The sequence below is a fragment of the Urocitellus parryii genome, chromosome 6, assembly GCF_045843805.1.
Source record: "Urocitellus parryii isolate mUroPar1 chromosome 6, mUroPar1.hap1, whole genome shotgun sequence".
NCBI lineage: Eukaryota > Metazoa > Chordata > Mammalia > Rodentia > Sciuridae > Urocitellus > Urocitellus parryii.
In genome coordinates, this window is record NC_135536.1 from 10,171,404 (window position 1) to 10,306,202 (window position 134,799).

General features: G+C 53.5%; 1 protein-coding gene across 2 annotated transcripts; it reads left to right on the top strand.

Moving 5' to 3' along the window:
• Positions 1 to 25,747: 25,747 nt before the first annotated feature.
• Positions 25,748 to 113,826, top strand: Clmn (calmin). Of its 2 annotated transcripts, XM_026411776.2 has the most exons (14): positions 25,748 to 25,850; positions 84,620 to 84,681; positions 88,257 to 88,352; positions 90,509 to 90,592; positions 94,875 to 94,967; positions 96,206 to 96,396; positions 97,057 to 97,250; positions 98,079 to 98,161; positions 102,476 to 104,116; positions 107,249 to 107,445; positions 110,853 to 110,913; positions 111,571 to 111,641; positions 112,031 to 112,127; positions 113,654 to 113,826. In XM_026411776.2, the coding sequence occupies exons 1-14, from the start codon at positions 25,769 to 25,771 to the stop codon at positions 113,816 to 113,818; spliced, it is 3,117 nt and encodes a 1,038-aa protein (XP_026267561.2). In that variant the 5' UTR covers positions 25,748 to 25,768; the 3' UTR covers positions 113,819 to 113,826. The 2 variants fall into 2 exon arrangements, with proteins under 2 accessions (XP_026267561.2, XP_026267562.2); XM_026411777.2 differs by lacking the exon at positions 112,031 to 112,127 and having other exon boundaries at positions 113,650 to 113,826.
• Positions 113,827 to 134,799: the final 20,973 nt, after the last annotated feature.

Below are 134,799 nucleotides of genomic sequence, written 5' to 3' on the forward strand. Positions count from 1 at the left end.
TATTATTTGAATGCATCATCTTTGCTTTAGTTTATTATATAAAATCGGGAGCTGTTTATATTCTGTGGAGGAGATAGGACCATGTACAGTATGATCTAGAAAATCCTTTAAGCAAAAAAACCTTAAAAGTGGCAAATGTTGGCCGGGCGCTGTGCTCACACCTGTAATCCCAGCAGCTGGGGAGGCTGAGGCAGGAGGATGGAGAGTTCAAAGCCAGCCCCAGCAACTGGGAGGCACTAAGCACTCAGTGAGACCCTGTCTCTAAATAAAATACAAAATAGGGCTGGGATGTGGCTCAGTGGTCGAGTGCCCCTGAGTTCAATCTCTGGTACCCCCCTGTTGAGAGCCACAGCCAAAGGGGCCCCAGCAAACTTCCAGCACTATCTCTTTGGCCACTTGTACCTAAAGCCTCTGTCTGATTTTCCGGCTGATGATTGGCTCACAGCGGCCCCAGCAACATCTAGCTGATTGGCTCCTCTGCGGTGATGCTCATTGGGCTGTTTCCCTGCCCTTTCAGACCACGGAGCTGCTCATTGGGGGACTTCTTTGGCTCCGCCCATGTGACCCAGCCAATCGGCCTCAAGAGCAGGAGGATTGTGGGAGGTGGAGAGGCTGGTGGTTGTGTGAGAGGCTTGTGGAAGCCGGTGGTGGCAGTTGGGCTCTGAGGGTTTTTCCTGAGGAGCTGTTTTGTTTGCCGTGTGTGGTTCTAAAAATAAAGTTCGTTTCTTTTGACAAGTGGCTCCTGATTGTGCCCAGCCAGACTGCGGCATCCCCCCCCCACCCCAAATAAAGTGGCAAATGTTTTCAAAGCAGTGTCAGTTACCTGAGCAACCCATGATGGTGGGAGCTGAGCCTGGAGGGGCCTCTGCACAGGAGGTCAGTGGACGCCGGCACGTCCTCCTCCCCTGCCTGGTGTCCTGTTCACACGGTGACTGGGAGGGAGGGTGCCTATCACCTGGCACCAGAGATGAGCAGGCTCAAAATCCTGGCCTGCCACCTGCCAGCTGTTGAAGTGGGGACAGGGCGTAGGACACCTGCAGCGTTCAGCCCCAGGCATTGGAGGGCTGCAGGAGAGAGGGCAGTTCCCCCACCTGGGGCTCCTGACCGGCTGGTGCTCAGACCTGCCCTGAGTGTGGCCATGCCCAGCCCAGCCACTTTTAACCATCTGGCTCCTGGGATCAAGGAGCAGCTTTGACAGGACAGCAACCAGCCTCCAGGGTCCCCAGCACACCTGCTTGCCCACACTGCGTCTCTCCACCCCACCCAGCGCAGAATCCATTCTCCTCCACCTGATGGTGGGAGGATTCATGAACTATCAGCAGGAGAGGGAGCCGTTTGTAGGTGCACAGTCATATCCACGTCTTCACCTCCACCTGCCCTTGACCACATGTAGCCCTCTCTCATGGACCATCCCATGTCACCTTCTAAGTCCTCACAGGCCCCTTTGACAAGGGAAAAACTGTCCATGACAGGGAAGTAGCCACTTGCCCAGGGTCCCACAGTAATGGGCCTAGCGGGGGGCCCCCAGCCCTGCCTAAATCCCCAGCCTAACTCCACGGGCTGCTCAGAATTCAGCTGCTGCTCTCCGGTGGGGAGGAGGAGGTGGAAATTCGTTGTAATTTTTTTTTTCCCATATGATAGACACTTGTCAACGTCCTGGAGCCAGGTGAGGCCAGGAGAATGGTGAACAAATAAGAGCTGTCTCTTAGAGTCCGAGGGCCATTTCCTGGAGTGCAGGCCCAGCAGGCCTGGGGCGGTGGCCTCTGCTGACAAGAGGCCCAGAGCAGGTCTCGGGCTCCGAGTTCTCAGGGTGGGCTTCTCTCCAAACCTCTGTCAGGGTCTGAATCCACGTCCAAGGCCAGAGTGGTGTCCCAGTGGGATGGGGAAGGAGCTGGAAGTCAGCCTGCACCCAGCCCCACCCTGGAGCCCGGGCCTGGGGTGCTGAGGAGCTGCAGCCCTGGGGTTCCCGCTGCCGCCCTGTCTCCCCAGCTCCTGCCTCCACCCCCTCTGGCGCTGCTCCCCAGGATGAACAGGTGATAGTCTCCTGTCTCTGCCTCCAGGGACTCGGGCTCCTGGCTGCCCCACCCTCTGCCTCTGAGCCTGTCTTATTTTTGGTTCCTTGGCTTTTCCTCTCCACCTGCAAGAAACTTCGTTTTGGAAGTGGAAATGTGGGCGTCTTCCTGCACATTCTCTTCTCCAACCCCCACCCCAGGGTGCATTTCTCACCTTCCAGCTCTCTTGTCCTTTGTGGTCTGCTGTGGTGTCAGATAAAGGTGACAGTCCAGCTCCCAGCCCCTCCTTTGCGAACTCCACCCAGGGGATCTGGCATCGGCTGCAGGGTGTGGGAGTCTGTTCAAGCAGCTGTCACCTCAGGGCCTTGGCACATGCTGGGACCCAGATAGCTGCCCCCAAACACTGCAAGAGAAAATGCACTTAAAGGCCCTCAATAAATGTCGTCATTCAACCTCCTAAATAAACGCTGGCAGCCCGCTCATCCCTGCCAAGGTCCCCATGTCACCCCAGGCTGGGCTCTCCCTGAGCCTCCAGGGCCGGGGCTTCCTGGGCTGTGTCATGGCCCGAGGTCCCCCCAGCCCACTCCCCATCTGGAGGACCGCACCTTCCTCTGCCCTGGGGAGCCAGGGCCCTGCAGGCTGGCCGCTCCCAGGGCCCAGGTGGAGCCACCCCTCCTCCTCCAGGGCTCCCTCGGGGTGCTCACCCCTTTATGTCAACCTTCGCCCCAAACAAACACACGCACGACTTTGAACCAGGCTCTGACGTGGCCACGGGGGTTGCCAGACACCTGTTCCCAGTGGAGGGATAGGAACTGACCCTGTTCCCAGTGGAGGATAGGAACTGACCCTGTTCCCAGGGGAGGATAGGAACTAGCCCTGTTCCCAGTGGAGGATAGGAACTGACCCTGTTCCCAGTGGAGGATAGGAACTGACCCTGTTCCCAGGGGAGGATAGGAACTAGCCCTGTTCCCAGTGGAGGATAGGAGCTGACCCTGTTCCCAGTGGAGGGATAGGAACTGACCCTGTTCCCAGTGGAGGATAGGAACTGGCCCTGTTCCCAGTGGAGGATAGGAACTGACCCTGTTCCCAGTGGAGGATAGGAACTAGCCCTGTTCCCAGTGGAGGAATAGGAACTAGCCCTGTTCCCAGTGGAGGATAGGAACTAGCCCTGTTCCCAGTGGAGGATAGGAACTAGCCCTGCTCCCAGTGGAGGATAGGAACTGACCCTGTTCCCAGTGGAGGATAGGAACTGACCCTGTTCCCAGTGGAGGATAGGAACTGACCCTGTTCCCAGTGGAGGATAGGAACTAGCCCTGTTCCCAGTGGAGGATAGGAACTGACCCTGTTCCCAGTGGAGGGATAGGAACTGACCCTGTTCCCAGTGGAGGGATAGGAACTAGCCCTGTTCCCAGTGGAGGGATAGGAACTGACCCTGTTCCCAGTGGAGGGATAAGAACTGACCCTGTTCCCAGTGGAGGGATAGGAACTGGCCCTGTTCCCAGTGGAGGGATAGGAACTGGCCCTGTTCCCAGTGGAGGATAGGAACTGACCCTGTTCCCAGTGGAGGATAGGAACTGACCCTGCGCTGTGCGGCCTCCCCTCTGGCATCTTATGAAGGGGGTTCCTTTCCCCGTCTCACTTGAGCCAATGGCCGTGAACTTCCAGTTTGCGGGATCCAGCGGTCAGTCTTCATCCCCATCTTCCTGACAGCCTTAACAGTGGATCGCTATTTCCTCCGTCTTGAAACACGTTCTTCACTTACTCTGGGGGACCCCGTGCTTTCCTGGCTTCCCTCCTACTTAGCTGGCTGCTCATTCCACGCCTCCCTCACTCAATCCTCTCCCCTTCCCTTCCATCCTCTCCCCTCCTCTCACCACTCCCTTAGTGATCTTGCCCATTCTCGAGGCATTAAGCATCATTTGGACACTGATGAGCCTATTTCTAGCCCTGTTCTCTCTTTGAGCTTCAGATTCACAGAGCTAACTGCCTGTGCGGCCCCTCCCTCTTGTTGGAAGTCTCAAACTTTGAACTCTTGGTTTGGTTCCCTCTGTTCACCTTACCACTTAAGCTGATCCAGCCCTCTGGCCTTACCCAGCTCAGAAGACAACAACACTGTTCATCCACATGTTTAAACCAACAGCCTCACACCCTCATTCTTACCTCCTCCTTGTCCTTCTCATATCAATGTTGGAAAATTTCATTGGCAATTCCTTCAAAATATCTCTGGAATCAAACCAAATCTGTTCTTGCTGCCACACCTTGTCCCATTTGTTCTTCAAACAGGAGCTTGGGTGATCCTTTAATATGACAAATCATATCATGTCTATTCTCTGTTCAAAACTCTCAGGTGATATCTTAGCCAATGCAATAAGACAAGAAAAAAATAGATTGTAAAAGAAGAAAAGAAACTCACGATGGATTCTGATCATAAGAAACATCAAATTACAGGCTGAGGTTGTGGCTCAGTGGTAGAATGCTTGCCTAGCATGTGCGAGGCCCTGGTTTTGATCCTCAGCACTGCATAAAAATAAGTAAATAAAATAAAGGCATTGTGTTCAACTATACCTAAAATATTTTTTAAAAATAAACATCAAATTACATTTCATTGTTATTTCTCATCAGTCTCTTCTAGTCTGCAAAGTGTTCTTATTCTTTCTCTAACTGTTATGTTCTCAACTGTTCTAAAGAGGGACCCTCCAACTGGGCCCACCCAGTGCAAACATTGACAGAGTGTGTATGTATGTATGTTGGCTTCAGTAGAAACCACAAAAACTTTCCAAATGGCTTATATTCAATGTGCATTTTGAAATGCAGTGGTTGCCCATCCCCAAGAACACTTGGTGTTTTCTATGTTCTGCCTAATGCTAATCCTTCTGATGGAAGTGAAATGAGATCTAATGTAGTTGGATTTGCATGTCTAATGATGTGAAGCACCTTTCATGTGCTCAGTGCTATTTGTATATCATTTTTTTGTGAACGTTTATTTAATTATTTTCTTCATGGAAAAATTGGTTTGTCTATTTTTTCTTTTTTATTAACCTTATTTTAAATTGAAAAATCATAACTGTATACAGTGGGTATGATGTGATCTTTTATTGTATGTATGCAATATAATTAAATCAAGTTGATTAGCATTTCCATCATCTCACTGACCCGTTTTTTTGTGGTGAGACATTTGAAATTTTCTTAGTTATTTTGAAATATACATTATTATGAACTAGGGTCACTCTGCTGTACAATAGATCTCAAAAACTCATTCCTCCTGGCTGAAAACTTTGTACCCTGTGACCCAAAATTTCCAATTCTGTTTCTTCCCTTGACTTTGTATTGATATGTATGCGCTTAAAAAGTATTCTTATACAAGTCATTAAATGTTGAAAATTTTAAAATGTTTATAGAGGAAAACATGGGCAAATAATATCTTCATTATCCTTGAGTAAGTAAAGATGTACTTAACCAAATACAAAAGACAGTAACTGTGAAGAAAAGATTGCTAAATTGAACATTAAGAACTTCTGTTCCCTGAAAAACCTTTAATAGAGTCAAAAGGTAAGGCATAGAGTTTGAGAAGACAATTTGTTCTGCATACAGAGTGAGCTCTCTCTCTCTGTGTGTTTGTGTGTGTGTGTGTGTGTGTGTGTGTGTGTGACGTAAACTGAGATCCAGCAGTAAAAGGCAATGCTAAGTCACAAGGGGAGGGTGCTCCCTGTAGGGACGTGGATGACTCTCACATAAAGTTCATCGAAAGGAAACAAGAGAAAAGAATAGCTACTGCCCAATTACATCTATACAAAGTTCAAAAATAGGCAAAACTAACTTTTCCTTTTGCAAAACTTACCATGGAGCTAACAGATGCTCCTTGGCTTATGAAGGCGTTGTCCCAATAAACCCATCACAGGTTGAAAATATCACAAGTCAGAAGCGCCTTCCGTGCACCTGCAGAGCACGCAGCTCAGCCTCGAAGCGCACCAGAGAGTCGGTGGTGTGGCTGCCTGGGAGCTGCGCTTACTGCCTCTGCCCAGCATTGAGAGAGGATCTGACCACATATCAACTGCTAGCCCCGCAAAAGATCCAAATTCAAAATTTAAAGTATGGTTTCTATGGAACACAAATTACTTTCATGCTATTGGAAAATCACAAGTTGAACCATCGTATACTGAGGGCCATCTGTATATGTAAGGCTGTGCACTTTATATATGTGCTAAGAAGAACTCCCTCCAGGGCTTTCCATCCCAGTCACATAAGCCCAGGTTTTATGGAGGACAGAATAGGGACCCCACCCAGGCCCCTGACCTCTCCTGCTGTCGGTGTCCACCTCCCTTGCTCCCTCTGGCCGCCCTGGGTATTGCCGATGCTTCGGCACACAGAGCTGGTTCCAGCATGTGGACAGGGCACTGAGGCTCCCAGTTCTTCTCACCCCCCACCACCAGGTAGAGGACATTTCTCCAGCCCACTAATGGCAAGCTTGCTCATGTGGTGGGTTCTTGTCAATGGAATGTGCAGAGAGCCCTGGGGTTCTGTTCCCGGCTGGGCCCTAAGGTGGCTTGCCATGCTCTGCCTGTCCTGTATCTTTTCTGCTCCAACTTAAGAACATGCCCTCCCTGGCCTGCTGATCCAAAGAGGATGAGAGATACAGATGTGCAGTTGAAAGGCAACCCCACTGAGCCCACCCTGCACCAACCAACCTCTAGCTGAGCTGCAGAGCGGCATTAAGAATACATAATTGTCCTGAGACAAGTTTGGGGGTGTTTGTTATGCAGCATCATGATGGCACTAGCTGACTAATACACCATCTGAGCGTCTTTATATTTGTTGTTACTTCTGCCCCCAAAGCTTTTCTTCCAGGGTTCACATGCTCTCACTCAAGTCCTTGTTCAAATGCCCCTTCTTCAGGGTCCTTCTCCAACCACCATATCTAAAATAGCACCGTCTGTCCCCCACCTTTCCCTACCTCCTCTTGTCCTGCTTTATATTTCTTCATAGCGCTTACTGCTACATGACATTTTATGAACTGTTCATCTGTTTATTCAGCCTTCCATAAGAGGATGCAAGCTCCACACAGCCAGAGACTTTATCTCATGCATTTGCACCCCCTGTGCCTAGCACAGTGCCCAGTTCATCTGGGGAGTTCAATAAGTATTTGTTGATTGGACAAACCCGCCTGTGTCCTCTCCCCTGCCTACCAAGGGGACGCTGGCACAGACACACAAAACGACCCAGTGTTAGTTTGGTGGAAGGAAAAAAGCGAAAACAGAGAAACTTGAGGAGGCTGACCCACCAGCCCCCGGGAAAGCCGTGCCCCTGTGAAGATAATGAGGAACATAGAAGCTCACTTTCCCCAGGCGTCCCTTCCTGGACTCTCCCAGCAAGGGAACAGGCCCCAGGCAGAGGCAGAGCGGCCTCCTTGGGGCCTCAGTTGTTTGCCTGCTCCACCCACATGCCAGTTCTTACTCAAGTCTTACCACAGCCCAAGACCGGGTTGAGTTCCGCCTGGGTGTCCACCTCCGTGCTGAGCTCTGTGTGGGCTCCTGACCTCCAAGAGCTGGCCGGGTAAACAGCTCCTTCATCACTGTTTACCCAGGCAACACAACACGGCAGCTGAGGAGCCTGCCCCCAGAGACTGGCAGAGCAGGAATTTGACACCCTGCCCATCTGTCTGGTCTTGAAGCCACTGCCCCCCTGCACGGGGTGAGGGGCACCTCACAGAGCTGGTGGGCCTCAGAACCAGCTTTAAGTCCCTGAGGGCTCCGGAGTCGGGAATCTGACTTTGTGGAAGCTGCACATTGAACCTGATCCGCTGTCTGGGAATTATTTTCCGGATCCTAGGTGGATAAATAAGACAATTCTTCCTTTTTGGCTTCAGAATAAAGCTTCCTCTTGAAATGCTTAAATAAGGGAAGGAGAAGACACCTACAGACACCTATAAATAGAGGTGTAGACAGAGTTAAGGAGATAAATAATCTTTAAAAAGGGAAAGAGGAAATGGTGCTAGAAATATTTAGAGGGAACGGACTTGGAGAGTATAAAAATGGCCTTGGCTTCTACCGGGACCGAGCCCAGCGGCTGCAGAGTGATGCACACAGAAGTCTTTGGCCAGAGGACAGGAGAGATGCAGAAATTTTCTCATCAAATAACTTTCTGAGCAAAGGTCTCTGGGTGTGTGCCAGCTCACCCCACCCGAGGGTGGCCCTACACAGCAGACAGGGCAGCAGCAGGACAAACCCGGAGTGCAAACAATGAGGTCGGCAACACCAGCCTGGGCCTGCGAGAGTCGTGGTCAGCCCAGAGGGAAGGAGATCCTCAAGTCATCCCTGGGGGCTCCGTAATTCTCCAGGCTGGTGGCCTCACGTAGCAGCTAAGAGCAAGGCACTTTGGTGACAGACAGACCTGGTCCAGTCTTAATTCTGCCCGTAGCTGGCTGTGACCTATGAGCATGTGGCGTCCCCACTCTGGGTCTGTGAGCAGGAACCATAACACCTGCTGGATCCCGGGGTTTCGGGGGTGAGATCACCCACGGACACACGTGGGACCCAGAGCCCAGGAAGGGGGCTGGGGCAGCTGACCTCTGTGGACTTGTGCTCTTTGCAGCTGGACAGGGACCCTCCTTAATTCAAGCCCATTCTAAAAACCATTGCATCGTTTGAGTCTGTGCTGAGGGATGAGGAAGAAGCTGCACAGGCACTTATTGTTAATAATAAGGAAAAATAATAATCCTGGTGCTGCTCCCAGGAGCTTCTGGTCTGCCTCGCTGTCCATCCCCCGGGCGAGGGCACTTCCTAATGGCAGAATATGACAATGCCAAGTCCCAGGCTACATCTGGGAACCTGCCCAGGGCCTGCACTCGGGGATGTAGGGAAGGTTTGGTGGCCTGGAGCTCACGGTGTGGCAGGCACCGTCTGCAGGCCTCAGGACAACACAACAGGTAGACCCAGGTTCACAGTTGGCACCAAGGACTCCTCCTCTGCGGAAAGTGAAATCTCCTGCTTCCGTGGCCACACTAGGGTCCTTTAGCATTCCGTGGACCCAGCAGTCTCCTCTCATGGACGACAGGCCCCTGTCAAGGACCTCAGTGCACACCCCCCCCCCAGGGGAGAGAAGGTGCAACCCTGGCACTGGAGCAGAAAAGCAGCAGCGTGTAACTGTTAACTGGATCCATCCTGCCAGGGAATATATTCACTGATGGGTCTAATAATGGTACAGCTGCAGTAGTTACCCCTGATCAAACTTTTACATTTTTAGTTCCCAAACAATCAGCTCAAAAGGTAGCGCTTAATGCAGTATTACAAGCTTTTGTGATGTGCAAAGATTCTGTATTTAATTTATTTTCCGATAGTCAGTATATAGTTAATGCTATTGTATCCCTTGAAGATGTTGGTAGGATTTCCCCTTCCTCTACTGTTTTCTCTTTGTTTTCCACTATACAAAGTCTAATCTGGGACAGAAAAGATCCATTCTTTATAGGACATATCAGGGCACATACAGGATTGCCTGGAGCCCTTAGTTTGGGCAATGATTTAGCAGATAAAACTACACATGACATACATATTTTTTCTACTGTAGAAGAAGCTACAAATTTTCATAAAAGGTTTCATGTCAATGCTAATACGTTACAAAAGCGTTTTAAAATAACTAAGGAACAAGCCAGGCATATAATAAAACAATGTCAAAATTGTGTGACCTTTTTACCACAAGTTAATCTTGGAGTCAATCCTAGAGGACTGATACCTAACCATATTTGGCAGATGGTGGCCTGTATGGGGAGCCCCAGGACACTCGGGGGTAAGTGATGAAAAAAATCTGCCCGTCCCTAGATAGGATGGGAGCAAATCTGCTTGTCCCTAGGCAGATAAGGCGAGAGGAAAAATGGCCATTTTGAAAAAATGAAAAGATTGATACAGTATGTTTGTGTCTTGTTTTGTCTTGAAATGTTGTATTGTCTTTGTGACGAAAATATGGAAGGGGTGTTAAGTAAATTACTAAGGGAAGAAGGCACCCCAGTGGAACCAAGAATAATTAGGGCATGTGTTGATGGAAGCCCAAGAACTTTAGTCAGAAAGAAAAAGAAAGTTCAGAAGAAGAAGGATTATCAGGAAAAAACTTGCAGCAAAAGGCTATTACTGAATGCTGCCACGTGCTCAAGCCAGTCATGGCGCAGCAAGGACTTTCCAAGCAGCGGCAGCTGGCTCTTCCCTGCCCCCCTTCCCGGGGAGCGGGACGCCACTGTGAGAGCCCAAATCCAGACCTGACCGGGAGGCACGGTCTTGTGGGCTCTTGCTCCCTGTGCCTGGTGGCAGTTTGAGTCCGGAACACTCTCCCCAGAGCCATCTGGGGCTGCAGGTGGAAGATGGCCATGTCCCTGAAGTTTGATCATTTCCAAGGTCAGTAACAAGGGTTCTCCCACACCTGGAAGCTAATGAGTAATGAGCACTATTAAGGCCTGTTTCAAATGTAAAAAACCCTTGAGATAATGTACTAAATTGTTCAGAAGGTTGTTTTCTTAGTGCCTGCTGGAATGCTACAGGATTTTCTTTAGCATCATTGCCAGAGTTCCTGCCTTCATCCCAGTGCCGATGAGGACGAGGGTGGAAGAATTTCCAGTGTTGCTGAGAACCGGACGAGACTTCGGCTGAGAAACGGATGAGAACTTACCTGGACTGTGATTTAAGCTAGCTGCCTGCAGAACTTACCTGGACTGTGAACTTACCTGGACTGTGATTTACCTGGACTGTGAGTTAATCTATTGAGACACTACTTTACCTGGACTGAGACAACAAACTGTAATCTACAACAAATTGTAACTCGGTATCTTTGCTAATGGTGTCATTGCTGGTATAATTTTTCCAAGGGCTTCTTGAATGGAGCCATCAATTGGCTTAGTATTGTGGCATTCTGTATCCTCCCCTTCTGCTTGTAGCAGATTATTTATGGTGTTTCTGTAAAAACCACTATGGTCGTTATTTAAATTAAACAAAAGGGGGAAATGTTAGAGTCTGTAAACAAGTCGGGATGGCGCCTGGTATTTTGCCAGGGGGAGTGGTTTGTGAAGTAGCCAGCGAGCCATTAAGTGTGAAGATTCCTGATTGGTTGACTGCTGTATCTAGTTTATGTTAATTAAGATAAGCTGTGTGGAATGTATATATACCCCTCCTGTCCTGCAATAAACGGCTCCCACTCCTGCTGTATCAGTCTACCCAAGTTGCTCGTCACCCCCCCCCCCCCTTGGTTATTTTGCTGCAGCCGGACTGTGGCACATCCGGCTGCGGGCTCAGCCTAACTGCAGCAGGAGCGAGGTCGGGCAGGAAGCTAGGCACCAGCCCAGAGAGAGAGGCAGCGCCAGCAAAGGTGGGGACAAGGGGTGGGATCATGGGTTTTGTTGTTAGGCTGAGTGGTCGCCCTCAGGAGCGAAGATGCAGTGGGAGAGAAAGAAGAAAGACGAGAAGGACCCGAGGTGTGTGGCCGAGTGACTGCAGAGAGAGACGACCCCAAGATGTAGGAGACTGTGGGAGCTGGTGCTGGGGAGCCAGGAGGTCAGACTGGGAAGGAAGTCCTGCCAGATGTCAAGCAGGCGGCCGGATCTCGGAGATGCCAACTCGAGGATGGTCAGTGCAGAGCGAATGTATCAAAGCCCTGACCTTGGACGAGACCACCAAGGACAGCAAAGACAGAGGAACTGACAGCCACGGGCTGGCGCTGGGCTGGGAGGGGGCGGCTTGAAGAAGATCCGATTTCCGTCCTCAGGGAGCTGGTGGGAGATGGGGAGCTGGCATCTCGTGCACAGGTCCGGGGGCTGGACGCCGAGGAGGCCGCTGAGTCTGAGCTGGACAGGCCTGGGCTTCAACCTCCCGCTCCCCTGGCACCTTTACCTGCTGCACGACTATCTCTGGGCCCCAGTGTCCTCCTCCATGTCACTGCAGAGGAGCTGCCGAGAACAGAGACGTGCCTGGCACAGAGGGGGACTGGTGGCCTGCACTACTCAGGGCTGCTCACGCAGGCCCCAAGCCTCAGCTCTGCAGCCGCCTGTGCCAGGGTGTCCCTCGCCTCTCCTTGCCCAGGGCCCAGCCTTCCTCCATGGCAGCTGGTGCCTCTGTGGGCCGAGGACGTCTGGAGGCAAGGTCAAGGCCACTCTGTCCCTTGGAGTAATTGAAGATGACAATAGTATTTTGTGTCTCATGGAGACTGGTGGAGATCAAAGTGGCTTTGTGCCGCCCTGCGACAGGCAGGAATTCCCCGGCAAATGCCACCAATTACTGAAAATTGGCTGCAGTTGTGGCCGGTCCCGAGCAGGGTTTCCCACCTCTCTACACTGGCAGAGGGCCACTTCTGACACGGTGTGAGGTGGCCCACGGCAGGACTGGCGGGAGGGCAGAGAATGCCAGGGGCTGCACCCATCATGACAGGGACTTCAGGGCAGACCACTGGCCCCGTGACAGCGGAGGGGAGCCTGGGAAGTGTCTCTGGGAACAAAGACGCAGAGGACCTTGAAAACCACGAGGGCGGGGACCAGCAGGTACTCACCGTGGCACAAGGGCTCCGCGTCACACCGGCCACAGCCAGGTCTTGGCAGAGGTGCCCACCTGGACGCCGCTCAGAGGCCACCACCCTAATCGATGTGCCAGGGGGAGGCCCTCGTTTTGGGGAGGGGAACAAAGCAAAGGGGACTTTGGCAGGAAGCAGGACCCTGAGCCACGCTCAAGCGCCCACTGGTGTCTGGAGCCTGGCAGTGACTTTGGAAAGAGGGCCCCAGAAAGTGACCCCAGAGTGACATGGGCTGCCATGAGACCCCCAGCAGACACCAGGACCCCCAGCTGGGCCTGTGTTCCCCCACACCCCTCACGTCTGTGCAGGAGGGATGGGAAGGAACTCTCCACAGATCATGGGATCCAGTCAAGATGGCACTTAATCAAGTAAACAAGGAGCTGGCTTCAGGAATTCCTCTGCTTTTGCTTTAAAACAATATGTGATGGATTGAAGGCTAAAATAGCAAGAGTAGTTTGCTGACAGGAAAATCAAGTTATCCCATTAGTGACATCCAAAGAAGGCGCGTGGTCCCACACAGCTTCTGTACTGAGCCTCCGCGGGATGGATTCCAAGCTCAGCTCCAACACGGGGACTCCACGCGGGCGCCACAGCCAGTGTGTTCCTGTCACCAGGCCTTTGCCGATGCCCACAGCCCACTCAGAAGGCTCTGCCTGTGGCAGGCCACCCCCATGCCAGCCTTGTGTCACCGCGGGACCAGCTCAGGCCTGAGAGCCTGGTGATGTGGGTCCTCATCTCGACTCTGCCCCTCATCAGCGTGATGACCCTAGGCAATCACTTCCTGGGTCAGAGTTTGGTGGGTATGTGCAACGGAAACCGATCTGGTTAACTTACCAGGGAAGGGCAGGCCCAAGAGCGTCTCAGATGGAGCTGGCTCCAAAGGCAGGACAAGGCTGCCTGGGACAGAGGGTGGGGCAGGGGAGGAGGCCCGCACAGGTCCTGCAGGAGGGTCTTCCACTCCTTCTACGTCCTTGTCCAGGACCAATCAGCCTCTGCCCTCATTGGTGCTTCTGCCCCTCTGCTAGGGATGGAGCCTCTGGGGATGGAGGGAGGCCTTTGGTGAGCTGAGCCGGGTGCCAGATTCACCTCTTGGCTGGAGCACTCGGGCTCTTGGATTGACAGTCCCACCAGTTCAGCTAAAGAAGAGGCGATTCCTCCAACCAAAGTCAGGATTCTTGTTGCAGAGGAGTGGGGATCGGTGTAGGCAGGAGAAGTCAAGATGCTTTCCTTCTGTGGGGACTCAGTCTCCCCTGTGGAGTGGGACAATGACTGTATCATGGCGCGGATCTGGGGCCAGTGTGTGCCTGTCTAAGGGCAGAAGGAGGTGTCTGCAGGTTCCCGCCTGCAAGGTGTCCCTCGTGCAGTGAGAGCCTCCTTGGGTCCAGGGCTATGTGGTCCTGAAGTAGGAACCGGACAAGGACTAGATGTCCGAGCCCAGAGGTGTCCCCTTCCCCGAGGGAAGAGGGGCGACGTGTGGGCGTTCGTTGTCATCTGGTCCCCCCTGGTGCTCTTGGGAGCCAGGCCTTAGGACAGCTAGAATTTCCCACCGTTGTGGGCACCAGAGGGTCAACTCGGTTCAGGGGCTGAAGTCCATCCCCAGCGAGCAGAGTCCTCTGGGGCCACCAGCCCTCCATAGGGCCCCGTGGAATTCCTCAGGTGCCTTACGCTCTCCGGGTCCTACACACGGTTCTGCTTGGCCTCTGAGGTGAATTACTTGGATTCACTTGAAGTCATTTGGGGGTGAACAAGGCACCAGAGGCTGGGACATGGCCTCCCTCTCGCTCTTCCAGAGAAGTATGAGGATTTAATTTTTGCTTTTCTTTAAAAACAATGGTTCTGAAGGCCACGGGACGTGTACAGTCAAAGGGAAATCACAGGCAGCGTGCGCAGAGCGCTTGGTTCCCAGAGGCCCGACCGCCACCGGCAGGAAGCAGATCTTCTCCCGGGCAGCTGCTGCCAGAAACCCTTAGGGGCTGGGCAACGATGTGGAGGAGAATGAGCAAGACCCCTGCCTCCTCGCCTGGGATCCGTCACTCCATTTAGCAGCATTTAAGAAACCATCCCGCATCATTGCTGATTAGGAGGGACTTGGATTTTAATGGGGAGGTGTGGCCAAGTTGTGGCCACAGGGCCTGGCTGGAAGAGGTCGCCCTTTCTCAGATATCTCCAGCTGAGAGAGTCAGCCTTTGCCACTGGTGACCTCTGTCCCTCCGCAGAGCCTGGGGTGGTGCTGGCAAAGGCACCCTGCGCAGGAGGAGCCCATTAGTACGGGACTGTGGTCAGGAAAGCGGCTCTAGATTTTTCTGGAACTGAGGCCCTAAACACTAAAAACTCGGGGCATAGGGTGAACCACAAAGTCCCCTCATGTGATGTGCTCCCGTGTGCTAGTCACAACTGTGCATTTTCAGCAATGGAGCAAGCGTGGGTGCGTGCAAATCGCTAGCTGTAAAAGCAAAGTGGGACCTTTGGTGGAGGCCCATCTTCCGGGGTGGAGAGGTCTGGCCGACTTCCTTACCAAAGACCTGCTGCTGCTGCTGCTGCTGCTGCTGCTGCTGCTGCTGCTGCTGGGCAGGAAGAGGGACACGCACATGTGCACGGGTGGGGTGACCCTGCACGGCCTCTGTGTGCACAGCTGGCATCTGCAACCTGGGCACCTCAGGTGGCCTCTCCTGCAGCTCACTTGGGCTCTTCACCTGATGGTCTCAGGACCCCAAGTGCCACCAAAGTGGACAGAATTCTGCATGCACAAGGGCTTTTTAGGCCCCCATATGTGTCCCTTTTGCTAATGTCCATTGGCTGAAGTAAGTCACGTGGCCAAGAGAGAACCGCAGCCCCTGCCCTTCTCCCCATGGCGTGCACCCCCCTCTGGTGGGCGGATTCCATGGTGAACTGTCCTTGTCTTTCTCTCCTGCTTCCCCAGACACTGCGTATGTGTGGACCGGGGTGGGCTCACCCGTGCCCAGCACAGTGCCCGGTACCAGCGGGTGCTGAGCGTTGGTGAGGGAGGTCAGGAGAGGAGGAGGAAAGAATGAACCCGGGAGAGCAGGGGAGAGGGGAGGAGGGGAAATCCTGGGAAAAGGGGGGCGCTTCTTGGGCAGAGGACAGGGGAGCATCTGGGCAGCTGGGGGTCCTGTGCGTCCTTCCAAACCCATGGCTCTTGTTTTGGCCTGAGCGTCTGAGCTCCCTTTCCTGCTCCCTGGACCCTCCAGATCCCTCCCAAATCAAGCAACTTCCCACCCACCCGTCCTCCTGGTCAGCATGATCAAGCAGCTCCCCGTCTGCTGTCCACGTTGTGTCCCCCCATCATCTCAACTGAGCCATGAGAAATCAAGGATCGGTGTACGGTGGGACAGGAGGCTCTGGGAAGTCCTGTCCATCATCACACCACATCCTGCCGGGAAGAGGCGGAGCTGGGGCTCGGCCAGGTCAGTCTGCAAGGCCCTGCTCCACTCCTCAGTGGCGCTGGGTTCTTGGGGTGGGGGAGCGGGAAGAGGTTCTCCTGCTGGGGGTGCCGGGCAGGAGCAGGGTCCCTCCCCATGAGTGTGGGGCCTGGAGGCCGAGTTCCAGCCTGGGCAGTGGCAGATGGAGGGCAGCCGACAGGACCAGGACTGTCTTCGATCTGGCGGGTGATTGCTGGAATGACACAGCCCCGGGGCAGATGACGCTCCTGTGACAGAGAGTGGCCACATCCCCATGGATGTCCTGTTCAGGAAAGAGATGAGCCCCATGCTCAAGAGCAGAGGGACTTCAGGGCCCCACAGCAAATTGGGCAGGGATCGGGCTGGGCCCCTGCTGTCCTGCCCTCTTACTGTCCCCCCAACCTGCCTCCTTCCCACCTGCTCTTCCCACTGCCATCAGGGACTTGTGACCAGCCTGGGTCAGGACAGGGATATGACTGGTTAGTGACAGGGCCAGTTCCCACCCCCAGGCCTCTGGAGCGGCAGGAACGGGCAGGGCAGGGCCCGCCCAGATGAGCCCTGGCCTCCCACTGGCCGTGCTCCAGTCTGAACCACTGGCCGAAGCCGGGTCCACCGCTGTACCTCTGACCACACCCTGAAGGGACACATGTGGTGGTGTCAGGAGGGAGCATGGTGGCCTCAGGAGAGATTATGCTCCACAGGAGCCTTGTTAAATTGTCACCTATGTTGCAAATACTTTTTCGTTGGTGAGACAAGCAGCACCCCCAAAATGTGGTTGGCTACCAAGACCACGTAGGTCCTTTCTCTCTGCCCGAACCAAGCTCGAGAGGGGCACCCTGGCCACAGCTCCCCTGGGCAGAGGCCACCACGGACATGAGACACCAAGCTCCCTAGAGACCTCGAGACCCGCCCTCACTCAGGTCTGGCCTTTGTATTGTGCCAGGTGACACCAGGCTGCAGGGCTCGTCAGATGCCAAGGGACAGTGAGGGGGCTTTGCTGTGTGCCTACTATGTGCCAGGAACTGTCCTCAGGCTGTACCACCTCATTGAAAACCCACCTCACTTACGACTAACCTCAAGCTCACAAGAAGCCGGGCACCTACTGGGTGAGTCCCATCATGTCCCCAAGGTCTGGGATGGGTGGCAGAGCTGGGATTTGAACTGGGATGGCTGTGTGGTTACAGAGACTGTGCTCCAAGTACCCTACAGCCTGTGACCTGCGGCTGAGGAACTGGTGGCACAGGGGACAGTGGGCTCCAGACAGCTGAGTTTGGAAGGCAGCTGACCTTGGCCCTGCTGCTGCCCATCCCATGGCCTCCCCCCACCCCACACCAGGTCCCCCAGGCTCACTCTCCAGCTCGTGTGCTTGGCCCTGGCCATGCTTGGAACCAGGCAGAGGCACCAAGCATCTCTGCTGGCCTGGCTGGCCCTCCCCTGCCCTCCCCTCTCCTGGACCACTGCCCACCAGGTAAACACCTGCTTTTCTTTCAAGGCAACTCAGGCCTCACCACCTCTGCAGAGAGCAAGACTGGGAAACCTGTGCCCTTCGGGGCATGTCAACCTGGGGCCATCTTCCTTTTGCCATGTGACCTTGATCAGGTGACTCAACTTCTCTGAACCTCTGTTTTCCTCATTTACAAAGTAGGACAGGGATGCTGACCTCATGGTTTGTCATATAGATCAGGAACAGCACACAGAAAATAGACCTGACAGGGATTCTGCTCAAAAAACAGGACTTACTTTTAGGACATTTCCTGCCCTTGCTTCCCAGTGGAATTGGAACCTCCACCCACCCACCCACACACACACACAGGACTCTGAACACCTGTGTGCCTGTGGTAAGACACCGAGTTACCATCTCTGCAGGGTGGGCTGCCTCTGTCAGCACCCACCACCCCCCAGGCTGGCCTTACTCGTTGCTGAACTCCAGGGCTGAGTGGAACCTGGCACTTGGGAAGCCCTGGGTCAAAGTTTCTCTGGGAAATGAAGGAAAGAATGAATCCATGCTCATCTCCTGTGATTGTCCCAGGCCCTGGCACAGTAACTGCTTTGGATATTCTGCTGTGACCGTAAGACCAAGCTCACCAAATCTTCTTTTTGACATTGATAAAGTGCAACATAACCACACACTAAATCAGATCGGCATGGACGAAGCTCTGCACAGAATGTGTTCCTGCTGGGCCCCGTGCCACAATCCCCTGCTTCGTTGCTCACTTGTTCAAACCCAGTGCACGTTTCTCCCAGCAGCATGAGACCCGTCAACTCACCACACACAGCCACGAACCTGCTAGTGCTGGCTGCTTGAAGTCACTATGCTGTGTTTGTGGGCATGTTTGTTACCCAGCTGGAGCTGATTGGTGTAGTAGGGAAGGGTTCCCTGCTGAAGCAGGGCAGAGCTACATCAGAACAGCCTGGAGGAGTTAACCAGAGAAGGACCAAGAGAAGGCGGAGGGACCTAACAATGGGCCCAGCAGCCATTTAGCAAGAAGTGGAGCAGCCTGTTATTTTCTACCACTTTATTGAACATCCACCCAGAAAATGGACTAGTTGGGAAATCACGCCACAGCGAATCAACACGCACGTACAACCCGAGCACACCCTCTTATGTTCCTGCCACCAAGGCCTGACGCTGTCCTGGCCTGGTCACCTGGGGTCATCAGCAGACCCTGACAGTCTGCACTTCGTGTCTGGCTTCTTTCACACTGCGTGATGGTCGTGAGGCCTGTCTGTGTCCTCTTGTTCTCCTCCATGACAGCGTTCCATGATGCGTCAGTCTCCCCTGGTGGCCCTGGGACCCTGGCCGTGAAGAACAGCGCTGCTATGAACACTCGTGAACATGGCTTCAAGGGCCACGCGTGAACATGGTGGTCAGTCTAGACGAGCAACGGAGTTGCATACAAGCTGGGTCTTCAGAGGAACTGAGAGGAACAGGTGGCCTGAGGGAAGGCTGGGGAGACTGAGGACAGCAGGTCAACCTGGGAGACCCCGCGCAGGTTACAAGAGGCTGGTTTTAATAAAAGGAAGCCAGGGAGAGATGTGTCTGGCTGACATTGTAAGATCACTCTCATTTTTTTTGGTGGGGGGGTACCAGGGATTGAACTCAGGGGCACTGACCACTGAGCCACCCCCCAGCCCTATTTGGCAGTTTGTTTAGAGTCAGGGTCCCACTGAGTTGCTGAGGGCCTCGCTGTTGCTGAGGCTAGCTTTGACCTCGTGGTCCTCCTGCCTCAGCCTCCTGAGCTGCTGGGATGACAGGCGTGCCCCACCACACCCAGCTTAAGATCGCTCTTGAGGTCAGAGACCGTTGCGGGGGACAGGGAAGCAGGCGGGCAGTGGCAGAGGGAGCCTCAGGAAGAGGTGGTGGTGGCCAGGACTGGAGATGGGCAGGAGAGGTGGGATCTGGGCCTCGAGCTCTGTGCAACTCAGCGGCTTAAAACAACAGTCTGTTCCCCCCACGGTTTTCAGGTCTCCTGTGTGTTGACAGATGATTCCCGGGTCTGGAGCTGACCCAAAGCTCCCTGTGCTGAAGATGTCCTCACCCCGCCTGGCTCCAGGCTGGGCTGACTGGAGCATCTGGCTGGTGGGACAGCCCTATCTCCCCTCCACCCCGCCCAGTTCCTGGGCAGCCAGCGGGGCCCCTCACGGTGGCTTTGCAGCCTCACACCAACTGACAACAGCTATCTTGGCCCAGAGCACGTGTCCCAGCAGGCCAGCACAGCCTACCGATGGAGTCCGACTGAAGACGTGGAACACACGATCGTGGCAGTCACGTGCCACACAATGAAGCTGAGGTTCACATCAGGTGGCCCACACCACAGAGGTGTCCTGGGACTGTCGTGGCGTCCCAGACCCCTTGGAGGGCGTGAGGACACTCGGGATGCTCACAGGCGGACATATCCACTGTGTTTGCCTGAGGCCAGCAAAGCCCAAGCACTTCCCAGTGGGTCTTGAACTTGAAGGGCCACCCTTACTAACCTGCCCCGGCTCAGGAACACCAAAGGTGGCCAGCGTGGACCGCACAGGTCTGACCTGGTTTCTGTACAGTATCTGGCTCCAGGCCCTTCTCAAGTGGCTTTAGGGACACGTTGGAACTTTTCTGTCCTGTTTCCTCGTCAGTAAAATCAGGCTGATAACCGTGCTTCCTTCAAGGGCTGTGTGTTGGGGGTGGGAATTAAAGGAGCAGTGACTTCCAAATGTTGGTGGCCCAGGGAGTCACTAGATGCACAACAAAACTCGTCTCTGAGTTGCCCGTGCGGAACTGCCCCGGCAGGGACAGGCCCCGGGTGTCACCAGCACCACCCCTGACTTTAAAACCATATTTCCTGGGATTATCAGCAATAAAGTTTGCTTTTAATTTCAAAATGTTTAAAGAATATATATTGTTGCCAACACCCCCTGGAGGGGTCTTCTCTCTCCATCTCCCCCTCCCACATCTTCACATGGCCACTCTCTCTTTACGGGGGAAATCAATTTATCTTTTGCTTCTCTGGCAAATGCACATTCCTTAAATAAAGTTCTAATGCCACACACACACACACACACACACACACACACACACACACACACAAATATCACCCACCTGTCTCCAGGGAAGCAGCCTTTGACTGTTCAAACCTGGGAGAACTAAAGGGTTTTATTTGTGGAAATTGGGGCATCCGGTGCTGTCTACTTAGGGAAGTAGAATTTCTTTAAACCACCCACCAACTCCTCCATGCACCACACAGATTAATCAAGTCTTGGAGAAAGTATTGATCTTCCATATTATAGGTACTCTTCCACGGTCAGGGCAGGTCTTCTTCTGATGTGGTCCGTTTGGTGCTGCAGAAACGGTCTGAATCTTCCTGAAGCGTCTCTTCTCTATACGCATATCTATGGCCTCATACTATCCTGCCAGGTGGAGGCTGTGGATCCCATTTTACAGTCGGGGGCACAGAGAAACACAGAGGTTAAGAACTAGCCTGAGGTCACACAGCTCGTAGGTGGCCACAGGAAGACTAGAACCTCTACTTCTGTCCACTATGCCCTACAGGAAACGTCCTCTGTCTTTTTGCTGGCTGCTGGGTTCTATGTCCCAGCATGTCCCCTGATACCAGCTGGCATGTCATGTTGCACAGGATTCCTGGAGGAAGGAGGCAACTGGTAGTGACATTTGACAGGAAAAAAAAAATCAGTGTACGGGTTGTGCACTTGACATATTTAAGGTACCCGGGGGACCCTGACCTTCCTTAGGTACCCAGGGTTCAATGAGTATCAGGAGTCACGACTTGGTAAAATGAAGTGTGAGTTGTTTGCTTGTGCGAGCATGGATTGAGGACTACTTGGGGCCCAGTAGGGTTGTGTTCTGGTGATTCAAGATGAGTTCGCCCACTCCCAAGGCACTCTCCAGGAGCTTAGAGTGAGGGGATCTAAAGGTCCATGGGGTACAGGCTTGTTTCCCAACCTGGCAGTACTGGCTATTGGGAGGCACTTGGCCCTTTAAGGGGTGGGGCCTGGAGGGAGGTATTTAGGTCACTAAGAGTCATGTCCTCAAAGGGCATGTGGGGCCCTGGGTCCTTCCTTCCTCTTTCTTTTCTGGGCCATGAAGTGAGTGGTCTTCCTCTGCCCCATTCTCCTGCCATAATGCCCTGCTTCACCCAAAGCACAGGAGCCAACCCATCACGGGCTGAAACCTCTAACATCGTAAGACAAAGCAAACTTGTTCTATTAATAAGTTGATGATCTCAAGGTTATTTGTGATAGTAACAGAAAGCTGATGAACAGTGGGCATGGCAGACGATGAGGTCCTGGAAGCAGAAGTACTCGTGGAGAGTGCCGAGAAATTCCTGACCCAGCCCCAGGCACTGTCATCCCACTGTCCCAACAGCTCAACACTCTGGCCCCACAACTGCTGCTTGGTAAAGGCCACTACCACATCACTCGTGGGTCAGGAGCCAGGCCACACCACCAAGAACCTGTGCATAGCTGGGTCTGAGCACAGACCCAGGCCACCTAGACTTTCAACCAATGTTTGCCGAATGAATAAACCAGGCCAGGAGTCTCTGCCGTGCTGCAGCCCGTGACATCATAATCAGACCCCTGCACAGGAGAGGCTTTTGACCTATTTGAAGAATACACATTGGTCCGCCTCGATAGGACCTATTATAAGATCTTACATCATTTGAAATTCCTGAAGGTTTTTATACACTGACAACTGCTATGATTCCAACGGAGATAAAACTTTAGAAAAATATCACCCAAACATGCCGGAGACATATGACTAATGCTACACGGCTGAGTGTCCGTCTGGTCCACGGCATCATCCTCGTCTAGTCACATTTGGAAGAGCCGTGGGCAGGCTGCGAGACCACAGGACAGACAGGCTCAGCCTTGCTCTGCAGCCCTGGGCTGGTTACTTAGCAGATTTAGCCCCAACTAAAAAGGATCCGGGCCCCTGTGACCTCCCAATGTCACTGTGAAGACCAGCTGAGCACCAGCTGAGGAGGGGCTGTCCAACCCTGCAGGGCGGTGCCCACATAAAGGGTCACAGCTGTATCCAAAGAAAGCAGCTCCCCTCTGGCTGCTGTCCCCATCACAGGACTCCCTGGGAAGTGGCTGGAAGGGGACACTGGGGTTGACTTTCCTGAAGTGGGGGTGGGCGACACAGATGCCAGTCTGCTGGGCTCCCTGCCCTGGTTCATTAGTCCCCACAAGCAGAGGCAGGAGGTTTGGAGCCCTCATGTGGGGTGGGGGATGTTGGAGCCAGTCATCTCTCAGATCCATCCACAGATCCTCTGCGGTTCTGACTCCTCCAGTCCTGTTCCTTGGCAGAAATTGGTTTTAAACAATGACTAGCATTCTAGAAGAACCCGGCAATGTCTATAAAATCAGTTTCTGGAAACTCCCAGGAAGCCAAGCCCTGGGGCAGAGTACTTTTCCTTCCCCCCCTAAAAAAATGTACAAGAAAGAGTCTTGTTAATTCACGCAAGATGCCAAGTGCCCAGTTCCCTGTGAAAGCACACACCCCTCCCCCAGAAGGCTGCCCACACCCCAAGGAAGGGACATTGTGTATCTCCGTATTTGCCTGTCCCTCGATCCTATGTACTTTGCCCGTGGCAAATATGCAAACAAGTTTTGGTCACCTCCCTACAAGTTTACTGGGGTCCATGACGTGAGGATCAACTGCTGGTTGTTTTGACCTCTTGCTCTCTCAGCTCAGGCCAACAGTGAGGAACAGTCTGTCATCCACTTGTTCAATATTGAGAACTCTCTCTGTGTCAGGCACTGTGCTAAGGGCTCAGATAGAGAAACGAATAAGACACAACCTTGATCTCAAGCACTTCACAGATGACTGGGGAAAACCACCAAGTAAACATAATTACCATGTGGTACAGACATAGGGTAGCAGGGTTCATGGGTATTATTAAACATAGTACCAAATACTATGTGAATACTTACCAGACGGGCACTCAGCTGACCCAGCGAGAAACCAACGTTGGAAAATGTGCTCTTGAGGTGGCTATGACTGAGGAATCAGCTAGGAAAAGATAAATGCAGACAGGAGAGGATGAACATATTTCAAAGGGAACAAGCTAAGCAAAGGTCTGGAGGTGATCAGGTATGTTTGCCCATTTTTTGTCACTATAACTAAATCCCCGAGGCTAGTTAACTTATAAAGTGGGTTATTTAGCTCACAGCATTTGAGGCTGAAAGTCCAAATAGCATAGTGCCAGCTCTGGTGAGGGACCCCGGCTACATCACATCATGGTGGAGGCATCAGGGCAGGAGTGTGAGTAACGAAGAGAGATCCCATGTGAGCCAGAATTACCTTAATCTCTTCTGAGGAAAACATCCCCAACAAGATCTGGGCCCTCCCATTGGCCCGGCTCTTAAGGGACCTGCCACCACTCAGATGGCTGTAGGGAGTGCAAAGTGCCAGTGCGGCCCCCATGCCATTTGAAAACTTTCCAGAAAAGCAGACCTTGAGGCGGAGGGTGCAATGCCTGGTATCCAGTGTGTGCTCAAGCGATGAGGATCTTGGCCCTGCAGGAGCTGTAGCTACCTGGGCAATGTTCCCCCAAAGACCAGGCCTCCCATGCCCAGGAACCTCACTTGAATCAGCCACAGTGGCCCAGCCTGCGGCTGGTACCCCCACACACACGCCCACACACGCTGCTCTGCTCAAAGCCAGGTTCTCCCTGCCCCCCACCCCATGATGGAGAGGAAGCCTGATTCTCTTGGCCATTTGCTTTCCAGAAGAATAATTTTCAGTGCAACTTCAGCCTGTAACAATTATGGAAAATAAAATGAAGAGTAAGAACAGGAAGACGGCTAGCAGATAGGGCGCAATGGGGCGGGGGAGGCCTGGCTACCACCCTGGCTCTGCAGGAGGCAGACACAGACCTGCTCCCTCCAGGGTGAAATGACCACGTGAGTGTGAATCTAGGCAGTGGAAAGTCTGATCCTGCCTCGGGGGGCCTTGAGCTCAGGGCCAGAGCCCCTGATAGGACCCCTGGGATGGGGGATCCTTGGGGGTGGGGACTTCTCCTCTCTCTGGCCCAGCTCCAAGGTCCTCCTAGCCCCTCTGCTGACTCCCATCTCCACCCCAGCTCCTTAGCCCAAGTGGATCTTCCCCTCTCTGGAGCTCACCTGGGTGACCTGAGGGGACCTCTCACTCTCCTTCAGGGCCTGTTTCAAGGACACAGACCTGTGCCTCAGGAGCCTCCACAGAGGCTGAGGAAAGAGGAGCTGAGCTTCCAGTACTCAGTGCTCACCGCCAACAGCCATGACCAACACATGTTGGCCGGTTTTTGCCCTGCCCACTCGTCCCCCTCTTGGAATTCTCCACTCCGACAGCCATTTTCTGTCAGGCCCTAGATGTCCGACAGGCAGAGCAAGCACTGAGCACAGGCCCCTAAGTCATTTCTCAGCAAATTCCAGGCCCCCAGGCCTCACTCTTTCTGTGTGCAACCCATAAAGAGCTCTTTGACTGAAGTTCACAGAGTTGTGACCCCCAAACGCGATAAGACCCAGGAATTCTCCAGAGTTACAAGAAACGGGGGAGGGGACCCAGAAAGGTGTGTCCACATTTTTACTGAGGTCCCAAGGGACTCTTGGAGACTGAGTGGGAGCGGAGGTTAGGCGTCTCTGGGAAGCTTGGGTCCCTCTCTGAACTGGAAATGGCTTCAGCGGCTAAACCAAGGAAAGAGGTCCCCTCCCGTGGTGGCCCTTTGGAGGCTCCCCTCCACTTCGCCCTCTCCTGTGGCCCTCTTTTGAAGGCCCCCCACCGCCCACACCAGGGGCCTTTGCCACTGTCCCTGGCCCCCGGGAGTGAGGGCCGGGCCGGGCTCCGGTGCAGGCTGGGGCCCGCGGATGGGGTGCAGAGTGGGACGGGGCGCTGGTCAGGCCTCCGCGGCCAAGTCCTGCGCCCTGCGCGCCGGCGACCCCCGGTTGCGTCACCCGGCCCAGCGCACCCTGAGACATCACAATCTGGGGGGCTGGGACCCCGCGCCTCATCACCGCCCGTTTGCGACCCAACAATCCAGCCAACGCACACCCCGGCGGAAAAAAAGGAACCGGCCCTTGGCCGCCGCCTCCCGCCCCGCCCTCCCGCGCCCGGGGCCCCCGCCCCGCCCCCGCACGGGGCAGTGAGCGCAGCCGGGCGCCGCACGCCGCCCCGCGCCCGCCGCCGCCGCCCGCCCCGGCCCAGGCGGGGGCCGCCCGCCCGCCCGCCCGCCCCGGCCCCGCGGCGCCCTCGCCGGGTGCGAGCCGCTCGCGCCCGCCGCCCGATCTCCGCGCCCGCCGCCGCCCGGCCCGCCGCGCTTCATGGCTGCGCACGAATGGGACTGGTTCCAGCGCGAGGAGCTCATCGGACAGATCAGCGACATCCGAGTCCAGAACCTGCAAGGTAACGCCGCCGCCGCGCCCGCGCCCACCGCGCCGCGCCGCCGCCGGGTGGGGGCTGGGGCGCCGCCCCCGGAGCCCGAGTGGCCCCAGCGCCGGACCTGCAGTGGCCCGGGCGGGGGCGTGTGTGTGTGTGTGTGTGTGTGTGTGTGTGTGTGTGTGTGTGTTTGTGTGAGTGTGTAGGGGGTCCTGTTTTCTTTAGGGGACGTCACCACCTCCCTCCAGCTGCGACTTTGGAGAAGTTTGGGGGCGATGGCCCAGGTCAGGGAAGGGAGAAGTGCAACTAGTAGGAGCCTGTGGGACAGGAGACAGGATCAGCACACTTCCAAGTGCCCTGGGGCCTGTCACGCAGGGGAGCGGCGCCTCCCGGAGGGTGGGCTGGAGAGAAGGGTCAGGCCACCCAGTCCAAGTCTGCCACTTTCCCAAGCCTCTCTCCAAGGAGCCCAGGGCAGAGGACTGTCCTCGATCCCGCACCCACCTGGGCACGAAGGCTGGCACCAGAGTCTGTACCTTGAGGAGCTGGGACTAGGTGAAAGAAAAACTCCATGGGAGCCTGCCTTGGCAGCCTGCCTGGCACGGGCCACGGGCAGCAGAGCCACAGGAGAAGCGCGTTTGTCTTTCCAGAGAGTTTATTCAGTGTGAGAACTTGGAAAGCCCAAGAAATACTTGAAGGGGAAAAAGAAAATCATCCATACTTGTCCCCCAACTACCAACTCCAGGGAGAGCTCTCTTGGTGCAAGTGCCTTTCAGCCCTTTCTCTTTCCATTTGTGGGCTTTGTGGAGCTGGAATTCCACTTCCGGCCTGTGGACACCCACCTTGACCTGTGCAGGCGAAGTTTCTAGTCTCTTTCCCTGCAAACGTTGGGGTCCAGAGTCTCCAAGGTGGAGGTGCCTAGGAAGGAGCCGGAGGCCTGGGCAGGGGTTGGGGGACGGTGGGTGGTGCCCTTCCCCATCAGGTGAAGTGGCATTGCTGCCAGGGGACGGGGAACCCGGGTGGGTAGCAGGCCAGCTGGGTGTGGGGGGTGGGGAGCAGCCAAGTTTAAACATTACACCTGATAAAAAGTTTCCTGGGAGCTCACGTGGGCCTGCTCCACCCCTGGGTTGGGCAGGAGCCATGCAGACAGAGGTGACCTGAAAAGGAGCAGGCAGCCTCCTGGGGTGGGCACCGGAGACTGTTTGCTCTGGACTCCTCTGATCTCTTCTGGCTGTGATTTGTGTCAAAGGAGGAGGGTTGGACAGAGCATGCTGAAAACGATCCTTTTGATAATAAGCCCAGTGCCTAGATCCTGTTGCCTGAGAGGAATAGACACCCTATTTAGGAGTGGACACTGTCATCTTTTGCTGAGATGGCATTTAATTTGGGCTCTGTGTGTGCACATGTGTGTGTGTGTGTGTGTGTGTGTGTGTGTGTGTAGACTGTGTTAGGCAGTTGCCGGGTGTTTGTTGAGCATGTAGTAACCGATGCTTGATGCAATAAGTTCCTGCAGTCCTCCAAGATCACCTCCCAGTTTAAAGATCGGTTTTTGTGAAGGGAAGCTCAGCAATAAGTGCTTTTAGTTACTGCACAGGATGGGGACAATTTGAGATGGGTCCTGAAGTTTGTGAATGGGCCTCCTGTCCCTCAGCTCCCAGGGCACTGACTCACTTATCATTTGAACGTCAATGGGCTTTGCCATAAAAAAACTTCTAAATTGTGTATATGTACATCATGTTTGTTACATATGTATTGCACACGTGTATAATGTTCACTAATCTTAAGTGTAAGCTGAAGTTTTGGGGCATGAGAACACCTGTGTAATCACCTGGACCAAGATGTAGGTTTCCAGCATCCTAGACAGAAGCCCTACCCCCACCACGGTAACCACTATTCTGATGGTTTGTGGGGTTTTTTGACTGAAGATGAGTTTTGCTTCTAGAACTTAATATAAAATTAAGTCATGCAGTACAATCTCCTTTGATCTGGCTTTTCCATCAGTGTTGTGCTAGTATGAGCTGTGCTCTTGCCTATGTCAGTACTTCCTTTTCCTTATTGAGTACTATTCCTCTGTATGGACATACCAACCTTTGACTGTGTCTGTGGGGAGCAGGGGTGTTAGCTCTGTGGAGTCACACAGTCAGGTTTGGCTACTTTGCCAGCATTGCTGAGTAGAGGCTGGAGTTAGGGCAGGACTGTGTTCTTCAGATTTCCCCTTGGTTTCCCAATTAACTGGGTGCTTAACATGTTCTCTTCATGCTTCTGTGGTGCTCAGAAAGTCCTGCCTAAAGGTCCAAGTCCAGGAGGCCCCACGAGGAACTCAGATCATCTGCAAAACCAGCTGGTAGACGTCAGGCAGCCCCATGTGTCTGGGCGATCCGCTGGGGCCTCCAGTGGGGGCCTTGTGCAGCCGAACCTTTGTGGGTGGTGGGCTGGGGAGGCAGGTGAAGCCCCGTGTCCTTCTGTATTGCGGCTTTGGTGATGGAGGCTCAGTTCAGAGGGAGCCCTAGAGTCTGTAATCACAGGAGTGCAGCCGTCAGGGTCTGGGGGTCCTGATTCTTTTCTGAAAGCTTGGACTCTGCTGGTTGGGACAGGGTCGTTTTGGGGTCAGTAATCAGACACAGCTCTGAACTTCGAGCCTCCCCACACTGCCTTTCAGGGGAGGATGGGTTAGTCAGAGATCTCTTTCTTCCTGTCTCTGTCTGCCGCCTGCATCTGCCCCCTGAACGGTGGGATTCTGGAATCTAGGCAGCTATGATTGTGATGCAGAAGTTCATCCCCCAGGAAACTGGGAACGAAGACTCCTGATCTGTCTCGGGAGGTCAGTTCGGCGGAGCAGGAAGCATGAGCTTTCCCAGGAGGCCTGTCCCTCCGCCTTCTGTCTAGGAGGACACACAGCAGATGCAGTTCTCATTGATGCTTTTAGATGGACGGCTCATAAAGTTGTTTGGATCAAGGGCTTTCTGGCAGAGCACCATGTCCCTCTGAGCAGAGACTGCTGGTGCCACCCTCACAGGGTCTCTTGCAAGTAAATGGGGGTGGCCCAAGCTGTGGACCCTTCTAGAGAAGAGAAGATGGGACTGTAGGAGACAGCAGCCTTTCCCGGGTGGTGTCTGCTTTCGTGGGGGTAAAACTGGCCTAGAGGTGGATGGTCAGCACATCTGTGCCTTAGTCTCCTATGGGCTGAGGACAGGAGGGATCCACTGTCCTTCCCAGGACAAGGCTCCTTTGGCTGCCCCTTGGTCCAGCTGAGCACTCCATCCGTCCTGGGCTGGCTCTACTAAAGAGCATGGCGGGGTGTAGGGCCAGGATTTGGAGGTGCTCCTGCTTACGTGGGAATCTCCGCCACCCCCCAGATCCACTGCCCCTCTCTGTCTAGAAGAGGTGAACTGTGCCAAGACATCACATCCTGCTGACCCTGGAGAATGAGGAGCTGGTTCTGGTCTCTGCCTTCGGGGAGTGTGAAACTGTCCCAGCACCTGGCCAGCGGGCTCTGCATTTCTGATCCTAAGAGCACAGAGGTTGGCTGTGGTTCGGCCCTCTCTTGTTCTCGTATTTGGGGGTTTGATGTTGCAATTCGTGATCAGTTTCTTACCTGAGTGGCTCGAGTTGGGCCTGGAGGTGGGAGGTGAGTTGAAGGAGGTGGTGCTGGGCAGACATGAGGCTGTTCCTTGGCTGCTCTGGGGGTCCCACGGGAGCATCCGTTGTTGCCGTCTGGGGACTTCTGGCTGCTGTTCTCTAAGCAACATCTGCACCTGAGGCGGAGTTCACCCAACCAAGGTCATGTGACTTGTAAGTGGAGCTCGGATTTGAGCCCAGGAGAGACTAACCAAAGTCATCCTGTGGGTCAGGTGCCCTGGGCACCCAGGTAAAGCACTGCTAACCTGGGAACTGTGAGGGCCGCCCGGAGGTGTCGGGTCAGGACTTTGAAGGCTGACCACAGACTTGATGGAGGGGACTCACTGGCTCCCAGGCAGGGCAGTGGGAGCCCGGGTTTCCTCTTCCTGTTGTGCTGGCTCGGGAGGGGTGCAGGCCCTCCAGGTGCTGGCTGGGCCTCCACAGCAACTTCTGTAGGCTCTGGGCCTTGCTTCACCTCCTCCAGTCCACCCCAACCTGCCCAGATGCGTCCCTGCTACATGCTTCAGTGGGTCTCACGGCCAGCACAGAGCTGCCCAGCCTTGGAGGTAGAGCAAGAGTAGGGACCTGGGTGGCTTCTTGGTCCACCCAGAATCAGTACTGTCATGGTCTTCTTTCCCATATCTACCTGTCACCCCACCCCCACCCCCAGCACCCTCCCCTGTCGCTAGACTAGTGCACGCGGCATTAGGACCTGGGACCAGGCCAAAGAAGGGAAGGAGCCTGAGGGGACCTTTCCGCCCCCGCTTCCCTGGCTCTTGAAGGGCACAGCAAGTGCACTGGAGGTTTCTGTTGAAAACTCAAAAGCAAATCCGATGCAGAGGTCTCATGTCCTCAGGAACCGCCGCGCAGGGCGCTGCCCCTGGGGCCCTGTGCTTGGTTCTCAGGGAGGAATCCTGTGATTTTCCCCGGGTCCCAGCTGGAGTCAGGCCACAGGCTTTGAGTCCATCTGTGCCTTAGGTGGCAGGCCTTGTGCTAGAGTGGATTCTTCCTGGGGCTACTCCAGATGGGGCACTGGGCAGCTGGTATCCGCAGAACCACAGCCAACACCAGGAGGCCGAGGGCCTGCAGGGGGGGGGGGGGTCCTGGATTTGTCACCACCTTGCTGTGGGCTCCAGGGAAAGCCTTTCACTTGTGCCTCTCAGTTTCCTTATTTGAAAAGTGAGAGCGTTGGACCACCAGGGGCTCCAGTCCACCCCCAGGCAGGGCCTGGGCAGAGTGTGCCCACTCAAAGCCATCTGCACCCTGGACCCTGGCACCCCAGCATGTGGCCCTGGCCCGCTAACCACGGCTGGCTGCTCTCCTGGAATCTTTCCACTGGTAAGTGCCGAGACTCACCTCCACCGAGGGGGCTGTGCAGTAAAAGCCACAGTGACAAGGCCTTACTATTAAAGGACACGGTGGCAAATGGCCTGCGTTCTTGGTTTGTCCTTGGCTGATCAAGTTGGATGGAGTTGAAAGTGCCCAGGGAGGTTGGTGACCCGGCCACCGTCTGCAAACAGGGATCCTGACTGTCTGTACCAGGCAGCGACAGGTTCAGGGCCAGGCGGAACACAAGCACCACTGGCAAACGGTTTGTCAGCAGCCAGAGGGGAGCCCTGGCGCCGTTGGTGGCAGAGCCTGGAAGAGGTTACACCACGGCGTCACTGGGCAGCAGCAGCTGCAGCTCATGGTGGCCTTGATGCCCCACGCTGCCCCAGGCCAGGCGGTCACGGAGGAGCCGAGCCTGGGACCAGAGCTGCCACTGGGGAGGTGGGCTTCTGCCCCAGTGGCCCGGCTTCCTCCACTGCCCTCCTGACCTTGGGACACTCTGGCATTTAATATTTGACTAGAGCAGCAGAGGCTCTGGGCAAAGCCCTCCCACCAACAGGCCATAGGTCAGGCCTGCCCTGCGTCCAGGGGAAGAGAGGAAAATAAAGCGATTGTCTCTGAAGTGATGGTGCCATTAAAAATGAACTCCCTGTTCCCATAGAAACCTTTCTTCATTTCTCCTCTTCATGCCTGTTTTTTTTTTCCATTTTTTAAAATAGTGGTACATTGTGTCAGTCACAGAAGGAATTAGAGACAGCTGAGCCAAAATCATAAATGTGACATTAAAGAATCTTTGTCAGTTTCCCCCCCACTTCCCGATGAGTCTCCCTTTGTTGTTTTTTTTTTTTTCTATCAGAGGAGGATTCACACCCTTCGGTCCGAGGAGGCTCTATGTGCTCATTGCCTGCTTTTGTCAATAAAGTTTTATTGGAACACAGCCATGTCCACTCATTTGCATACTGTCAATGGCAACTTTTGCTCTAGGACAGAGTTGATTGTTGAGACAGGGAAGTAGCCACAAAACCCCATAACTTTACTCCTAGGCGCTGTGCGGAAAAGGAGGAAAGAAACAGAAACTTAGTGAAATGTTCTCAGGGAAGGAAAGGTGTGCGTGTATGTGTGTGTCAGAGTTTGTGCGTGTTGTGTGTTTAATTTAGGGGCCAGCCCTGTGATTTGTTAGGTAAGCGTTTTTTTGCCAAGTCAGTTGCTCTGTCTTGGAAGTGGCCCAGGATAGAGGCCACCAAGATGCCTCAGGTCTCCGAACAAAAGTGTTGGCTTTGAACTGTGGCCACACCTGCCCTCTCTCTGCCTTAGCCTGTTGGATGACATCCAGAAGAAATGCTGGGTGAGGCCCTGACACCATCTTAACACCTAGGGGTTGTGCCCGTGGGTCCAGGAGGCTGGGTCTGCAGGTGAGGTTGGCCAGCCTCCTTTGTGGGATCGCATGCGTGTGCTCAGTGCCAGCAAGCCCTGGAGGCCTCTGTTCAGAATGTGGCAGTGTGGAAGGCTTCCTGTAGGATGGTGGCAACTGCAGATCTAAGCCCAGACTCGGCGCCCTTGGTGACAACAGTAGGGAGTGCTGGCCGTGTGTGACATGGCCCAGCCTCATTGCCGAAGGGCTGACCGTGTGCCTGGGGGACATTCGGTACCTGATTTTAAAATGGGCTCGTCCACTAGGAGTCCAGTCAAAGGCAGAGGAGTGTGGGGATGGGGCTCAGAGGGAGCCCATGCAGTCAGGGGTCCTCTTGAATCTCCCTTCCTGAGCGCTGGGATCCGCGGCTGCTTGGCGATTGCGGTCCCGAGGGCTCCAAAGGCCGAGGAGGACCTGGGTTATTCTAGTGTGGATCGGTACCGGCTTCAGCTCCTGCAGAGCGCAGGTGGAACCGTGAGGACCCCTAGGGCTCTGATGACGTCACGTCCCCTCCAGCTTGCCTCTCCTGGGGGGTTCTCCTTGCAGCCTGGAACCTTGGCGATATTTATATCCCTCTCCTCTTTTAGACTATTTTTAATCTTCTCTGCTATGACATACTTAAAAAGCAGCATTCTGAGCCCTTCTACTGAGAACTGGGGCGGCAGGTGGAGGGGCCTGGAGATGACCTGCCAGTTTGGTGGTGGAAGAACGGAGCCCTCGATGGCGTGGTCCCCTCAGCCCTCCCACACGGCCCATCCCGTGGGTGCTGCCCTGCAGCGGCTTTCTGGTGGCCTTCCTGGGCTCACCTGTCTTGCGTGCGCCCTTCCTGTTGGCTGCTGGGGCCCCTCTCTTGCAGCCCCAGCGCCTCAAGCTGGAGATCTCCCTCGTGGTACGTCTGTCCTCTGTGAGACGCCTTCGTGCCCCAGGAAGAAGCTCTGCTGTGTGCTCCAGGAGTGGGGGACACCCCTTGCCCTTCCTTGAATGAAGCGGACCCAGCTGTACCAGGGTCTTCCTGTTTCCCTCAGGACACACGTTTTCACATCGCCAGTGGCCCCCTCATGGGGACCTTGGTCCCCGTGATCCCTCCTGCAGAGCCTGACCGTGATGTGTCCAGAATAGCCTCCCTGAGCTCTGTCTGCCTGCTCCTGGGTGGAAGTCGCAGCTGAGCCCACCTCTGCGAAGGCCCCAAGAGGAGAACCAGGCCCCGCACAGCGTGGGGCTTCAGAACTGTTTGTCAGGTTGTAGGCCGAACAGCCCCTTCCCCACAATGACCATGCCCTGGCCCCCGAACCTGGGAATGTGCTCCCTTCTTGGTAAAGGGGACTTGGCAGAAGTGAGATGGGGACAGGATGCTGGGTTATCCAGGTCAGCCTGCTGGTCACAGCTGCCTTGGAAGAGGGGAGCAGGAGGGGCAGAGGGACAGAGGGGGTGGGATGTGCCATCGCTGGGGACCACAGGCCCAGGAACACTAGCAGGAATCCAGGTGCAATGCAGTGTCAGGTCACACCTCCCATCTATCTCTGTGCCCTGGCTTGAAGAGGGCGGCGTCACAGTGTCCTCTGGGCCCCTGTCCTGCTGTGTGGACTCTTGGATCTGGCAGAGAGGACACTTGTGTTCTAACCCTCGTGTTCTCTGGGGGCTGAGGTCATGAACTTGGGAAGAGCTGTTCATCCCAAGCAGGTCGGGCCCAATTGTGGGTGAACCATGTCCTACTTCATGTGAAAATCAAAGTCTGTTCAGAAAACACGAGAGCCGTCACGAGGTTCTGGGCTCAAGGGCAGTTCCCATCTTTTGGTCACGTTGCCTTGACTGTTGGAAGTCCAAGACTGTGCAAATGACAAGGGGCTTCACTCCCAGGGAATGGAAAAAAATCCTAACCCCATCTCACCGGGACGCTTTCTGACGTCTCCCTTGATGTTTCTGGGCTGCCCTGCGTCCTCCCTGACCCTCCTCCCTCTTGGCAAGCTCAAGGTCGACAGGTGACCTCCGTGGCTTTGGTTCCATTTCGGTTTCCATGGTAAGGCGGTGAAGCCGGTAGCGATCCTCCCTATCCACGCTTTCATTGACCTCTGTTTCTTCTTCTTTTGCTAAACACAGATGCAGGGCCGTAGCGGCTCAGTGAGATCCTCAGACACAATGAGACGGCAGCGTGGGGGGAAAAGCCCCCCGGGCTTTAGAGTGGCCCCCTCATCTTCAGGTTGGCCCAGCGAGTTCCAGCCTGAGTTTCAGGAGATAATCTGGGGTCATTGTCATGTATAATATGCTGTCCAGGTTGTGTCCGAATCCATGAAGTCAGGGACCATCTCTATTAGTGGACTGTAGGAGGACCAGCAGAGACAGACAGTGCCAGGCTCCTGGGCTCAGGAACCTGAGAACCAGGAGGTGGAGAGAAGTCGGGGAAGGTGGATTTGGGGCCAAGGTGTTGGGGGGACCTGAAGGGGATTTGAATTTGGGGGAAGAGAGAGACGTGGCCTGCACTAGATCCAGGACCAGCTGGAGAAGGCAGCTGACCTTTTACCCCAGAAAGATCCCTGGACACAGGCAAGGGACACGGGCACGAAGTCGGCACTCATCAGGGCAGATCCAGTGACTCAGCTGGCTGTGCTCAGTCACCTGGGTACCCTCCGCTTTGAGCTGAAACCACACAAAGGCTAAACTTCCAACTGACGGATCCTGACTGGTGATCACTAGGGACGGTAGGAGGAGATTGGGGACAAGAATCCCGTCTTACGTGGTCGGAGAGGTAAACTCCCAGGACCTTGAATTATGGCAGAAGTGACCGGAGGCAGCACCTGGGTGGGACTGTGAATGAGTACCACCATGTGGGGTCAGTGTGGAGGCTCCTCAAAGGACGAGGTGTGGCCACCACGTGACCCACCCTGGAGAATTAAAGGCATCTTACTTCAGGGACGCGTGCTCACCCCTGTTTATAGCCGCACAGTTCACGACAGCCTCACCGGGGGACCAGCCTAGGTGGCCATCAGTGGATGAATGGATAAAGAAAACGGGTTCTGTGTGCACCATGGAGTTTTATTCAGCCATAGAGAAGATGAAGTCATGTCATCTGCAGGAACCTGGATGGAACTGGAGACCATCGTGTTGAGTGAAGTAAGTCCTACGCTGAAGGTCAGGGGTCACGTGTTTTCCCTCATTTGTGGGAACTAGAGAGGAAAAAGGGAAAGAAAGGTGGGGGGAGGTAAATCTCATGAAAATCATAGGGAGATCAACAGAGGAAAGGGACGAGGGTGGTGGGAGAGAAGGGAGGGACGTGCTGGGGAACGATGTTGGCCACGTTATATTATTACACCGTGTGCATGCACTGATACGTAACAAAGATGCCGTCATTATGTTCAACTGTGAAACACCCAGAAAGATAAATGAGAGGAGGGAGCCGTGGGAGGGCACCTGTCCTGCCCCGGGGTGGGCAGATCATGAAGCTTTGCTGTCTCCACTCTGTCCCTTGACTCCAAGCTGACCCGAGGTTGGTGTTAGGTCTCCACTGCGTGGATGCAGACACTGAGGTCCAGAGGGGAGGACCTGTCTGGGCTTCGAACTTGAGTCTTACCTAAAACAAAAAGTGATGCTGCCAGATAAAAGCCGTAGGCGGGGACAGGCTGTTGCCTGGGCGATGGTGTGTTCTGAGTTCTCAGGAGCACTGTGGCAGTGGCCACGAGGCGTCTGTGGGGACAAAGGCTCTACAATGCTGGGAGGAGCACGGGGCCAGCAGGGTGGGTGAGGAAGGAAGAGGACAGCAGGAATCAGAGTCACAGGCGTAGCGGGCGGGGCGGGCATGGCTGCAGGTGGATTTGCTCAATGCTTCTTCTTGGTCCGCCCGTGTGGTCCAGAGGGCCACGGGGTCAGGCACTGGGCGGCCCTGTCCGAGGCTCAGCGGGTGCTTCTTCACATTCGTCAAATGCATGAGCGTGTGGACGCTGGGGTCCTGGAGAACTGGGTCTGAGCCCCTTTTTAGTACTGAATGACGGTGGATGACCCAGCCCCATGGCGACTTTTTGGTGAAAAGGAGAAGAATCCTGGCCCGTCCAGCTTGTCGGAAGGTCCGTGAGGCCATGGGTCTCCCTCCGTGTCTGCTTCCTGTTCCCTTCCTTTTCTCTCAGGCTCCTGTGAGCCCCCCACTGCCCCGTTCCATGGGGAATGCCACTTGAATTTTCTTAGCTGACGATTTGGGGTTTTTTGCTTTTTTCCTTTGTCTCTAAATGTCATGCACATATTGTTCCATCTTGATTTCTAGGTTCCAGGCTCTGACTTTTGGCTTTGGAAGGTAGGATGTGGGTTTCCTCTTTACTTCTTTTAGCCTCAGATCCGCCCCCCACCCAGCGCCCACTATATTTCCTTCCTCCTTTTGGTGCAGGGGGTGGTTGGTTTGGGCTGTTCCTCTGGTCAGTTCTGTGTAGCGGGGCCTCCCTTTCCCTTCTGCTCCTCTTTTCCTTCAATCCAGACCTGCCCGTTGGTGGTCATGTATGTGCTCGTGAATTCATTCATGACCATACCCTTGTATTCCAGGTGTCCCTTTGGTTGCTCGGGGCAGCAGGTGAATTGACCTTTCTTGAGCAAGCCTGGTCCCTGACCTGCTCCATTCTGCACTTGCTGCCCTTGGGGCCTGTCCATCAGTGGCCATCACCTATGTTCAGCCTCTCTCCTGGGCTGGACCTCCTGCTTCCTCCCTTGAGTACGAGAGCACATGAGAATGTAGGGTAGGAAATGTTCTGAGAACTTGAACCTGGGACACTGAATTTTCTCTCCTCTAATTCCTGATTGCCACATTAGCTGAGCATCAGGCTCAAGGTTGGAAATCTTCTTCCTTCTGAGCTTTGGGGCCTTGCTCCGCTGTGTCCCAGCCTCTAGGGTTGCAGTTGGAAGTTGTGAGGCCATTCTGGGTCACCGTCTGTGGCTTGCTTTGTTCCCTCTGGAAGCTTGCAGGGTCCTCTCTGTCCCCAGTGCCCTGAGCCTTCAAGGGGACCTGCTTGGTGCTGGTCCCTTTTTTAAGTTGAACACTTAGTGAGGCCTTTCCATCTGGAGGCTGCCCTTCAGTTCTGGGACATTTTCTTGGCTTATTCTGTCATAGTTTCCGCCCCTTGATCTTCTCTGACCTTCTAGATCTCCTTCTATCTGGACATCCTTCCTGGACTAATCTTCTGATTTTCTTATCTTTTCTATTTTTTATTCCTTTGGCTTTGCTTCCTGGGAGAGTTCATGGGTTTTACATTCTAGTTTTAATCTCTTGCATTTTTAATTTGCAGAAGTCCTGTTCTTAAGAGAAGCCCCTTCTTCTGAGTGGCGGGCACTGTAGAGAGCGTGTCCCCGACTCTGCCACTCATTCGCCTGGTGGCTCCAGCAAGTTATTTAGCCTTTTTACTCTCGAGACACCAGCTTTGTGAAATGAGAGGCCCAGTACCAATGCCTGCCCCAAGAGCTGCCGTGACCGCAGGGGTTCTGGGGGTGGCGGGCACAGAGCCACGGCGGGTGCAGAGACGTGGCGGGTGCAGAGCCACGGCGGGCCAGGCTGGGTAGGGTGTGTGTTCCTCCGTCCACTCTGCGCAGCTGCGTCTCTCCTTCCTTGGGGTTCTCACATTATGGGTTCCTCTCTTCATTCTTGGTTGTCTTTTCATGTATTAGGGTTGGGGACTGAAAAGTGGACTGCTCACAGGACATGGGGCGGGGCTTCCTTTCTGGAAGCTTCTCTCAGGTGCCCTTCCGGGTTGTCTCACGGGAACCCCTAGGCTCATGCCTTCTCTCCTGGGCTGGGCAAGCTCCCGGGGTAGGTCCCACAGTGTCCTGTCTGGATGGTCAGGACCAGCCATTTGGGAGTGGGGATGGGGGTCTGGCAGCTGAAAGAAGGAAGAGGGCTTGGGGTGGGGGGACCCTCTGATCCCCTCTGGAGAGATCACTTAATCCACCTGGTTTCAGTGCAGTTCCCAGGGCCCCCCCCTTAGGGACTGAACCTCCAGCCCTGCGGTGGGGGAGGGGCTGTCACACCACTGGGAGGCCTGGGGGACAGGTTCTCTCCACCTGCTTTCTGGTTCTTTCCGCTCATCGTATTGCCTCCTGTACCTCGACCCCATTCCCAGTGGTACGTGCGGCCACTGACTCTGAACCTTGGGGACTTGGGGATGTAGGTCGGCTGGTGCGCGTCTTCTCGTGGCCACATGGGTGTAGAGGTCCTGAGCTGGCTCGGTTTCCGCTGGTCTTTTTCCCAGCTCCAGAACTTGGTCCTTCCTCCCACAGTTGTCTCTTTTCTAAATGCACAACATGGACAGCAAAGATCCTTCCTGCAGGCTTCAGTGGAGCTGGGGATGGACCGCACTGGGGAGCCCGGGCTGAGTGTCCTTCCCCCCAGATCTCAGAAAGGCTGAGTAGGAAGCCGACAAGACAGATGGGTGCCACTGTCACCCTGGCTTTGAAGACTCAAAGTTGCTGATGCCGTTGGCATTTGGCCAGTTCCCGGCTGCTGCTGAGTACTGGGTACCAGCAGAGCTCGGGGCATTGCACAGAGCTTGGGGTCTGCTCACATGTGGGGGCTCTTTTCTCAGCCACACACTTTGGTTCTCTTGTGGCTGTTGCTCTGGGGCCTGGGGCCCAGGTGGGGTACAGCTGCAGAAGCAGAGAGTCTTCCTCTAGGTCCTCCTCGGGCCTCAGGTCACCCCGGGGGCTGGGAGCTCCTCCAGCATGCCAGGGGCCGGCTCTCCCTTGCTGCTTAGCGTGTGGCGCCTGCAGGGAGAAGGGCTGAGCACTGAAGGAGCGGCTGGTTTGGTTTCTGTGTAGCTCTCACTGGACTCCGTCAGCTTTCAGAACCCTGCCCAGGCCCGAAGCCTCAGGCTGCCCAGGCCCGAAGCCTCAGGCTGCCCAGGGGAGACTCACTGGTGCCAAGCTCTTCATGTCCAGCTCTTATCAAGATGAAAGGCTCACCTGCCTGTCATCAGATACTGCCAGGCTGACCTTACCTGATCGTCTGGATTTTTGAGTGGATCAGATTACCCGGAAGGAGCAGCCCAGTGGAAAGGGCCCTTGGAGAGTCCAGTAAAGAACAAATCCACACGGGCCCCAGAACTGCCCAGATGATGGCTCTTTATTCCGCGTCCCTGATCAGCTCAGCACAGTCGGTCCCTAAGAACAAAACCCGAGAACAGTGCGGCGGAAGGGGCTGGAAGCCAGGCCTGGATTCGAGTTCAGCTCATCCCTAGGTGGCTGCCGGATTGTAGCCAAATTAGGAATCCTGGCCCTGTGTTGGTCTCTTCTGTCCCTAACGTGGCTTTAATAATAGTAGACCCTCCAGCGTTATGTGGAGGGTCCAGGGAAGTCATGAACATCGGAAGTGCCCCATACAGTCAGGCCTTTGGACTCCGTGAACAGAATGCCAATCATGAGGCCATCAACACCTCCCCGGCCGACTGCGCCTTGGGGTGGTCCTGGGCATCTGAGAACTCCAGGGGCAGTCTGCTGGGGGAGGGGAAGGGCCGCCTCCTCTCCCGCACACTGTGGGCAACGACAGTGCCCCTCGCTCAAAGGGCCCTTTGACACGAAGCTCCAGCTTGGAGGCTCTTGGAAAGTCAATAGTTGATGTAATATCTGTCCCGTGAATTGTGTCCATTGTCACCCAGCCCTCTCCTGTCGTGGGAAGAGTCCAAGAAAGTGACGTGACAACGTGTGACCCTTCCCATGACTCCATGGAAAATGACTTCATGCATCGGGTGCAAACTCCCGCTTCCCCGGGATCGTCTGCCTCAAGTCAGCGCGGCCGGGTCCTGGCTCTCGAGTTGACTCCATGCAGCGTCCACCATAAGCATCTGTGGGTGTTTTCGGATGATTCCAGGCCTCTGCAAGGCACCGGGGAGAGAGGGGAGGAAAATGGGCCTTCTCTGCTCTGTGGCTGGGAACAAGTCCCGTCCTCCCCCCACCGGGTCCCATGGGGATATAGTGACAGAAGACTGACAGGGCCCCTGTGTCCGGTGTGGAGGGAGGTCACCCAGAGCAGGTGGGGCTCAGTGGAAGTGGAAAGAGTGGATGGAAGTAGGGTGGGAGGGGGAGGGGAGTGTGGAGCTTTCTGTGCCGAGGGAGCAGCTGGCACAGAGGCTGAGGGTGGCAGGAGCGAGGCCCCTGGACGAGGCCCCTGGACATGGCCTCTGGATGTGGCCCCTGGACATGGTCCTTGGGCTGTATTCAAGGGGGTGGTCCCTCTGGAGCACCCACTGTGTGGAGCCCCGTGTCCTTTTTGGGGAAGACTGTCACATCCCGGGAGCTGCAGCAGAAGCACTGGACTGGGACCAAAGACTCTACGATCTGCTTCTTTTCAAATGGGCTGAGCATGAAGAGGTTCTGGCCCCTGAGAGCACACGGCTCAGCCCTGCGGCCAGCCCTCCCAGCTGGGGGGCTTCCCTGTGCCCAGCTGTGTGCTTAAGGGTGCAGCAGGGCACCATGGTTGTGCTCCCTGTCCCCACGTCCTTGCCCTGTCCTAGTCCAGGCAGATCTGCCCGCCAAGGGAGAGGCTGCTCCTTTGGGGCCTCGTTTTCCTAGGTTGGGGATGATTAAAACAGGGAACGAGGTAGGGAAGCCGACACAGTGGCAGTTTCTTGATCACCCGGGTCAGCACTGTGTCCCTGGGGTGGAACACCTGCTGCGTGCCAAGAATCCTGTCAGGTATTTCATATTTGATTCTCACGGTCACTGAGTTGGGGGGCTCTTCTCTGTCTTTCAAACGGAGAACTGAGGCACCAACAGGTCAAGTACGAGGTCCATGGTGTCACGGCTCGTTAGTGGCAGGGTCAGGATTTGACTATGGGTCTTTGCAGAAACCCGCGTTCTCCCCCCCCCCCCCCGCCCCCCCCGCACCACATCCGTCTTCCATAGACGCCGAGTTTGGGTCCTTGCTTGACAAGCTCTGGCTCTGGCCTTCCTCAGTCTCCCCTGCGGACCTCACCTTCCCTGTGCAGGTGGACTGACCTGCATCCTCTTGTATGTCCATCACCATCCTGGTGTGGACCGGTGCAGACTGAGGGTAGAGATACGTGGGATTTAAAGACTTGGTGTAAAGGACAGTGCTGGACATCAGTTGTGTTTCAGTGTTATGCACACGTTGAAATAGTGCCGTGGATAGAGTAGGGTAAGTAGAACAGATCACTAAAATCAACTTCACCTGTTCCTTTTGACATCGAATAACATGGCTACTAGAAAGTGTGCCACGTGGCTCACACTGGTCCCCAGGGCTCGGGTAGCCTGCACCATCACCCCAGTACCTGAGGGGGTTCAGATGCTCAGCCCCTTATGTAATGCAGAGTGACGTTGGCACAGCCCGTACTGTCCCCTGGATACTTTGGATCGTCCTGGATTGCTTATGACACTAATTCAATGTCAGTGCAGTGTGACTAGTTGTCACACAGTGCTGTTTAGGAAACAATGACAAGAAAGTCGGTATGTGGTTAGTGCAGATGCAGTTTCCCCCTGGAAGTTTCTAGAATGTGGAGGTGCAGGTGGAATTCTAAGGACCTGTTTATGCTCAAATCCTTCCACGGCAGGGCTCGAACCCCTCTTCTTCCTCAGCTGCGCTGTGGGTTGGGCCCTGAATTCCCTCCCGGTGCTACAGCATCACCACCCCCCTGGGCCACGCACGTCACCTTCCTGGGCCTCAGATGCCCGTGAAGATGCTTGACACTGGGGCCAGGGTGTGGATGTTACCTTCCCCCCAGGCTGTAAAGATCAGGGGGTGTGCTGAGCCCCTGTACCTAGCAGGAGCTGTCTGCACGTCACCCCCTTCTCAGCCTTCTCTGGCCAAGGTTTGTCACTATTTGTCACCGTCATGACACGTAGCAATTGCCTTTGGCATTGTCCCTGCTGTGATGTTACTTCTTTAGGCAAGTTCACTGGGGACAAGGCACTGCAGAGTCAAGTGAGCCACTCCTGCGGTCCTGCCCTGCCCTCCAAGTCTGTCCTGACAGGGAGACAGGGCGTGGGCCCAGGAAGACGTGGGCGGAGGCCTGGGTCTAGCTCCCAGGCGGGTCCAGGGAAATCAGGGGCCTCTGGGCAGATGGGACAAGGGCTCTGGGGTCTGGCCATCTGCTGGGACCACAGGGGGCTCAGGTCTAGCAGCGCTAGGGGTAAAGAGGGGTGGCTGAGGGTGCGGGGGGCCATGCTGGCTGGTGATGAAGGGGCATTCACAGAAGGCAAAGGTGAGAGGGAGGGACAGACATCGCTGCCCTTAGAGGCTGTTCTCTACTAGAGCGGAGCCCTCACTTGACCAGTCACTTGAAGAAGCCAAGCCTGGACTCGGGCTAGTCCCCTGGTCCCCAGGTCCCCAGGTCCCCAGGGCTTGCTTGCTGCCCAGGACCTCTGAGGACCAGTCCTGCAACCCAAGCACCTTTGTGGCGCACTTGGCTGGGTGCGGGGGAGGGACCCCAAGGGGACTGTCAATCATCTGTGGCAATTACTGCCTTTGTTTTATGTGGTTGTAAAAGTCTCACAACCACCTTTTAAAAAGGCCCCTCCCTGTGCCGCACTGCCCTGCACTGCCCTCCGGTCCTTCCAGGGGGGGGCCTGTTGTGCATTGACACTGTACTCAGCCGTGTGCTGTCCTCTCGGTGCCTTCTCATGCACTGGGATTGCGGAGGGATTCTTGTCACTTTGCTGTCACACTGCAGTGTCTTGTCTGGCTCCCGCAGGACCCGGCCTTGGCCACCTGTTTCGGCCTGTCCTGGAGCTGCTGCCGTAGTGCCCACTGAGCATCCCCTCCCCGTGGGAGACCCGAGGCTGCCTTCCCAGTAGAGCCACCTGGAGACCCTGTTCCCAGCAGCCATCCAGCCTTTGGGGTGGGACCTGCGCCTGAAAACCCGCCACAGGCCAGACCTCGGGGGCTCTGAGCCACACTCGCGTGGATCCTAAACCCGGGCCTGTGGTCACCCTTCTCTTGGCGATGGGGTTTCTGGTCCCTCAAACTCCCTTTGCTTGGGAGTGTGGCAGGAGAGTCGTGAGCGGCGAGCAGGCCCCGCGGGAGCAGTGGGAACCTGAGTAAAAGTAAATCAGAGCAGTGGCCATCGCGGGCTTCACTGAGACCCCCTGCAGCTGGCTCAGGTCACGCCGTGATCTTGCGGCTGCCTGGGGTGCACAGGAGTCCCAGTGTGGCCCAGCTTCCTGTGGGTCAGCTTCCGCAGGACGGGGACCCCCGGGCAAGCTGCAGCTGTGTCGAGGACAGAGGAGGAAGGGAGGTGGCTGGCAAAGGTGAGCTCCGGAGGCGCCGGGGCCCTGAACGCAGCCCCGTGTGCGAAGGTGCGTCTGAGTCTCCAGGGAGGCCTGGTCCACGCGGGTGTCTGTCCCCGCAGAGGTGTGGCTCCGTAAGTCTGAGTTGGGCCTGAGACCCCCACAACTCACAGGTCCCCAGGGGAGCCTCGGGCTCCTGCTGGACCCACGGAGGAGGAGGCTCTGAAGGGAACCAAGGGCGCGGTCACCTGTCCCTCTGCAGAGCCGAGGAGCGCCAGGCACTGTGTGAAGGGCCCTTGGGGGAGGGGCGCGTCTCCTGACTCCCCCATTTTCCTTGGAGAAACCAAGACTGAAAGAATGATTCCCATCAAGTTCTGGAAGCATCCCCTCTGGACCGGCTGAGCTGTCCCTCTGGGAGGCCCCCCAGGCCCAGCTGCGGGCTCCTGGACACTGGGTACACACAGGCAGCTGTGGATGAGATCAGCACCCCCTCTGCACCCCCAGTCTGTGTGTGTCTGACCCAGGGAGGGGGGACCCCGGGCTTTGGCCTCTGTCCTGGGGAAGAATGGATGCAGGGCCCGGGAGGCCACAGGGAGAAGCTGCCCAGGCCACCAGCTCTGTCCTCTGGTCTCCCTGGAGCTCAGGTCGAGGTGACCACATCTGGGCAGCTGGACCAGGGAGCCTCCTGGGACTTTGCACAAGGGACTTTGATGCTAGAAAGGGGGGGGGGTTGCTCTGCCTCCCTCAGCGTTGGGGTGTGGATTGACCAGTGCCCGCCATGTGTGTGGCCCGGACCTGACAGAGCCCGCCAGGATCTGTGCCCCCTGGTCCCAGTCTGTCGAGGTGTGAGGCACTGAGCAGCCTCCAGCCCAGGCCTCAGCTGGACAGGTTTGTGGTGGGGGCTGGGAGCTAGGGCGAGAAGCGTCTCCCTCTCAGACCCCTGGCCTGCCTTTCCGTCCCCACCCCGGGCAGCCGAGTCCCCCCTCCATACCCGTTGGCTGCCTCTCCACCAGACAGGGTGCTGACCGGCAGGGCCTCCATCTGCTTCTGCCCTGAACTCGCCTGCGTCTGCACGGGTGTCCTGCAGAGATGACCCTGGGTACACACAGGGATGAATGAACAAGTGCTGGGACATCTGGAGGCTGCTTTCAGTGAGGCACCCACATAATGGAGCCTGGCGGTAACAGAAGCTCTTGTGATGCTCCGTTCCTAACGTGCCTTGCATCAGCAGAGGCTCAGGACGTGCAGGTCAGCCACTCTGGCTGTGTGACCTGAGCCGGGGACTGCATGTCTCTGAGCTCCCTTTCCTCTTCTGTGGAGCGGGGTGCGAGGTGACAGAGCTGGGTGTTTGCTCTCTCTGTTCAGCTGCCCTCCTTTGCAGATGCAGAGGCCTGGAGGGTGTGCTTGCCTGTGGCAGGTCCCCTGCTGGACACCGGGGCCAGCGTCCAGGCCCCGGATTCCCTTGGCCCGGTGCAGCGCTGCCTTGTTCTTCATCCTCTGTGTGTTGGGGTCTCGGTGGGGTCGGGTTCCTGTTGTGGAGGTCGCCATCTCTGCAGACTGACCCCTCCTTTTGGGGGCCCAGGACTGGGGGAGCCTGTTTCCTGACGCCCACGTGGGACCCAGGGCTGCAGATGGGACTAGAGAGGCCGCTCCTTGTGGGTTCGTGACAAGTTCCCTGAGCTGCTCTGGAAATCCCTTCCTCGTAAAAACCACAGGAGACCCGGAGCCCGCCGAGCTGACCTTGTAAAGGAGACTTTACAGGTTCTTGGAGCCTAGTAAAGGGAGACCCAGGGGAGCCACAGGTGGGAGCCTGACGCTGCAGCTGAGCCCAGAGGCTGCCTTGGGAGCACGCCGTATGGCTCTCTCCACTGCCAAGAGACTGTGCCCTCTCAACTCTGCTCGCGGGAAGATGAGATTCTAGGGTGCCAGCCTGAATCCAGGGGGGGACCTGGATCCAGGTCAGTACGGTTTGGCTAGTGAGTTCTAAAAAACCCCAAACCACGGCATTGTAAACAGAGCAGTATTTCCATGCAGGCAGACCAAAGCTCTGAAGCAGTTACGCCTCACAAAATCTGCTCCTGTTATCTTGTTGTGCTGCTGCGCCCTGGTGTGGCTCTTGACCTCGTGGCCCAAGAAGGCTGCTAGAGCTCCAGGCATTTGTTACATTAGTGTTCCAGGCCACAGAATGGAGGAAGGGACCATGAAGAAGGGTCAAGGGGTTAATGCCAGCTCTCTGTGAGTAGGAGTTTCAAGAAACTGCCTCATGGCATTTCTGCTTGTATCTCACTTTCCATAACTTCAGTGCAACTGATTGGAAAGAAGGCTGGAAAACAGAGTCTGGGGTGCCCACCTACGAACAAGAGGTTCTGTGTCTTTGGGGAGAAGAGAAAATGGATACCTGGGTGGGAGAGGCCAGCAGCAGTCTCTCTTGCACCTCCCGTTCCGCCCTCCGGGTCTCGGTGTCCCCGTCTGGAATGTGTGCACCCCCCCCCTCTGGCTTGGTGGGGACAGTAAGCGAGGTGGTGTGCGCACAGCCCCTGGGCACTCAGGCGCGTGGGACGGGTCCAGTTACTTCCACGGTGCTTTCTGTAACCGTCTCTGGCTGTTGATGTCCCGGCTCAGAGGTGGGGACCCTCTCTGGAGACCCCAAGTCTAGTCTTCACAGCGAGCTCCGTGCTGGGCCCCAGGGCGGTGTCCTGCCCCCGCTGTCCTCTTCAGCGGGTTCAGTGCCGACTCTGATCCCCTCCAAGGCGGACTGCCCCATTCAGCTGGAAGGCCTGTAGCACACAGGGACAAGGGACTTGCCCCAGGCCTCATGGCCAGTCGGAGGAGGACCTCAGGCAGCGAGGGCCCCTCCCAGGGTGTCCCTGTTGGGAACGGCCAGGGGAGGTCACCGTGGTTCATCCTGCTGTCCATCTGCACGGTCGGTCTTCAGAGTGAGGACCTGCACCTGGGGCGGGGTGCAGCGAGTTCCCCAGAGATGGGAAGGTGGCCCTCGTGCCAGCCTCCTGGCCTCCTGGCCTCCTTTGTGCTTCTCCCTCAGTGCCCCCCTGCCAGCCTGCATCTTGCCCTGATGTCAGGCCTGGCCAGCAGCTGGACACATCGGCCAATGAAGCCCAGAGAACCTACGGGCCGTGTCCCTCTCAGGCTGCGGGGACCCCTCGGCACGTGGGCTGGGCCCTGCCCTGTGGACGAGTCCCTGTTCACATCAGGATATCAGGACTTCCCCACGGGGCCAGCGCAGCCTTGTGCTACCTCTGGTCTACCCTGTGGTCTGCATGTCACCCCCCGCTCCGCCCCCGCCCCCCCCGGCCGTGGATCCAGGTCCTCAGGGTAGAGGGGGCTGAGTCCCCACGCTGCCAGCCTGTTGCCATCCCTCTCCTCTGCTGTCCCCACCCCTAGGAGAAGGGGAGCAAGTCTGCTGCCTTCAGAAGCCCCTGGGCAGCCCCGGGTGCTGACGGCGGCTGGGCTGGCTGCTGGTGGACGGGGCGTCTGGTGTCCTCTTCTTCCCACTGAAGTGTGTTTCAACAACAGCGTGTTCAGCTCTTCCTAATGAGCAGAACAGTCAGACTCTGTTCAAATGGGCATCTAAGCCGGGCATGGCGTGTCTGCCTGGGTCCCAGCTCCTCAGGAGGCTGAGGTGGGAAGACCTGGGCCAGGAGTTCAGGGCCAGCCTGGCAACTGAGTGAGACCAGCAACCAAAAGAAGAAGCAGGGAGTGGCTTCCAGCTTCTCCTTGGCTCACAGCAACCTTCAGATGTCCTTTGGAGCCAGCCCCAAGTCCTCCGTCCCTTGTGGACATACTCCCCCAAGCAGAGTGTTCAGGGCATGTTACACTGCTCGGTGGAGACGGAATTCATTCAGGTGGGCATCTTGGGGGGAGAGCTGGCGTCACGGGGGTCTGCTTTTGGACCTCACTATTGGAAGGCGGCCTGGTCCTCGGCTCCTGGGGAGGGCCTTGAGCTGCGCCCATGGGCGGGCCACCTTCCCCTCTGGGGGCCTGTTTCCTGACCCACACAATGACTGGGTGGGACCTCACTGCCTGTTCTGATCGACTGGTTGTGGCTGCCTCCAGAAGGATCCCCAGGCCGGGTCTGGCCTTGGTGGGCATGTGTGCTGAGTTTGATTAGCGATGTCTGCGGTGGCCCTGGCTGGGGGGATTCCAGGGGTGAAGTGTTTGCTGTTCCGTGTCCGAGGGCGGGATGGTGCTGAAGTCTCGCAGCCTGCACGTCTGTGAACTGTACCCAGGGTGGGCGGGGTGACTCGTGGAGTCCAGTTCAAAGTGAAGATGTGGAGTGAGAGTGGACAGCATGTCCTCTTCTCAGTTCTGTCTTATCCACCCCTGCACCCCAAGTCCAGCTGGTGGCTCGGCCACTGCCCTCAGCCTGGGCTGGCTCCTCCCTCTGTCCAGTGGCCACTGACCATGAGCTGTCTCCCTCTCTGATGGGGCTTCTGCTCCAGAGCTGGGCCTTGGCAGGTCCTGGAGGGGAGCCGGGCTTGCTGCTGTGACCTGCCTGCAGGAGCGCTGGCCCTGGAGCAGGCTCCTCAGACCTGGTGCCCCCAGGACGGGGTCCAGGTGGGAGCCCTGCAGGGCCTGGCTGCTCTGACGGTCCCCCGCCTGCCTTCCCTCCCTGTAGCACTTCATTATGGAGCACCTACTGTGTGCCAGGGTGGGGCACCGACAAGGTCTGTCACCACAGAGCGTCACCCCCTGGGGCAGGTGGCCTCAGAGGAGCGCACAGATGATCAGAGTCCAGGCGGCTTGGTGCCTGGAGGGGAATGAAGACAGCTGCAGGGACAGGTGCCAGGGTCCTGGGGACCTGTCCACAGGCCGTCCCCAGAGCCAAGGGGACTTGCAGGTGTGATGAAGCATCCTGACGTGGGGGGTGCGCTGAGGCCACCAGGTGCCTCCATGTGACCACAGGGACCCCCTGAGGGGGAGTCGGGGCGATGGAAGGTGAGGGGGCCTTGGGCGGGTGTGGACAGCATTGAAGATGGAAGGGGAGGCCACCATGGCCCCTAGGAGCCGGAGGAAGGAAGCAGGCCTCCCCTTAGGACCTCCAGAGGAACGGAACCTGGTTTTAGCCTGATGAGACTGGTTTGGGCTTCTGACCTCCAGAGCAGGAAGGTAGATTTGTGATGTTTCAGGCCACAGTGTTCGTGGTGACTTGTTCAGTAACAGGCAGAGCCTGTGGGAAGCCGTCTGTGGTCAGGGGAGGCCTCTCCGAGGAGATGAGCAGTGAAACTCAGAGGCCAGGGAAAGATCCCAGTGAGAGGCGCTCGGGGCAGAGGAAACAGCAGTGCAAAGGTCCTGAGGTGGGGGCTGAACTTGACTTGTTTGTGGGTCACTCTTCTGCCATTGGTCACTTTAGGTGACCTGATCCTCTGGTCAACAGGAGAATGCTGACCTTTGCTCGGCAACTATTTACCTCCTTGTGTTTGCCCACATCTCTTGTTTTGCCCTGACTGCTCTGTCAGCCTGGAAGACTCCCGCACATCCAGAGATGCCAAGCCCAGGGTCATTTCTCCTGATAGTCCTCTCCTGACCCCACTCCTGGTGTCCCCTCCTGACACGGCTGCAGTGCACTCATGGGTCCCCCTTGCTGTGCTCAGCGCTGACTGTGCTTATCCCCCGGGAACAGCGCTTCTCATACATCCGTGGCCTCTGCTGGGCTGCTCCTGGGTTTCAGGTTGTCCCTGATCCTCCTCCCTCTTCACCCTGCACGTGCTGAGTGGACGGCAGCCTGGCCTCAGGGCTGTGGCGCTGGTCACCTGCTCACCTCTCCGGCCACCCGCCTCCCGGGTTCGACTGAGCTCTGTGAACCTCGTGGTGGGAGCGCCAATCCCCCAGGGGCACCGCCCTGTGCCTCCTGATCAGGACCAGTGGACACTGAGTCCCTCACAGGGCTTTCCCAGCCGGGAGCCCTGCAGGAAGCTGAAGGGGTGACCCCAGAGGGGATGGAGGGCTGTCCCCAGGGGCCGGGCAGGAGGAGGCCCCCAGGGGTGGTGCAGCACCAGGGGCTCCCTGCAGGGGGAGCACTGAGCACTGAGCACCCCTCAGTTACAGAGCCCGACCTGGGGAGGGGAGGAGCACAGCACTGGACAGCTGGGGGCCAGGGAGGGCGGGCAGCTGGGCATGGGTCACCCGAAGGCCTCCTCCCACATTGTCCTGTCAGTGTCCTGTTGGCATGAGGACAAGGACATCCAGTGGCACGGCCCGTGGAGGGACAGCCTCCCAGGACACTTCTGAGGGGAGAGGCAGGACAGGGAGTGGGGGGGAGTGGACCAAAGAGACGGACAGGTGCAGGGTCCTTGTCCTGACCCGTGGCCCTGGGCTTGAAATCGATGTCCTTTTCTGCAGGTGACAGTCCAGGAAGTGCCTTGCCTGCTGGGAGGGGACAGGTGGCTGGCCATGGCCCCTCCCGGGTGCTGGTGGAGGGTCTCCCTGAGCACCCAGCAGGGCCTGCCCCGCCCCGCCGCCCACCACCCTCCTCCCTAGCTGAGATTCATGCCTGCCCTCCCCCAAGAGCGGGCCTGGAACTTGCTCATCATGGTGGTCTAGTCCAGCGCCTGGCACAAAGTAGGTGCTTTGCAAATAGTTTTGGAGATAAGGAGCGTGTTTCCTCCCACTTTAGGTTCTTTGGCAGCAGCTGACCGCATGGCCCTGGATGGCTGGGTGGGGGGGTGGGGCAGTCTCCAGCCAAACTTCCTCCTCCTCCTCCTCCTCCTCCTCCTCCTCCTCCTCCTCCTCCTCCTCCTCCTCCTCCTCCTCCTCCTCGCCATCCCCAGGGACCAGCACCTTCCCCTGGACTTGGTGGGATTTAGCTCCAGTGCTAAGGGAGCCGATCCTGAGGTGGGGGCTGTACTTGACTTGTTTGGGGTCAGTCTGAGTGACCTGGCCCGTGCTCAGCCTGGTGGGACCGGACAGCTCAGCCTGGGTCCCAGCCAGAGGCTGAGTGGGCACCTGTGCACCTGCCAGGCTCCTGCAGGAACCTGTGCCTGCTGGGCTGAGCCGGGCCCAGCCGGAACCTCCCCAGAACTGGGATCCCAGAGGAGGACAGGAAGCAGGCAGACTGCGGTGGGGGTGCTGGGGCGTCAACGTGTGTGCGTGTTTGATTTGACAAAAAACAAAACAGATGGGAGAAAACTTGACAAGAGGGGAGCTCTGACGGGGAGGAGTCTCCAGGGCGCTGGCTGAGGTCACTTCCATTTTTATGGCTTTTTCCCTAACCATGGCCCAGTTGCACTTGTGACTGTCCTCAGGGCCTTGGAAGGTGACGTGCAGGATTGCACCCTGCTCTCTGTCGCCCACCCACCCTTCCTCCTGCTGCTTGGGTGCTACTGCAAGGCTGTGCCCTGGCTGGCTGGGGGTGCCCTTGGCAGGTGAGGCTGGGCCTCGTGCCCTGGCCTCCCCACAGCCCTGTCTTGGAGCTGTATCTTGCCCTCCCTGAGCAGGTCCCTGTCAGCCGGGCGATCTCTCCTGCTCCTGGTGAGTCCTGGCTCCTGGGAGGCCTGGTGTTTTCCATGGGGCCCAGGTACAGTCATCCACAGCCTTCCCTGCACTGCCCTGGGGATCTGAGAGCAAGCGAAGTCCTGGTGCCCCGTGCCCCCTTCCCTGAGGATGGAGGGGAAAGCTGTTCTCAGGCTTTGGACCTGGAGCTGTTAAAAGTCAAGAGCATTGTCTTGTAGGAAGGGAAAAATCAATCCGTGAGACTGTAAGGCTTTTGCCTCCACTGGCTGGAGGCTGGAGGCTGGAGGCCGGAGGCCGCAGGCCAGAGGCCCAAGTCTGTGCCCCAAGATGTGCGGGGGTCAGGGGCTAGGGTCCTGGGGGTAGAGCTCCCCATCGCTGGTGTTCGTGATGTTATTACTTCATACGATTCAGGGGAAGCTATGAACTCTCTGGAGACTTTTAAAAATAGTCTAGTTTCTAGGGGCTGGAGATGTGGCTCAGCGGTAGCGCGCTCGCCTGGCATGCGTGCGGCCCGGGTTCGATCCTCAGCACCACATACCAACAAAGATGTTGTGTCCGCCGAGAACTAAAAAATAAATATTAAAAAAAAATTCTCTCTCTCTCTCTCTCTCTCTCTCTCTCTCTCTCTCTCTCTCCTCTCACTCTCTCTCTTTAAAAAAAAAAAATAGTCTAGTTTCCGGTTTTTAAAAGTACCGCATGTCCACTGCATAAATATGGAAAATTCCCCAGAATACAAAAAGAATAAATGAATAAATAAAATCATCCCACATGGCACAGCCCACAAGTGACCAGTGGTAAAAATGTGGGTGCCTTTTCTTTTTAGGCTTCTCCTGTACATGCATCCGTTTTCACTGGGCTGGTGAAGAGCAAGCTAAGGGCCTGTGGTTACGTGGAGCTGACCAGCCAGGTGATCTTGAGCTAGCGACTTAATTCTCCCCAGGGAGTATTTCACAGGGCTCTCATCTGTGAAATGGCCCCACGGTCTGGCCTCCCACACAGGCAAACTCAATGAGGTCACTCGCATACTGCCAGGCCCTGGTGTGGTGCCAAGAACACAGTAGGTGTTCAATAAACGCTTGTCCTTGTCTTGAGCCATTTCAGCGGATCACCTATGGGATTTTGGACCCCACATCCTTTCCACTTGGTGTCACGACCTCCGAGTGGTCCCGTGATCCAGGTGTTGAGGCCATGCTGGTGTTCTCCCCATGGTGGATGGAACCGCTGTGGGCCACTAGGACTTGTCCACCTTTTTGGTCCCTCCTGCCGTGACGAGCTTAAGGGAGCAGTCCTTCTTGTCCCCGTTTCTGGTGATCTCTTAGGACACATGCCTAGGAGGAGAGATTGGGTCACAGGCTGTGGGAATTCATTTCTGGGCCTCTGGATCGTGGCCAGGACTGCTTTCCAGGGGACAATTCGGCTTTGCGTTTCCCAGCGGGTTGGCCAGGGCCGGCCTGGCCCCGCCCTCCTCCAGCCTCCTGTCCACTTGCTGTTTATTTGCAGCAGTGACAGTCCCCAGCCATGCCTGCTCCCAGGGGCCTCTGGGAAGGAGAGGGGCCACCGGGGCCAGGGCCACCTCCGGGAGGATGCGGTGTCTGGGTTCTTTCTTATTCCGTCACAGGCAGCGTGCCAGGCGGTCACTGCTCAGCTCCAAGCAGGGCAGGAGCCAGGGCGTGCAGATCTGCGTGGGTGGAGGATCTGTAGACAGCCGCTGCCAGCCCAGGCCTCCGGCTCCCATCTGCAGGAGCCAGGCAGGTGGTTTCCTGGTGGTCAGCCCAGCTCCAGGCCCACAGGAAGCCTCTCACGGGGGCTCAGCTGGGGGTGAATGTTGTCCTGGGTGACCAGGGACACTGTCTCAGCACCCCTGCTGCTGTGGCCAGCTAGTGCCCTTTCCAAGGCAGTTTCTTTTATAATTGTTCCTTGGAAAAAATTCTGAGTTGACCCAGATGAACCTGGCCGGAGCCTCTTGAGGGGCTAATGGCTTCAGCAGCTCGCATTTCAGGGCACTGCGCCGTGCCAGGCACGTCTCTGAGCAGTGTGTCCTTGTCCTTCTACTTTCCCTGCATCCTCTGATCTGTGCTGCTGCCTGTCAGAGAACCGGCGTCGACAGGCACCTGCTGTGGGCCAGTGCATGGGGACAGGGTGAGAGCAGGCTCTTCTGACTTTCAGTAGTTCACGGCGTCATGGTGTATGAGTTTCCAGTGGCTGCTGTAACAAATACCATGAAGTTGGTCTTTAGAGCAACACAGATGCACTACCAACAGCTGGGGGCTGGGAATCTGACGGTCTCCTGGGCTAAAATCAAGGTGCCAGAGGGGCTGGTTCCTTCTGAGGCTGCAGAGGAGGCTCTGTTCTTGTCTTTTTTAGCTTCTAAGGGCCATGTGGTCCCCCGTCTCTCCTGCAGCCAGCGCCATCTCGTCTTCCGTCCCTGGCTCTGCTTGCAGCCATGACGGGCTCCCCTTTCAGTTTGGTCTGCTCCCTGCCTGTCTCTCATGAAGTGCCCTGGGCTTGCATTTAAGACCCACCCCCAGGAACCCAGGAGAGTCACTGCACCACAAGATCCTTAACTCATCACACCTGTCACTTCCCTTCTACTGCATAAAGGTGACATGCACACATTCTGGGGATCAGGGTGTGGCCTTCTTTGGGAGAGCAGTAGAATATGTCAGGGTCACACAGCACAGTCAGACGAGAGAGCTGGCGGCACACCGGGCATCAGCAAGCGGGTGAAGGCACCTGAGAGCCTTTGCAATGGCAGGGCCCACAGATGCCCAGGAGAACAGCCCTGCACTGGAGGCAACGTGCCTTCACTGCCCAGCTGAAGGGACTTCCCTTTCCTGAAGGGTGCGTTATTTTGAAGATGAATCCTGAAAGATCCCCAAAGATGGAGAGGTGGCTATGAGCACATGTGTGTCTCTGCAGCTGTATCTGTGTCTTTGCCCCTGCCAACGTGTACCCTGTGGGGATCACAGGCTCCTGTGCCCAACCGCCTGGTGTGGGGTGGACAGGCTGGCAGCTCTTGTCCTCTGGGCAAAAGAACCAGTGTGGACCAGGACACAGCTGGGTCATAACAAGGACAGTGTTAGGAGGCAGGGCCAGGAGGCCAGCAGCGCAGAGGACGGATGGTGGAAAAACAGCGGCGTGGGCCGGGCTGCGGAGGGGAGGGCAGGCTCCCTTGGCTCAGCACCCCAGGGCCCTGTTTCCTCTGCTGGCTCATCAAAGCTGCCCTGAATCACAGTGTCATTGACATCATGAACTAATGCACAGGAAGCACTTTGTGGACGGGAAGGTGAGGGCTTGTCTGCACCAGGATCTCCCGAGGCGCAGTCGCTGGGGGTCCGTGAGAGGGCGAGGGAGGTGCCAGAGCCGCGGTGAGCTTGTGAGCTCGAGGCTGGCGACCTTGGAAGTGAGTCTGGAGCTCAGAATCCCGAGGAGGCTTCTGCTCCAGGCCCTCCAGGGTTGGAGCGCGTGGAAGTCCTCCAACACTAAGCCGCTGGAGTGAGGTCCTGGGCTCCTCGCTGCGGCCTCTCCACAAACGTGTTGGAGATCCAGACTCGCAGGCCCCAGGTGCGACTGCTGCGTGAGAAACCTGGGCCTGAGCCTGCAGCCTGCTGCCCGAGTGTCAGCAAGTGTCGTCCCCATCCCCCCACCCCCACCCCCGTGATTCCCACATACATTCAGTATGACAGCCGCCACACTGCAGGGAGGGGGCACTCTGGGACCCTCCGCCATCCCTCTCCAAGTCAGTGACAGATATAAGTCCAGTTGCTACCTGCTTGGGTATCTGGTGACATCAGGCACCCCAGAGATGCCTGGGCCACCTGCCAAGCTCGGGAGGGTGGGCAGGTTGTGGCAGGCCCGGCACACCTGGCTTTGTGGCTGCGCAGGGTGCTGGCTTCCATGGAGACTGACCGCAGGCCTGGGCTAGCAGGTGAGGAGGTGTGTTCAGGGTCCCCTCCAGGGCGCCGCAGGGAATCTGTGTGAGGCCTTGGTACCAGGCAGCTGGAATAAAGGGCTGGAGGGAGGTCGCCCTCCTGTCCCTGGGCCAGGCTGGGTGCTCTGAGCCTGGCAGGATGTGACTCATGGCAGCTGCCGGGCAGAGGGGGCAGTTCTAAGGAGTGTTTGCCGCTTGACCACAGGATCCTAGGATGGCGCTAATTGCGTCCTGTGGCTGCTGCGCTTGGGGAGGGGTGGCCTAAGAAGACCAGCTGGCTCCATGGGACTGGGCACCCTGAAGCCCTGGGGTGTGGTTAGTGCAGCGTGGGGTCCCCAGGGGGCAAGAGAAAAGCGGCATCTCCAGGCGCGTGGGTGGGAAGAACAGCGAGGAGATGGGGACAGGTGACGTGTAGGAGCCCAGGAGAAGCAGTGGGAGCAAGGAAAAGGGACAGATGCAGAGAAGAAAAGTCACAGGAGCGGGAAGTAAGAAGTCACGTGAAGGAGGGCAGAACGCCAGCTGGGAGCCGGGGCCAGCTCACACAGAGGGGACGGAGCGGCCAGGCCCGTCCCTGCCCTGAGCAAGCAGACGACACGGGTAGGGGACACGCTCTGCCTGCCCAGCAGGGGTGCCGTGCCTGCAGCGGGACAGGCACAGGGTGTCAGGCCCCACTGGAGGGAGGCGGGTGCTGGGTGGGGCTGGGGAGGAGCTGCTGCTTCTGTTGACTTAAGGTGTGTGGCCAGCGGGGGACTCTCAGGTCAGCCAGGCCAGAGGCAGACCATCCGCCAGACAGACCCTGGCATTCGGCCTCCCTCCCTCCTGCACCTCCCCAGGGGCGGCTGTTACATGCCGTGAGCTGCAGGGGGTGCAGAATGAGCTGTGGTCCTTCCCGGCGCCTCATGGATGTCTCTGGGCCCTTGCTGAGTGTGGCTTGTTCCCTGCTGCTCACATTGGCCAGCCCCGTCAGGGGGCAGGAGCAGGCCGAGTGGAGTTCCCGACTGTAAGTCGCCTGTGGTGGCACAAGTGCCTTCTCCTGGTCCTCCTGCTGCTTGTCCTCCATCCTCCGGGGCAGAGGATCGACTGAGGGGCCCCTAGATGCGCAGCCTCTGGTGTGGGGTGGGGGGTGATGGGCCACTGACCGCCCAGATGGGCCTCTGCAGGAATCTCCTCCCAGCAGTTCCAGGGACAGAAGTCCAAGCCCTCCTCCCCGCCACCTCCCAGCGTCTCAGCTTTCTCTGGTGCTTTTCTGACGCTGGTTCTTCTTTCTGGAATGTTCTTCCCATCACTGCAGGGCGGAGCCTCAGGCTCAGTCCTCTAGAGTAGCTGAGTCCCGTGTCGGGGAAGGTGTGGGTGTGGGCGCTCTGGTAGACATGGAGAACGTTCCTTAAGGAGACACACAAACCACTACTGTGTCCCCGGCTTTGGGGGAGGGACAGGAGGGAGACTTTCCTACACCCACTTCTGTTAAATTCTGAATTCCAACCCATGTGTCTATTTATTCAAAAATGATATTTAAGGGCTGGGGCTCAGTGGTAGAGCACTGGGTTCAACTGTCAGTATGGCGTGAAAATAAATAAATGAAATAAAGGTATTGTATCCAGCTACAATTAAAAATATGTTCTAAAAAATGACATTTAAGTGAATGAACAAAGGAGGGTTCCATCTGCTCCGCCCTGGAGTTTTGCTGGAGGAGTGTTCACCGACAGCTCACAGTAATTCTTTTTTATTTTTTCGTATCAGAGATTGAACCCAGGGGCACTTAACCACTGAATTACACCCCCAGCCCTTTTTTTTTTTTTTTAAGTATTTTATTTTGAGATAGGGCCTCACTAAGTTGCCGAGGCTGGCTTTGAACTCGCAGTCCTCCTACCTCAGCCTCCCGAGCTCCTGGGATCACAGGCGAGGGCCGCGGTGCCCAGCTTGCTCACGGTTTTTTACCAGTCAGTTTGGGTTTGGGCTCCCTTGTCCTCTGTGAACCCCTCACAGGCGGGGTCTGCGTCTGCCTTGTTCTCAGTGTCTTGCACAGGGGCCTGGCATCTAGCCACACTCAACTATTAGGTGAATTAAGAGTGAATAAGTGAGCACACTCAGGTCACACAGCCAGCATAGATGTGAGTCTGTGTCCACCACATTCTGGGTTTTGGACATTGCCTCAGATGTCACAATTGTCCAGTGAGATCACTGCCTATCTGTCGGGGTTCCCAGTCACCGGCACAGAGCCTGGCGCGTAGTAGGTGCACAGGAGGGAAATTGCCTGACTTCATCTCCAGGCTTTCTGAAGCCCCCCCGCTGATTCTTCCCAGGCCCCACTGAGGTCTGGGGCTGCTAATACACTTTGGTCCTCTCCCTGCAGCGCCCTCCTGTCCTCTCTGTCCGTCTCCCTAGACAACATCTTCCCAGAGACCCCCTACTCAGCACCTCTCTTCTTGGAAGGCTACACCTACCTGACATTCTTTCTCCATTTGGCCACCAGCAGTCTGAGCTGCTCTCTGCAGGGACAATCCCTGCTGGACATTTTTCACTCCACACTCTTCTCCATTCAGATATTTATGTCTTTTTTGGAATGAAAAGGACACCATTATCCTAGGTACATGTGTGATTGCACGAATGGTGGGACCCTACTTTGTGTAACCAGAGAAGTGAAAACTTGTGCTCCATTTGTGAACCGTGAATCAAAGAGCATTCTGCTGTCGTGTATAACTACTTAGAACAAATAAATAAAATTTTAAAAAGATATTTATGTCTTTCTCTAAGACAGGATGCATGCCCATCAATAGAAGAAGATGTAAATAAATCGGGGAGGAGTCTCCCAGTGGAGTAATACACAGCAGTAAAAAAGACCAGGCTATTGGTAACAGTAACATGAATGAGTCTCAAAAACACTCAGGGAACAAAAAAGACAGACTTCACAAAGGACTGTGTGCTGAGTGACCCCACTATGTGCAGTTCAAGAACAGGCGGAGGCGGATTGAACCTGTGGTGGCAGAAGTCTAAACAGTGCATGCCTTTGGCAGGGGTGATGGGGCGGATGTGGCCTGGGGAGGGGCAGAGAGAACGCCCCAGGGTGATGGGGACGTGCATATGAACTGGGAGCCCATGAGGTATTCACAGACTGGAATTCACCACATTCACCTGTCACACACATGGACATTTTTTGGATAGGCCTATATTCTGGAAGCTGCCCTGCTCCCCGAACTCTGACTTTGGTTAAATGTGCTGCCACGAGGTGGACCTGCGTTAGAATTTTAGTGGCTGAGTAGCTTTCCATTGCAAGGAGGTCCCTGGTATTTTGAGACCAACTCTGTGAGCAGGTGGAAAATCTTACTGAAATGATGAAAGAAGACAGAGGGAGCCAGGATCTTTGGCACCATTTTTGTGTCCCTCAGGAATGTGCTGTCTGTATAAATTGGTGCAGTGAGCACAGTTGACATTCTGGGTCTGAATGGTCCAGAATAACTTGGTTCATCAGGAGTCACTTAGAAAAATGAATCCGATTTTATCAAAAGTAAAATCTAACATATAAAGAACTCTTGTGACTCAATTAAAAAGAAAAACAGCCCAATATAGAAATTAGCAAAGCATTTGAGTCAATGTGAACATCTTCCCCATACAAGATGCACAGATGGCCACTAAGCTCTTGAAGAGATGATTAATCTTACTAAGTCAGTGGGGAAAAGAAAGAGAAGCTGTAACACATCGCCTCACTCCCACTAGAATGACTAAAGAAGCAAGGGGCAATTGTAAGTGTTGACAAGGATGTGGAAAAACTAGAACCTCCGCACCCTGCGGGGGGAATGTCGAGGGGCGGCTGGGCCACAGAATATGTTCAGCACTAAAAAGGAATGACTTCGATGAACCTTGAAAACATGAGGCACAGTGAAGGGAGCCAGTCATTTAGGATATGACATTTCCTAAATCTGTGAAGGTAGAAAGGCGTATTGTGTGGCCTGGGGCTGGGGAGAGGGAGTGGGAGGGGGCCTGGGGGGAGTGTTGTAAAACTAGACCGTGGCAATGGTTGTATGCTGGGGACCGCTGATCTTTATTGTATCATATGCCACGTGAATTTTATCTCCAAAAGAATGAGCAGATACAACGGGAAACAAATGATTGTTAATTCAATTAAAAACATTGAATCAGGTGGCGATGGTGGGGAGATGGTCAGGAAGGGCACTCGCTGGACCGTGGCTTGGTAGATGGCACATCACAGGAGGAGGAGCACGAGTCCTGGGTTGGATTTCTTATTGGTAAACTGGGAACCTGTGTTAAAGAACCTGGTCTGTACCCAGAGCCTCGGAGCCCCTGCCGTGCAGACTGGTGGAAGTTAATTTCACGCACGGTCCACGGCCCGGGCCTCAGGAAGGGCATCCACCTCTAGCCAGTAGGTGGGGGTGGACAGAGGTGGGAAGGAGCACTGTTTGTGAGAGGGGGACAGAACAGGCTGGAAGTGGCACACCACGTCCCATCCACCCCCTTCCCTTGGCCTGAACACTGTCACAGGGTCCTGGGGCGGGGAGAGGCAGATCCTCGGCAGTAGGTGGAAAGCTGAGTGTGGGTCTCCTGGGGGCAGGCGGCTGGGCTGGTGGGGGCAGGAGAGCCTGGCAGGCCTCGGCTTGGCAGGGCCCGCATGCTGCCGTCAGTGGGTCCTGTCGTCATCTGTGCGACCTTGAGGACAAGCCCTCTGAAGACTTGAAAGACCAGATGGGAGCACTTGGCACCACGACCTTTGTCACAAGTGCCGAGTTGGGATAAAGTGCTTTCCTTCACTTCTGCCTTGGGTCAGGCTGTCTGACCACCTGTCAGCAGGTCTGCCAATCAAAGGGGACATGCAACTGTCCACCCCAAGTCACAGCTGGGGACCCACATGGCCGTGCCTGCAAGGTACTGGTGGCTCCTGTGTCACCAGTGGCTTTTCCAGTGGCCTGCATGTGGGATGTCCAGTTTCACCAGGGGACAGCTGCTGGCCCTGCTGTGGAGCCGTTGCTATGGAGAAAGCCTGATGGCATCAGACTCACCTCTCTAAATGAGCCGCTTTTCCCCTCAAGGCTGGAGAATGGCACCGAGGCCCTTCCTCCTGCCTCCTGGAGGCTGGTGGAAGGTAAATGTTCAACAGAGCTCTGTCTGAGCATGAAAAGGAGCTTTGTTCCTCCCCATCCCGGCCAGCTGCTTGGAATGTGACTCACCAGGAAGCAGAATGAGAAATTGATAGTCGGGCGATGGCAGATCATTGCAGACAGAAGGTCTGTTTCCAGGTAGAGCTTTCTCCTCCCCTCTGCTGGGTCCACAGTCACACCTGAGCATAGCGACCAGGCTTCTCTGCAGACAGCCACCAGGATAAGGAGTTGACTTACACAGTTACAGAGGCTTGCTGGGTCCAGACTCCGAGGTAGCCGAGGACCCAAGGCAGAATGCAGTGCGCGTCTGCAGGCCACCTGCGGGCAGCATCTCTGCCTGCTCAGAGGTCTTCAGCTGATTAGATGAGGCCCACTCACGGTGTGGAGATTTAAAAGTCAATCTCACCTGAAACCTGCCTCCACATCTAAGAGAACGTCCGACTAAATCTTGTGCCACAGCCTGGTCAGGTTGAAAGATCAATCTCTGTCACGCTGTGTGTGTTCTAAGTGTGCTCACAGCAGTGGCAACCATGTGAGAAGGGTGTGGACCGCAGAGGGCTGGAGGTGGATCTTCCCGCCTTTCCTGGGGATGGACGCTTGACCTCCGTGAGCCCCTGTGACCTTGTAAACGTGGGATGGTGGGGCTGTCTGTTCACCTCGCTCTCCATCCTGAGCGTGGCAGATTTGTGATTCTCCCCAAGCTTGTTCAGGACATCTCAAGATGGCCCCGGGTTGTACAGCTGCTGAGTGGACAGGTGGGCCCCAGAATCCGGGTCTGGTCTGGTCTTGTCCCCAAGGTGGGTGAGCATTCGTTAACACAAGGTGAGGCGTGCTGAGCACCGGGCTGGGGATGGCGGTGTTCACCTGGGCTGCCTGGGTCTTGGGGTGTGATGTGCTGCTGAGGGTGGCCCCGGTGACCAGCGGTGGCGGGCCTTTGCCATGCAGGCGTGTGTTGGTCTAGGCTCTTCCCACAGGCTCACAGCGACCCCTCGAGGTGCGTGCTGCTGTTGCCCCCAATTTCTGGACACTGAGGCACAACTTACGTGACACGCACGCGTCCTCTGCTCTCCCGGGGCTGCCCGCCTCATCTCCTGTGGCTGCTCTAGGCTCCGCAGAGCTGTCCCCCGACTTCTGTCTCCTCATCCAGCTTCACAGCCCAAGCCCACGTTAGGGCTCCGCCGCTGAATTCCACATTGAGGTGAAGGGAGCAGACGCCTCCTCCTCCTTCTCCCAGGTCCCTTTTCTGGATGGACATGGCCGCTCCCATTTTCTCATTACTGTCAGGCCCGTGAGGTGGCCACCCCCACTGAGCTGCGTGTCCACCCCCGGGGCAGTTGGCTGGGGCTCCCCACAGTACAGTCACTACACCCTGGCTGGACCCTGAGCCCCAGCCCTGGGTTTGCTTCTGCACCCCAGAAAGACAAGCTGGACATCACCTGCCCTCCCAGAAAGGGGGAAAGAGAGAAGTGGCCACCGTGGGCTGGATGAGACACTGTCACTAACGTCCTTGGCACCGAGCCCGCCTCACACAGAACCTGAGCTCAAGGAATAGCAGCTGCTTTTATCAGGCGTCTAACACGCCAAGTGACGTCTCCTGGCGGGCTCAGTGCTTGTCCGAGGTTGCTTCTCAGGCCGCCGCCTGCTGAGCTGCCCTCTGGTCCCTGGAAATGTGTTGGTTCTGTTGTCCTCTGTGGAGGGAGGTGGGCCGTGCTCTGTTGAACACACCGCTGGGAGCCTGTTTTCAGTAGCGGGGCAGCACCTGGGCTAACCGCGGGCAGGTACGGGAAAAGGCGGCTTGAGGAGTCTCGGGAGCCCGGCTACGAGGACGGCCTTAATGCTTTTGAACAGGCGATGACATTTGGTTGCTGGCCCCCTCGTGCACTGTGGGAGAGAGTTCAGAGTGATTTGCCAGGACATTTGGGAGCATTTGGGAACATAGACGTGGACGCTGGCCCGGCCCCAGTGCCTGTCATCCAGGCCTTTGATGCTGGCTTTCCCGAGCCCAGAGCCAAGCTGCGGCTCATGGGAGAAATCCCAGGGCAGGTATCTGGAGAGGGAGCTGCAGGCAAGTTGTCGGGCTCATTCCTTGTCAGAGCGCCTCTGAGGGATGCTCGTGGGGGCCGGGGCGGCAGCAGGCCGTGATGACTTCCAGGTTCCTGCGAGAGTCGGGGTGTGTGGCGGGCTCCTGGTCATCTGCAGCACGTGCCCCCTGTGGCAGACAAAGAGCTGGACACCTGTGGCAGCCTGGGGGGACTGGGGTTGGAAGAGTCACCTTGCCCAGCGGCCCTGGCATGTTCTGCTGGGCCCCGGAACGGAGGCACAGGTCCCCGTGGCCTTGGAGACTGAAAAGGGATGCTGTCAGTCACAGTAGATCCACATGATTTCCAGACTCCATATTTATGAATTCCCCAACTCAGTGGCGTTCATCTATAACTGCAAAATCAGCTGGTACTTGCAAGGTGGTTCATGTAGGTGCACAAAATCTCCAGTTCCCCCGATGTAAGCGTGCCCAGCTGAAGTCAGCAAGGTGGCGCTGGCTGGCTTGTTTCTGATCTCTGGCTGCAAACCGGCAGCCTCTTTTAAGGTCTAGATAGTGCCACCGTATTCACATTTTGGTGATTTTGCTGTTTAAATGGTTCCCAAGCGTGACGCCAAGGTGGGAGAGCAGTGTGTGGTATCCTACAGAGAAAAGCGGTGCGTTGGCTAAGCTTTGTCAGGGCGTGGCTGGACAGTTGCTGTTGAGGTCAGCGGTGAGGGATCAACACATATTAAACAAGTCATCTTTCAACTGAAACACACATAAAACAAGGTTTGTATTAACTGTTAATGAAAATGCTGTGACCAGTGGTTTGTAGGCGCCTGCCCCTACCTCTCCTGGGGCGTCGGTGGTTCGGTATTCACTGATTCAGCATTCACAGCGGCGTTATAGAACATTGGTGCCGCGAATACGCCAGTTGCCTGGATTAGAGGGAGAAGCCGGGGCGCTCCCAGTCACTCAGGACGCAAAGCCGCTTTCTCCAGGAAGCCTCCCTTGCTGACTCCAAGGTCTGACCCCCACCAGCCCGCCCTACAGCAGGTGTAATGTTACCACTGATTTGACACAGAACTGCAAAACCTTCGTGGCTTTCCCACCCGTTTTTCTTGGTGTGTGACAAAAGCATGAGCTCCCCGTGGCTGTGTGGGTCTGAGATGATGCCTCTGCTCGGGGGACCAGTGTGTTAGTGTCCAGTTATTTCAACAAATAGACAGTTCATGGATTTGTTTTATGGATTCTTCTTGGGGGATTGAACTCAGAGGCACTCAGCCACTGAGCCCCATCCCCAGCCCTATTTTGTATTTTATTTAGAGACAGGGTCTCACGGAGTTGCTTAGCGCCTTGCTTTTGCTGAGGCTGGCTTTGAACTTGTGATCCTCTTGTCTCAGCCTCTGGAGCCTCTGGATTATAGGATGAGCCACCACACCCAGCAGATGGATTCTTTGAATGATCAAATCAATGCAGACCTGGAGGAGTGGCCGTGAAGGACACTCTCACTGAGCCCCTGGGGCGTTGTGTGTCACACACTGCAGGAGGCAGGGAGGCTCTAGGGATGAGGAGGTCCTTACCTGGGGTGCTGTGGGGGTGGGGAGCAGAGAGAGTAGGGCACACATCTAGGGATTGTGACCCAGCAGGAGGTGTGCCCAGCCTGGAGCCTTGGGCAGGCGGGGTCAGCCTGAGTGTGCAGCAGCCCAGGGTAGGAGCAGGAGAGAGGGAAGGGCAGCAGACATAGGGTGGGGCCACCCAGGCACCAGGCCAAGTTGCGAATGGTCTTGACTGGGGCAGACCTTCTTCCTTGGTAAACTCAGCAGATAAGCTTAGCTAGGAGTAGGCATCTGACTCCAGGGAATCAGGCCCAGTCCTCCTCTGGGAGCCCACACCCCAGGCTGGGGGACAGGGCGAGACACAAGGAGACTCCCATTCAGACCCCCAGCTAGGCATGAAAACAGGTTCCCTCGCGGATCCAGACACCGTCTCCCTGGCCTGCGCCCAGCGGCTCCGTGGGAACCCAGCCTGTGTCCTTTCCTCCCAGGGGCCTGCAAGACAGGGGTGGGGTGTCCTGTGAAGTGTGCGTTTCCTCCTTGGCTGTGGCACCCGAGGTCACGCCTGGCGGGGAGCTGGAGCTCGGCCAGCCAGCCTCTGAGCTGTGTGTTCACCTCGCAGCCTCCTTGCCCCAGAGCTAGGTCACCAGGCATTATTAGACCCCTTTCCCAGCCCCGCTGGCCTGGCTGGCTGCCTCAGCCTCCAGGTCCAGCCGCTTCCCAGACACGTACCCCCAGCCCACGGGAGGGATACACATGCACCCCCTGCCCATTGGAGAGACACACACAGCTTGCCACCCACACACCACATGCCACCTACACACGCACCTCACACACTACACACAGAAGCACACACAAACACACCTCAACATGTACGCACACATGTACAGCACAGACAACATATGTGTTACACACATCACACACAAGCATCACTATACACACTGCACACACGCAAGTGCGGGAACTACACAGATACCCACACACACTCCACACAAACACACGCTCTCCTCCCCACATAGTCGCAAATATGCACACACACACACACACACACACATAGACACACACACACACAGACACACACACAGCCAGGCTCGGTGGCTCCAGCCCTCAGGCATGAGCTCCCGTGTCCTCGGGCTGTTTTCCACAGGCCTCTTCATAATAGGCCCTAGGCCTGAGGCTGTGGGATGTGGGAGGCCCAGCCTCCTTGCTGGTGTGCGGAGGCCGCCCTTCCCTCGCCCTGGGCTCTCTGGGCCTCTGGTGAACCACATGCACCCACTCCCTCTTCTGTAGGGGGCAGCCCATGCCAGAGCCTGCCAATCTCTCCTGGGGGAGGGGGCCGTTCCCACCAGCCCCGTGCACGGGCCTCTTCCAGGCTTTGGACAGTCTGTGGTGGGCGGGGACAGGACATGTCAGCTCCTCCTATGCCATGTGGTCAAGGAGACGGCGGCTCCTGGGCAGCATGTCCTTCAAACACTGGGAGCAGCTCCTGTGGCCATGGTGCTGTGGCCTCCTGGGTCCCATTTCCAGTCCTTTCTCCACACCCCACCCTGAGCTGCTCTGATGATTCGAGTCTGCTGTTTGGGGGACTGCCACAGGCGGACACGGTGGGCAGGTGGTTCAATGGCAGAGGGTCTCTCGGCTCTGGAGTCCGTAGGTCTGAGATGGAGGGGCCATTGGCAGGACTGGTTTCTTCCCAGGGTGGTGAGGGAAGGGTTGGGTGCAAGTCACTCTCCTGGGCTTGTGGACACGCCTCCTCTCTGCGTCTTCCCCTGGGCAACTCGGAAGAGTTGGCCTGGCCAGCACCCAGAGCAACAGTCTCAGGCCCTCAGCATCTCTGTGGTGGGGAACAGGAGGGGCTTGAGGAGAAAGAGGGGCGCTGAGACCCGCGGATGACTCATGTCCTCAACTCCAGGAGTGCACAGCCTCAGCGACTGACCTTTCTGTTGTGCACATGCAGAGGGAGGGGTCCGACCCTAGCTCTGAACCTTGCCAGCACCGTGCACTTGAGCACAGGCCCCAAGCCTCGTGTTTTTTACCAGGAGGAAGGGACAGCGATGCCTGAGCATTAGGATTCTTGGTGGAAAGTGACACAGCCCAGCTGGACCTCTCTAGAGGTGACCTAAGCACAGAGGGGAATGGTCAACACAGACCTCCAGGAAGAAGAGCTGGACAAGCTGGCTGAGCCCTGGGAGAAAGGACAGCAGGGACTTGGGCACTGCCAGTCCCTGTCCCCTCTCTGCCTGTGCCTGTCTCTGCACTTTGTCTAAATCTCTTGGAGAACTTTCTCTTCCAGGTGAAGCTCCATCCCAGCCTGAAGGAACACCTGCTCTGATTTAATGAGTCTGTTGAGCCTGCTGGGTGGCGTTCAAGGCCAGGGCAGTGAGTCCCCTCAGAGAGTGTTCCCGGGGCTGTGGGACTCTCACTGGTCACCAGGCATTTGTCGGACCCCTTCCGAGTTTCCCCTTGAGGGGAATGCAGTCAGGGGGAGGCCGGCTCCCCCCACTTATGCCGACCCCTGGACCTCCAGGCCCCCCTCCACCCCAACTCCTACCCGGAGTCACCTGAGGCTGGCCACCTGCAGCCCTCCTTCTGCTGTCCCCGTTGTCCCTTGCGCAGTGTTGCCCTGTGACCCCTGTGTGGTTCAGCGTGGTCTTCCGTGAGCTGATGGAAGCGCTCCAGCAGGAGGCCCCTTCTTTCTGGTGGTTTCTGTCTGGTTCTGTGCAGTGGACGCAGGAGAGGCCAGGAGCGGGAGGAGTCAGCCTGGCAGCGGAGGTGGGGTGCCTGGGAGGTGGGGCAGCACGTTCACAGAGGAGCTGAGGGTGATGGAGTGCTGAATCCTGCCATTGCCCGTGGAGCCACGGAGCCACTGGTTACCGCGTCCTCCATCGCCATTCAGGCCGCTCTCAGAACCAGGAGAGTTCCGTCCATGAAGCACCGCCAGGCGGGGTGTCCTGAACAGAGTGGGGTTCACGGCAGTGCTAGGCCCAGCAGGCTGCTGAGGAGTGGGTGGCGGGGACATGGGGACTCAGGTGGAGGACGCCTGTGGGGAGGGACATGCAGGGCATCCGCTCCTGCATAGCCACCCACCTAACCACCCACCCCCGCTCAGGAACCAGCTCAGATCACAGCTCTGCCACACCTAGTGGAAGACTCAGGCAGGCGCTTGGCTCCCGGTGCCTTGGTTGCCCATCTGTAGAATGGGAAGAAAGCGTACCTGGCCACGCCAAAGGAAGGAGGATTTGGCAAAGTGCCGAACCTAGGATGGTTAGTTCTGCTGTAACAGGATGAGGGTGGCCCGAGCCACCATGCTAACACAAGGGAGGGACGAGGGAAATAAGGCTGGGGCGTGACACTCTAAATTCTCATCAGTGACACATTAAAAAGACGGGATCCTAACAGAACAGGGCACGGTTTGCACAGCTAAGTGGTGGAGAAACACATGGACGCTACAATCCTCGCAGCCCTGGACCTTGAGGAGCGCAGGAAGCATGCTTGTAGGAATGGACCTGGGCAGGGCGTGCTGGCCCGTAAATGTCGGGTAGTGGGAAGGGCGGATCCAGAAACAGCCAGGAAGAAGCCAGGGCTGTGCTGGTGGCTTCCACCAGGAGTGGGTTTTGTCACCCTCCTGGAGGCAGAAGCCTGAGATGGAGGGGCAGCAGGCTGGGTTCCTTCGAGCCTCTCTCCTGGGCTTGCAGGTGGCCACTGGCCTGCTACCTGGAGGTCCTGTGGTGGTCCCGCTGTGCACACACCCCTGGCGTCTCTGTGTGTCCCGATTTCCTCCTCTATGACACCAGTCAAGTGGGATCAGGGCCACCCTGAAACCTTTGTTTTAATTTAATGACTTTTTAAAAGCCCTCCCCCCATAGAGTCACTCTGAGGTACTGGGGGCTTCGACGTCCAGTTTGCAGGGAGGGGGTGGGGGCAGTTCGGCTCACAGCAGTTGTAACGTCGAGTGTGCGTAGGTGGGGCTCATCGCACAGAGAGCGCCACATGGAGGAAGTTGGAGGTGTGCGGGTGTGCGTGTGGGGAGTGTTGTGAGTGTGTGTTGGTGTCACACTCCTGTGCAGCTCTAGCCAGCTCTGGTCAGCTGAGGGCAGCTGTCCATCTGCCTCTAATGTTTCTTGTGGATGAAATTGTGTAACAGCAAAGGCCGGATTTACATCATGCTTAAATCGCTCCTGATACCCCGGCTGCCCCGGGGTCAACTTGAGTTTCCAGCCAGCGCTGGGGCCGAGGTGGCCCCTGGGTGCAGTGAGTGCTGTGTACTGCTAGGCTCTGGGGTGGCCTCGGCTCCTGGATCAAGTGCTGGGCCTGTCTGAGCTTGTCACCTTCCGGTGCACTGAGAAAGGACAGCTGTGACCATCACCCCATTGTGTAGGTGGGGACAAAGACCCAGACCTGAGACTTGCCCACCTGTGCTGCTGCCCAGAGGAGAGCCAGGCTCTGTTAGTCCTGAGACCGCTCTGGAGCCTGTCCCTGGGCAGGACTCAGCCTGTGAGGGTGGCAGGACAGATTCCCCGGGTCCTTGGGCAGCATCTGTTTGGATCTTGCTGATTGGGGCCTGGGCCAGGTCGTTCTTCCTGTGTGACCAGGCAGTGTTAGGCGGGAGAGTCCTACTTCTCCCTGTGTGTCAGTGAGACTGATCCCTAATTTTAACTGTGGTGATTAAAATATATAAAATGGCATTTCCCATGTGAATTAGACCTCCTTCTGAAGGGGAGACTATCGGACCCTAAGCTGACCCCAGCACCCCAGCCCAGGAGGATGATGAAGACCGTGTACAGAGTGTTTAGGCCCAGAGTTGAGTCCTGTGCTCTTGCTTTCCAGCTCTGAGGCGTGAGCAGGTCACAACCTGGAGCTGTGAGCACTGTGGTTCCATTTTTCAGGGTGGTAAGCTGAGGCCCCCCTAAGGTCGTGTCTTTGCTTTGTACCAGCATAAATTCCCTTCTGTGCCCTGGCTCTTTCCAGTTTGGGTCACAGTGGGCATGAGGTGTGGGGAGGGTTGGAGTCCAGGAGGAGGCCTGGAGGCGGCCTGACCACCTGAGTTGAGGGCTGAGGCTCCACATGGACCACCCTCATTTCTGGCACTCACAGCAAGTTCAGTCCAGTGATTCCATTAGAAGAACTCAGAGCTACTGGAAGCTGCAGTACTCCCAGTTACGGTTTGCTACAGGAGACGCGGGTGGTTCACATCACCAGAGCGCTAGGTGCACAGGGCAGAAACCAGATTCCAGATGGCAGATGTCCCTGTTTCCCCACGGGGCTGGGAGGCCATCCTCCTGCAGTTGTGTGACAGAGTGCATGGAGTACTGCCAATCAGGGATGCTCAAGGGGTTGCTGGTGGGCTTGGCAACCAAGGCGCGGTGAGGGATCCATGGAGAGCGCCCACATGGCTGAACACCTTCTCCAGGTCGGCTGATGCCGGAGACCTAAGCCCCACCATCAGTTCTGGGGTTGGTCTCCCTGGCATGGCCAGCACCCCGCCCTCCAGGTGTGGCCAGCCCTCACCCTGAGACCAGCAGGTGTGACTCGCCCCATACTAACACTGGCAGGTCGCCTCTTATCAGGTGTGACATGGATTAGCTCCCAGGAGCCAGGGGCAAAGACCAGACCTCTCTTTAGTCAAGGCCAGCTTCTTTACTGCTCAGAATCCACGGCAGGACCTGGTTGACTGATGACAGTAGGTGATGGGCGGCTCAGGTGCAGGGCAGGGACTGCCCACTCCCCACCCACTGCCCTGGGCCAGTTTTGCAAACAAACCACAGCTCTCGTGGCAACCCCACGGTGCCAGGGACAGTTACCTTCACTTTGCCGACCAGGATCCTGAGACGAAGCAGCTTAGCCACTATCATGGAGCCCGTAAGTGGTGCTGGCGGCCCCTACCCCGTGCTCCGGGATGCCTGCCCTTGACCTCTTCCTCACATTTGGCTGCTCTGGTTTTTAAACTTTTAAAACACATTAATCAGCAGCTACCCTGCTTCAGATGGCCTGCTCAGCACCCCCTGGTGTTCTTCTGGTAATTTCCGGCCCGTGGAGAAGGAAGGACCACCCCGAGTCCACGGGTCTTGGGGCCAGATTCAGCGAGAGCTGGAAGGAAGAGGCGCACAGCCAGGTCCGAGCCTGGAGGGAAGGTATTTTTCAATCAAGTTGGGCTTTGCTTCACTAATCCTCCTCTGCAGGGGCCATGGCGGAAAACTGCTCGGCATGAAGTCAGCCGGGCCTGTTTCTGGCCCTTGAACCTAAGTTGAGAACACGGACCTTCAGCTTTGAGAATGAGCAGAGCGAGGAATGTGTCTCAGCCATCGCCCGGGCTCCAGAGAGATCCAGCTGCTCCTTGTGAAAGGAATGAGGGAAGAAGGGAGGGGGCCATTCATCTGCAAAGGCCTGTGATCCTCTGGCGAAGCTACTCCAGGACGAGGGTGGATCTGCCTGGGTCGTAGAACAGCTTCTTTTCAATGTGATCCTGAGCATCAAATTGCCTTCCGTCTCTCAGCCTCAGTTTCCTCATCTGTCAAACCCATCTCACAGGTTCCCAGCACAGTGCCCCAAACGTAACAAATTTCAGTTCCTAGTTTCACACCCCAGGGTCTTAGGTGACCTGTAGGCTTTGGATGCCAGGTCCCCCTGGGCCTATAACAAATGATTTCTGTTTATGGGATTGAAGACGTTCCAAACTGAGCAGGTAGGAACCAGATGTGCTTTAAAGAGTGCAAAGACCGCTTGACTGGGAGATGAGTCCCTTTTACTATGTCTCTGGTTTTATAGGGTTGGCTGGTGAGAATGTGGAGTTCACTTCACAGTCAGAATGACTGGACCCCAGCCACAAATCAAATACCAACTGCAGAGGCACACAGAGCTTCCCAAAATGCAAGATGGCGGGCTCGGCTCATCACCGTCATCTAAAAACTGAGAAGACGGACAATGTCTTTGGCTCTTCACCCCTCCCCCACCACACACTGGGGACCCAGTGCAGGCACCAAGTGCACACCCCTCACCACATAGGAAGTCACAACAGCGCTCAGGAAGTCTAGAGGTTAGAGGAGGTGCTGTTGGGCTCCCCATGGTCCCTAGAACAGACTTCTGGCTCTGTCATTAAGGACCAGCCCTCTCCTAATGCCTTTTCAAGATCTCCTGGTCGTTGCCACCTTGTCTAGGGCCTGTCCTTTCCATTCCTCCCCCACCTGCTCACCCCCACCCCACACACAGACATTTGGCTCCTCATCCTGAGACTTGGGCCAATCCTCCACGGTTCTGCAGGCCCTGAGCAATATAGAGTCTTTACGAGCCCTTACTCGTGCCTAATCTCCTGCATTCATTCATTCTTTGCACCCCGGGGTTGGAGACAGGCGTCCTGGCTTACCACGGTGACCTCAGGTGGAGCTAATCTGCAGAGTTTTAGGACCTGGACGGCTCTGTCCCTCGCTGTCAGGGTGGGTAATTGTTCCCGTTTCTGGCTTTCAGCTCAGCAGCCCATACCGACTGAAGTTAAGCAGCTTTTTGAGCAGATGTGAGAAGACCCCGCTGGCAGTGGGGCCTCTGATGGGGCTCCAGAGCCATCTTGTCTTGGTGTTTTCCTCTGGCTTCATGAGAGTGTGGTGGTAACAGGGTGTGCAGACTATAAGATGTTAGAGGGATGCCAGGGCCTGGGGTGTTTATGTATAAAAATGCTTATTACCGAAGTATTTATAGCAGCGAGAAACAATTGGAGCTAGTCTAAATAGCCAACCATGGGGCATGGTGGGCTGATGGTCTGTTCTCCATCACAAGTGATGGGTTTGTAATAACAAGGGGATGTCTCTGGTATTGTTTGGATTGTGTTCAGCTGTACGTAACAAAAACCCGACTTAGAGTGACTTCTTCAAAGAGGACTGATTTATTGCATCCAGGGGAAGCTCAGAGATAGGCATTCGGGGCCAGTTGTGGAGTCCAGTGTGGCCATTGTGAAATTGCTGCTGTCTTCATGCTTGGTCATTCTAAGCAGCGGCTACTGAGGCTCCCCAGCTGACAGCTACATTCTAGGGAGGCAGAGGGTTAAATTAAAGAGACACACCAGCCTTCTTTGCTCCCTGGTGAAGAGCATTTCCTGGGAGCTCCACCCACTAATTTCCTCTCCCACCTCATTGGCCAGACTTAGTCACATGGCTCCCCAAGCTGCAAGGGAAGCTGGGAAATGCTCATTCTTCAACTAGAAAGATGGCTGACTCAAAATGGGGCTTTTGTCGGTAAGAAGGGATAAGCGGATGTTGGGAAAGCAGCCAGCAGTGTGCCACAGTTCACCCCGTTAGCTGCCCATCACAGACCTGATCACCTTCCTCCTGAGGGAGAGAGCCACCACGGGGTACTATTGTGCCGTTTCAGCCAAGGCTTGAATCTCAATGATGGACAACTGGCCAGCTCCACCAGGTTGGAATGTGTCTGGCTCTTCTTGCCTATACACTTGCTCAGAATCAGAGGGGAACCCCACGTTGCACACACAGTATGGACAAATTCTGGAGAAAAAGCCAGCAAAAATATAAAACACAGAAAGAAGAATGGAAGGGAATGAGGTGTCCATATAAGTTAATCCAGGTGACATTTCTCTTTGTTATATTTTTCAATTTTTCTGTTACAGCTATCTGTTTTCTAAAGAGAAAATTCTTTTGTCAGATATTACATAAGTAAATATTTCCTCACCAGCAGTATTAAGAACAAGAGAAATAGTGCTTCATGCATAAAGTTGAGTACATAGTAATTATTTTTTAATAAAACTTAAAATTCCTACCACGCCCATGCAATATGGTTGGAAAATGAAATACTCAGGCAAGCTCGTAAGAAAAAGTAATTGTCCCCTATTTCCGTTGTCCCTACCTTCGGGCCTGCTTGCCCTTGTATGGCTTTTTTATTTGAAAGACAGGATTCTTCCCTTGCAGAAGTTGTGGGCTGGGGGAAGAACTGGCTAAGATATTTAAAGTTGCTAAAAATGGAACCACTGCAAGTGTCCCTCTACCATGAGGGACCTGCCATGGTGGCAGTCATCATCGCAGGGGGCTGTGATCTGACTCGGAAGGACTTAGCATGGTTCTCTTAATGATGTCCTCCTGGTCCTGGGACCTCTGTGAGTAGAGCTGTGAGTGTCTTCTGCCCCCCCCCCCCCCCGCAAGGGCAAGGTCAGTGGGCAGGACGTGTCATGGTTAGGGACGCAAGCTTCAGGGCCCAGCTGGGTTTGAAACCTTGTTCTGTCACTTGATAAATGAATGACCTAGTTCCTTTCTTGGTCAGCCATGAAATGGGGATCAGAGAAGTTCAGGTCAAGGACACTTTGCTGCTATTTTTAACATTCATTAGTGTGTTGAATTTCCCTAATTCTTGCTCTAATTTTGGCATTTTTTTAATATATTTCTAAGACTTATGTTTTTCGAACTTCCATGACTTGATTACAAATAGTGTGTGTGGTGCTGGGGATTGAACCCAGGGCCTTGTGCATGCGAGGCCAGCACTCTACCCACTGAGCTATATCCCCAGACCCCCGCTGTGTCTCTTACTCCTCTCCTACTATTTCTCTTTTCTCTCTTTTCACTTGCAATTTGCTTGCTGATGAAATTAGCTGGGATGCTTTTAATTTAAACTAACAGAAACCCACGAGGGTATGATTGAACCGTAAAGTTGGATTTACTCTGATTACGGAGATCCCAATGAACCCAAGGGCAGAGGTGTGCCTGGGCCTCAGGAACAGGCCAGAACAGGCCTCCCTTGCATGCCCCCACCACCTCCCCATCTCTCTTTCTTGCTTCCTCATTGGTCTTTTGCTGCCCAGTCCACATGACAGCAAATGGCCCTCTCACCATCCCTCCATCCAGGGACCCTGGTGGCATCCCATTCTGGATTCCCCAGGAAGGGTCTTAGGCTCAATCTTGATCCAGTGACCACATCCTTGGCTTTTGGGGCCCACATGGATCAGCAGCAAGGGAGGGGCGTCTCCACAAAAGAGGGGCACACACCACAGCAATACCAGGGTGGGTGGTTTGGAGAAAAGGACCCAGGACACAGCGTGGGGCAGAGAGTGAATCCAATATGTGGCTTTTTCAGCAACCCAGAGTGTCCAGCCAGAAACTCCTTGGAGCCAGGGTGATTACTTCAGGCACACAGTGCCACACGCAGGGTGCCTCTTTTCTCCTTAAGAGACAGTCCTTCATTCAAGCCTAGTGCCAAGACACCAGGGCCTGGGCCAGGCCTGGCTGGCTGCCCGCGGCCGTGTGAGCATGGTTCCTGTTAGGCAGCCAGACCTGTGCTCTTGGGCCTGATCCTGGTGCAGAAAGTGCTGGCTGGGGAGGAATCCCAGGGAGAGGCTCAGTGTCTGACCAGCACCCTGGGGACCCTTCCATTCCAAGGTCTGACTTCCACTGGTATAGCCACTGTGACTGTCCAGGACTGGGCCCGCGCCAGTTCCTGCATCTCCTCATCCGGACTCAGGTGGTGGTGGTGGTGGGGGGGCTCGTGAGACCTGCCTGGGGTTTTACTCCCATCACAGCATGAGAAAGGCACAGCCATGCAGGTGGCTGTCCAGGGAGCACAGGAGGGGCAGGGTGTGTGAGCACTCCCATGGTGTGTGAGCATCCCTGCTCTTTGTCACACTGACACAGCTCGTCCCCTTCCCCGACTCTGGGTAGGCAGCCTGGGGACCTTTGTCCTAATTAACATGAAATCTCGGGGCCACTTCCAGCTGGAGGAGAACGTGACACCTCTGGCTTTTCCCGTCACAGTTCACAGTCTTCACCTCTCCTGCTCGGGGAGGAATTTAAATCCACACTGGTGTCGCTCTCTGTTGGCAGGAAGTGTGGTAAGTGGGAATTCCTTCCAGGATTTGCTTTCCCCTTTCACTCGGACTACATTCAACCACCTTGCTTCTCGCTGTCTGTACCCCTGTGGATCCTTTCTCTGCCCGTCCCAGCCGTGGTCCTCTAGGGCCTGCTCTCCTGGACATAGTGCCTGATGGCAGACTCCTCCCAGTGTACCTAGGACATGCCCAGCTTTAGTACTGAGCATCTTGCTGGAGTCCCCTTGGTCCTGGGTACTCAGGGACAGCTGGTCTCCCTGACGCTGGCGAGCCTCGTGACTGGCTGCCCTCTGTGCACACCAAGCACTGGTGTTTGAAGGCTGTGTGTGTTTTATTAAAGACAGATGTGCTTCAAATGCAAATCAAGGTCATGTGTGAGGCTGTGTTTAATCTCCTTTTTAAAAATAGCTGAATGCAGGAGGTCAAGCTGATTCTCCTTGTTGGCTGGTCACGCTGCTGTGTTTGCTGTTCACGTGGGACAGCCCACCAGGTCCGCCTTGGTTCTGCAGTTGAGCTCTCCCAGCCTGAGACGGGCGCTAGAGGAAGGGCCTGAGCCAGGTGTGTGCTTTCGAGGGCTCAAGCAGCCCAGCATGGCACGTGACCTGCTCCTCTTGACCAGCCTTAGACTTCTCTCAGCTGGACCACCGTCCGCTGGGGCACACCTTCCCCACTCTGAGACTCAACGTCCCCATCCACCCAAGAAGTGCCATCCCTGTCTGTCCAGGCTGTTGTGAGGGTTAACAGGCCTTATAAATGCTCCCTCTCTCCCCTCCTCCTTGCCCTGGGCCTTAGTTCTCTCTCAGGACAGGTGGCCGCTGGGGTGGGCAGCTGCTACCACAGCAGCCCACAGTGACTGCAGCTGAATTCAATGCCAATTTAGTTCTCACCCAACAGTCCAACAGTGACATTCCTCTGCCAGGTCACCCTTGTCCATAGGAGACTCGGGATTCGAGACTCCTTCCCCCTGTGGTTCTGCCCTCCTCTGGGTTCTTGGGGTCACCTCCAGGTAGGGGTCCCAGGATGGGGGATTGCGTGGGAGCTTGGTAAGGGGCCCCATCTGTAGTAACATGCCTTGAGCTCACCTTCGTTCCGCTGGCCAGGGCTCAGTCATGCAACCCCACCCACCTGCACAGGAGTCTGGAATGCAGTACTGCTCTTCTCCCAAGAAGAGGAAACAAAGTCTGGTAGATGTGGGAGACTCTGCCACAGGACGTGTGGCTGCCCAGCCTCCCATCTGTGTGTGGGTCTAGTAGTGACATCTCCTCCCATTAAGGGAAGTCTCTCTGTATTTCTAAAGCAGGATGATATAAAGATATTGTAGTTTGTTTTACACAGAGGATTTTGTTTCGAATGGATGTAATTCAAATGAAGTGAAACCGAGTTTTTTAAATGATAGGACCTACAGGGACCTTAAACCTACTGATCATAAGTATACCTGACGGGGGACAGGATAGTCCATATGTCCCAGACTTTCGTATCAACTCTGCCTCTTTGAGAGGCATTTTGGAACTAGTACTCTACAGAGTATAGCTTGGGAAACATTGCTTTAGGAGTTACTCAAGTTAGTATTCAGAAGCCAGAGGCAAGAAGACATTGGCATAGAAAAAAATCATCACAAAAATTTGTGTCCCTCAACAGAGAATTTAGTCCTCCCAGGGATCATGGTGTCAGAGGCCCAGAAGGTGAACCTTCTTGGGATGTGAAAGGGAATGTTCTTCCTTCCCTCCCCTCTTCTTCCCTCCCCCATCCATCCTTTCCAATCCTGACAAAGCAAGCCCATGAGGACAAGGCCCATGTCTTGTTATTTATGGTTGAGTGTAGTCATCAATGTCTGCTGACTAGGTGCGTGTGCAGATGGTTGTGTAGTGCCACTTAAATCCTGGACTCTTGTCCTACCTGGATGCACTGGGGCAGTCTGCCTAGTAGATTGGGCCTGTGGCCCTGGCCTGCCCATCTGGGCAAATGTTAAAATCCCTATTCCTCAGCTTAGGTTTTTATGGCCGGCTGGCGTCATCTGTCGTAAATCAAGGAGAGCTGAGGTTTAGCACTGAGGTTAGACAGAATCACGCTCAGAAAAAACTAGAGCAAGTTTATTTTTTTTTATTTTAGTTACAGGCACCAGCCCTATATATATAGCTTAAAACTTAATTTGGTGTGTAATTGGGGCTAGCTCTTTGGAGCCCTGGGTTATGTGTTTTGGAGCAGCTGAGAAGCAGGGCCCTAGTGGGGCAGGACATGGTATGTTAATTGGTGGCCTCTGGGACCTGTGAGAGAATTGGATCTAAGTCCCCAGTTAGAATGAGCCTTGGCGGTTTTATTTGAGTCTCCGTGGGCACATACTGGGTGGGGGCACGGGTTTGCACCAGCTCGAGCAGATTACTCCCTCCTCACCTTCTGCACCAGGGACAGCAGAGAGAAGGTGGCAGAGGAGCCAGAGAGTGGGTGCGAGGATCCCTGCCAGGCTGGCCTGCCGCCCCCCACCCTGATCTGTAGCAGTCACATGCTGCTCAGCCTGTGGTCCCAAGGAGGGGTTTGCATTTTATTACCAAAGTCTCCATAAAAGGGACTTGGGTCAGAGCAAACATTCAGGGAGGAAAAACAAAGGAAATTAAATGCAAAATCACTGCTGGAGAAAACCACATGGAGGCCTTGACTTTAATACCACCAGAGCCGACGGGGGAAGTGGCCCCCAGGAGTCGGAACCAGAGGAGCTTGGCCTGGTACTCCTGCAGCCTGGCCCCTCTCCTGTTTAAAAAGAAATTGCCATTTAATTTGTTTCTGAGTTTTATTTCTCGAGTGAACCAGCATGGGGCCATGTAATGAGGTTGTGTTTCTGGGAGGTGTTGAAAGATGGAGAGAGGGGCCAAACCACCGTGGGCCCAGCTGGCTGCACAAGGGGCAGAGCACGGGTGCCCTGCGAGTCAGCAGGGAGCGCAGAGGGCAGGTGGGGCCATGCCAGGGCTGGCTTCTCCTGCACTGTCCGCAGATCAGGAGGTGTGTGATCTGGTGGCATTTCCCCCAGCCAGGCCACCTGACTGTGGACTTATGGCTGGAACCTAGGAGGACACTCGCTATCGGGGGGTGCTGAACTAGGGAAAGAGAGGAGGAAATTGGGCCAGGGAGGAGGATGAGTTTCCAGACAGTGGAAGAAGCCAGCTCAGACTGAGAATGGGAAGGTGCACGTGGGGGGTGTCAGGAGTGTGCTAATACAGCCAACCCTCAGTATGGACCCCCGGGTGTTCAAGCCCCTGATCTAAAGCAGGGTAGTATTGCACAGAACCTACACATCCTCCTGGCTCCTCTGGCATCTCTAGATTGCTTTGAACACCCAGTGCAGTGTAAATGGCTGTTAGCTGTGTTGTTTAGACAAGAAAGAGTCTGCACACGATTGGTACAGATGCAGTTTTCTTTCTGAATAGTTTTGCTCTGTGATTGGATCCTGGATGCAGGGCACACAGATAGAGGGCAGGCTGGAGATGAGCTTACGTGAGAGATATCTGGACCAGGGAGTGTCAGAGGAACCGCCAGCGCCTGTCACCAGCAGAGGCTGTAGCTGTCCCTGTGCTTCTGTGTGACAGGAGCAGGTATGTGCCAGGGTCTCACCCCTGCACAGAGCATAAGTGAAGGCTGGAAAGCGGGAGCCTCCTGCCGCCTGCCGTCCCCACCCTTCCAGACAGCCAGGGTGCAAGGGGCCTTTCACCTTCAAATGACCCTCCCATCCAGTAGCCACTTGCTGTCTGCCAGATGACCGTGCTGTCCTAGTCCTGGGTGGGTGATCCCCCAACACACTCACAGGTGGGGTCCAGGTGGGCTCCGCCCTCCCTGCTGCCCCAAGTTCTGACCCAGCTTTGAGGAACCAGCTGGCTTCCCGCCTCCCTGGCTGCCAGGTGAACTTGGGGAAAGAAGCCGGCTCCACCAGGAGCGCTAGAGGAAGGCCACTTGACGCGCCTGCAGACCCGTCTTGAGATGCCGTAAGCTGTAGTAAAGGGCGAGTCTGTTTCCTACAGCTTTCAGCACGCACAGGCTGCGTCACCTCAGCAGCCCCCGAGGGAAGCACTGTCTCTATTTTATAGAGAAGACCGTCAGCTTTAGGGGAGTTTAGTAATTTGTCCAGAGTTAAGGTAGAGCACTAGCTGTGTTTATGGAGCACTTTTGACATGTCCCCCTGTTACGGTTTGGATATGAGGTTCCCCCTAAAAGCTCACACTAGAGGCAATGCAAGAAAGTCTAGGAGGGGAATGATTGGGTTACGAGAGTGTGACCTAATCAGCGTGTTGATCCTCTGATAGGAATTGACCGAGCCGGGGCTGTGGGCAGGAGGGCGTGGTGGGAAAGGGGGTCCTGGGGGCGGCCTGTGGAGTTCATGTTTTGACCACGGTGAAGGGAGCTCTCCCTCTGCTTCCTGGGGCCATGTCCTGAGCTGCTTCCCCCAACACACCCTGCAGCCATGAAGTTCGGCCTCACCTCGGGCCCAGAGCAGTGGAGCTGGCCACCTGTGGGCTGAGACCTCTAAAGCACCCAGTAACCTCTTCCTCATCTCCTATTGCCCTGTGCTTCATCCTTCCCCTCCCTGCCCCTTCCTCTGTCCCCTGCTGGCACACCGTCCGCACCTGCCTGACCCACTGAAGAGTGGTGGCCATCCCATGGTGCAGTAAAGGGAGCTCTAAGTTTCCCATGGTACAGGCGGAGAAACTGAGGCCCCGACAGCAGAACTGGCCTCGTCCAGGCCCTCGGAAGGGCTTGTTGGCAGAGCCCTCTTCTCTGCCCCCTTCTCTGTGTTCTACGGGAGGGAGTCTGAGAGGTCACTCTGCCCTGTGCGGCCGTGGGTCCACGGGCTCCCCGGAGGCTTCCTCCCCCTGCGGTCTGCTGATGCTCTGAGCCAGACAGTTCTGCGCTGTCGGGGCTCCCAGGCCTTGTAGGGTGCTGAGTGGCGTCCCGGCCTCTACCTGTAGGATGCCAGTGGTGCCCCATGTCGTGAGAATCAGGATGCTCTTCATGTGCTGCCTCATCTCCTGGGGAGCCAGCGCCGTTGTTGACAACCAGTGGCCAAGCACTGGACCTTGGGGGATTCCAAGTCGATCGTGGCATGGGGGAGGGGGAGGGAAGCTGCTAGGTTGGAGTAATTGCTGGTGGTGGGTTTGGGGCACTGAGACCACCAGGCTGACCAAGGAGCAGACGCCCCAGGGGATGATGAGATCACATCAGAAGGATGTCCCCCGGCCTGCAATCCCAGGGGAGTGTCAGCCTGGAGCCCAGGCAGTCTGAGTTCACACCCTGGTGTTCCACTGGGTGACCACGGGAATTGAGCTCCGCTCCTGGAGCCTCAGGCTCCTTATCTGTGAAATGGGGCAGTGCTAGACCAGCTTTGTAGAAACGTAGGAGCTTTTGCACAGGAAGCCGTGGCCTCTGCTGCTGCCCCAGACCCTTGCTTGAGCCTTCACAGCACTGGCTGATGGGGTGGGCTGGCTGATTTACAGCTTCCTCATCTACCGCAGAGGGAAGGTGGGCCTTTTGTCCTCCAGCGACTCTGCACCTCGCCCCGGAGCCTTCGCCCTGGTGGCAGCTTGAGGCAGTGGGGCACTGCCCTGGGGTCTGCACCAGCCCAGCCCTGCACCCCCCAGCTGTGTACTGGGAATCTGGAGATAAGCAGAGTCGTAGCTCACCCTTGTCCCTCTCCTGACGTCTGCAGCGTCTCTGAAGCTATAAAAATGTGGTCTCCACTCTCCCGACATTCTGATCTGCAGGCCGCCCAAGCCAAAACGCTTCCCAGCCAGGACTTTAGTGACCAAAGCCACTCCCACCCGGGTAGAAAACAGATAGGAAATGACTCTTTTGTTGCTTGGTGCCCCAAAGCCATACCCTGTGTGATACCTCACTGAATGGTCTTAAGCATGGAATCTGGGGGCCCTGTCCCCGTCGATGGGCCTGGGTGGAGCCTGCGAACCTGGCTCAGATAGCCTGGTCTTCTTGCACCAGGCTGACACTCCCATTGGCACTGGCTGCTCTGCCCAGAGGACCAAGCCAGTGTGCTAATGGTCTCCTCCTGCCAACAAGTGGCACCGTCAACCGCCAAGCTGGTTAAGTGCTGCTTCTGCCAGGAGTGTGGGTGACCCTTAGGTGGAGCGCAGGAACTCATCCTAACTATCACTCCAGAAGCTGGGGATGCTGGTGCTCTGTGGGCCACATTTTGAGAAACTGAGTCATTACATTGACATTGCACGAGTACTTTCATGTGTTAGCTGTGTGTGTTTTTTTCTGGGCAGAATGAAATTTCAGGAGATTTTAGACCCTTCTCTCTAGGCTTTTGTGCATGTTTTTACAATGAGCCTGTAATCCATTGTAACCAGGTGAAGCCACCTAGCCTTTCCCCGCTGTGCAGGGAGGAGCAGGACAGCATAAAGGAAATACTGTATAGGAAACTGGATTTAGGAAAAGAGGGCACAAGTGCGAATGAGTCCACTTTATCTGCCAGTGGCAGTGCCCTTCTCTCTGTGGCTCCAACTCCCGAGCTGGTCACTGGACACCTGGAAAAGAGAGGAATGTCCCTCCTCCTGTTTTCAGATGGTCTGTTCCTGGTGAAGCCAGAGCTAGAGAGTCACACCTGGGAATTTGGGCAGTGGCGTTGGGCCCCCAAGGCTGGGCCTGTGCTCCTTTCTGCCTTGGTCCTTGGAGTCCCAGGCCCAGGCAGCCCCCCTGCCCACCTGCCCGCTCTCCAGCAGCCTGGCCAGCCAGGCAGAGCAGGGATGGCGACTTTACAGCACTGTTATTACTCTGTTGTTGCCCAGTAAACCCACACCGGGCCCCACAAACCCTCGGTGAGAAAGCCAGGCCTTTCCCGAGAAATGGTTTCCTACACCTTTACAACGTGCTAGGAAAAAAGGGGCCGTTGGATTTATGGAAACTATATAAAGTTTATGGAGTCTTGGCAAGCCAGAGTAGAAGTGTCTGGAGGACGGGGGCGGGTAGTTTGAAACAGAGAAGGCCATGTGAGAGCCACAGGCCTGGGTGTCGAGACACCAGACAAAATCCCCAAGTCCGTGGCGCTGGGACGCTGGGGCGGGGGACTGGGAGAGCGCCTGGGGTGGGGGGAGGCTGCAAGGCTTTCTGGAGTGATCTCATGCCGTCTCCATAGCTTCCTGAGAGGCAGGCAGGGCTGTCCTTGTTCTGGAGAGGGAGAGGGAGAGGGAGAGGGAGGCAAAGGCATTTTGAAAGTCGTGAACTTGCCCAAGGTCGCTCTGTGTGAGCCTGGGGTTCGCTGTCTCTCTCCTGTGTATTGAGCCATGCGTCCCAGTTTCAGGTCCTGAAAATATGGTCTCCACACCCTATTTCAGCTTGAGACTCATCTGCTATTTATGATTCAGCTCCCATCCTCTGATGTCCTTTAGTCGTCACCCGCCCCTCCTGGGGATCAGCATGGCTGTCAGAGTTGATCCGTGCTCAGGTTTACCCACTGGTCTTGGCCAGAATAGAAATGAAGCCACCAGAGGTGCCCTGAGTCAGGGCAGGGTTTGCACACACCATCTCTGCCAGCCCCTCTGGGTCCCAGTTCTCCCGTGGAATCCTCTTAGGGCCCTGGGGGAGGACCCCATGCGGTGTGAAGTCACCTCTTCCCATCCCCGTCACCCTCCACTTTTCTAATTCATTTCTCCCTGCAAAATGTGCCTTGTGACATCGATGTTTTCTCTCCTGCTTGACTGTGAATTCTTGGAGTGCAGATTCCATGGATGCTTAATTCTTCACTGTTGACTTTGCCCACGGAGCCTGGCATGGTTCCTAGCATGGAGTAGTCACTGCATAAATATCAGCTGGGAGGGAGGGTGGATGGAGAGATGCAGAGATAGGCAGGTGGGGAGTGGATGGATGGCTGCATGGATGGACGGACGGACCTCTGAGTGGATGGAGAGGGCATGTGTAGACCAGCAGACACCCACCGCCTCATTTACACCCTCGAGTGCAGTTAAAGTAGCAGCCTGACCTGGTTCTCACCAACTTCTACTAAATGCACCTCTGTTTCAGGGGTATACTTTGCTCTTTCTGAGCCCAGATGGAGAAACCAGTCCGCATGTTTGAATGTGTGTGTAAATACTTTACAGTCCCCATAAACTTGTTTAAAGACAGGTGGGGGGTGGGAGTATAAACTGGGGCAGCCTTTTGGGAGGGCAATTTGGAAGTAGCTATTAAATTTTTAAATGTGCCTACCACTAAGACCCCACAGTTCCACTTTTAGTTGTTGAGAGTAAGAAATAACATTTATACATTCATACACGAAGGTCAGTGAAACCAGGATGCCTATAGGAGGAAGCCCCACAGTGGCAAACACTGTGGCCATCAAAGAGAACGAGGCAGATCTGTATGTGCAGAAAGATCTCGAATGAGGCTCGGGACCAGATACAGTCCAAGCTTCCAGCAGTCTCTGAGATTCTGTGACTCATCAGTCTCAGCAAACCGCGTCCGTCTTCGCATTTCTGTCAGCTTTTCTCCTTCCTCCCCCGAGTCCCAGCCCTGAAGCCCAGCTTGCTGGAATCAGATCTTTCCTTCTCATGCCTAGAGCCAGCGACCTTCACTTCAGAAAAGGAGGAAAATGAGAGAAAAACAGTTAAGTGCATAATTACTGTCTGCTGGCTCTTCAATTAAGAAGATTGAAAGGCACAATATTAAAATTTGATTTATGGGCGTCACTATCTACCTCATTATGAGGCCAAGAGGAAAAAAGGCGCCGTAGTTGTTACAGAAAGCCGTGGCCTGTTTTCTCCTCCAGGAGATAAATTGGCTCTCGTGCTCTTATTGCCAGAGAAGTGTGAGATGGTGTTAGGCATCTGTGATTTGTTCTTCCAATATGTTGAAATCCAGAGTTTAGTAATTGAGGCGTCGTCTGGGCACTTCAGGGACACTTCCTGAGAGAGGTGGCAGCTTGGTGCTGAGAGGCAGCCACTGCAAAGGCCACTGCTCCAGGACCCTCCCTGGTAACACAGGCCGGGTCCCCAAGGACCCTGAGATGGTCCCAGCCATGGAGCTGGGGCGGGAGCAGGAGCTCAGCACCCAGCGCCCCAGCTTGGCTGCCTACTATTTGCCCCTCAGTTTCCTCATCTGTAAAATAGAGAGGATGACCCTACTGATGGCGTGATCTTGGCCAAGCATGGCTTCTCCCTGTGCCCAGGTGTCCCATCTGAAGGTCGTCCTGGTGCCTGCCTTGGGGCCCTAGTGAGGATTAACAATTTGATGCCTGTTCAGGGCCCAGCTCGGCGTCTGCCTCGCAGCACGGGCTCATTGCCTCGTGCTCATTGGCTCTTTTTCAAATCACGGTGGTTTCTATCAGACTCCTTTGCTGTCATTGGCTCCGTTGGCAGGGCACCGGCAGTTTGGCTGACAGTCCTGAGGGCCACCCTGGCCTCTCTCCCACTGATGCCCTGGGCAAACTCTGGGCCCCTTTGAGCCCATTTGTTCATCTGTAGAACAGCAGTTTCCACTTGGCACAGGGGTTGTAAGGTTCAGATTCATGTAAACAAACCGCTTGGAAGGGATAGTGGTGGCAGTGGCCCTTCATGGTGAGAACTTTGCCAAGAAGCCCAGCTGGGCAGCATCCTTCCCGAGACAAAGGCACCCGGTCCTGGTTCGTGTCCTCTGTCACCGAGGTGCGGAAGCAGGTGGCTGCAGCATTCTCCCTTCCTGGGTCTAAAAACAGTAGCTACCAAAAATGAGTGGCCAGGGACTGGGACTGGGCTGCACATGGAACTGCAGGAGCCCAAGTGTCCTCACGGCACCGGGGGATGGGCTGCTTATCCTCAGTGTGCAGACTGGGCACGGGGGTGGGTGGCTGACCCCATCACACAAAGCCCAGAGATGACAGTGCTAAGCCTCACCCACAGCTGTCAAATTCTCCCAGCACTCTCTGGCACATTCCAGGCCCCATCCTAATTCCTAATCGTCGACCCCACCCCAGCCCACCTCCCCTGTAGGTACTCAGGCCTGTGTCTGCACCAGGCCACCCTGCAGCAGCACCACTGCCGGGGGCTTCGCTTGTATTTTCCCACCAGCGCTTCTGATCCTGCAGAGTCAAAGGTCCAGGTGCTCACGGCCAGTCGCGTAGAACATGTTGTCCTGTGTCTGAATTCGTGGGTTACACATTTGCTCAGGGCTGGGGCTGGGGAAATGGGCTCAGGGTGTCACATAAGCCCTTGCCGACCCCCTTCTGGAAGTCTCTGTTCTGACCTGGGACACCACAGGGCTCTTTCTGCAGACTGCATGGAATGTCCCCTGGGAAGGGGGAGGGCAGGATTCTGCAGGCCTCCCTGCCATTTGTCCCCTGCTGTCCCACTAATGGCAATTCTTTGTTTTCAGTTGAGAGGGAAAATGTGCAGAAGAGGACTTTTACTCGATGGATAAATCTACATCTGGAAAAGGTGAGTGGGCCCCCGGGGGATTGTCAAGCCATAGATTGATCCATACCCGAGTTTACAGATGAGCGACCAGCCAGGAGGAGACGGCGGCTGTTCCCTGAAGTCGTTCAGTTTAAACATTCGCAAGGGCTTCGAGGGCTTTGTACTGCTGGTCTCACCCTTGGTGTCGGGAGCACAGAGATAAGACACAGTTTGTCTTCCTGGGATCATCAGTCTAGCTGGGCCGGGAGGTTGGATCCACGAAGCAAATGGCAGGAGGCATTTGATATTGAAAACCCCGCACAGTCCCACAGCCAAGAAGGCCTCACCCGTGCCTCAGACACTTAGGAGCATCCTGGCATCCACCGTGGGACACGTTAAGAGCCATCTGCAGGCATTGGGCTGCTTTGTGCAAGAGCCCTGCATGTGTCTTTCGTCCAAGCCAGACTAGTGACATGACGTTCCCGTTGATGGGAGATGTTGCCTGCCCCTATGGTGTGCTTCACCCACACCAATCATGCTTAGTACCAGGCACCAGCAGGAGCTTCGTTAGTCCTCACAGCAGCCCGGATTCCCTCTGTCCAGTTAGAAGGGGGAAACGAGGCCCCCAGACCTGGTGTCGCACGGCTTCTGCTGGGTATTGGGCTCAGCGGCCCTCCCCGCCTCTCTTCCTTACGTCCTTTGGCCCTTCCCTTTTGAGTTGCATTTTCTCTGTGGACTGCACCTGTACCCACCAGACCAAAGCCAGCCCCAGATCAAAGGAGGGGCTGCAGACCAGATGGGGGATGGGAGGGCTGGGGAGGGGGAGGGGAGACGCTCATTTCTGGATGCGAGGCTCGCGGGGGGCAGCGGAGGCCCAGACCCTCCTTAAGGTGTCCTGCGTGGGCTGGAGCTGCGGGATGGGGCGCTGTTTTTCTCAGACAGCTGAGTTTATCAGGATCCATGTCGCTGACTTCCCCTCTTCCAACTCCCTCTCTCTGGTGCTGAAGACCAGCCAGGGTCTCATTTCTGTTGGAAGCTGGTGACACTCCACTTTATGGGACCCAGTGTGTCTCCTTTCTCCTCTCTCCTTTTAAATGTGCTAGAGCAACGGCTCTCTGCGCTTAGCGGAGGTCATTGAATGATTAGAAAACAGAGAAAGTTAGTGTGGATCTTGGGAATCAGAACTCTTGACTGAAATTCCGATTCATACAGTTCACCTTTAGGCTAGAATATCTCCCGAGCAGGCACATGACATGACCACCGGACTTCTGCTCCCTGCTGCATGCGGGCGACCCCAGGGCTGTGACCTAGCCACGAGCACCCTGAACTCTGTGGATAAAACGCTTCCTTATCATGCAGGAAGCATTAGGAATCATTTGCCACTGGCCTGGATTCTCGGTGCACCTTCAGTGCTGCTTCTACAGTGAGGTGCCTGACGTGCACCAAGGTGGCTGAGACTCCTGCTGCGGGGCCAAGGAGAGCCAGGGAGGATTTCTGTCATTCTTTCTTTATAAAATTATTTGTAAATAAATAAACACAGAAAAGAACAGAGCGTCGTCCAGGGCCGGCGACACCCCTGCACTCCCTCGCCACCCGGAGTGAACCTGTGTCAGCAGCTATCATTCCAAGGATTCTCTCCTCTGCCAACTTCCTGCCCCTTTCTCGGGGCAGGTGGGTAGCGGCTGCCCTGTAGATAAATCCGATAGCACCTGAACCTGACGCATAATAAATAGGGGAAAATTAACAGCCATGTTCCAACCCTGAGACTTTCAAGAGCGGCCTCTCATGGGCGGGAACCAGGAACTCCTTGGTGAGTTGGGCTTAACTGCAATTTGAAGGCTGTCAGGAATATTTACTGAGTCTCTGGCTTCTGGAAAAATTCCCTCATTTACCGAAGGAGTTAGATCATGCAGAAAGCCCTGGGGGTGCAGTGGACTCGGCCATACCCATCCCCTGAAGCCCGGGAATGTTCAGGCTGGGACTGTTTTCCCTGGAGCGGTTTCAACGCCTCCCCCTGCCACCCCGCAGGATGGACCCCGGCCAAGACCCTGTTTGATGTCGTGGCGGAGGCACTTACAGGAACTGCCAGTGGAAATTATTCTTTAGGTTGAACTCCAGAGTCAGGCCCGGCCCCAGTCAGGGCCGGTAACTGGAAATTTTGTTAGTCCATTCATCAGGGGGGTTTGGTTCGGGTGTCTCCTTTCTGCCTCGAGTTAGCAGGAATCACATTTCCGTAAGAGCCACAGTCACCCGAGGCTGTCGTGTTTGGTGTGGAATGTGCCCAAGGAGCTGGGGGAGTTTGCAAAGAAAATAGTTTGCCTTTTGGTTCAAAGTTGCTGTTGCCCTCGAAGCAGAACCTTTTTCTGTGCACCTGTGGGTGGAATCGCCCTGTGTTTTGACTAACTGGGGGCACAGGGACTCGTATAAAAGGTAAGGAAATGCTGCTTTCCCCTAATAAAAAATAAAGCACAGTCCTTCCAAGGCTTGATGGAAAGGAAGAGGGCTTTCCCAAAGGAGAAGAGTGACTGGCCACAGTTCCACTGTGTCGCCAAGGTTTTTCCCACCTGGGGTCTCTGGCTGGCTAGGGCTGCCACGGCCCAGGGTCACTGCATTCCATTACTCATGCCTCCTATGTGAAAGCTCAGCCCTTCCTTTGTCGCCAGGAGCAAAGAGAGCACCCAGGCTAACCACTCTCAACTGGCCAAAATCCCATTCCCAAAAGGAATTCTCCTGGAGCCCCTGAAGAATGCAGGTTTTCTGACCCTGCTCCATGACGTTAAGTCCCCACCATGGGGTAGATCTCTTAAAAATCAAAGGGAGCTCAGAAGAGGAAAGTGAACAAAGAGTGGTAGGCACCAAGGGAGGGGGAAGTGCTGGGGAGGGATATTGGCCAAATTATATTGTTACATCATGTGCATGTTCTAATATGTAACAACGAATCCATCACTTGTACAACTATAATGCACCAAGAAAAAAAATGTGTATATGGGGGGGAGTCCCCACCATGCCACATCAGAGGAGTTATTATCAAGTTCATTTAGTTGACAGACCCTCAGGCGGGTGCACATCTGGAGACAGGAGCGTCTGAAGGTTGGGGGACCCTGCCAATACCCAGCCTGAGGCTAGAGTGCAGCTAACCCAGTGCAGATCTGGGGTACACTTGAGTCCCGCCATCACGGCCTGATGCAGGGAGCAGAATTTTATCAAAGGGCTGTTTAACCAAACGCTGGATCTCTCACTGATCCTCTTTGAGCCTTGGTTTTCCCAAATCCAAAGGCTATCAGGACGTGCCATTTCTTTCTAACTGTAAGTAGAAACATGGATGTGATCAACTCTGGGGTCTGAGATCTCCGGCTTGGAGGATCCCCAAGGTCACTTACTGAATTAGTCTCCTGTTGCTGAATCTCTTGCACAGCTCACCTGCCAGGTGGCTGTGCGAGTGCTGCCCAGGAGTCACCTCCAGGGGACGAGCCTCTTACTCCCTTGGATGGGCTTTCTGCCTAGAGACAGACCTGGATGTCTGGAAGCCTTCTCTCGATCTGAAACCTGCCTCTCTGACATAATTTTGTGGATTATGTAGGCATTAATCGGCTGCTTTCTTTCCCCATGCTCCACAGTGTGACCCACCTCTAGAAGTTACAGACCTATTCGTTGATATACAAGATGGCAAAATCCTAATGGCTTTGTTAGAAGTCCTGTCTGGGCGAAACCTGGTACGTATGTTTCAGAAGGATCCGGAGGAAATAAGACACACGGGGAAGCAGAGCCGAAGGGTTCTGTCCAGTAGACAGGTGCTGGCCCTCGGTGGCTCTGACAAGCCCCTGTGAGGAGGAAGGTTTATTTGGCTCGTGGTTTCAGGCCAAGGTCATTTGGCCCCATTGCTTTGGGACTGAGATGAGGCAGAACTTCAGGGTGGGAGCACATGGCAATGCAGATGCTCACCTAGGGCCACCAGGAGGCAGAGAGAGAGAGAGAGAGAGAGAGGAAGAGGCTGAGGTCCCAGTGTCCCCTTTATGGATAAACTCCCAGTGACCACACTTCTGCCTACTAGGCTCTGCCTGTAAAAGGTTCCAGCACCTTCCGGGAGCCTCACAGGCTTGCAACCAGGCCTTTAGCCTTTGGGGGGCATTTAAGCTCCAGAGCATGACCACAGGGGCAGATGGAGTGCACATGCGCCAGGTGGTGCAAAAGTCCTACAGCCAGACACACAGAAGGGCGACTCTCCTTATCAGTGGGATATACCTGTAGCTAAGCCGTATCTTTTTTAAAAAGCCAATATATCTTAGTGAGTAAATAAGTAAATGCCCAGTGTTTACCGCACACCTGTGATGGGTAAGAATTGGAACTAGAAATTAAAGTGCAGCTAGCCAGTTATTAACCAGAATAACAGCTAAGAATCAGAAAAATTGAAGGATGTTTACCAACCAAATTCTGTGATCTAACCTGAGGCTAGCCCTAGAACTGCTGGCTTCTAGAACATTCTTTTAAATAGCACTGACCTTGAAGGATGTCCACTGATGTGGGCATTCGTTCCTCTCCGTGGTCCGGGTGTCTGCTTCTCCTCTGCCTGGAGTGGGTCTCTGGCAGATAGTGTTTGTTGTGCAGTGTGTCCTGTGTACCTCAGGATGTTGAGTGTCTGACCGCTAAGTGCCACTAGCACCCTTTGGTACAGTGACCAAAAACATCCAGATATTGCCACATGTTCCCTGAGGGGGATCCAGTCCAAAGCCCCAGTTGTGTGGAGGCTGAAAATGTTGCTCTAGACTCCGGTGTTTGGATTGGCCTTGGTGACACGTCGTGCCTACAGGACGTAGCCCAGCCAGCAAGGACTTCTGCCGTCTGCTCGTGGCTGTTCCGTCAGAGCCCCCACTGCTGTTCTCAGGTCAAGCGTGGCTGGGCTCTCACCGACCCCTCCCACCTGTGCCTTCCCAATAGCAGAGGAGGAGATGCCCGTCGCTCAGAGGGACCGTGTGGGGACAGGCAAGGAATTCTAGTGAAGGGCGAACCCATTGCTGCAGAAATAGCATTTGGCTTCTTAGCAGGTCTCCAGGGAGCCAGCAGCACGGGCCCCAGAAGGCTGCATGAGAAACTGTGCTCTGGCGCCTTGTTCTGCACTCCCAGTGACACAGGCTCCCCACCTGGGTGTCAGAGCACGGGCAGCAGACCCCGTGGTGGCCTTGGTGGTATCTCCTCCACGTCCTCAGGAGCCAAGAGCAGACCTCGGCCTCCCTGTTAGCTTGGCCTTGAAGTGGCACATGTTTCCCAGGAAGCACAGGAGCCTCCAAGGGGGCCCTACCCTGGGGTGTTGTCAGAGTCTTAGCTTCTGCAGGCCTCTCTCTCTCTCTCTCCACCTGAGATAACGGCCCACAAAGCTCTTGGCCCAAACCAGAAACATCTGCTGCCACCAGGGAGGGCTCGGCTGAATGATTTAGCAGCTGAGTGGTAATGCAGGACAGCTCATTGTCCCCACTAGAGTGTCCCTAGTGCAAGGAGAGCATGTTATTGCAGGTCTCTGGAGGACAGGGGATTCCAACAAGCCAGGAGCTGGCTGGAAGAGAGAAATTGGACAGATTTGTCCCTTGGAGACTTATTTGGGTCCCTTGCATTCGCCAGCTCCAGTGAGTTAAGTCCCAGGTTCCGCACAAGGCTGACTGTTGAGGGTCCCTGACATTCCATTTGCACACCCCAAGATGCACTTGTGTGTGGGTTTGGATGCAGTCCAGGTGGGTTTTAGCCACAGGACCCTAACTTTCTCCAGACATTCATGTGAAAAGGGTAAAGGAGAAGCGTGCCACCCCATCTCCTGCCACCCTGGGGCCTCCCGAGGTGCCTGGGTGGGTTAACTGGTTCCTCTCCTTCTGTTTTACAGCTGCATGAATACAAATCCTCATCACATCGTATTTTTCGGCTGAACAACATAGCGAAAGCTCTTAAGTTTTTGGAAGATAGCAATGTAAGTGTTTGGAGCTCCTCTTGTGAATGGGAGCTTGTCCTGTGACCGGAAGGACTCGCGGGAAGTCCAGTGCTGGTCACGAAATGTGAACCGGTCATCCAGCTAGCATGGCCAAAGTAAACTGAGCTCCAGTGAATGGCAATCAGATCATCCACTCGTGGGGGACACTGCCTCACCCTGCCTACCCCACCCCATGTCTACCAGTTTTGGAACTCGATGCTCAGCCAGCCTGGGGGAGGGTGGGGCTGCTGACCGGCTCTCAGATCTTTGGAATTTAGTTGACCTTTGCATTTCTAAGAGTGCAGCAGACGTACCAGAGGGTAAAACTTTCTCTTAGGACTTAGAATATGACAAAAACAAAGGAGGAGAGGGGGTGAAGGGTACGGGGGACATCTTAGCATCCCCTCCTCTTTGATAGGACTTTGGAGGCTGAGTCCATCTTTTCTGTGTTTGGATCCCTTGCAGATGGGTTAGGGTGGCCCAAGAGGGTTGAAATTCCAAAGCTCTAGTTTCATTAGATTTCAGCAATTAATCTAAGCTTCAAAAAAAAAAAGAAAAAAAAGTCTTCAGCTAAAACTTTATCCTGACGTCTGATTCATCTGGGTCCTCGGGTAAGTCACAGAGGCTGATGGTGGCTGATTTCAGCAGAAGGGAATTTGTTGAAAGGATGCCAAGTAGCTCATGGAATGAACGGAAAGCCTGGAGAATGGGGGATGGTGCCCAGGGATGCCAGGTGCCAGGATCGCTGCAGAGCCCACCTGGAGGATCTGTGAGGGCTGACCCCACTTTCCTGCCCCTCTGCCTCTAGGTGGCCCCCTACAGCCTGGGAGTAGGAGTGCTCAGTATGTGATTCCATCCATGTGACATGCCCAGCACAGGGAAACTTCTAGAGATAAAAGTGCAGTAGTGGTCGCTAAGGGCTGGGGGAGGCAGAGGAACAAGGTGAAGAGAGGGTATGGAGCTTCTTTTAGAGGCAGCGAAGATGTTTTAAAATAGGTGGTGGCGGAGCTTCTCCTCCCCTGTACCTAAATCCAGTGCTTTAGGGGGGTGCATGGAACAGACACCGCTTCTCTCTCAATGAAGCTGTTTAAAAAGCAGGCATCGCCTACATCTATTGAAAGCCTCCTGTCTGCAGAGCTAGTCACACCCTGAGCCTGAACGTGAACGTGGATCAGCCCCGGCCTGGAGCCCGTGGTCACTCCCTCACTTCCAGGAACCATGGGCAGATTACTTACCTCTCTAAGTAGGTGACAGAAGCAAGGCCTACCGGGCCCAGAATAGGGCTCACTGGGGAGCTCTTGCCACTCCCCGCTCTTGATGGGCTTTGCTCACTGTGACACCCACCTCTGTGTCGGGGTCAGCCTTATCTTTGTCGCAGTGCCTACCCTGCATTCCACAGGGACGTTGTACTTGGGACAGCGTGAGGCCTTGGAGCAACTGTCTGAGGTACTCATTGCTCTTCCTTCCGCCTTGGTTGACCTTGAAATGCACTTCTCCTGTGCTGACTGCCCACACGGATGAATCCCCCATGATGTGGCGAACCCTGTTCCTGAGCATATCCTCACCCCACCCCCCGGGTAGGCAGTAGGCTTGCTTCCTACAGGCCCCTGGGACCATTTACCATGTGTTGCCCGTGGCCTGGGGCTGCACCCCATGTTGGAAACATAGCAGCTTGAGAAGTGCATCTGAGCCTTCAGGACACTTGGGGTCAGGAAGAAGAGGCCTCGCTTGGCAGAGAAGCTGTGATCCTGCAGAGTCAAGGATGCAGGGCTGAGCCCGGGATGGGAAAGCACAGGGCCATGGCTCAGGAAGGCCTGGCCTTCATAGTCTATGTGTAAATCTAGAGATAAAAGTGCAGTAGTCTTCATGAACTGTCTTCCACAATGCCTTCCTGTACGATAGGCCATTATGGCTCCTCCAGTCTTGAATTACAGTACAAATCTGGGGAAATCCCCAGGGTGGTGCATGTCAGCTTTGTGCCTAGCTTGGCCCCTTTAACAAGCAGGTGGGAGAGTGAGTGGCCTAGCGGGAAGATGCCCACCAGTGAGGGGGACAGATGCGAACAGGGCTTCCAGATGTAGCCGCTGGCCATTCCCAGAATTCCCAGAGTACTCAGGGGCCCTGTGGCTCCTCCCTGTCCTGCTGTCCCTGCTCCAGGAAGACAGCCCTCACTGGCTCTAGTGAGCCAAAGCAGTGCCCAGAGCTGGGGGCTGGATCCCAGGGCAGACAGGTCCTCCTGCTTGCTCCGGGGTGCAGATGTGGCTCCACAGAGCTGCCCACCCTCCCCACTGAATATCACAGTGTTGACTCCGGTGGCAGAAATGGGTTGCCCCACAGGACCAGGCCCGTGACCTCCTGCAAGCCATTCAGTATGAGCCTTGGCTTCCTCCTCTGTGAAATGGGTGCACTGTGATTGTGAAAAGAACTAACCTGTGAAAGCCACTGGCCGGCAACTCTTGCTCCAAGGTGTGCCAGCCCCGAGGAGAAGTAACCCCAGAAACCAGTTAGCCGGTCCATTTGCTTTCAGTCTGGAAAGCCCAGCTGAGTTGAGAGGAAGAGGGGAAACCATATCTGAAGCTCTAGACTCAAGTCGGGCTGTTACATTGCTCATTCCCCCCAAAATGAAAAATGTCCAGGCAAACCAAAACCTTTGGGCTATCTGCTTCTTTAGGCCCTGAGATCATTAGGTGCCACCACCTTCTCTTGGCCCTGGACAGTGTTTTAATCTCCAAACGGCCTTCCCAAGGGTCGCTGCTCCCTGCTCAGCCCTCTCCTCTCCCCTCTCTGGGGACAGGATGCCGTCATATTCGCGGCACCCCACAAGGCAGCTCTGCCTTTCTCTCCTTCTGGAACCCCAGCTCAGAGGGTGGTGGCCATCACTTGTCACTTGGGCTTCCTCCAGGCGGGAGGAAAGACGAGGAAGACAGGCTGGCTGATTGCTTTGATTCCCCTGGACTGGAATGAAAACAGTGACTGCCAAGAGCAGGGGTTTGGGAAAGGGCAGCCAAGGCTAGCCAGTGATCCGTCCTGTTGACATGTGCTTGTGATAGATGGGGACAGAATATGGGACCCAAATTTGATTGGCTGTGTTATTCACAATGTTGACAACTTCCTTCCTGGCCTCCCGCCTGCCCGCGATGAGCCCCTGTTGTCTGAATTACATTCTTGGCATCAGCCTGCCAAACCGACGTCAGCCAGGGGACTCGGGAGTCTCCCTCAATTAGGTGAGCCAGGCCTCGCCGACGGGCGGGCGGTGTCAGGAACCCCCAGCAAACAGATAGGATCAGGGTCCAGTGTCAGATGATTGGAAAAACCGTGATGGAAAAGGAGAGAGGAAAGAAGTGGGGAAAGAAAAGATCTGTGTAATGGTTCTCCTCATTTTTCCTTTCCCAGTGCCCCAGGCAGAACTTTGCAGTGGGAGTTGTGGGGTTTATCTTGACTTATCTTATTTCTCCTCTCTTCCCCCTGAAGGATGTTTTAGACATTTTTACAGAATTGTTCAGCAAAGAGAAGGCAATGTGGCCCTTCCCAGAGAGATGCAGAGCTGATGATCAGTGTAGGGGATAATTTGCATTTCTAAAAGTTTCCAGGCGATGGTGCTGCCCATCCAGGGGTCACACTTGGCCTTAGGACTTTACCAAGAGCATCATTCTGTGATTAAATAAAGCAGGTAATTCCTTAGGGATTTCTATAGTGGAAACATTGTAACCAATGGAAACATTGTATCCAGTCAGTAGAATGTTCTGCAATGGTGCAGAATCTCTGGTTATCAATCTTAACTCACTATTTCTAATCTCCTGTGGCCTTACCCTTCTCTCACCCCACCCCCAGGGTCTGTAATTGCTGGTGTTCTGTCTTTGTCCAAGGGTGCTCTCAATCCAGAGGCGCAGTGACCTTAGGTGCAGCCTACAAGCAGATCTCCTGGGCACCTGCCGTTTATCCTTGGAAAAGATCTACTGAATGAAACCTTACAAATTGTGTGGCCCTGGGCTCATTGTACTTAACCTCTCTGAAATGTCCTCTGAACTATAGGGTTAATAGAAGCCCCTGCCTCCTAGGGTTGTTATGAGTACAGACTGAGTTGATGGTGTCTCCCATGGAAAGCATTGTGTATGTGCTCATTAAATATGCTTCTGCATTCTGAGTGTCCCTGAGAGATGGTCTTGGCCAGTGCCAAATGGCACAGGGTGAGCAAGAGAAACAGGCTTAAGACGATGACAGAAAATAGCAGAGATGGTCCTCCTTGGAACCCCCTGTAAGCTGACGGACTGCTTCTCTCCAGGTTAAGCTGGTTAGCATCGATGCGGCAGAAATAGCAGACGGCAACCCCTCTTTGGTTCTTGGCCTCATATGGAACATAATCCTCTTCTTCCAGGTAAAATAATGTCCTTTCTGTAACACATTATAAGGGTCTTGAGTCCACTTAGTACCAACAGAACAGTGTGGATCCAGCTCAAGGGAGTCAGTGAGACTCGGTTGCTACAGACTTTGACTTTGCTGATCACTGAAATAGAACTGGAAATAGAAAATAATGGTTTGTTATTAAATGATCCACTTGCGAAAGATTTCCTTGAACTTTTGGCATAAGGATTACTTTCCAGAGACACAAGCACAAACAAAATTTGGATCCCATTCTGTGTGAATCTTGAACTTAAAAAGAAAGTCTCTGTATCTCTGAGCCTCAATATCCACAACTGTGAAATGGGAGCAGTGATCATAAAATGTGGTGAGCAGCCAGAAAAGCCACGTGCAAGGGCTCTTTGTCCACTGTCTAGTGTTTTATGCAGGAGTTAGTTACTATTGTGTAGTATCCTAAGAGATGCTAAAATGATCAGAAATGGTTAAAAGTCAAGGCTTTAATTCCGACCAGAGCCTCACTCATTCATTTGATACATATCTGTTGAGTTTCTCCAGCATGCCAGCTCCTGGACCTGTGAGGCCCTTGTCCTCTCAACCCTCTGGGATCACAGACAGGTCACTCCCTGCTATGTAATTCTGGGGTGCAGGCCATGACCAAGGTGTGATCTGGTGATGTAAGAGCCCCAAGCAGGGCAGTGACCTCAGCTGAGCAAGGGAAGTGAGGCAGACTTCCTGGAGGAAGGGACCAGAGCTGGGTTTTGAAGAGTGAATAGGAGTGTGTGTGAGCAGTGCTTCTCAGATTCGCTGGGGAATGGATGAAATGCAGGTTCAGACTCCGTAGGTTGGTCTGGGGCAAGGCTTGGGGTTCTGCGTTTCTCCTAAGTGCATGTGATTGGAAGAAAGGGACAGCCAGGCAGCAGAACTCGATTGAGCAGGGACAGTGGCCTTGAAATATCTCCTGGGAGTGGCAGGTGATAAGGAAAGGGGGGTTCATGGAGTCGGGTCAGGAAGACCTTGTGTGCGGAGGCCGGCCAGAGCGGCATAGGCTGCCGGAGGGGCTGATCCTTCCCTTGGAGGGTACCTACACCCCCAGTAGAGCAACCAGCCGCCGTCGGACAGGCTTCTTCCCTTCAGAGAACCAGCTCTGCGTGAGCCTGTCCCTCCAGCCACGTCTGAGAGCTGCAGGTCAACACAGGGCTGCTCACCGGAAGCGTCTGTCTGGCCCTGGTGTCTGAACTGCTGTTTTCTTTCTAGATTAAGGAGCTCACGGGCAACCTCAACAGAAACTCTCCATCTTCCAGTCTGTCACCTGGCTCGGGGGGCACAGATTCTGACTCTTCCTACCCTCCTACACCCACCACCGAGAGGAACGTGGCAATATCAGTGAAAGACCAGAGGAAGGCCATCAAGACCCTGTTGGCATGGGTACAGAGAAAAACAAGGAAGTAAGCTGGGCCCTCTGCCCACCGAACAGTTAATGAGGGGTTTTCAGGCCAAGGGAGGAGGGTCCCCTTCCCTGGAGGGGCGAAGAAGAGGGGAGTTCCCAGCTCTTAAGATGCCAGTTGTGCCCACGCAGATGCTTCCTGTGTGCCTTCAGAGCAGGGAGCACTGTGCTTAGCGGTGTCTGCACACAGAGCTGATGAGAGGATCTGAACGGAACTCAGAGGGGCTGTCGCCGCACCAACTCCCAAATGGCTCATCTCTTGGGTTCTGGAAATATGTGCCCATTTATCATTAAGCCTCAGGGTGTCTTTCAGAGTTTGTATCTACTTTATAGAAGTAACAGCATGGGCGGTAACATAGTCAAGGTCAGGTTTGGCCTGCTCAAAACTGAGATAGGTGAACCAGAGCGAAGCGCCAGCCCCCAGCGTACCCCGGGCCAGCGGCTGAGGGAATTGATGCCTGGCAGAATTCCCTCCCTTGCTGTTTTATTCATAGTAATAACGATAGTCGGTGCCACCTCACGAGTGGCTTCCATGTGCCACCTGCCTTGTGCATTAGGTTGACCATGGGGCAGGGGTCTACACCTGGGGCCACTGCAGCCACTGCCCCTGTCCTGATCGGCTCACTCACCTGCACGGTGTGCCGCTGTGGTCCTCCTCCAGGTATGGCGTGGCGGTGCAGGACTTCGCGGGCAGCTGGCGGAGCGGGCTGGCTTTCCTGGCTGTAATCAAGGCCATTGACCCCAGCCTGGTGGACATGAAGCAGGCCCTGGAAGACTCCGCGCGGGAGAACCTGGAGAAGGCCTTCCGAGTCGCACACGAGGCCCTGCATATCCCCAGGCTCCTGGAACCAGAAGGTAGCACGACGCTCACTCCTCCGTGGTTCCTTCTCAGTGATTCTTATCACAAACGTACCCCCTGCTGTTCCAGGTAGAAAATTTGAAAAATACAAAAAATTCTTCTATCTCCTATATTCCCATATTTTTAAGGCACCCATTTATAATATTGTGACGTAGTTGGCATTGTTCAGTGTATGTGTCATCTTGTCTCTTACTGTTTTAGCTAAGTTGACACACGCATCTCACATATTGCTGTGATGTCAGGCACCAGTAAAGATAAAAAGCACCCAGTAGGCCTACTAAAATTCACTCGGCTCCTCCCTGCTCATGGCCATCAAGGGGGCTTCAGAAATGATCTGTTTTGCCCAGAGTGGGCAGCACTGCAGAAAGCTCAGCAGGCAGCTCAGATTGTCCCCTCAAGGGCAGGTCCCAGCAGCAGAGTGGCAGAGTGGAAGGGTCTGCACCGAGCGAAGGAACTCAGCTGTCTCTTCTGTCACATGGCTTTCCCGGGGTTTGAGCGATTCGGGACTCGCTGTGGCAGTCAGTGGGGTGCACAAGTCACCAGACTTGCTGGTGGAGCCAGCAGTGAGCCATCTGCTCCCAGTGGGAGCGACTAAGACACAGGGAAGGATGGACGGCACGTTCAGAATAAGAAGCCGTGGCTTTCCATCCTGGTTCACCAGTCTGCTGTGAGGTTTCAGTGAAGGGATTCACCCTCTCTGAGCCCAAATTTCCTTACTTAGAAAAAGAGAAAGCCCTCGATGATCGGTGGGCCTCTCCACTGAGCGCCCTGCAGTGCTGTGGGGAAACCCTGTGTCCTGCTAACCCCCGTGTCTCTCTTGACAGACATCATGGTTGACACGCCGGACGAGCAGTCGATCGTGACTTACGTGGCCCAGTTTCTAGAACGTTTTCCGGAGCTGGAAGCTGTATGTTGGTTTTCCTTGCCTTCCGTTTCAAAAAGTGTACATTTCCACTGGCTGCCATCAGACCCAGCGGGGACTTGGACTGTCATTCTCTGTTAACAGGGACAACCACAAGTTGGTGGTCCCTGCCTTGCCATGTTTTAACTTCCAGATTATATATAACATAGATTACGTGTAAAAGTTGGGGAGGAAGCTGGTCACCTCTTTGCCAAACCTCTTCCCATTGCAAACTTTATAAAATTATAAAAGACATCCACTTATGATGCAGATCAGCCACTTGATTCTTCAGCTGTCAGGCGGAACATCTTAACAATCACCAGCCTTTATCAGTGTTAAAAATATATTGATCCAGTTGTGGTGGCACACGCCTGTAATCCCAGAGACTCAGGAGGCTGAGGCAGGAGGATTGCAAGTTCAAAGCCTGTCTCAGCAATAGCAAGGCGCTAAGCAACTCAGTGAGACCCTGTCTCTAAATAAAATACAAAATAGGGCTGGGGATGTGGCTTAGTGGTTGAGTTCCCCTGAGTTCAATCCCTGGTACCCCCCCCAAAAACAAAAAAAACAACAAAATATATATATATACACACACACACACACACACACCCTTCATAGACATGCTTTATATCTTCAGAACCTCAGATATACTTGGGATAGAATATTTTTGGAGCAGAATCACTTTGCAGAAGTGATGGCTTCATTGAACACCCCTCCCCCACCATGCACAGCCCTGAGATAACGTCAACAAAAAGAATGACAGTGACAATAGCCACAGCCTTGTGAATTCATCCATTCTTTACTGGATGTGGAGTGCTGGCTCAGGGGACTCAGCAAGGAGCTGGACCAGGCTGAGGGTGCAGCTCCTTGGTAGAGTGCTTGCCCAGCATGCACCAGGCCCTGGATTCCACCCCCAGATGGATAGATACATAGTCATACATCATACATTCAGGCATACCATTGGACAGATGAGGTCCCTAACTTTGTGTAGCTTGGTTCCATAGGGAAAATCATTAATGGGTCAGCAAACACATTATTATATCAAGCAGTTGTAAATATAAACAGAAAAGAAGAGATGCATAAAGAGTTAAAGAATGCTTGTAGGAAAGGGGGACGGACTGCTCTTTTTGCCGGATACTGATTATTTTACTGTGCCCCTGTGTTTCCAGGCCATTCCTGCCATCCAGCCTGGTTCAGAATCAGTAGCCTCTTCTTATAGATGGGACTATGGGTGCTCAGAGAGGGTTAAACGTCTCCCCAGGGTCACTCAGCTATTAAGTACAAAGTCTGAGGTTACAAAGCTGAGTCTGTTAGGTCCCTCACAACATGCATCTGAGGCTGGCACCCCATTTCCCACTGAAGAGCCTCACCAGGTGCTGTGGCTGTCATCCCATCCGTCCTAGCACCCTGGAATACTTCCCAGGGCAGTAATGCCACTGTTGCTGTTTGGAGCCCTGTGACCTCGGGCTGGCTACTCAGCTTCCCTGACATCTGCATCAGATGCCAACTGTAAAGTGGAGATTTTACCCACATTTCGGGGCCGTGTGAAGAATAACTAGACTGTTCCCAGCCTTGGGCCTGACACAACAGTGGACGTTCCGCGTGGAGCAGTGATAATTATTTTTGCAATTCAGTTTTCCTGGCCCTTTATTAAATTCCAAATACCAGGCCTCAGGGCATTCCTTAATCCTGACCTCTTAATCAGGAGGCAGAATTTGAAATCAACTCAGACTTAGTGGTGTTTGTGTGAATCAAGGCCGCAGTCAGGATTCAGCCCAGCTGACACTTGGGTGTCCCCAGTGCTGGCATCAGAGACGCAGCTGAGAATAGAGAAGTTAAAGAACAATTCCTGGGGAAACTCGTCTTGGGTCACAGGACACAGTGCTTCACTGCAAAGCAATCGTTTACACCCTCAAGGGACACAGATGAGAATTCTCAGCTCACCAGACGTCCCTGAGCTGGGCCTTCACGATGCCACACTCACCCAGCGCTGGCCACAGACGAGGTGCTGTGCCTCACTCCATGGCCCCGAATATGGTTTCTTTGGGTGCATATACCATACGGACTTGAGAAGAATGTGTCTTAGGCAGTTAAAGAATTAACATTCTTTAATATACTGCTCATGCGTGAATATGCTGTTCTAATAGTCCATCTGCAGACTGATTCTTTTTTATGCATTTCTGTCAGTTAGAACAGGAAAGAAGTGTTTGGCAGTCTCCAACTAGGTCTGCAGACTTGCTTGTCTCAGTTTGGTCGGGTTTTGCCTTCTGTGTGTGGGTACTGTGCTATTTGGTGTGTTGACGTTTAGGGCCCTTGTATCTTCCTAATCACTTGACACCTCTGTTTTTATGACATTTCTCTCTGTCTTGAGGTATGCTTTTTCTGATGTAGTCATAGCTTTCTTGTGATTAGTGTTATATGATATTTTTCCATCTTTTTTCCTTTCATGGATATGAGCACTTGCACTAAAGTATGTTTCATATAAACAGCATACGGCTGAGTCTTATTTCTTATCCATCTGACAAGCTGTTTCATTTAATCAGTGCATTTTCTGTCCTGCTACATGGTTTTAATCTACCATCTGGATCACCCTTTTCCATTGATCCCATCTGTTCTGTGTTCCTTTGTTCTTCCTAACTACTCTTTTTTTTTTTTTTTTTTTAATTACACAACCGTTTTTTGGTGTCCATTTTCTCTCCTCCTTGGGCCTGGTAGCCACATCTCCTTGATGAATCATTTTATCATTTTAACAACTTGATGAATCAGTTGCTCTAGGGATTGTAATGCTCATCATTTAACCTACCTTAAATGACTATCACACACTTCAGATACAGTGCATCTTGTATGTCTCTAAATGCAACAGTGTAACTCCATTTCTTTACCCTTTAACTTTCCTTTACTTATTTATCCATTTTAGTTCACAATACTTTGTTATTTTTGCTTTAAACAGTAGACTTTTGAAGAAACTGTATACATAGTCTTTTCCATCACGTACGTTTACTCTTTCAGGTACTTTTTCCCTTCAGATCCGGGCTTCTGTCTCTAATCATTTCCCCTCAGCATGAAGAACTTCCTTTGTTTGTCTCGAATGTAGATTAAAGGGTTATTCCAGAGTCTTTTCTTTTGCTAATTCTTACACTGGGTCATTGGTGGTTCTACTTCTAGTGCCTATTGCTTCTCTTGATTATAGGTTTTATTTTCATGATCCTTCAGGAATTTAAAAAAAATTTTTATACCAGACCTAAAATATAAAAGGATAGTAGAGATTGAAGTAGATAACATTTTTTTCCTCTATTACTCTGTTTTCTGTTGATATAATAAAATAACTGAGGCTAGGTAGTATGCCCAGGAAAGAGATTTAATTCACAGTCTCGGATGTTCAAGGGCATGGAGCATCAGTTGGCTCTGGTGAGGACCATCATGGTGGAAGTGTGTGCCAGAGAGACCACATTCTGAGATAGCAAGCCAGAGAGTGATTCAGGGGTCAGGCCTGCTCTTTTAGAACACTCACTCCCTTGGGAACCACCTGGGGTCTGATGAGAGCTACATCAGTTCCCTCTGAGGGCAATACCCATGGCAGTGGAGGCAGCCCTTTCCCAGTCAAGCCCCCGGAACAAGCAGTTGAGCATTTTGACTGTATCAGGAAGTGATAGGAGCAGCTCTGTTACAGTCTTATTTCATTTCAGTTCTCTGATTTCACATTTATTTGAGGGTGAGGTCAGTGTGCACAGTCTCCCTCTACCAGGGCCTGGGAGGCCAATCTGTAGTACCACCAAGAGTCTCTCCTCTTCAGCCTGGCCCCTGGCTGACTCTTACACGCTAAAACTCCTATGCGGGACCAGAAGCATATGACAGGAAGTCATTTTGTGGTTTTAGCCCTTCCAGATTTAGTCTCCCACTCCAGCCCTCCCAGTCTGTAAAATCTGGTCCATCGTGCCTCAGCTCAGAGGGTTAGTGGCCCACCAGTGCACACCCAGACTGGGCCGGTGGTCCAGTGGCATGATGTAGCTGAGAGTCTCTGCTCACTTAAGAAGTGCCCAGCCCTCCCTGGAGATTAGCACACTGAGATTTCCTTGTATCCATAGCTTTACTATTTTATATTTATTTTATTTTTTATTTATTTGACATTGCCACACTTCGGTAGGAACAAAAGTCTTGTAGCCATTTATATCTTAATCAGAACACTTTGTCAAAGTGGCTGTGTGTATGTGTGTGTGTGTGTGTGTGTGTGTGTGTGTGTGTGTGTGTGTTGAGAGGGGGATATAGATTGTACTTAAACTTTGAGGTTGAATTGATTTCATGTTGTCCTCTGATTCTTTGCAGGAAGACTTTGTGGATCTAGATAAAGAAGACCCCATTGAGTCCACCTTTGTCCGCATCAAAGAAACGCCCCCTGAGCAGGAAAGCAAAGTCCTCCTCCTGACTGAGAATGGGGAGCAGGCCTACACTGTCAACCATGAAACCAGCCACCCGCCACCCACCAAGGTCTTTGTCTGTGACCAGCCAGAGAACACAAGGGGATTCTGCCTGGGTGGCATGTCCAGCCGCGCACTGTCCTCCGAAAGCTCCACTGATTTCATGCAGCAGTTCATCGACCAAGTCCTCCAGGGGAGCCCAGGGAAGTTGAGTAGCACCAGTGAGCCAGCTCCGGAATCTTCCATCTTGTCCACCAGAAAGGAGGGCCGGAGGTCCAACTCTTTGCCAATCAAGAAAACTGTCCACTTTGAGGCTGACACCTATAAAGACGCCTCCTGCAGCAATGACCCTCTCTACGGTCCCGAACTCAGCTTTGAAGAGAGCCCGAGTGCCACCCAGGAGCTGCCGAAGCAGGACGAACAAGCCTCATCCATCCAAGTGGCCCAGGAAAAGAAGCCAACGCAGGAACCCTCAGCTGTCCCGGGAGCAGCTTCCACCAGGGTCCCCGGGGACTTGCCAGGGGCAGACGATCATGCTCAACCCTCCCAGCATCCCTCCTCCTGTAACGGTGCTGTCGAGGGTCCCCCTGGCCTCAGGGAGGAGGGTCATTCTCCTCCCCACCCTGGAGAAAACACCATCTTGGCCAGTGCCCAGGAGGTCAAGGTGAAGCTGCTGACCGTGGAAGCTGTGGATAAGGAGGACTATTTTGAAGGCATCCCCTTGAAAGCTTCGAAATTTAACAGCGACCTCGTCGATTTCGCTTCTACCAGCCAAGTTTTCCCTGAGGCCCCTTTGCCCCAGGAGAAGACACCCGCCGAGGAGGTGGCCGCTGACACTCCTGCTGAAAAGCTAGGCAAGAAGAGGGGCAAGTCCGCCCACACCAGGAGGGAGTCGCCCGAGCCCCAGGTCAAGCGTGACAGGCAGGAGCCTCCCAAGGGCTCCGAGCAGGAGGCACAAGTCCACTCTTTGGCCCCGGACGAGACACCTGTGGATAAAAAGCCAGAGGTGTTTGAGAAGGCCAAGAGAAAGTCCACCCGGAGTCTCAGGGAGGAAGAGGGGGAAGCCGAAGGCCTCCCGGGGGTGGTGGAAGAATTGCCTTCCAACCCCCCGAGTGGCAGTGTCAGCCTGGAGACCCTCAGGAGCCACAGCGAAGAAGGCCTGGATTTCAAGCCCTCTCCGCCCCTCTCCAAGATTTCTGTCATTCCCCACGACCTTTTCTACTACCCGCATTACGAGGTGCCGCTGGCCGCGGTTCTGGAGGCCTATGCGGAAGGCACGGAGGACTTGAAAAGCGAAGATGTGGACCTGGACGAGCCGGAGGGCTACCCCCACGAGCTGGACCCCAGGAACAAGGAGGCCGCCAGCGCCCAGAGCAGCTGCACTCTCTCCACGCTGGTTGGGGTCCTCCCCAGTGCCAGCACCCATGCGTCCTATGTCAATGGGAACGCTGCAGGGACCATGCCAGCCGCAGAACCCAGTCCCCTGCCCCCCAACAAGGACCACCAGCCAAGAGAGACCAAAGAGAGTGGCCCTGAGGAGAGCCCTCAGGTACTTGATCATGGGTTGGGGAGTCCTGGCTCCTGCCTGGGGAAATTCTGTACTTGTTTCTCCATGACATGGGCAAGGAGGTTCCCCTTGTGGGCACCCCAGGGCACTAAATCAAAGGGGAAGCACTTTTGTGAGTCTCAGGCAAGTGCCAGGTTGACACCTGAGAGGGGGAACCCCTCTTAAAATTTTGTACCATTGTCACCTCGCTGGCCTTATCCACCTTACCCCAATCCTGGCCCTAGTCGCAGGTCTGTAAAAGGATCATGAAGGTCACTTGTGAGGGTCCAGCAAGGTAGAGGCAGTAATGATTATACAAATAGCAACTGTAGCCAAGAGGGAAGCTGTGTTGGTGAACTGCAGTGCCCTTCCCCTGCAGCCACCTAGGGAGGACAGGGACAGCTCTCCCTGACCCCAGCCGTGATTTGCAGGGCCTTTGGCACATTCAGCACTACCCTGCAGTTCCTGTGGCCTGGAATGGGCTGTGTCCACGGGAAGGAGGCCTCTCGCTCTTGAGCTTGAGCAGCTGGACACACACTTGTCCACCACTCATCCACTCCATCAGGCCCAGCAGCTCAAGAGGCACAGGGGTGCGCAGGGAGCAGCATGTGGGGCCCTCTGGGGAGTGGGCAGGGGCAGAGAATCAGGGGAGGGGAGGGTCTTCCTGCAGATGCCGGTGATAGGAATGCAGCACTGCGGTCCAGGGAGGCCAGAGAGAGCATTGCAAGCCAGCTGGCTGGGTCCCCAAGGGATACCCAAGGGATAGGCTTGGGCTCAGCCCTCACCCAGCTCACCTGTCACCCAGTCCGCCCCTGTGGACAGCAATGTCAACACTGCCAAAAAAAAAAAAAAGGAGAATTCTGCCTGTACTGTTAGATGTGGGGGACATAGAGGCCCCCAAGGATTGGATATTAGGGAATGTGGCATCTGGCAGGGGGTGGGGGTGGAGCTGCAGGGGGTTCTGAGTGGATAATGGTCCCCTGGTGCTGGAAGCTGGGTGGGAACGTGACCAGCTAGTCCAGTTGCTTTAGTGCCCCCTGTGCCCCTTGTCTCTCCCCAGGCTCTCACCTCTTCCTCCCTCCCAGTCCAGCCTTCCCACAGCCCGCCAAGGGGCGATTCCAAAACACTGTCTCAGCATCCCCTCACTCCCCTCTCCTGTCTCCAGGGTCAGTCCAGACTCCTAGATGACCCCGAGACTCTGCCCTCTCCAGCCTGCCACTTCCCACACCCCCAGACCTGCCTTCCTGTCCAGCCAGGCCAGCCCTGCAGAATCCCAGACACACCACGCTCTGGGCTGGGCTGGCCCCACAGCCTTCCTCAGCTGTCACCCTGCAAAGCCCTGTGCAAAGGACACCTGCTGGAGCCTTCCCAGCCCCTGCCCAGGCGGAGGCGCGGCTCCTGCACCTGCAGCCGGTCACATGTCCTTTGAGTGCTTAGCGGGTTTTCATGGGGTTTGTTCTCCCCCAGGAGCTCATGGGCATCTGTGTATTACTCTCTGACCCTAGACACCAGCATGGTGCAGGGACAAAGGTGTATTGCATGCTGGTTTGGGGCATAGGCAAGTGTCAGGTGGGTGAACGACAGTTCTGCTCAAGAAAGTCCCGGATGGAGCCAGCCTTACCCTCTGGGGAGGGCTACAGGGGGAGGGGGCTTGAGGAGCCTCAGATGGGACTCAGGTGGAAAGCTGCCACACCTGGGGCTTGTTTCATTCAGTTTGCCCCCGGGACAGTGGCGGGGAGAATTCCAGGTGTAGAGGGCAAACGTGGCAGGAGATGGCCGTTTGGGGCAGGGCAGTGAGTGCGCCATCTGTGGGACAGATGGTCCCACAGGGCCAGGGACGCACTGCCCCCAGGGAGAGGAGCCCCACCTGCCTTTCCGACTCTTCCCACTGCTGGAGGCTGACTTCTCTGAAGCCAGCCCTGCCTGTGGGAACCTAAAAAGTCAGTGAGATCCGGCCTTCGTGTCCCCGAGCTGGGGACAGGGAACAATGGGGGCGATTCTTCAGATTGTGTTTGGCCAAAAAGCTCCTTTAGGACAAAAGGTCGGGGTCAGGTGGGGGACCGGGAGAGAGCAGAGTGGCAGCTCTGCCCCATTACTTAGAATGACGACTCAGCGGCGGGACCCTCTCCCTGGCCCCCCGCAGTGCTGGCGGTGGGAATGCCGAAGGCAGACCAGCCCTGCTGTTCCAGCACGTGGGCAGGTTGAGGGAGCCCTGGGGGGGATCATGGAATCAAGTGGAGACGCAGAATCCCCATGGCACTGGTGGTGTGAACTGGGGCACGTCACGCAGCCTCCTGAGCCTGGCCGTCCCTGCAGCTGGGAGCAGGCGTGTGGGGCCCTCTGGGGAGTGGGCAGGGACTGGTATTCACACTCTGGCTCCGCCTCTCCCACAAGCGCCTGCCCACTACCTGAGCTCTCGGCATTTGGCTCCGGAGACAGGGGGTGGATCGTTTGATACCTGGCCCTCAGGTGAACTTGGAGGCTGCCAGCTGCCCTGGTCCCAGGAGGTGGCTCCACAATCCCTGAGCTTCTCTATGTCATGGGACATTGCTGATGGGTTCAGGAGGCTGGTATGACAGTGGTCAGAAGCTCTTCCTTTCCAACTGAGAGCTGGAGATGTGGCACTGCATGGCCCTTGGCCACCGTGGGGTGTCATCCCACAAACTCCGAACTGGCCTGTGTGTACCACTCAAGCTCGCGGCCACCTGTGCACACTTGACCCACCTGACTTCACAGGGAGGAGGATGGTCATGTGGAGGAGTCAACTCCTGCCCCTCTGAGAGACATCTTCTCTAGGAAACCCCCTGGTACAGTGGGAAGAGGTTGGGAGTTGAATATTGTACCCACCTGACAGAAAAGGAAGGCTCTAAGAGAGGTCAGCTGCTCAAGGCCAAAGAGCTGACTAGTGGGATGTGACGTGAGAGCCTCCTGACTCTCAGACCTGCCTTGTTCTCACTCCATCCATTTACCGCCTTTGAATTCCACACAGGCGCAGGAGTTGGGGTGGGTTCTCTCAGGGGCAGAGGGTGCTGGAGGGAGATTACTGGGTATTGTGGCTGGGCTGGGACACTGCTCGGTGATGTCATCTGCTCTGGCAGGAAATTTGACTTGTTTGGGGGCTCTTTTGTCTTCTAGTCCCAAGGATCCCCACGCCCAGAAAATATAGCAAACCCGTTAGAAGTAAAGGTCCAGGAAGAGCCAACCAGCAGTAAGAAGAAGGAGAAAAGGAAGCACATGGACCCTGAAGAAGGCTCGTTATTTATAGCACCTGGAACCGTTCGGTCCTCAGAGGACCTAGAAGAAGACGCTGGCGACCACAAAGTCCCTTCCAGGTATTTGACTAAAAATCTTTTCACCCTAGAGATGGAGCCAGAGAGTCGCTGTCTGTACTCATTCCGTTTGCAGCTTTCGATTTTGGGGGGTTCAGGGGTGGCACTGGGCGAGGGTCCAGAAATACAGAGTCAGCAAAGTCCCGGTTCTCCGCACCTGGGCTCCCTTGCCTGCCTGTCACCAGAGCTTGTCAGGAGCAGGACCGGCAGGGCACGTGCTTGCCCTCCCTCCCCACTCTGCTGTTTGGGTGGAAACAGCCATGGGCCCAAAATGGCCCTACCCGGCCAGGGCTGGTGGGAAAGTGATGAACTTGGAGGCTGCCCGCTGCCCTGGTCCCAGATAGCCATTGGGCCAGGTGGAGCCCGACTTCCCATTCCACCCTACTGACTTGGAGCTTGTGACCTCTGTCCTGGTCACATAGAAGCTAGACGTGGATGTTAGTATTCTGGTGGTTGGGATGTTTGATTTTTCTTGGAGCAAGGAAGGAGCAGAAGGATGACGAGCCTCAGATGATCTATAGGAGCTCACAGCACCCACCTGCCCGGTCACTCCAAGGCTGCTAGAGGAGCCAGATGTGTCACAGGGATAATGTGTCTCTGCTGTCAGAAGACCCGGGTGTCTCCCGGTCCCCTCCCCGTCATCACAGAGTCACTGTTTCCCAAGCCCACTGCGTGCAGGGCCTTCACACAGCCTTCCTCGTTCGTTCTCACGTCGCCACCCAAGGCCTGTGGGTGGGCTGGTGCTTCGCAATGGCAGACAGGGAATCTTGGACCTTGTAAACTCCCCAGGGCCTCTGGGCTTAGGCAATGGCAGCGCCGGGCTCTGAGACCAGAACCGCCGACTCCACGGTCCACATTTCTCCTCTGGCCCCTGTTCTCCAGGAGGCGGGAGTGGTCTTGGCCAATCAGGAAAATTATGGAGTCATGCATTTGGGGAGCCTGCTGGGGGCCAGAGGAAGAGCCACGGGTGCCCAGGGCTCCAGGTCCACTCTGCTTGGCTTCTGGGCCTGGGATGTGGGGAAACAGAGGCAGCCGTGAAACAAACAGCCAGAGCAAACAGCCAGCAGCAGGCACCTCAGGCTGTGAAGGGAAGGAGGTGGGAGGGGAGCCGGGTGCGGGGGCAAAGCCAACTCCCTGGACATGCGCCGTGTCCATTGGTAGCACAGGTGAAGCCCAGGGAAAAGGAGCCAGGACAGACAGGGAGGGGAAGCTGTCGTTTCAGGGCCCCATCTCCTTGCCCAGGGCAGAGGTCCTTCCCCCTTACCCAGGCACAGCAGTGGCCAAGCTCGAATGCTAACGAAGTGTGTTAGCCCAGGTGGAAGTTGAGTCCCAAGTGCAAGCAAAGGTGAGAGCCCAGAGCCCTCCACCTGCTGCTCCAGGGTAGGAGACGCCACCCCTCCTGGACACCCAGGAACACTGATCTGCAGCGAGGTCAGCCCCTGGCTCCACGTTACTGAATGGGACCGTGTTCTGGGCGCCTCTCCCCCGGTGCAGGGTGTTTTTCTGGCCATCTCTCATTCTGTCTCTCTTGGGCCTCCCCACTGGACAAGGCAGAGAGGCCCATTGTTTCAGAGCCTGCAGGACCCAAGTGATCTCTGTTTCCATCCACCCTGTACCAGGCACCTGGCTGTAGTTCAGTTTCTTGACTGAGCCCCTCTCCAGGCTCCTTGAGTGACTTTCCCTCTGTCTGGAACGCTGGCACCTACCTGTCCCCTGGCTTACTGCATCTCAGCCTTGGTTCTCAGCTCCACCTGCCTCTCCCTCCAAGAAGATCCCCTCTATATGTTCCTCTAGCCTCCTCTTTTTCCTCACTGTGCAGAGCCGAACTGTGATTTCCATAGTCACCTGTGTGTAAGAATGTCTTTAATCCTCCCCAGTCATCTCCTTAAAGAGAGATGTATAGAGAGCCCAGCCCCAGTAGTTAGTTAGCACAGGCACTGGCTTGTGGTTGGCATTCACTGAAATCCTTTGGGTAGAAGATTAAGGAAATAGGCACTCGCTTGATGAATGAGCTCTCTTGTCTTCTCTTGGCTCCTGGAGGGCAGGGAGGGTGGGTTCTGAGCACCTAGCCTGGTTCCTGGCACACAGTAGGATCTCGATAAGTATTTGCTTAAAGAATGAAGATCAGGATTCAAACCTACTATAAATGAATCTCAAAATATCTAAAAGGAAACTTGCTGCAAGCGCCAGGGCACGGAGGAGGGTCCCTTCCTGATCCGGAGGTGCCCCCTTATTAGAAAACACCACAGATACACGTGCAGGGCACGTCTGCCTCTCCAGGCCTGCAGTGTCAGGGTCAGCTCTGTTTGAGGCACCACTGGGGTCTGGGCACCAGAGTGGGTTTTTGTCTTTGTAGGTATATTTTACTTTATTTCTGTGCTGTGACACCAGCCAGAAAAAAAGTAGCAGTTTTTAGATGGAATTACAAGGACTATGGTTTCCCTGAGCCTAACGCGGGCCTAGTATGTAATAAGCATAACTCCTAGCTGCAGATGTACCCAGTGCGGAGCAAGGCAGGGTTTCCAGGACAGCAGTGGGCAGGAATGCCAAAGCTGCTGAGTGTCAAATTGCCCAGAAATAAACTCTTGAGACAAATACATTTTCCCCAGACCCCCAGGAGGTCACTCAGGGGGCTTGAATTAAGGAAACTGAGTTGACTCTCTATGCTGAGGTCCACAGCTCCGAACCAACACCTGGCACCAAAACAGGATCCCATGCTCAGAGCTCATGAGCCCACCAGCACCATTGGCTCTGCAGAGTAGGCAGGATGGGAATGATGATCCCTTTACAGAGGAGGAACGTTGATCAGAGATACAAGTCTGTGGCTGGCATTGCCAGCTAACCTGCTAGGAGCCTAGGTGACAGCCCAGGCCTCCCTTGCCACAGCCCTCAGTGAGCCACCTGTGTTTCAAGGACAGAGGCCCATCCGCCCCCCGCCCCCCCCCCCCGGCCGCAAAGTTTTGGTGGGAACATTTGCCTGCTTGTACATGAGGGGAAAGGGGCACACCCAGGACCAGGCTGCAAGAGCATCGCTCTGAGTGGGAAGGAGGGCTGGAGGGCCCAGATCCCGGGTGAGGCCCGAGGCTATCTAACCTACAGAGGATCCAGGCGGGCCCCAGGACCTCAGGGTGCTTGGACCCAGAAAGCCAGGATTGCTAAGTGGCCTGCTTTCCAGTAAGCATCCTGGCGGTGTGGCTCTGTAGTCCGTGTGTCTCTGTGTCCGACTCACTGTGCATAAGCACCCACCCACAAAGTGGGCATGTTGGATAAAAGTTGTCATTTCTGTCCCTCGGTCTGAAGTCGCCACTTGCCTGAGTGCACGCAGGGACAACTGGGGCTGGGGGTAACCATGTCACAAGCCTCGGGGAGTTCTGGGTGGTGTCAATTTAAAACATGTCTTTGTTTTTCAGGACTAGTCACAGTGACTCCAGTATTTACATTCGACGCCATACTAATAGGTCTTTGGAATCGGTTAGTATGTGAATTTCTTCTTCCCCTCGGTCCCTGCTAATTAATCAATTCCTTTCCACCCTTCCTCCTCCCAGGCCTAGAGCTTTGAAATCAGTGATGAGCAACAACTATACTTTTGGATAGAAGACAAACACATTGAAACCTTGTCATTAAGCACAGTCCAATTGGATGTCCAGTTTGGGCGATAAGGGATGTAAATAAAGTGATGATTTTAAAGCCCAAAGGCCTCTTTGTTATAAAAAAAAAAAAAAAAAGGAAAGAAAGAAAAAGAAAAAACCACACATCCGAGACGCCTCCCTAGACCCAGCACACACACACCTAGAAAGATCCCATTCAATGACAGGGACATAACATAGATAGAGGTCCCTCTTGACATTTGCAGATACCAGCCTCAAATTTTGGGGACCCACAGCAGCCCAGCTCCGCAGCACACCTGGAAGGGGTTATGGGTGGCGGGAGGCCCGATCACCCTGGAGGGCGTGGGGAAGTGGTGGGAGAATGTTGACTGTTTAGCAGTTTGATTTTGGAATTAGCTGTTTGCAGTATCGAGAAAAGCCTGGCACCCTTGACTTTGTTTGAAATCATCTTATTTTCTGTTTCAGAGATTTCATCTTTACTAATTGGGTTGCGGGGTTTTGTTTATAAATTTCACTGTAGGATCATTTTAGCTATGTTCAATTGAGGAATGCAGCAGATCTGGATGACAGAAGAAACCGAATGTTAACCAGGTTGGTGGCTTCGTTCTGCTGCAAGTTTGGTGGGGTTAAAAAAAATGTCTTTAATGAAGCATAGCCTACCTGATGGGGTGGAGATTTTATTTTCCTACTGTGCTTTGTGGATCATAGTAATAATAACTTGAAAGAATGTAGGAAATACCCGTTCCAGAGGCTCCGAATATAAATTCAGTATGCGTGGGAGGGTGAAGCGGATATTATTGAACAGTGGTGGAGTGTGGTTTAGAAAACCAGTCAGGGCAAAGAGGAGTCTGAGTTAGGAGCCAACAGCTGCAGTTAAATCAAGCAGTGGCAGAAAGGAAGTACCACGGCAGGGCCAGGCAGGAGGAGAGGGGCGGGGGCGTGGCCCCTGACAGCCTGTGTTCATTCTGTCGCCCCTGCAGGTACAATACTCAGAAGCTCACTGAGCTGATTTTACAGTTTTATGGCATCAGAGCAGACATGAAGAGGGAATGCAAACATGCCGGGATGTCCATGAAAGTATTTCTTACTGTTGGAGAACTAGCTAGCCCAATCGAATGTCGCTGAGCTGGCTGAGAAACAGCCCATGTAGAGCCCAGAGAGCAGAAACGATGGCCCCATCCAAGTCACAGTCATACGGGGGCTTTAATTTCTCTCCCTCCCTCCCTCCCTCTCTCTCTCTATCCCCCCAATGGCTTTGACTTGGCCTGGAAGGTTAGATAACTGGAATTGGAAGCTTCTATCTGAATATTGCTCAATCCCCAGGAGCATGGGCCTTAGGACTCCTCCCCTCTGGCTCCTAAAAAAGAAGCAAGGCAAGCTTCCCTTGCTGGCCTGAAATGGAAATGCAAAGTCAAGTTTTTGACTAGGCTGAACACGCTCGTAGGACAACACTTGAGATAGAGCAGCCGAAAGTAAAATCCGAGGGGGGACAGATGCGGGTGTCGTTCACATGTCCACATCAAGCATTTATCACCCTTGAAATTCACTTTTTTCTATAATTTAAAAAAGAGAGGTGCTGTCAGCTGATCATTATCAGCATGTGAATCACTCAGTTTGCTTATTTATTTATTTATCGCCATTTGGAGGATGGAACCTCGGGCCTCACACACTCTAGGCAAACACTGTGCCACGAGGCTGCATCCCAGCCTTTACTTTTCTTATTTTGAGACAGTGTTGCTAAGTGGCACAGGCTGGCCTTGAACTTGGGGTCTTCCTGGTTTAGCCTCCCAGGTCCCTGGGGTTACAGGTGTGCATCCCGTGCTAGATGAATCACTCCACTCACTCGACACCCTCCCCCCACACATCTTTTGTCTCCTCATTTCAGGCTCAGGAAGGGCCTTAGACGCTGCCACTCAGGCACCCCCATCAGCCCCTCCCCCAGGTCAGCTGGACCCTCTCTTCTGCTCTGCCCTAGGCTGGCTCCCACCATCCTGCCAGCCCCCGTGACTTGGCAGGCAAAAGCAAAGTGTCATTTTAAGCCCTGCGTCCTGTAGAATAAAAGAGACACACCTGGCCAAAATCATATCTAATAATTCTCCTAATGGTGATCTTCTAAAGCCAGAAGTGAAACTCAGGGGTGTCTTTACGTGTTTCTGATGGCCGTTCTGAAATCACCTGTCACTGGGGCACTCCGCACTCCTTTTGATGGCCGAGGAGTCCCCTCCATGACTAGAAAGTAACTGGAAGCTGTCAGCACCTCACTCCTTAAGGGGAGCATCCTGAGGACACTGTGATATGAAGGCAGTGTCCCTGGAGAGCTGGGGCAAGTCACTGCCCTCACAAGTCTCAGTATGCCCATCTGTGGGACAGTGCTGACCACTCCTCCCGCTTGGTGCCCAGGAGATGAGCTGGGCAGGTGGAAGCCAGAAGGGCCACCGGGATGACCACCCTCATCCTTGGGTCCATGCCCATGACTTGTGGCCTCCCAGAGTCATCACACCACGTCCTGGGCTCTGGGGCAGTGGGGATGGAGTAGGGGTGTGGGCCACCCTCCTGGGGCCCTGCTACTAACTGTTGTCCCCTGTCTTTCCCTCTGTAGGAAGGCCAAAAATTCTGGAGAAGCCATGTCCCTGGGCAGCCAGAGCCCACAGAGTGACTCCCTGACCCAGTTTGTGCAGCAGCCGGATGTGATGTATTTTATTCTCTTTCTCTGGCTCCTGGTCTACTGCCTCCTGCTCTTCCCGCAGCTGGATGTCAACAGGCTCTGATGTGTGTGTCTGGAGAATAAAAAAGACAGGCCCCTGACCAGGGTGGGGTCTTTTTACTTAATTTTGTTTTGTGTTGGGGGTGGGGCCGCTTCTGCAGGTGGTGGAAGACCTGGGGCAGCCCAGGCCCCGCCCCCTGCTGTCCTGCTTTGCTCCTGTCCTTTCCCCTCCTCGGGGCCTGAGAGCACCTTTCCCCTTTGGCTGTGTGCTCAGAACTCAGGTGGCAGCCGCCTCCCTGGTGAGTCTTGTCCTTGTGCCTTGCTTGATCAGATGGTAAGCATCGTCACCCATATTCAGCCAACACCTGGATCTCGGCTCTCATGCATGCAGGTTTCTCAGGTCCTGGATGAACTCTAGTTACTTACCTCTCGGATGAAGGTCTGCCTGATGAGGAGGAGCGTGGGTCCCCTGGGGACCTTACCTGGAAGAACTTTCCTCCAAGTGCAGGTGTCTGGGTGAAGATGCAAGTATGTGCACCTGCTGCAGTCTGGTGACTGGTTGCATTCTTTGGAGGAACCAAGCAGCACCAAGCTGCTGGCTCCCAGAAAGGGCACAGGGAATGGCAGAATCAAGGAAGAAGACCAAGGCTCTGTTGAGAGCCTCAGCACTTGCATTTCTCACCCTGGTTTTCTTGAAGGGTTGGAGGAGTGAGATGCATTTTTTTTCCTGGTACTGGGGATTGAATCTGAGGGCACTCTGCTGCTGAGCCACACCCCCAGCCCTTTTTATTTTTTTGAGACAGGGTCTTGTGAAGTTGCTGAGGCTGGCCTCCAACTTGTGTTCCTCCTGCCTCAGCCTCCTGAGTTGCTGGGATTTCAGTTGAATGTCACCATACCCAGTTGAGATGTATTTTTAATTTGCTTTTGCATTGATTGGTTGGAGTTAGAACTGTGACTTTTCAAATGAAAATCATATTTTCTGTCAAGTGAAACCTAAGAGGGGCCCATCTAGACAACGTGTTCAAAATAGAGCTCTAGCTGGCTCTCAGCAGACGGAGACCCCACTCCCACTTTGCTGATCTTGTGTGAGACCTCGGGGCCCAGCAGGGCATTGTGAAAGGTCCTGAGGAGCTTGGAGGTGGCCAGGCTAAGAACAAGTGCCCACTGTGCTGCTTAAGAATGCTTTGGGGCATGCTGGCCTCAGAATACCTGCTGTGGCCTTGGCACCGCTTGCCAGCCATCAAAACGGGTTTCTTGAAAAGTCTTTCTGGAAAGCTCCAGAGCCATGATGGAGTAGAGCAAAGCAGGTGGGCTGTAAGAAAAGACAAAGGCACTTCTCCCACCTCCCCCCCATCATATCAGCCTGGTCCTGCTAAGACTCAGGTCAGTGAAGGCTGTTTAAGTTTCCTCTTGCCTCTGCCCTCCCCCTCAAGAGCAAAGTTATGAACTCTTCCTTCCAAAGTTATGAACCCTACTCAGCAAAGGCTCAGGGAGCAGTTTGTCCAGCTGAACCCAGGGAGGCACAGCAGGTTGACCAAGCTCACACAGCCCACCAGGAATAGACTTGTCATGAGCACCCTGATGCCCAGTCCAGAGCTGTCCCTTTTTGCAGGAAACTTCTACTGTGCACATGAATGTCCTGATAAAATGACTAGGGAAAAAATGTTCTCATTCAAGCAAAACCAAATATTTGGGCACCTATCAAACTTTGTTTTGTTATCTTTTAAAAAATATTTTCAACTTCTTTTTGTTGTCTTTTCCATGAGGAAGCTTTGTTTACCTTCAAGCTCAACCCCCATACCTTCTGGAACATTCTTCACACCTGTCAAGGCATGTCATTTGACATACCAGCCTTGCTTTTACTCGGGGAATCCCATTCCTTCCTAGCAGTCCAAGGACTCTCTTCTTTCGAGCAGCAGTCTCAGATACAGAGTTCCAGCAAAACTGAAAGAATTTACACAGCATGGTGGAGACCCTAAGGCCGAAACCCAGCCTCTGTGCCATTCTGCCTCCCTTCCCCCAAAGAATCTCAGCCTTCCAGGCAAAAGCTCTCGGAGCTTGCAGTGTCTCCATCTTGAAGGCCAGGAGCCCGTAGAAAATGAGCTAATTAATGAGCTTCCTGGCATCATCAGAAGTTCAGAGGTACGCATAATAAAGATTATGTGTGTGATATTTTATAACCTGGGGCACCTGGATGTCTCTGCCCAAATTAAATGCCAAAGAAGAGCTGACCCAAATGTGAATCATTTTGTTTCACAGCTCTAGGCCTTGTTCAGAAGCTCTCTGCAGGCTCCCTCCCTCACCTCCTCTTTGAATGTTCTTTAAAACATCTAGTGGCAAGATGCCCAAAACTCATTTGGCTCAGGTTGGCAGTAAACTGATTTTTTAAAGGATAAAAAATTCATTTGAGTATAGGCTTATATGGAAGAAGGTGGTTATAACAGGCTGCTGGACAAGCCACCCCATTCCTTGGAGTTTTTTTTTTTTTAATTAAAAAAAAAAAAAGGACTATCAGGTTTTTAATGAGAACTAGCAGTTTCCTACATTCTAGGCAACTTGCTCCTAGAAGTAACCATTTTGAACACTTTGAGCTGTTCTTCTAATATTTACCTTTGCACTTCTACATAACATGCTTACCCTTTATTCTTTTAATTTATTTAGAAACATCTATTGACCTGCTAATACTGCAGATGGAGGGGACACTCGTGCCGGGACCCTATAGTTAGATCATGTTCTTTGGTGCATTCAGCATTGACACTGCCATGGGCTTGTCAGGGATGTTCACTCCTGAGCCACGTGGTCACTTCAGGTACATGGCCTTCCTAGTCACACTTCCCCCTAGATTCATATTCTCTCTCTGCCCTGCCCCACCCTCCCTCCCTGTCTCTCTTTGGAGTGACATTCTTCAGTAACCTGAGAACAGGAACATGGAAAGTATATTGTTGCAAATATTTTGAGATTTTTTTTGCATGACTTAAAATGCAAAATGCATTTGTGCAAATGTGGCTGAGCAGAGAACTGCAGGTACAAAATACACCCCGCCTCGCCACCTGTGGTTGTTGACTTCTGTGATGCCATTTGGACTCCCGTGTGACTTGGTTTTCTCCTCTCCCTGGAAACACTGAAGAATGCTTTGTTCTTGGTGTCCTGAACTGTCATGATAGTGTCACATCTTTGCTGTTATACTTTGTGCTGAGCCCTAAGGTAAAGGTCTTAAATTTTCTTGAAATTATTTACGTTCTTTCGTTCTGATCTGTCATTCCAATATAGGACCTCTCCAACTAATCTTCTAATGTTTTTACCTTTTTAATTTCTCATCTCTATTTTTTGATTTGCTTTCTGGAAAATATATTCAATTTTATGTTGATTTCCAAAACTGTTCATTGTTCTGGGTTTTGTTTTGTAGTGTTTTGTTCTTGATTCAGGAATACAGATCCTATTGCCCTGTGGATGTTATGATAATAGGTTCTTTTTGTTGGTGTTGTTTTGTTTTGTACTGGGGATTGAATCCAGGCACTTTACCACTGAGTTACATCCCCAAACTTTTTTTTTTTTTTTTTTTTTGAGACAGGGTCTCCTAAGTTCCTGAGGCTGGCCTTGAACTTGTGATCCGCCTGCCTCAGCTTCCTGAGTTGCTGAGATGACAGGTGTGTGCCACCACGCCCGGCCAATAATAGTGTTTGGGAGGAAGTTCTTTTCTGCTCCCTGTATTGCCTTGGCTTCCTCTAAGTTTCCTTCCTCTTGTTTTGGTCTCTGTCTTTATCTTTCATGTTCCAAGTTTTTCTCTAGTATCTGGTGATTCTGTGGATCTATCTGTTCATGTTTAAAAGCGGATGCTCAGGAAGCTGTTTGGAAGCTGTGTGTCAACTAGTGGGTTTTCTCTAGTCCACGAGGACTGGACTTGTCTTTGGAGAATCCTGCATCAGTATTTGCACATCCTTTCTCTGCGGCCTTATCCATTTCTTTAGAGAGCTTTTCACTCTTCCTCTGCCTGGGAAGAGGGACTCACACGGGGCTGCTATTAGTCTATGAAATGCCCTTGTGCAGTTTTAAAAACAGGTGTCCCTCTGGGCAGAAACCACTTAGCCTGACTGACAGAGCATACCCTTTATCCCTTTCTCTGGGAGGGTGCAGCCATGAGGTAGGGCAAAGCTTAAGGGAGAGCACAAGCTGGACTTCAACTCCCGCTTGCCCCCCGGCCTGGGTGTCTGTTCTGTGCCACAGCTGTAAGGCCATCTGCACCCAAGACCCATTGCGGTGCTGGAGTTCTGGCCCAGCAGGCGGTCTCAAGGCCAGTCAGTGGCTAGTCCACTAAGTTGCTCCCACCTTTGCTGTGTGTGGTGTCCCTGGGTTGGAGCTTCTCTTATTTCTCCACGGTGTAGGAGCAGAGGGGACATCTGGCTGCATGGGAGGGACAGGAGGCCTGGAAGTCCATAAATGTGCCTCTCTCCAACCCTGTGTTTCGCCCCCACCTTTCCTGGATGCCGCATGCGGTGGCTCAGTGGCCTCCCCCTAGAGGCACCTGGTAGCCCTCCGCCCTCCTCACTCCCATCAGCTCTGCCCCTGCTGTGGATGGATTGGCGTCCAGGGCCTGCGGCCGCCTTCTCCCACCCTGGATCTTCATGGCTGTGCAGCGGCCTTCCTTGGCTCTTATTTCTGTAGAGTTTCATGACAGAAGAAGTGAGCCCTGTGCTCCGTACACTGTCTTGATCTGCAAACCCCTTTGAATTTCCAGTGGTTGACTCAGTGGCTCGCTGCTCTGCCAGCTGCTCTGTACCTCTCTGCGTCTCCCTGAGGCCATAACAACATCCAGGTTGCTGATCTGTGCGATGCCCAGTACAGGAGAGGGTGAGCTGACCCTCCAGCTCTGCTCAAGGCTGCCATTCAGGTGGCTCTGTCTTCCCCTTCCTTCCCCTGTTTCTGTCACTCAGCCCCAGTGAACCACCCTAGATCTCCGCAACTCACAAGGCCAGGCTGTGTGGTGGTGTTTCCAGGTTTTCTGGAAGTAGACCACGCTGGTGTTTGCCAACGAACAAACAGGGTCCTCTGCGGGCTGGAGTGTGGAACATGAGCCGGATTTCCTCATAGGAGTGTGTGCCACCGCTGGTGATCACAGAGCTGTTGGGGGCAGCCTGGCCACACCTGATCTTTCTGGTCAGATGAGCTTCCCCCAGAGGTCAGCCCCAGTAAGTACACCCTCATGGCTCCATGAGCTGCCACCCAGGACATGGCTTCCCTGCTCCTGGGGTTCAGCATACTTCCCCGACCCCCCTCCTGAGGCGGCTCACCTGCCCTTCACAAGGGTGACATAAGTGGGACAGCCACAGGGGTCATGTGAGGGCTCAGCACCTCCTATAAGAAATGAGGAGGCTGTGATGGGAGGATTGCAGGAGCCCGAGCTCAAGACCAGTCTGGGCAACACAGTGAGACCCCATTACAAAAATAAATAAAACTAAAGATCAACTCATCACCTTGCTAACTAGTGACTCTGGGATGACCATTTGCATTTCCAATTAAGTTTTCTACAAACTTTTAGTCTCCAACAGAAGCCAGAGTAAATGAGTAGAGATGGTGTCCTTCTGGGTGTCAGAACAGTCATGGATGCTTTGGAGAGGAAACTTCTTTCTGTGATTCTATCCTCAGAGTGACATGAAGTCTTTCACACCAGCTTAGTTTTCCCAGCGCTCCAGCCGGGCTCCAGAGCCCGGCTGGAGCATGGAGACCTGACCCTCTCTCCTTCCTGCTGGAGGGACTGCCCTGGGTCTGCACCGAACGGCCCACCTGGACTCTTCCATGGAGCTCCACACCCTGAAGTCCCAGAAAAGGGCTTTGCCGGAGCTTCAAAAGCTTCTCGGCAGCAGTTTTTCCAGGAACAAGGGTGTGCGGGTCTCTGCAGGGCCCAGCGTGTTCTCTTCCCCAGCCCTACACGGTCCCTGCTGACACCCCATGTAGGGAAGGTAGAGCATCCCCGGGCTACAGCTGCAGTTTGCATCTGCCACCAGCCCAACCAGCAGTGTGGGGGCTGCTCTAAGGACAAGGCCCAGGACCTAGGATGGGCGGTAGAAGTTGGGAGTTGGTGCTGGTGGAATCCTGTTTATTTGCTAAAAACTGCCACAGGGTGTTTCCCTTACCCAGTTGGCCACAGTGGGGGAGTAGAAAGGAGACACAGCCTCGCTGGTGCTCTGGGGAGCTTGAGGGGCCTTTGTGCCCCTGCCTCTCACCAGGCTTCCCCCAGCTGGTGGAAGCCCGCGGCTGAGGACTCTGAGCTTTGCAGGAGTTGCATGGGGCCCCAGTGAGCACCAGCCCTCCTGGCCCTGGTTTGTAAGAGCCCCTCGGTGGCCTTGGCCTTGCCGTTCTCCCTGGCTGTGAAAAGGACAGGGCTTGTGGTGAGCTGGGCGTGGCCTCGGAGGCTGAGCTCCTGGTTCTCAGGGAGTTGGCAGAAGTTACCAGAGCCGTTGAGCTGCCTTTCCAGGGTTGGTAGCCTCTGCAGTGCCCAGAAGGCTGACTTGGTTGTGTTCAGAGCCTGTTCTGAGGTTCTTGCTCAAAACACCAGGCAAACGGTTCTGCCCAGCCCCGACCATAGCAGCCGTGCACCAGGAAACACTCTCATCAGGGAAAAAGACAACCAGTATTTTGTGCTCGCTGGCCAAGCTGTTTTTAAATACACACAGGCCTCAATACCCGCAGCCTGATCCTGCTGCTAACCTGTTTAAATCCTTAACATGCTCATGTCCCATCTAGCTTCAGCTAACCAGGCCGTCCTTAAATGAACCTTTTCTTGTTGGTTTTTTCCTACCCGTCCTTTCTTCCTTCCCTGGGAGGCACATACAATAGGGAAAGTGGGCATATTGGGAAGTCAACCAGATCTAGATCTGTGTCCTCACTGTCACCTGATGCCTGGGTGACCTCGGGCACATTGACCGCTGAGCTGGTTGGCAGTGTAGGCACTCAGCACACATTTCTCAATGAACAAATACCTTCCTTTCGAGCTATAAAAAATATATAAAGTTGCAGCCTGCTCAGTAGCTGCCAGTTCCCCATTTCTCTCCTCTCCAAGCGCTGGCTCCATCTCCTTGCCAACATTCCGTTACCCAAGGCTTCTGTCCACCTCTCTCCAATTCACCTGGCTGCCTTGCTCCTCATCCAGCTGAGGAAGTTGAAGCCATTGTGTATTCATTGATGGGAACCTCCCAACAATCATGGGAGGAAACTAAAGCACAGGCCGGAAGAATAACAAGGTCACATCCTGGAGCTAGTAAGTCGCAGAACCAGGAATGTAGGGCTTATTTTCAGACATTAATGTTCACAGTTAACATCACTGCTTAGGAAAGAAAGGGATCCCCCTAATGAAGTTCTGATCCTTCGTGACACTGGCCTAGTTGGACCAGTGTTGGATGGACATCCTCTGTACTGGGAAGGTGGACACGTATAGAAATCACACTGCTGTTTCCTTCCTTGAAGCCTTCTCCCCAGTCCCCAGGTTTTCACACTGGGACTCCCAAACCCAACTGCTTAAATCTCTCCTTCAGAAATTCATTGTTTAGCCTACAGCTGCAAATTTGCAACCAAAATTTCTGCCTCTAAACAGCCTTTACCAATGAAATCTCAGTCTCTAGTATCAAACACAGTTCATCAGTGACTTGAGCTTAATGGTACCTCCTGTCCCTAATGGTTCCTCTCTCCCGCACATGGTTTTCAGAGTCAAAATGAGGTTTTCTCCTTTGAAAATCCAAGCACAAAAGGCACAGGTGGAGCATAATTTAAAATGGTGGCTGAAGACCATGAGTGACTTAAATGAAGTTATAATCCCTCAGATAGGGATCATTTTTTTAAGTTTAAAAGTCATGATTTTTGCATTGTTATCAAAAAAAAGAAAAGAAAAGATGTCATTTGATAGGTTTATGCTATTTGTCACTGTTTCTTCTAGTTGCATCAAAAGTCAATAGCACATTATCTATAAGACCATGCTGTGAGGAAGGATAGCCACAGGACACCGGTATTCCTAAATGTCTTGCAACAGTCGTGATACTTTTGAAAGGAATCTGAGGGAGCCTGCAGTCTAGAGAGCTGACATTGCCCAAAGTGAGACATCCTTGGCCCGGGCCTCAGCGACCCACATCCTAGTCAGGGCTCACCTGCAGACACCCTGGATATTCCCTGACCTCTCTAGGTTAGATATTGGAAGACCTCTTATAAAAAGTTCTTTCTAGGTTTAAAAATCCAAAGGGTGGCAAGATAGTTCATTGTGTTTATTTCTGTGTTGATCTCAACAAGTGGCCTAGATGCTGGAAATGTGCACTTCTGTATATAAGTGAACGCCAAAGCTCAGAGCATTGCTTCCTGTTCGTATCTGACAAAGGGTGCCTTAGGGAAGAGTTTGCAATAGCAGAAGGTCATCTGGTAGAAGGTTTGGGATGAAAGTTTGGAGTAGAACCTGGGGACCTGCTTCCTTGGGCTCCCAGAACTAATTTGGTCTCCTTAAGTTAAAATAGCAGCTGACGCGGTTTCCCAGGGGATTTCTTTTAAATTAAAAAATTCAGCTGCAGAAATAAATAGCTGTACCCAACCGGACCTTTCCACTTTTGGCCTCTGTCCTCTTTTTCTAGTAGTGACTCAAAAAGGCTCAATTTCTGCTCAGAGTCAGAGCTGTTTGCATTTGAGATTCCCTCAAGCCTGGGCTGGCCTGTGGAGGGAGCAGCTGTCTGTGTCAAGACCCCTGCTCTTTGCCCTTGAGATTGGACCAAGATGCTGCCTGTATCACTTGCTCTGGCACTGACACTGTAGGGAACATGGCCAGCCCTACTGTACACTGTTGGACCAGGTTAAACCTGGAGATGGGTTTCTTCAGAGCTATTATCCTGGAGGTTAACAGGTATTTCGTTTTGGGGGATCTGTGATATATTTAGCAGATTTCATGTTTCTTTAATGTCATGGCAGGACTTCACTGACTGTGTCTGAAAACTTTTACTGAGAGCTTCAGGAGAAATATGGAGGAAAAAAAGTGAAATGTTATTTTGTAGTACAAGGATTATTTTGTCTATTTAGAGTATATATATGGCTGTAGCTTTGTAAAAAAAAGGGATCTTTGATTAAAAAATTGTATGAATGTGCACTCTTATTTATTGATTATTGTAAATTAAGATATAAATGGCTATTTGCATAATTTATCCCTGTGGGAAATTAACTGGAGTATTTGTTATTTGACAGTTTTCTATCAAGGAATATAGGCTTGGTGCTACAATGAATGATCTTGTGAAATTTCATGTATTCTTATGAAAATTTTTGGATATAAATTTCTTGAAATGACTGTCTCATTGATAACATTTATTTCCGTGTGTGTGTGTGTGTGTGTGTGTGTGTGTGTGTGTATGTGTGTTTACAACCAGAAATGACAGTGCCTTTCCTTTGAAATAGTACTTTATGGGCTGGGGTTGTGGCTCAGTGGTAGAGCACTTGCCTCACACATGTGAAGTACTGGGTTCGATCCTCAGTGCCACATAAAAATAAATAAATAAAGATATTGTGTCCATCTACAACTAAAAAATACTCTAAAAACAAGCAAGCAAGCAAGAAAGAAATAATACTTTACCCAGTCGAGGTGAACCAGTGGCCTTGGAGTCGTAGGGAATGTTCTTAAACTGTACTAACTGGCTTTGAGCTTTTGCATGTGAAGCTCCAAGAAGAAATAATAGTGGCATCTCGTCCGTCTGTGTCTACAGGAATTTGTCCCAGGAATCCCCTCACTTAGCAAAATCCTTGGACACTCAAGCTCCTTCTAACTGGCTGGTATTTGAATACAAACTATGCCCTTCCCCACCCCCTTATACTTAAATCATCTCCAGATTACTTATAGCAGCTAATCCAATGTAAAGGCTTAGTGAGGAATTGCTATACTGTGTTCTTTAGGAGATGATGTTGAGGAAAGTTTGGGTTCAAAAAAGATGTAATTTTAAAGATATATATTTATATCACTATAAATAAATATATTATTGTAAATATATGTGTGTACAGGCGCACACATATATTTTTTTCTTTTAACCCCAGTGGGTTGAATCTTCGGATTCAGGACCCACAGGGGCCGGGGGCCGGCTGCAGTAGCAATGGTGGCTGCTTGGCTCTGGAGATTGACGGTCTGGGTTTGAATCCTGGCTCTGTCGTTCATGAGCCACGTGACCTACAGTAAATTATTATCATTGCCTGGATTTTCCAGAAAATAAAGCCTGGGTCAAAGCTCACGTGGTGAGGCATCTTTGGGGGCTGCTTTGGTGAAAGCACAGTGAGCAAGGCCAGGGACGTGGAAGAGGAGTTTAGGGACACAGAGCAGGCAAGTCAGTTGGGGCCTTGTGGGATGTGGCAAGGACTCTGACCTTTACCCTGGGATCCACTGGAGGGTTTTGAGGATGTGTCAACTCACATTTAACAGGCCAACCCTGGCTGTCATGAGAACAGGGGAAGAGCCCAGGGCCCCCCAGGATTCTGTGGCCACGATGCAGGAAAGAGCTGGCCAGGAGGCAGCCCCGGGTTGGGGCAGCCAGGTCCCTGAGCGAGCTCTGGATGGATTCTGAAAGGTGGTCCTTCGGGTTTGCTGATGGATGGGGTCTGGGGGGCGGGAGTCTCCGGGTTTGGGCCTGAGCAGCTGGAAGGGTGGCAGCACAGCTCACTGAGATGGGAAACATGAGGAGCAGACGAGGGCGGAGGTTGGGAGTCAGCGGTGCTGAGCTGGGGACACCAGCTAGGCCTCCTTCCCCTCACCTGCCTGTCCACACTGTGCGGGGCCAGCCCCTGACCCTGAGTGGTCTGCTGCTGTGCCAAGATTGGGGCGTGGGAATGGCAGTCAGGTTTGGGAATCCCAGGTCCCCAGTGTACCCAAGGCTGCCATCCTGTGTCCCCTCATTGGCCTTTCTGTCCCCGTCCTCCCCCTGCTCCTCCTGCCTTCACTACCTGCCACCTCTACATTTTCAGTGTTTCTAATAGACATGGGGGCCGTCACAAACCTCCCTTAACCTTGTGAACGTCCGATCATCTGGCCACATTAAAGAGAGAGGGACAGACGGGGCGGATACAGCAGAAGAAGACAAATCCAGCAATTTGGTGGTCAGATCTGTGACTAGCTGTGCATGATTGTGTTTCAGCTCGGTGGCGTGGGTCTCGTTCAGGACAGGCTGGCTATGTCATAGGACATGGCAGGTGTGAAGATAGAGTGATATTTTCTATTAATTACTGTAACATTAGGGACTGGTTCCAGCTGCATGTGACAGACCCCCCCCAAAAAAAATAATCAATGGCTTAAGTGCTACAGAAGTTTATTTCCTCTCAAGAGAGAGGCACTGGACCAGGTACGGCAGCTGCCTGCCCTCCTCTCTGCTTCCAGAGCTGCTCCAGTGCGTCACCCCAGACTTGTCCCCATGGTCCAAAATGGTGACTACACACCCAAACAACAGAACCAGTTTCCTTGCTGCAGAGTGTAGGAACAGCAGTCACAAGCTGCCCCTGTCCTGGAAGGTGCCCAGAGGAACTGCACAGGCACATCAGCCATGTCATTGTCTGAGCTCAGCCACTGGCCATGGCTGCTCAGCGGGAAGGACCTTGCCTTTTGGCTGGACACAAGGCCAAGTGCATTACAAATGAGGGGGGTGGTGGGCACAGGCAGCTAGTAGGCTGGGAGACGCTTGCTTGGGTCCTGGTTATCAGAGGTTGGCCAGCTGTGGGCAGCTTATGGGAGGCCTGCTGGACTCACGGGGCTGTGCTGTGGGTAGAGATAGGACTGAGGGGGAAAAGTCCATTCTCAGCTGAAGTCACCCAGGAGCTGGCGAGGAAGGCGATGCACAGGGAACATGACTACGACTTGCCAAGCACTGTCCCCGCTGCTAGCCCACGGACACAGTCAAGACTCCCTTGAGTGCTATGGGGTGGAGTGTCCTGCCCATGAGAAGGGCAAGCCCGGAAAAAAAATGCATAAATGAAGATCCCAATGCAGAGCTGGAACAGAAGCCTGGCGCTGCCGGAACTGTCCCTGAAAGCAACCCCTGGCTCGTATTCTCTTGGGGCTCACAGACATCCCAGGGGAAGAGCGGCTGCCAGGGGGCTGGTCTGGTGCCCACACCCTGCGCTGGGCAGAAAACTGGCCAGGAGAGCCTCCTCCTTCCTCTTGACCCAGCAGTCAAGCGTCAGGGACCTCAGACAAGCTGCGACTTGCCCAAACCTCCATTTCCCTGGACTCTGAGATGGAGATCACAGCGTAGCCCTGCCGGGGACTGAAATGAGCTCCTGTCTATAGAACACCCAGGGGGTAACCCAAACCAGTGTCTGGGCCATTAGAATGGCGCCTCTTCCTTTCCCTCTAAAGCTTGGCCCCCTCCCTTGCCCGGAGTCATCATTCCCAGGTTTTTTCTGGCTCTTCCATAACCCTGGGAATGTTCCTGATAGCCTGGAATTTTCTAGACTGGCAGCCTTCCCACAGTGCAGTCTTCTCTGGCCCAACTACCCCACCAGTGGGGCCCCAAGCCCTGGCAGTTGGAGAGCTTCCTAAAATCTGGGGAGGGCTTCCCAAAATCAAAGATCATGGAGAGAAATTAAAGTAAGACTTCCCAAACTGTGTGGGATGAAGGGCTTTAAGAAGAAGAGGTTCCAATTTGTGGCGGACCAATATTTCTGTAAAATTCAGTGAAAATGATCTGAAAAGAATTGAAATTTAAAAAATGACAATACAAATCCCCAATTTTTCTTACTTAGTCAATGTACATAAAATGATGCCCTTAGCATCTCAGGAAAGTGTCTACATGCTTACTGTCAATTGGTGACCTTATCTTGTGAAGACCCCAAAACCCACAGAGATTGAGAAACCACATTTAAAGAGGTATTGCCTTGAACAGTCTGTACTTTCTACTTTCTAAAGGAAGTTGTGCTCTTCTTTTTTTCAAGACAAGCAATGCTCTGTTGTGTGACATTAGATATTAGAGAGAAGCCACTACTTCCCTAAGTTCCATGTCCCAGCTCATGGGCTTATTTTCTAATTTTTCAGTTTGCAATCAAAAGTTGCAAGGTACTTGCTGATGTGTTTTCTATTTTTTTTTTAAATAGAGAGATAGAGAGAATTTTTTAATATTTATTTTTCAGTTTTCGACACAACATCTTTATTTTATTTTTATATGGTGCTGAGGATTGAACCCAGCGCCCCGCGCATGCCAGGCGAGTGCGCTACCGCTTGAGCCACATCCCCAGCCCTGTGTTTTCTAATTTTGTTTTTGTTTTTTTATTTATAATTTTTAAAGGTTTATTTTTAGTTGTAGGTGGACATAGTACCTTTATTTTATTTTCATGTGGTGCTAAGGATCAAGCCCAGTGCCTCATGCATTGCTAGGCAAGCACTCTACCTCTGAGCCACAACCCCAGCCCCTAATTTTGTTTTGATGATACCCCTGTAGGGTCCATGGAGCCAAGGGCGATAACTTTTTATAACTGGGACTGATGAAGATCATGGATAGTGGTGATGATGATGGGGCGGGGTAGGAGGTACGAGGAGGCACTTTATCCTTGATGCACATGCTGGCTGGCTGACGGCCCGCTCCACCTCGCTGGGTTTACCGAGTACCCTCGGGAGGGGCTGGTCAAGGAACCACAGGTGCACTGTCCCACACAGCTGTAGCCAGTTTACTGTAAGTCTCCTTGCTGAGCACAGCCATGGCAAGCAGGCCTACCTACCACCAGAAGAGTCACTTCTGCCAAGGACCCAAGGCTTCCAGGGATCCATTTCGTCCACTGTCACACTGGACGCAGGCAAATGCCCAACTTCAGTAAGCCGTCATCTTCCAGCATTGCCAAGGCACCAGGCAGGCTGAACCAAAACAGATCCCCCAACCCCCTGACACCGTGACCCAAGAGCCCTGGACACAAATCAGGAGGCGGCAGGGACCTCTGCATTGACTGTGCTAGCACGTGGGATCGGGGCTGTCACACACCAAGGACCAGTGAGACAAGTGCTTGGCACCTGATGTCATCAGTAGATACCCCAGTACATGAATGCTATGGGGAAATGTTTTCTTAAGAAACCGATGTGATTCTGCAATCTGTATTTGGGGTAAAAATGGGAGTTCATAACCCACTTGACTCTAATGTATGAAATATGATATGTCAAGAGCTTTGTAAGGTTGTGAACAACCAATAAAAAAATAAAATAAAATCACAGACAGTAACACCCATACTCCCTAACCAAAAAAAAAAAAAGAAAGAAAGAAAATGCTTTTCTTAATCTAGGAAGAAATAACCATTTTCACTTTTATTGTCTGATGAATGGGGCCAACCTCTATGCTGCCTCCTCTTCCCCAGCACTTTCTATCATTTGTATTTTAAGGTCAAAATTAAAAGCTAGTTCATCTCTGGGCCCGTAGGCCTGATACATTTGGCCCTGTGTAGCTGTACATTGTAGAATCGGACTATAGCTCTTCACTAGAGAGAGTCACTTGTCCACCCAGTAACTGACAGGGGAGGTCCGGAGGGGTCGTGGCTCTGTCATATCACCAATGTTCCGGGTTTCTTCTGTTTTCTGTCTTCTGCTTTCCCCATCATGGTCTCTTCTGATCAAAAGATGGACTGCACCCCAGTCCCACGACCGTGGGCCAGGAAAGTGGAGGAGACTGCCGGAGAAATAAAACATAAACTCTGGGAGATTTTCATAGAAGTTCCATTGGCCAACACCGAGGAATATGGGCAGCAAGGGAGGCTGGGAAATGTACTTCTGTAGCTAAGAACATTGATGCCCTCAAAGAAAATTTCTGTTAATAAGGAGGAAGGAAGGGGGAAGAGTGGGAGGTAACAGGTGGTGTCTGCTCATCTCTTCTTTGTCATCTTGGAGAATGGGTCATCTCATTATCTTCCCAAAAGGACACTGAATAACAATGACCCCTTAAGTGCCTATGACAAACCAGAAAGTGTGTCAGCCCTTGACACCCATTTTTTTCTTTGTTCTTTGCAATAACCCTGAAGGTGGGTGATTACATCCCCATTTTCCAATGGAGGTTGGGAAATGTGTCTTGAAAGGAGACATGACAAGCTCGGCATTTTAACCCTGGGCTCTCAACCCCTGAAGCCCACCTTTCCACTATGACTCAAGTGTCCATCATGATCATTGCCGCAGTCTGGCTGGGCACAAATCATGAGCCACTGAAGCAGGAACAAACTTTATTTCTGAACTCCACCAGCACACTCCACACACGCTCAGGAATTCTCAGGCACACCACGTGGCTCTTCCAGGAACCTGCAGCCGGAAATATTCCTCCTCCGGCACTTCCCCAACCAATGGGAACTCTCCGGGAACACCCCCCCCCCCCCCCCGCCCCCAGAGCTCAACTGGAACTCAATGGGAACTCTGCGAGAACTCGCTGGCGTCACCTCTCAACCACTACTTATGGCAAAAATGCCATGCGTCATCCCGACTTGGCTGTGGCCCTCAACAGATCATGGCCCCGGGAGGAAGGTCCAGTACTGAGGGACATTCTCGCTGGAGATCCTGCCAGTCCAGCACCCCATGTCACCTGGGTGGGTTCCTCTGCTGCTTTGTTCCAGGGGTCAGCCCACCAAGATAGACAATGTGCTGTCCAGTCTCACGTGACCATATGCTGTGTTTTGGAGTCTGCAAGCTGTTTGGTAACAGGTTCTGTCAGCCCAAGTGCTGGGAAGCTCATCTTTCTGTTTCTTGGGCTCCAGTGATGCTTGAGTCTTGGGGAAATTGATGAGTCAATGTCCTTAATTCCCAGTAAGAGACGTGCATTGTAGATGGTCACACAGAAAAGGAACAAATGACACGGCTGTGTCCAGGAAACAATATCACTAGGTTCCTTGTTTGTTTATTCTGTTTGTGTCATCAAAAGCTGTAAGTTCCCCCTGACAAACTAAATAGGTAAATAAAGGATGAAGGGTCCCTGGTAGGATTGTGGGAAGAGGTGGGGGGAGGAGACTGAGGTTCTAAAGCTTCCAGCACAACAGCAGCTCTGAAGAGGAAAGCCTTGCGGGTCCGACCACCACGCCTCAGGCAAAGCTGCCAAGGTACCCCTGCTGCCCTTCAGCACCAAAGTCATGGACTTCTCCCTAGAGCTGGGTGCTCGTGCCACCACCAGGCCAGCAGAAAAATGCAGAAGCCGTGAGAGTCTGTTTTCTCATCTTGGCCACTCCACATCTGTCTTACGTGGGAACGTCATACCTGTGAGTTTTCATTCCTATCCTGGAAAACTAGACTCAAATATGCAGAAGTATCTAACTAGGGGAAGGTGATTCAAATATGAGGGATCAGCAGCTCGAGGACCCTGTGTTGATGGAATGGTTGTGTATCTTAACTGTAGCAATGTCAACATCCTGCCTGTGATCTCAGGCTCTGGTGTCACCAGGTGCAACTGTAAATGGAACTCAGGGTCTCTCTGATTAGTTCCCACAACTACATGAAATCTACAGTTATCTTAATACAAAAAAAAGTTTAAATGTGAAAGACACTACTAAGAGAATGAAAAGCCACAGTCAAGGAGAAAATTTTTAAGAAATATATGAAATAGAACTTGTATCCACTATATAAAAAAAAAAAACCTTCAAACTCAATCGAAAACATGAACCCAATTGAAAAGTAAGGTAAAGATCTGAATAGACATGCACCAGAGATATACAACTGTCAAATAAGCATATCAAAAGATGTTCAACATGGTATTTTGTTAAAGAGTTACAAAATCAAAACAACAATGAGATATCACCTGGTAAAGTAGCTAAAATCCAAAATGTTGACACCAAATGTCAGGAAGGACATGGGGCAAGAGGGATTGCCACTCACTGTTGGTGAAACGAAATAGGACAGTCACTTGGGAAGTCAGTTTGGCAATTTCTTACAAAACTAAACATACTCTTTCATAGGATGTAGCATTTACCAAAATGAGTTGAAAATCTGTATCTACACAAAACCTTATGCATTCATTTTTATAGCTTAATGTCATTTCCCAACCCTGGAACCCACCAAGATGATGTCCTTAATGGGCAAACAGATAAACTGTGGAACATTTGTGCAATGACATGTTATTCAACTACATAAAGAAATAAGCTACTGAATCATGAAAGTAAACTTCCATGAAGGAAATTTAAATGCTTGTCTTTCATTGAAAGAAGCCAGTCTGCAAAGGCTACACACTGCAGGATTCTAATCATGTGGTGTCTAGAAAAGGTAAATTTATGGAAGACAGTAAGAATAGGAAGATCAGTGATTGCAGAAGTTGACTGGGGAGGGATGAAAAGGCAGAGTACGGGGTTTTTAGGGCAATGAGTTTATGAGACTGTAATGGTAGGGACACATCATTATGCACTTGTCACAGGCCCTAGAACTACACCACATGATGAGTGAATCCTAATGCAAACCATGGACTTTAATTAATAATAATGTACCATTATTAGTGCGTCAACTGTATCAAATACATCACCCCTAATGCAAGATGTTAACAACAGGAGAAGCTGTGATGGAGGGTATATTAGAACTCTCTGGACTTTGTGCTTAATTTTTTGTTAACTTCAACATTGTCTAAAAATAAACTTTCTTTTCTTTTCCTTTTTTTTTTTTTTTTTGATGGAGTCTTGCTGTGCTGCCAGTCAGGCCTCCAATCCTGGCCTCAAGCGATCCCCCCATGTCTCAGTCTCCTGAGTACCTGGGACTACAGGCATGAACCTTGTGCTCAGCTGAGTTTAATATTTTATAAAAAGAGAGAATCATGACTATGATAGGAAGTTGCTATAGAATTACATAAAAGGTAGAGAGCTGCTCCTTTGCCTAGAGAGAAAATATGTATAGCCAAGTCATGTCAGAAAAAAGCAAGTAGATAAAGAAAATGTTGTACATTTATACCAGATAAAGAAATGTAGTACATTTATACTAGATAAAGAAAATGTAGTACATTTATATTGTTTACACACACACACACATACACAGTGGTGTACTACTTAGCCATAGAAGGAAATCCTGTCATTGGATGACTTGGGTGAACTGGGAGGACATTTTGCTAAGTGCAATAAGCCAGCAGACAGACACACACCACATATTCCCATTCCTGTGGCATCTAAAACAGTCAAACTCATCAAAACAGAGAGTAGATTCATGATTGCCAGGAGCTGGAGGAGAAACGAGTTGGGGGCACGTTGGTCAAAAGTTACCAAATTCCAATTAGAAAATGTAGTAGTTTCAAGAGATCTATTGCACAACCCAGTGACAATGATTAATAACAATATATTCTTGAAAAATGCTAAAAGAGATTTTAAGTGTTCTCATTATAAAATGATAGCCTTATAAGATAATGCATATTTAAAAAACTGTATTTAACTAATCTACAATCAATATATTCTTTAAAACATCATGTTATACTGAGGGGGCTGAGGAAGGAGGATTGCAAGTTCAAGGTCAGCCTCAGCAACTGAACAAGGCCCTGTCTCAAAAAAAAAAAAAAAAAAAGTTGGGGATATGGCTCAGTGGCTAATTGCCTGAGACAAACAAACAAATAAAATGTTATATATGATAAGTACATACAAATTTATCTGTCAATTGAAATAAAGTAAAAATAATAAAAAACACACACCAAGAAGAAAAAAAAATAAAGAAGCCAATGCAAGGGCAACAACAGTAGCTAAAGAAATGGAAGTTACAGGAACACTTTACACATCTTCCATCAACAAAATGTAAATTAGGGTGCTACTTCACGTGTGTCAAATTAGCACCCGCTGAAGAGCCTGGCACCTGGTGTTCAGCAAGCTGTGAGGAGGGCATGCAGCGAGAGGATCCCCCGCTGGTGGCAGTGCCTGTGATAAACACTCCTGCCTGTCACATGGTGAGCCAGAGCCACAGAGATGTTGGTGTCCTTTGTGCAGATAATTCTAGAAATTTATTCTAAAGAATGTTTCCCGAGGACCTAAAGCCCATTCTGAAATATTGCTCAGAAAAAAATGTCTGATCTCTCTAATAAACAGATGACATTTAAAAAAATGGGTGAGGATGGGGAGACATTCCAGGCCAAAGGAGTGTTTTAAGACAGGATAATCAAATGCCCTACAGACTCTGTCTGCACCTGACATAAATAAATAGCTAAGACTTCTTTAGACATATGAACAAATTTTAATGTGGACTGGATATTAGATTATGATAATGAATTATTGTTAATTCGTGTGCGAAAATGGCAGATGGTTATGTTTAAAAAGTCATTCACTATCAGAGAGGTAATTTGAAGTATATATGGTAAAATGGCATGCTAAAAATAATGCAAAAGTTAATTATTTTTTTAAAATTAAAAAAACAGATAAGAATATAGGCAGTGGGAGAGGTGTGTAAGATGTGAAATAGGACATGCAAATGTTGGTCATGGTTGAAGATTTTGTCACAGGTGAAATTCATGATACATCTTTAACACACTTGCAACTTCATAATAAGGAGTTTTAAAAATGCCCTCTTACAACAGACTTCTAGTTGCTCCTCCCCACGGTATAGTTTAATTCTGCCCCAGTTGCCTGGTGGACTACTTCCCAGCCTTCCTAGGTACAGCCACGTGACTAGTTCTGACCAGTAAGAGTCTTGCTGTTGACAATTGTGGACGTGTTCCAATGGTCTTCGCCACTTTCCCAGTCTATCCTACTAGGCTCAGAAATACGGGCAAAGGAACCAAGGACCCCTGACCCTTCATTGCATGTTCTCAGGAAGTTCATTCCTTACCACATAAAAATTAGACTGAAAGATGCGTCATCCCTCTGGTTTAGGACCAGTCTCTGTGATGACAGCAAGGGCTTACTTTCCAATGCCACCTATTGAGCCGCCCATGCACAAGGACTCTCACTGGCATGGTTTCAGTCTGCCAACCAGAGGAAATGCATGAACTCCATGGGCACCGCTGGGGACTCGGGGCGACAGCCTGATTAGGAATTTTCTTAGCCACTTACTCACTTGAGACGGATTATGAAAAATTGGTATTCAGCATCTACTATGTACCAAGCACCTTCCTGTGTTTGGAGAAAACAGATGAATAAGATACTGTGTGTCCCCTTTGTAAAACACTTTAGTCTTGTCATACAAAACTGAGGACAGAAACACGTGTGCCATTGGTGGAAAAACAGCAGTGCTGTCTAAGATGAAGCCCAGTGCTACCATCTGTGTGATTAGATGCAGGAATCTGAATCTCCACTGCCTGCTGTGGTCCAGTGAACAAACCAAAAGAGAATGGAGTAAGTTTTCTAATTTTTAAACTGAGAAAGCATTATAACAACAAAAATATTTTAGAGGAGAAGATTCTACATCATACATATACTATTTTCATTTTTCTGTGTACTCCAGTTTTGTCTATGTTTATGTACGATTTTTTACAATACCTAACAAGAGAATAGGTAGATTACATTCTGAAGTGTTGATCTAACCCTCACCTCAGTGACTTGTAAGCATTTTCTTGTATGTCTATCTAGCCTGCATAAATGTTTGGATGGTTACATAACATCCCGTCATTCTAATCTCATATTTTTAGTCATTTAATATTTATTAATAAAGCTTTTAAATGTTTAATGTTAAGTGTCTCTGATAACAAATGCTACAATAAGCAATTTCAAAAATTTAACTCCTTTTCTTTTGGATTATTTCTTAACAAAGGCATCAAACGATATAAATCATCAGTTCAAAAGATGAATTATTTTTATGTTTCCTACCACATTGATTTCCAAAAGAACACGAATCATCCTTACTACAGTGTAACAGTCTGAATAGAACTTCACCAGATTTGAGCACTATCACTAACATTTTTGGTTAATTTAGAATATATACTTTAGAAATAGGCTCATAGAAGAAAACCTCTTTTCTTATTTGTGAGTTGGCTGCTCTTGTGGGAATGTAAATGTCCTCTGTGCACTTCTGGGAGGTCACAAAGATTTCACTGGATCTCTAGTTTTTAATAATGTCTTCTTTTGCTTTTAATCAATGCAATTTTTAGTAAACCTTTTAAAAAATGTTTTCTAGTAATTTAAAGCTAGCAAGGATAAACACGGCAAGTGAATCCCATGGCT

Bases quoted from the DNA above. Each gene is read 5' to 3' on its own strand.
- Clmn (XM_026411776.2), top strand. From the start codon at position 25,769: ATGGCTGCGCACGAATGGGACTGGTTCCAGCGCGAGGAGCTCATCGGA. The intron at 88,353-90,508 runs GTACGTATGTTT...TCTGTTTTACAG, and splicing joins TCCTGTCTGGGCGAAACCTG to CTGCATGAATACAAATCCTC. The intron at 90,593-94,874 runs GTAAGTGTTTGG...GCTTCTCTCCAG, and splicing joins AGTTTTTGGAAGATAGCAAT to GTTAAGCTGGTTAGCATCGA.